Here is a 121,896-nt window from a genome sequence, read left to right as displayed (position 1 = left end):
GGCGGGCTGCCGCGTTGCCTTTTGGATCGCGCGCCGTCCACAGCAAACAGGATTCCGTCGCTTCGCCAAGCAAGCTGCGCTTCTACTACCTCGGAGCCCAGTTCCCCCCCTCCCCCCCCATCCACGCTCCATTCTTTCCGCCCCTCTTGATCACGTGCAACGGAAGGCCGTTCCCCCTCTAGCCCAGCTGCCGCGGCCTTAGACGTCACTTCCGCTTCCGGGTCTTCTGCGGACGGTTGTTTCTGTTGGCGTGGGTTTTTTTGTTTTTTTTTTTTTACCCCTTCCTCCTCGTCCGTTTGGCGAGGTAGGAAAGGGGCAGCGGTGCGTCGCGGACGACGGAGCTCCTTGCCCGGAGTTCGCCTACATCCCTGCCATTCCTAGGGCAAAGGGCGAAAAAAATAGAGGTCGGTGAGTGGGGCTGCCGTTGGGCCTTTTAAGAGGCGGGCGGGCTCAGGAAAGAAAGCGGGGCAGAGCTGGGGCTCTAGATGGCTCCGGGTAGAGAGGCGTCTGTTACGCACTTGAACATGTTATATGCCCGGGTTGCCTTGGGAGGCCGTTGATAGATAGCCTTGATCGGCTGCTCTGCTCGAGATGGAGCCCTAGGGCAGGCGTAGGCAACCTCGGCTCTTTTATGACTCATGGACTTCAACTCCCAGAATTCCTGGCTCAGGAATTCTGGGAGTTGAAGTCCATGAGTCATAAAAGAGCCGAGGTTGCCTACGCCTGCCCTAGGGCTTTTCGTCCAGGATATTTTATTTATTTATTTAATCCCATTTATATCCCGCCCTTCTCCGAAGACTCAGGGCGGCTTACAAGCTTAGCAGTAGCCTTCATTCTATGTATATGCCTGCTTATTACGGCTTTCACACACACACCCCAAGCGGCATTATTACAAAGTCAGCTTAATTGCCCCCAACAATCTGGGTCCTCATTTTACCTACCTCGGAAGGATGGAAGGCTGAGTCAACCTTGAGCCTGGTGGGATGCGAACCTGCGCTAATTGCAGGCAGCTGGTGTTACTTAAGGAGGCATTAGCCCACTGCTCCACCAAGGCCCTTGATGGCGCTGCTGAAACTGTTGTTCCCAAAACTGGGCCTTAGCTTGGTGTCGAAGCCAATTGAACACCAAACGCGAGATGTGAAACAAAAGGACTTTTCTTTTGGTACCAAGATATAAGTGTCCCCGGCTTTGAAAGCTACCAAGGCCCTAATTACTGTTTTACGGCAGTTTTTATAATCGAAGGTGATTCGCACTACACCCCTTTGCCCTCCCCCCCAATAATGCATGGATAATATATAATGTTGGTTGGTTACCTGGATTGCAGCCCCCTAAAGCTTTCTCGCTTGCTACGCAAAATAGCTAAATTTCACCGTCACCTACTGCCCACCTCAGGTCATGGCTACCTTGCAAAGCTTCTAGTTTTCTGTGCCAGCTATGTGATTTTGGGTTTTCTTGTAAGTGAGCTTATTCAAAGTGGTTTCTGAGAGAGGAACCTGTGAATCTGTCTCCCTTCATTGCTCCGGTAGCCCCCCTCCCTCACCCCACATCCCCGCAGCCCCCCTCGCAATGCTATCAACTGTTAGCAAGCTTGTACTGCAAGTCCCCTAGTGAGCAGAAAGAAAAAGTTGTTTAATTGTCCCAGAGTAAATGTTTCTCTCACAATTCATCTTCCCCACTCTCATGTCCATCACACCCACACCTGGGTCCTATCTCCACATATGACCCTTCTTCTGATCCCCAGGGCCTCATCTGCACATATATTCTTTCATCTGACCCTTCAAAACCAAGAGGTGCGCCACATCCGAGGTGTTGAGAAATGTGGCCACCTTAAGGCTGGTGCGGGTTGGAAAACGGTGCCGTGCCGATTTTTATACAGGTGGTCCTCGACTTCCAACAGTTTGCTTACTGACCGTTTGAAGTTACAATGGCACTGAAAAAAAGTGACTTATGACCATTTTTTCCACACTTATGACTGTTGCAGCATCCCCCATGGTCACGTGATATGCATTTGGATACTTGACAACTGGCTCACACTTACCACGATTGCAGTGTCCCGGGGTCCACGTGATCCCCTTTTGCGATCTTCCGACAAGCAAAGTCAGTGGGGAAACCAGATTCACTTAACAACCATGTTACTAATTTAACAACTGCAGTATCCACTTAACAAACGTGGGAAGAAAAGTTGTAAAATGGGGAAAACTCACTTAACAAATTTCTCTCTTAGCAACCTAAACTTTGGGCTCAATTGTGATTGTAAGTTGAGGACTGCCTGTATGTTCTCCTGCTGTTCTGCTGTTTAATTTGCGAGCTGTAGGACGCTGAGCTTGTCAATCAGATGGTCGGCAGTTTGGCGGGTCGAATCCCGAGTGCCGCGTAACAGAGTGAGCGCCTGTTACTCGTCCCAGCTTCTGCCAACCTAGCAGTTCGAAAGCACGTAAAAATGCAAGTAGAAAAATAGGGACCACTCCGGTGGGAAGGTAACAGCGTTCCGTGCGCCTTTGGCGTCTAGTCATGCCGGCCACATGACCACGGAGACGTCCTCAGACAAGCGCTGGCTCTTCGGCTTTGAAACGGAGATGAGCACCGGCCCCTAGAGTCGGAAACGACTAGCACGCATGTGCGGGGGAACCTTTACCTTTACCTTTTAATCCGTCCAATGTGAGTTAACTACCTTCAGAAGTGGCACTGTGTTGTCTTAAAAATGTGTGTGTGTGTATCAACTTCACCTTGGGTAAAAACTCTTCATGGGTCCTCATGATTTTTAGGTGAAACCAATATGAAATGAAGGTCATAGTGCTACATTCTCAGAGCTATAATTTTGCACTTTGGCAGCATCACAACTATCCAAAAGTAATGCCTAGGTTTGTTTTTTTTAAGTGGAATACTATACTCCTGAAATTACCGTGAAATTCATAGATGCAGTCAGTTTGCATGGAATGAACTATACAATCAGAAATTGTTAATGTCATAGTGAAAAACCTTGTATCTGAAACACTGATTCTAATGCATTTTTAATTGTGGCCCACCATCAGATCTCAGATTTAATGTTTATGTCCTATCTTTGTGTCTTAAACCATTATTTGTACACTGAATAATAGCAGAAGGCTCCTGATAGAGCACAGTACCTTAATATGGCTCCATACTGCTCCTTTGTCTCTGTTTACTAGAACTGATAGTGAAATACTTGGTTTTGTTTGTGTTTTAACTGTAGCTTCCTATTGAATCCTAATCATTTAATTATTTTACTGCTTCCCAGTTAGACAGCAACAGCCAGAATGTAAGAATGGGAATACCTCCTTTTAATTTGACAATGTTTCTCGATTATTATAAAATATAGAAAGATTGCATCAAGAGTGTTTTTGTAACTTACATTTGATTTTTATGAGTATCCATGATATTGTATCAAGGTTGAAGTCAGAACAGCATAAATTGTTGTATAGCAATTCTGTAGCAGAGAGAATGGATAATATTAAGGTTTTCCTTTTTATTTAGTATTAATATTGTTAAAATGCATTTCTTCCCTGGATACGAATACTTGGGATTTTTATGGGGCTTAGTGGTATGTATATGTGGATTACGTGATTTTTAATTGATAATTGTGAAACAACTGGTGTCTGCATCGCTGGACCATATTTATATTGCTTCATATTTATACTGCAAGTCCTTATTAAACAACAGTAATTGGGACTGGAATTTCTATTACTAAGTGACATGGTCATAAAATGCAACATCATGGGACCGCATAGCAGTAGTAATTCTGGCTCTTTTGATTCTTATTGTTAAGTGAATTCCATGCTGTTATTAAGCATGACATCACATGATCATCATTTGCAATCTGCTGCTGTGTTTTCCATTGATTTTGCTTGTCAGAAACCTCCAGTGAAGGTCGCTGGTGGTGATCATGTAACTTGCAAGATGTTTGAGGACCGGTCATATGTACCATTCATTCAGTGTTGTCATAAGTTTGGTCATTGAACTACTGAGTGGTTGCTAAGCAAGGACCAACTGCTATATGAATCTGACTTTCATTTCCTAAAAGAAAAAAAAAGAATACCTTTACAGTAACGCTCAGGATCTAATTGTAGGGGAATGATATAATACTTAGTGGCAAAGGAATCGCTAGCCTGATTTTGAAATGATACTGGTGTTGTTATTGGCCATACCACAGTTTTAAGGCAACTTCCATCCATGAGTCAAACTAATTAAGGAGCTTCTTTGGTAGTAGTCCATGCTACTGCTAATTGTTAAAACAGTTAAATCTAGTATTATATTTTCTGTAGAGAAAGTTCCTTCAACTTTATGCCTATGTGCACGCTCCTGTTTATAGTGGAAATTAGAGCAGTGAGGAAACCAGATATAAGGTAATGCTTGGAAATTTCTTAATATTTAAATAACATTTAAAGTTTGTGTCAGGAATTATTTGCTTGACATTATTTGAATTGTGATGTTTGTATTCTAGGAAAAGTATTAAAGCTTTAGGAAGGTAAACCTATTTTCAGCATAGAATACATTTTCCTAAATTGTCTTGTTCAGCCAGCAGAGAAGTGGCAAAATCCTAGTCTTTTAGTTGCATGCTCTGTTTTAGTGATTGGCTTCGCTTTAAAGATTTTCCTCAGAACTTCAATTGTTGTTCCAAAGTTGGGCATCCAAGTTAATGTGGAGTTGGAAAGAACCTAGTCTTTGAATTTGAGAAGCACCCAATACCTTTGCAAAATGGCCTTTTTGTTCCCCAATAATATGAACTACAAGGACTTCAAGCAAGGCAAAAACAAAAAGTATTAAGGGAGTGGAGGTCTAGTCCAACGATAGGCAACCTTGGCTCTTTTATGACTCGAGTTTTGACTTCGCAACTAACAACAACAACAACAACAAAATTACAAATCTATAATCATTATTTTTGTTCAAACTATAGTCCATCCCCCCAACAGTCTGAGGGACTGGCCTCTTTTTAAAAAGTTTGAGGACCCCTGCCATAGGCATTTCAGCTATGAGCTCTACCTACTTTACTTAATATTTAAAAATGTTTTAAAAGTTCCAATTTTAAACAGCTTTAAATAAATAAGAGGCTGATATTGCTGCTAAACAAAGCACCAACCTCCCAATGTTTATTTTTATTTTCAAGAATGTTCCGGAATCTAGCATAATACTTTGGAGGTGTTCTTAAAAAAAACCCTGCAGTCCACTCTTTGCCTGTGAATGTGCTTATTGCCTACCTATAGTTTACCTTGGCTGATCTCTGAAGCTAAATGAGATCATATCTAGTTACTACTTAGATAATGGGATAGGCTGTTGCAGTTCTGTTGGCTATACTGGAAACCCAGAAGAACATTCTGAAAGGGAATGGTGACTTCTGCAGTCATCAGAAATCAGCTCTAGTTTGAAAGTGTCGTAACGGGTACATATCTAAAAGTATGAAAATTTGTTTCCTAATAAAAGTAAGCGTCTCACTTGTCTCTGTGTTTTATGAGCATCTTAGATTTTTTAAATATTATTCAAAGACAGCTTAGTTGTAACTTCGTGATCTCATGGTATGTAGATTTTTCCCCCACTTCTCTGCTCCATACATTTTACAAGCTCTCTTTGGGGAAAAAAGTGAATGCAGAAATAAAAAAATAATAATTTCCAGTGCTTTTTATAAATCTGAGAACTTCCTGTGCCAAGTCATGTACTAATTCAGAAAATATTAAAGATTTAAGTGTTTTATTCACATGCTTGTAATCTGTTTTCAGTGGATAGTTTGCATTTTCTTTTTTGTATAAATGTCTATCAAATGATTATTTTATAGACTTTTACACCGCTTATTGTGATTTCTTCTAATAACAACAACAATAATAATAGAGTTGGAAGGGATCTTGGAGGTCATCTGGTCCAACCCCTTGCTCAGGCTGGAAACCTTATACCATTTTAGACAAATGGCTGGCCAGTCTCTTCTTAAAAACTTCCAGTTTTGGAGCATTCACAATTTCTGGAGGCAGGTTGATCCACTGATTAATTGTTCTAACTATCAGGAAGTTTCTCCTTAGTTCTAGGTTGCTTCTCTCTTTGGTTAGTTTCCTTCAGGCGCTTTGGAGAATAGCTTGACTCCCTCTTCTTTGTGGCAACCCCTGAGATATTGGAACACTACTATCATGTCCCCCCTCATCCTTCTCTTCATTATACTAGACATACCCAATTCCAGCAACCGTATGTTTTAGCCCCCAGTCCCCTAATCATCTTTATTGCTCTTGTCTGTACTCTTTCTAGAGCAGGGGTGTCAAACTCAATTTCATTGAGGGCCGCATCAGCATTGCGGTTGCCCTCAGGGGGCCGGGTGGGTATGGCCAGGGTGGGCGTGGCCTACTGGGTGGGCATGGGTAGAGTGCATATGGCCTACTGGGTGGGCGTAGCCAGCTCTACATCATTGGCATCAAGGGTGCCTATGGGGGCCTGGGCAGGAGTGGGACAGATCTGAGGGTCTCTGGCAGAAGGAGGGTCTCTGGGCGAGGGCCAAGGCAGCAGGGGCCATTCCCTCACTGTTTCCAGGATGGCTTCGCGGGCCACATGAAAGCCCTTCATGGGCTGGATCTGGCCCCCGGGCCTTGTGTTTGACATGTCTGTTCTAGAGTCTCAATATCTTTTTTGCATTGTGGTGACCAAAACTGGATGCATTATTCCAAGTGTGGCCTTACCAAGGCATTGTAAAGTAGTATTAACCCTCCACATGATCTTGATTCTATCCCTCTTTTAATGCAGCCTTGCACTGTGTTGGGCTCTGAAATTCCTCTCACAGTTACTACTATTAAGCAAGTTTCCGCCTATACTTTACCTGTGTATTTGGTTTTTCTATATATAGTTTGGTTTGACAAAATGTTTGTATTACTGGTAAAGCAAAGGCAAATTATGGGAAACTTGAGAGAGAATCTTTTGAAATCAGTGAGCAGGAATGAAAGAATCGAATTATCCTGCTGTCCCGTTAATAGGAGCATATTAAAGGTAATAACCTAATTTACTTGTATATATTATATTGTAGTAACCAAGTGAGGATAGTCTCAACATATGGGCCCTATCTAACAAAATGAAATTCAGTGGTGAGAAAAACAAGGTTCTACATTGAGGCAAGAAAAACCAAATGTATAGAGTAGGTGGATCTTGTGAATAATCACTTAACTCTGAGCCAGCAGTGTGCTGGAGCTGCCAAAAAAAAAGCCAATGCAGCAGTCCTAGGCTGCATTAAGAGAAGGGTAGAATCACACACACACACTGCTAGAGAGAGGTTTCCTGAAGAGGGGCTCCAGCACAAATCTGAAAGCTTGGAAGACTAAACCTGTAGTCCCAGTGACTGACCCTGATTGCATAGAATCAAGATCACATGAAGTGTTAGTAACACTTTATAATGCCTTGGTAAGAACACAGTTGGAATATTGGTTTGGTCGCCATGATATAAAAAAGATGTTGAGATTCTAGTACAGGGGTGTCAAACTGCTAGCCTGTGGGCCAGTTGCATCCTGCTGAAACCGCGCCCACCCTATTGCTGGCAATGGAAAAAAAGTCGTAATACATGTTGCGACAGGTAACGTGACATTGTGAGTTTGACACCCTGGTTCTAGGAGGAGTGCAGAGAAAAGCAATAAAGATGATTGGGGACTGGAGGCTAAAACATAGAAAGAATGGTTGCAGGAATTGGGTATGTCTAGTTTAATGAAAAGAAGGACTGGGGTGACATGATAGCAGTGTTCCAACATCTCAGGGGTTACCACAAAGAAGAGGGAGTCAAGCAGTCTTCTCCCCAAACAAGAACTGTTAAATGGATTTCATCAGAGCAACAATTAACACAAGGCAGGAGTGGCAATCAAGGATAAGGAAAGTAAAGATAAGGAAAGCAAAGGAGAGTTGAAATAAGGTCATAAGCACAGTTGTGGCTTCACTTAATGGCTGAATGGCTGGTCTCAATTGGGGTTCTTAAGCAAGGATTCCTTGTAATAAGCTGTGACTAGATGAAAAGAAATACGATCACAATTGAGCCAAAATTTTCTATTGCTAAACAACAGAAGAACATTGCAGCATTCCTCTCCCCCTGAAAGACTCCCAAGGCTGAGCTGCAGTTTGTTTGGTGTGCTTTGAAGTACAAAATCCTTTGAAGTCATAAATATAAGTTGGTTGCCAACATCACGTGACCATGGGGATGTGGCAACAGTCGTGTGAAAACCAGTCATAAGTCACTTTTTTCAGTGCTGTCGTAACTTCAAATGGTCACTAAATGAATTGTTGTAAATGGAGGACTGTCTGTAATTGTTCAACCGATATATTTTACTGTTGGTCAGATTTCATGTTGAATATTGCATATAATTCTGGGCACTGTGTTTTAGAATGAATGCAATAACCATTATGTATATTAGACAATACTATTAAATATTATCAAGGCTATGCCCAAATTTTATTTGGTCTGTATACATGATACGGTTGGTGGTCTGTTGGAGCATTGCTACCATATACAGGGAGTGCAGAATTATTAGGCAAGTTGTATTTTTGAGGATTAATTTTATTATTGAACAACAACCATGTTCTCAATGAACCCAAAAAACTCATTAATATCAAAGCTGAATATTTTTGGAAGTAGTTTTTAGTTTGTTTTTAGTTATAACTATTTTAGGGGGATATCTGTGTGTGCAGGTGACTATTACTGTGCATAATTATTAGGCAACTTAACAAAAAACAAATATATACCCATTTCAATTATTTATTTTTACCAGTGAAACCAATATAACATCTCAACATTCACAAATATACATTTCTGACATTCAAAAACATAACAAAAACAAATCAGTGACCAATATAGCCACCTTTCTTTGCAAGGACACTCAAAAGCCTGCCATCCATGGATTCTGTCAGTGTTTTGATCTGTTCACCATCAACATTGCGTGCAGCAGCAACCACAGCCTCCCAGACACTGTTCAGAGAGGTGTACTGTTTTCCCTCCTTGTAAATCTCACATTTGATGATGGACCACAGGTTCTCAATGGGGTTCAGATCAGGTGAACAAGGAGGCCATGTCATTAGATTTCCTTCTTTTATACCCTTTCTTGCCAGCCACGCTGTGGAGTACTTGGACGCGTGTGATGGAGCATTGTCCTGCATGAAAATCATGTTTTTCTTGAAGGATGCAGACTTCTTCCTGTACCACTGCTTGAAGAAGGTGTCTTCCAGAAACTGGCAGTAGGACTGGGAGTTGAGCTTGACTCCATCCTCAACCCGAAAAGGCCCCACAAGCTCATCTTTGATGATACCAGCCCAAACCAGTACTCCACCTCCACCTTGCTGGCGTCTGAGTCGGACTGGAGCTCTCTGCCCTTTACCAATCCAGCCACGGGCCCATCCATCTGGCCCATCAAGACTCACTCTCATTTCATCAGTCCATAAAACCTTAGAAAAATCAGTCTTGAGATATTTCTTGGCCCAGTCTTGACGTTTCAGCTTGTGTGTCTTGTTCAGTGGTGGTCGTCTTTCAGCCTTTCTTACCTTGGCCATGTCTCTGAGTATTGCACACCTTGTGCTTTTGGGCACTCCAGTGATGTTGCAGCTCTGAAATATGGCCAAACTGGTGGCAAGTGGCATCTTGGCAGCTGCACGCTTGACTTTTCTCAGTTCATGGGCAGTTATTTTGCGCCTTGGTTTCTCCACACGCTTCTTGCGACCCTGTTGACTATTTTGAATGAAACGCTTGATTGTTCGATGATCACGCTTCAGAAGCTTTCCAATTTTAAGAGTGCTGCATCCCTCTGCAAGATATCTCACTATTTTTGACTTTTCTGAGCCTGTCAAGTCCTTCTTTTGACCCATTTTGCCAAAGGAAAGGAAGTTGCCTAATAATTATGCACACCTGATACAGGGTGTTGATGTCATTAGACCACACCCCTTCTCATTACAGAGATGCACATCACCTAATATGCTTAATTGGTAATAGGCTTTCGAGCCTATACAGCTTGGAGTAAGACAACATGCATAAAGAGGATGATGTGGTCAAAATACTCATTTGCCTAATAATTCTGCACTCCCTGTAGGAATATTCTGTGCATTTTTTTTCTCTTTCTGGTTTTTGTGCATTTTAGTTGTCAGGTTCCCACATTCAGAGATAGAACTAGAAATTACTTCTTTATTATATTCCAGGAAATGGTAATCAATCAAAGAAAATAGTTGAGTTTTTGAGGAAGCAGGTGTAATATAAATACGAAGAATGGACAATGTACCAAGTCGGATCTGATGACGTTTCATGTTCTTTTGCATCCCAAAACAGGAGACTTGAAATGCCTTTTATCTCTTTATTCTTGCTCTCCTGTTCAAATAAGTCTGTCAAATTAGGCTAGAATTTTCTAGCCACTATAGCCTGACAGGAATGTTTTATGGCCATTGAATGATAATCCTGTTGATTTCTACTAGGCGTGTATGCTGGTGTCAGAGCTGCACTCAGATTAATATAGTTAATCTCTTTTGTCAACTTCAATCACCAGTCAAGAATTTTCATGGAGAAATGATCACAAATCTGCTTTTTATCATTATGGAAGCAAGCCAAAAATCTTTGGAACAGTGTTTGGTGGAACTCAAGTGAGCACAGTGTAAAACAAGGGATGTCGATGATCAGGAAGAGCTCTCAGTAATACATTGCACATTGAAATTTAGCTCCTTTTAAGTGAGGCTGCTGATTATCTAATATACATTGATTGTGGTAGGACTGAGAAGGGATGAGAAATCTGCTGCTGCTTCATTTCTTTGGAAAATGCTCTGCTGCTTGAACCTATTCACTGGGCGGCTTCTCTGCAAAGTAAAGGATATTTAGGATTCAAACGGGACTCCTGCTTCCACCTAGGTTTTCCCAGGCTTTCTTCTTTCACTTCTGTCAGCTGTCCATAAATATTTAAAATGAAATGCTGGGTAAGCCGACTTGACCAGGGTGTGTTTAGGAGCAACAACACTCTTGACTCCGCCTGGGATGGAGAAGAAACTGTGATAAGTACGTAGATTCTGACAACTTGTTCAATGCACAGCTTTCTCTTTTTTAATGAACACTATGATTGTCTGTTTCTTTACATTGCATTGCATCTTTCTGATACAATAGTTACACATATTCCTTATGCTTAACATATTGAGACATCTAAGCTTTCATTAAAGATTTACCTCACTCTTGCCTTTAAATTTGGAGGCCTCTTCTAGTTTGGCGGCCTCTTTCCTCTGGTCTTAATAGATAGCCAGTCACACACCTAGAGATGAGTAAAGGAGTAAGTTCCAAGAATGACATCTTTCAAGAAAGAGGTCAGGAGCCCTAGCGTGGAAAAGGAAGTTTCCAAGAAGAGTTATGTTAAATGTCAGATGTGGTGGGAGCTGGAGATAACCAAGACCTAGGAGCAACAGTTATGGAAAATCTGATATGGTAAACAATTCCAACAAGCTTCCCAATATCAGGAATACCATGGAGGAGAAATGGAAAAGATAGCAGATACGGCTTACATGTTGGCTCTGAACTTGTGAGATATAGCCAAAACCAGACTTCAGGTTACAGCATAGAAAAGGGTCATGTTTGGTAAAAGCATTCATTGGATTTTTAGGGGTTGGCATAGATTTGCAGCTTCCAGACTCATCTTTAACTAGACTTTCAAGAACATCCATTGATCTTTCAGGTTTGGTCAACCTGAAATTCCACGGGTGGGTATGCCTAGATTAAATTCCTATTGTGGAATTAGAGTGAATATGTTTTAAATCAATTAATTAAAATAAAGTTGATTAAAACACTATTTGGGAAAAGCCATATTAATTGTTTAAACTGTAATTTTTCCCCCACTACCTTGGAAGATGATGATGTTTCAAATGAAACTGTATAAGCTGCTTGAGATAAAAGTCTGATGCAGGTTTCATTACATTGGATAAACATTAATTAATTTTCAATTTAAAATGTTCAGTGATGTTTCATACCAAGCAGATACAATTATGAAATTATAAGAAGGAACTAAGCTAGATTTAGTTTCCAACACAGGTAGTAGAATAACCAAACTCTTCCTGTTTATTTTGGATATTTCTTCAGCAAGCAAATATGTATAGATTGTTTTAAGAAAAATCAATCACATGTATTTTTACCAACTATTTAATTAAATATTTTTTTTAAAAAATGGGCAATTCAAGTCAGAACAATTGGATGATGATGGTGCATCATTGAAAAAGATAAACATATTTTCATGTTTTTTGTTACCAAATTGTTTTTCAGTTTTGAATAAATAACTTGAAAGAAAAATATTTTTCCACAGCAGCAGAAGAATCTATTGCTATTAAATACTAAATTTCTCCTTCATTTATTTCTGAATTTAGATGTTTACATGACTTTTTAAAGCATTTAAGGTGTGTCAAAAGTCAAGCCACGTAGACAAAGTCAGCCTGATAGACAATTTGTTACATAAACTTATCTTAAATGTTTGAATTGGTTGCCATTTCTAAATACTTCCTTACTTAGACGTCTTTTGAATATTTCTAAGTACAGTAACACTTTCCCTGAAAAAATTAGTAAAACTTACTGTGATTGGCCTTTGGGGCCTGACTTTCATCCTATATATCTTGAATGGACCAATAGTTCCCTTTACATTTATTATATAGTTGGTATTATATGGATTTAATTTAATTTAATTTAATTTAATAATTTGATTTCTATACCGCCCTTCTCCCAAAGGACTCAGGGCGGTGTACAGGGCAATACACAATAAAAATCGAATACAAAAATTAAAAAGCCATTAAACATAATGCCCATAAAATCAATACATATTAAAGTTAAAACTAGTTTTAAAAACCCAACCCCATCCCGTCAGACCAGGCCAGCTTGTTCGAAAAAGAATGTTTTGAGATCGCGCCGGAAGAAGCGAAGGTCGGGGGCCATCCGGAGCTCAACCGGTAAGCGGTTCCAAAGGTCTGGCGCGCCCACAGAGAACGCTCTCCCCCTGGGGGTCACCAATCGGCATTCTTTGATCGGCGGCACCCTGAGGAGGCCCTCTCTGTGGGAGCGCACTGGACGGAGGGAAGTTGACGCCGGCCGCAGGTGTTGCCGTAGGTAATCCGGACCCATGCCATGAAGGGCTTTGTAAGTCATAACTAACACCTTGAACCCCACCCGGAGAGCAACCGGTAGCCAATGCAGCTCGCGGAGCAAAGGTGTAACATGGGAGTATCGGGAAACTCCCAAGACAACTCGCGCGGCTGCATTCTGCACCAGTTGGAGTCTCCGGGTGGACCTCAAGGGCAGCCCCATGTAGAGAGCATTACAGTAGTCTAGACGAGAGGTCACGAGCGCATGAGTGACTGTGCGCAAGGCATCCCGGTATAGATAGGGCCGCAACTGGCGCACCAGGCGAACCTGGGCAAAGGCCCCCCTAGTCACAGCTCCAATATGCTCTTCCAAAGAGAGCTGTGAGTCTAGAAGGACCCCCAAGTTGCGGGCCCTATCTACGGGGGGTAATAGCTCACCCTCCATGGCCAATGATGGAATGATCGGAATTTCCCGGGATGCCGGCACGAACAGCCACTCAGTCTTGTCAGGGTTGAGTCGAAGCCTGTTCCTCCCCATCCAGACCCGGACCGCCTCCAGGCAACGGGACATCACGTCGAGGGCATCACTGGGGTGGTTTGGGGTCGAAATAAAAAGCTGGGTATCATCAGCATATTGGTGATACCCAACTCCAAAACCACGAATGATCTCACCCAGCGGCTTCATATAGATGTTGAACAGGAGAGGCGAGAGAACCGATCCCTGAGGAACTCCACAAATGAGAGGTCTCAAGGTTGATCTCTGCCCTCCTGCCAACACCGACTGCGAACGTCCCAGAAGGTAGGAGAACCACTGGAGAGCTGTGCCTCCCACTCCTAACCCCCTGAGACGTCGCAGCAGGATACCATGGTCGATGGTATCAAAAGCCACTGTGAGGTCTAAAAGGACTAGGACAGAGGAACAACCCCTGTCCCGAGCCCGCCAGAGATCATTCACCAGCGCGACCAATGCCGTCTCCGTGCTGTACCCGGGCCTGAAACCCGATTGGTACGGGTCTAGGTAGTCAGCTTCATCCAAGAACAAAGGGAGCTGCTGCGCCACCACGCTCTCAACAACCTTCGCCAAAAAGCGAAGGTTGGAGACCGGACGATAGTTGTTTAAAATTGCTGGGTCCAAGGCAGGCTTCTTGAGGAGGGGTCTCACCACCGCCTCCTTCAAGGCGGCGGGAAAACTACCCTGACTCAAAGAAGCAGTAATCACTGCCTGGAGCCAGCCTCGAGTCCCATCCCGGGCTGCATTAGTCAGCCAGGAGGGGCACGGGTCCAACAAACATGTGGTGGAGCTTAGCTTCCCCATGATCTTGTCCACTTCTTCAGGAGTCACAGGGTCGAACTCTTACCAGATTAAATCGACAAGGCCGCCCGTATCCTCATCATCAGACTCTGCCCAGTCGGAGTCCAGACCGGTCCAGATCTGAGCGATTTTGTCCGACAGAAATCGACTAAACTCCTCGGCTCGACCCTGCAAGGGGTCCTCCCTCACCTCCCGATTAAGGAGAGAGCGAGTTACCCTAAACAGGGCGGCCGGGCGATTATCTGCGGACGCGATGAGAGTGGCGAAGTGGTTAGACCTCGCCACCCTCATCGCCGCGAGATAAGTTCTCGTAAACGACCTTAGTCGTAACCGGTCGGATTCGGATCGGCTGGATCTCCAACAGCTCTCTAGGCCCCGTCTCCGACGCTTCATCTCCCGGAGCTCCATGGAGAACCATGGAGCCCATTGGGATCTGCGCCGGGTCAAGGGCCGCATGGGTACAACTTGGTCGAGTGCCTCTGTGGCTGCCCTTTCCCAGGCTTCCACTAGGGCAGGGGTTGGCAACCTCAGCTCTTTTATGACTCGTGGACTTCAACTCCCAGAATTCCTGAGCCAGCTATGCTGGCTCAGGAATTCTGGGAGTTGAAGTCCACGAGTCATAAAAGAGCCGAGGTTGCCGACCCCTGCACTAGGGCATCGACCGAGCTGTGAGCAAAGGAGGCAGGTGGGGGCCCCAGCACCGTCTGGAACTGCTCAGGGTCCATCAGGCACCTGATGAACGATTGATTGCTAGATGCCCATGTCATAGCCTCTTTTTCTGCAGTTAAACACTGATCCTAATATTGAATATTGAGAATACTGGCAAGAAGGTTAGCTGAAGGCAGTATTTGTCATCAGTTCTCTTTTTCAAATTTATACTCAGTTCCAAATTTTAGCAGCATGAAAATTGTTTCTCTGAACTTCGTTCAAGGCCACAGGAGTAGGCTGTTCATTAGACTACTAGCTAAAGTTCATTTTCTCTTTAGCCCCAACTTGAGAACTTGAATCCTAAAAGTTCCATCTGTTTCTTTTTGATTGCTGCCATCAGAATAGAATAGAATAGTTTTTGATAACACCACAAATATTCTGCTAACTTTTTCCATCAGGAATGTAGTGGGAGAGTCAAATTCGATTTTTCACTTGGTTCTCTGTTGCAGTTGTTGCAGCACTGTGAGATATGGGAAGCAGGCATGGGAGCAGTTTGATTGATGTGAGAAGAGGCAGGAGAGCCCAAATGTGGGAGCTGTAGGAAAGGAATATTTCAAAAAGATTTTGTCTTAATTGGCTTGCAATATGCCTGTCTGGGAATTTACTTTTACAGTTTTTGAAATGATATTGTATGAGATGACTAAGCTGACCCTGAGGGGAAGAGATCAAAAGCATTTGAGCCCACAAGAATTCTAAGTCCAGCCCATCTTGAATTCCATTGACTTATGTACCGCCTATTTTCCTTAACTGTTAATAGTTCAGATTCTTGTAGAGAGCTTAAACTTGCAATAAATCTTTATACCCATTTGAACTGGGGACTAATATTAAACATGCCTTTCTGAAATCTGTGTAGTTCTCACTAATTGGCCAGTTTGCCAGTTGTGTGAGATTTGACGAAAATGCTTGTGAAAGGACTTTACCAGGTCTGTGACAGTCATCTTTGTGACTGAATCACTCTTTGTTGTTGTTGTTAAGAGACATACTGAGTGAAAACTGCATCTGTATGCTATTTCTTCTGGTTTTTCCTCATCATCCCTCTCAAGCAGAGAGTAGAGAGGCAACACAGCAAGGTAAGGAGCCAAGGATGCTTGGGTGGTGGTGATGGAATCCTGGAAGGCTTGGCGTATGCGAATGACTTTCCGTTCAGAGACTGAAAATCCTTATGGGATTTCAGCAGGGAGAACTTTCAGCCCTTGAGCACAGCCTCCCACAAACATGCTGAGGCACCCTGGACTCGTAATCTCAGATTCCATCTGCTTAAAGATATAGCTGGGAGAGCCGGAAATGTGATTGTTGAGCAAAGTAGTCATGTGTCTGCTCAGCAACCAAGATTTGCTCCCAATTTTGGCAGTGAGTCGAGGACTACCTATATCAGTGGTCCCCAACTTTTGTGGCTTGGTGGATAGGCCAGCTGAGGGCGGAGGGGAAAAGGGAACCGAACTGCGTGAGCAGCTGTCCAGGGCATGCGCAGCTAAACTCGCATGAGCAGTGGGCTAGCACACATGCGAGCGCAGCTTGACTTGTGCAAGTTGAGCTGCGTGCACATGCGCCAGCCCACTGCTCACATGGCCCGGTTGCAGATAGGCCATGGCCCAGTAGGGGGCTGTGGCCCAGAGGTTGGGAACCCCTGACCTCTATGACAATCAGCATATTTAGTTTTAGTTTAGTTTAGTTTTATTTAATTTATATACCGCCCTTCTCCCAAGGGACTCAGGGCGGTTCACAGGGCATATAAATTACGATACAAAAGTTAAAATATGATTAAACCAATGCCCAAATAAAAAACAATAATACAATAATAAAAACAACACTTTTAAAAGCCCATATTCCCCCATCAGGCCAGACCAGCTAGTTCGAATAAATGGGTCTTCAAGCCGCGACAGAAGGTTCGGAGGTCTGATGTCATCCGGAGCTCCACCGGCAGTTGATTCCATAGTGCCGGAGCGCCCACAGAGAAGGCCCTCCCCCTGGGGGCCACCAGTCGGCATATTAAGTCATGTTCCATTCAACTTCTTTAAAGCTAAAGCAGCAGTTCCACTAATAGTATATATTGAGCAACCACAGCTTGCATTTTATTTGTATTTTGCATTTTTCACACCTTTTTTTACCGACAAGTACAGACAGTTATTCATTTAAATATAGTCTATCTTTTATGAGCAACTGCTATGATTAGGTTTGCTTTGTATTCATCTGGACCAGGAATTTATTTCTTAAAATTTCTATATGGCAGAAATCTATATTCCCACTTTCACTTTCCAGTTTATTTTACACTCCTGTCTTTTGCATGAACATTTTATACATTGACCTTGTCTTTTTATTTATATGTTTATTTACCACAGTTTATATGTAACAGCGTTCCGTGTGCCTTTGGTGTCTAGTCATGCCGGCCACATGACCACGGAGACATCCTCGGACAAACGCTGGCTCTTCGGCTTTGAAACGGAGATGAGCACCGGCCCCTAGAGTCGGAAACGACTAGCACGCATGTGCGGGGGAACCTTTACCTTTACCTTTATATGTAACTGTATGTTGTGACTCAGGGCCAGCCTGTGGGTCCGACAGCCGGGTCCGATGTATCGGAGGACTCAGATGTGGGGGAGGAGGGAAACGAACCGGCTGATGATGATTTGGAGACTTTGCAGAGTCCTCAGCCGGGAACCTCTTCTCAGCTGTGTGAGCCCGAGAGTGCGGAGGATGATGACCCACAGCTGGCCCTGTTCAAGGACGCCCGACGCAGGAGGCAGACGAGCAGGGACAAACAAAGAAAGGCTATGGGACTCCTCGGGAGGAGGCACAGGGAGACCACGCCCTGAGCTCTCTATAAAAGAAGTGTTTGGGGAGGGGCTGGTTGCTGAAAGCAACTTTTCCGTTTGAGAAGTCAAGCTCTTGTATTCTTGTAACAGTGTAATTAAAACTTGGCAGAAGCCTTTTGGTCTTGGACGCTTTCCAGACTCTTCTTTTGATTAGGGGTGCGAGAAGAGGGCTGGTTCAGAACAGTTTGCTTTCAGCCACCCACCCCTTAATACTACGATGGAGCAGCTTCTTGCCGAGAATGCCCAGCTCAACCAGCAACTCACCTTGCTGGCCACTCAGGTGGCACAACTGCAGGCTCAGGTACATGCTGCCCCCCCACCCAGGAGGAAATGTCAGATAGCTATGCCGGATAAATTTGCTGGTAAACCAGAACTGTTTCCTGCCTTCCTGGGACAATGCCAGCTTTATATCAGCGTGAGAGCAGCTGATTTCCCCACTGACCGAGATAAGGTGGGATTCGTATTGAGCCTTCTGTCGGGAGATGCAGCTCGTTGGGGCACGCCTCTGTTGGCACAGCCTAGCCCTTTGTTGGATAACTTTGGGGGGTTTTGTGACCATATGCGCCTCATGTACGAGGACCCGATTAAGGCGCAGACGGCCACCCGACGCCTGAAAGCTTTGAGGCAGGGTCAGCGCCCTCTACAGGCCTATATCAGCGATTTCCGGCTGCTTAGCCAGGATTCCGCCTGGAATGAGGCTGCGCTCGTGGATGCCTTTCAGGATGGCTTGTCAGAGGAGATGTTGGATGAGCTGGCCCGCGTGGACATTCCCTCAGACCTGAATGGGCTGATCCATCTTTGTCTGCGGATCGATGCCCGGCTGCAGCAGCGTAAGAGTCGCCGTGCCACCCCACAGACCCCTGCCGCCCCTGTTGTGCGTGAGCCCCCAGTCCAGAGGGAGGAGCCAATGGAGCTGGGTGCCGCCAGGTCCCGTCTATCGGTGACGGAAATGGACAGACGACGATCGGAGGGGTTGTGTTTTTACTGTGGGGACCCTGGACATTTGGCTGCTTCTTGCCCGAAGAAGCGTCAGCGGGCGTCAGTGACCAAGCCTGCCCCGAGAAAGTCCCCTGCTTTGCTATCGGGAAACGGCCCGAGCCCGATCTAGACGGTGTGAAAGATCGGGCGACCAACAACATCCACACCGAGCGACGTTGTTCCGACGGTGCCTGTGAACCTCCACGGCATTTGATTTTGGAGGCACGTCTGATCCTTCCTGGCAAGCCAGAGGGGATTCCGGTCCATGCCTTAATTGACTCTGGGGCTACCACTAACTTTATGGATTCGGCCTTTGTGGCCAAATGGGCTGTTCCCCAGTGTCCAGTGGATCCGCCCATGCTTGTGGAGACCATCGATGGTCGAGTGCTCCTGTCCGGGCCTATCACGGCCACCACGCAACCCGTGTGTATGGCCATCAGTACCCATGTGGAGGCCATTCAGTTCTACGTCACTTCGGATCTGCACTTCCCCGTGGTCTTGGGACTGGCGTGGCTCCGGGCGCATGATCCACAGATCTATTGGTCTCAGAACTTGGTCACCTTCCCAAGTTTGCAGTGCGTGGACCACACCCGCCATATCTGTGCCGGCCAGGTGGAGGGTTCCCCAGGGGTTTCCTTGCCTCCCGAACTGTCCGACTTTGCTGACGTGTTCAGTGAGTCAGAGGCGGACCAATTACCCCCGCACAGGCCCTACGACTGCTCCATTGACCTAGTCCCTGATGCGCCTCTCCCAGTGGGGCGTTTGTACTCCATGTCGGAGCCCGAGTTGGCTGCATTGCGGGACTTCCTGACAAAGAACTTGGCTCGTGGTTTCATCCGGCCCTCGTCCTCGCCAGTGTCTGCGCCCGTGCTCTTCGTCAAAAAGAAGTCGGGCGAGTTACGGCTTTGCTGTGACTACCGGAAACTCAACGCTATCACGGTGCGTAACCGCTACCCGCTGCCCCTCATCCCCGAGCTCTTGGACCGACTCCGGGAGGCTAAGATCTTCACGAAACTGGACCTGCGTGGAGCTTACAACCTCGTCAGGGTTCGGCCGGGTGATGAGTGGAAGACGGCGTTTGGTACTCGCTATGGACATTTCGAGTACACGGTGATGCCGTTTGGCCTGACCAACGCCCCCGCTGTGTTTCAGCATTTTATGAATGACATCTTTCGGGATCTGTTGGACCAGTTTGTTGTGATTTACCTGGACGACATCCTGATTTACTCCCCGTCGCGTGAAGCGCATCATCAGCATCTCCGTCAGGTCCTGCAGCGCCTCCGGAAACATCGGCTGTTTGCCAAGTTGGAGAAGTGCCAGTTCTACCAGGTGACCATTGATTTCTTGGGTCACCGCATTTCTCCTGAGGGCATCGCCATGGAACCGAGTAAAGTTGAGTCGTTGCAGAGTTGGCAACCCCCGCGTCGCGTGAAGGATATTCAGCGACTTCTTGGATTTGCCAACTACTATCGGACATTCATCCCTGGCTTTGCTGCCTTGACAGCCCCCCTCACCCGGCTCCTGCAGAAGAAGACTCAGTTCCAGTGGAACGCCCCCGAACAACAGGCGTTCCAAGCTTTGAAGGACGCCTTCATGAAGGAGCCCATCTTGAAGCATCCTGACCCGCAACGGCCGTTTGTCGTGGAGGCGGACGCCTCCGACATTGCCATTGGGGCCGTGTTACTCCAGGCAGCGACGCCCAACGGTACCCTTTTCCCTTGCGCGTATCACTCACGGAAATTGAATCCCTCGGAGCGCAACTATACCATCTGGGAGAAGGAGCTGCTGGCCATCAAGGCGGCGTTCGAGGCTTGGAGGCATCATCTGGAGGGGGCGCGGCATCAAATCGAGGTCCGGACGGACCACAAGAATCTGGAAAGCCTGCAGACCGCTCGGAATTTGAACCAACGCCAGATCCGGTGGTCCCTCTTCTTTGCGAGGTTTGACTTCCGGGTGCGGTACATACCAAGCGGGCACAACCAGAGAGCGGATGCTCTGTCCAGGAAGCCCGAGTACACCCGAGTGGAAGACAAGCTTCCGCCCAGGACCGTGATCCCCGTCGAGTCTTTTGCTGCGGTGCGGGAGCCGGTGGATATACGGGCTCGGATCCGGGAGGCGCAGCAGCAGGAGGCGTGGGTGGCTCAGCGGAAGGAAGAGGTGGGGCCAGATTCGCCTTGGTCGGTCACGGATGGACTCCTGTATTATCGTGACCGGCTCTATGTTCCAGGAGGGCCACTCAGGGGACTCGTCCTCAGCCAATGTCATGATAACCCGGCTGCGGGGCATTTTGGCCTGTTCAAGACTCTGAACCTGGTCTCCCGTACATTCTGGTGGCCCCGAGTCCGACACAATGTCCAGTCTTATGTCACCTCCTGCGTCCCATGCAGGCAGGCCAAGTCAGCGACAGGGGCCCCGCCTGGTTTACTGCAGCCTTTGCCAACGCCCAAGAGACCCTGGGGGGCTGTGTCCATGGACTTTCTGACGGATCTACCCCCATCCTCCGGCTTCACGACAGTGTTTGTGGTGGTGGACATGTTGACCAAGATGGCGCACTTCATCCCCTGTCGCGGCTTACCGTCAGCTCGCGCCACTAGTCGCATGTTCATCCAACAGGTGTTCCGGCTGCACGGCCTTCCCGATAGAGTCGTCTCCGATAGGGGGGCCCAGTTTACAGCCCGCTTCTGGCAGGAGTTGATGCGGGCGTTGGTCATTAAGGTTTGCCTCTCGTCCGCGCATCATCCTCAGACCGACGGGGGTACCGAGAAGGTCATCGGCATTTTGGAGCAGTATCTGCGCTGCTACGTTAACCTGCAGCAGGACAATTGGGTGGACTATTTGGCCATAGCCGAGTTTGCCTTTAACAACTCGCAGCACACCTCCACGCAGATGACACCGTTCTTGGCCAATGTGGGTTATCACCCTCGGTTTTTCCCCCTTTCTCCCGTGGACTCACCGGAGCCGGCAGCGAACGAATTCATGGCGGAGTTGGTGCGACGGCAGCTGGAGAAGGCCAAGGCCGACTACAAGAGGTTCGCCGATCGGTCGAGAAGGGATACGCCTCCATTATCGGTGGGGGATCGGGTCTGGCTGTCCACCAGGAACCTACCATCCACTCGGCCGGCGAGGAAGCTGGACCACCGTTACCTTGGACCGTTCCCAGTCGAGGCCGTCATCAACCCGGTCGCCTATCGTTTAACTCTGCCACGTTCCCTGCGCGTGCACCCCGTCTTCCATCGGTCCTTGTTGGTCCCCGAACAACCGGCTTGTCCACTTCGCCAAGCGGAACCTCCCCCATCAGGACCTCGTGAAGGCGACAGCACCCCCGAGTACGAGGTCGCCAGCATCAGGGATTCCCGCTGGCTGAAAGGTCGCTTCCAGTACCTGATCGAGTGGAAAGGGTACGGGCCGGAGGACTTCACATGGGAAGACGCGACCGCCGTTCATGCCCCTGCGTTGGTGACTGCGTTTCACGAACAGTTCCCATCCCGACCGCATCCGGATCGGCAGACCCGGGGGAAGGGCCCTGCGGTGCGGGATAGTGTTGTGACTCAGGGCCAGCCTGTGGGTCCGACAGCCGGGTCCGATGTATCGGAGGACTCAGATGTGGGGGAGGAGGGAAACGAACCGGCTGATGATGATTTGGAGACTTTGCAGAGTCCTCAGCCGGGAACCTCTTCTCAGCTGTGTGAGCCCGAGAGTGCGGAGGATGATGACCCACAGCTGGCCCTGTTCAAGGACGCCCGACGCAGGAGGCAGACGAGCAGGGACAAACAAAGAAAGGCTATGGGACTCCTCGGGAGGAGGCACAGGGAGACCACGCCCTGAGCTCTCTATAAAAGAAGTGTTTGGGGAGGGGCTGGTTGCTGAAAGCAACTTTTCCGTTTGAGAAGTCAAGCTCTTGTATTCTTGTAACAGTGTAATTAAAACTTGGCAGAAGCCTTTTGGTCTTGGACGCTTTCCAGACTCTTCTTTTGATTAGGGGTGCGAGAAGAGGGCTGGTTCAGAACACTGTAGTCCAGATAGTACTCGGAACAGCTTACAATATATTGCAAACATTAAAATAAAATTGGCGATAAAGCAGACTATAAGTGCCTCGGGGGACAACTGGCAGTATCCAAAAGTATAATAGGAGAGTCCCCGACATCACATATATACTCCCAAGACACTGTGGGACAGCCAGAGTTTGATGAATTTCTGAAAATTGGGATAAATTCTTGCTGATCTTGCTTTCATATTAATTTCATATTAATTTTTCATATTAATTTCTTGGATACCTGATGCATCTATATAAAGTGATTTAAACAAATATAACCTGATATCTGGGGGTGCAGATCACTAACAATCTCAATTGGTCTCTCCACACGTCATCCTTAGTGAAGCATGCAAATCAGCGTCTGCATTTCCTGCGTCGGATGAGGAGAGCGTGTCTTTCTCCTTCTGTCCTGGCCACTTTTTACAGAGGCACAACTGAAAGCACTTTTAACCCACTGCATCACTGTCTGGTTTGGTGGCAGCAGGGCCTCAGATAGAAGGTCCATACAGAGGGTGGCAAGGACAGCCGGGAAGATCATAGGAAGCTCGCTCCCTGGTATTCTGGATGCTGCTTATAAGCGCGATCTACTTAGAGCTCAAAGCATTGTTAGAGACCCCACACACCCACTCTATGATCTGTTTCTGTTGCTCCCCTCTGGGAGGAGGTTTCGAAGTAGCTCTAGCAGGACTACCCGATTCTGTAATAGCTTTCTTCCCTATGCCATCCGTCTGGTAAACTCGCAAGATTCGTTTTTCTCGCCATGCACATGTATAGATATCCCGAACTAGACCGCGTTGTCTTTCTGTTTCATATAAGTGGGTATATGCTTAATTCTGTATTTATTTTTTGTCATATTTATGTAGTTTATATCAGAGGTGATAACCCTTTGAGAGCTGTATGCAATGAAATTTCATTTTAATGTATGCTGATTAGTGTACATTCAAAATGACAATAAAGTTCTTATTCTTATATAATGCAGGATCTCATCTGTGTAGGTGTTATTTGAGTCATTACTGGTAACTTGGTGTGCACATTAGTTTCCTTTGCATAGTTTAATTTAAAAGGTAGCCAGTAAAAGTCACTAGATACAAGATAGATAGATAGATAGATAGATAGATAGATAGATAGATAGATAGATAGATAGATAGATAAGTATATAGAAAGATAGATAGATAGATAGATAGATAGATAGATAGATAGATAGATAGATAGATAGATAGGTAGGTAGGTAGGTAGATAGTCCGTCCTATTTGTGCTCAGGAGGTGAACAGCACTCATCTTGCATCAGATGAAACTTCTCACCTTCCCAACAGAGACAAATCCGCTCTATCTATCTGGACAAATCTTGATCTTGATTGAGCACTATAGCATGTGTGTGTGTGTGTGTGTGTGTGTGTGTGTGTGTGTGTACTGTTTCTGACTAATCTTATTAAAAGGAATACGTTTTGTGAGCTTCAGCTCACTTCATCAGATGCATAGAGCTCACATTGGGGTGATAAGAGGGAGAAAAGGGAAAGGAAGATTAGTTGGTTGTGCAGATGCAGGTTACATACAAGACAGGTTACAATTACCTTATCGATTAACAATTATGTATTTAAAAATGGTCTTTCTTGACACATTCTGAGATTGCCTGAAACCTTGCGCTGTATATCAGAGGTCCCCAACTTTTGGGGCATCAGGGACCGGTTCCGTGGAGAGAGGTTTTTCCGCGGACCGGAGAGTGCATGGTTTTGTGTGCTGCCTGCATCCCAGGGATGGGGCTTTGCTTGTTTGTGCGGACCGGTGGCTGGCATGCTGCGGACCGGTACCGGTCCACAGACCAGGCAGGGGTCTCAGGGACCCCTGCTGTATATGAGTTCAGTGATGTATTGCTTGATGGTGCAGTTGCAGCCCTGCTTTTTTAAAACAGTCACTAGAGATCCTGTATGATGTGTCCTGGGAGGTTGTTTTGGGGTCTTCCAATTTTCACAATTTTCCTAAATCTCTTCCAGTTCTGCATCACTGAATACTTTATTGCTGGTAATGAATCTTCTGATTTTGCTGCTGCTGCTTCTTCTGCTGCTGCTGCTGTTGCTTCTCCTCCTCCTCCTCCCTCTTCTTCCTCCTCCCACCCTATAATTTGCAAATCCATCTATCTTCCCCCCCCTTCTCCTCCATCTTCTTTCTGCTGCTTCTCCTCTCCCTATAATTTGCATATCTGTATATCCTTCCTCCTCCTGTAATTTGCAGATTTGTAAATTTTTGTTGTAAGTTCTCCTTCAACGCCATTGTTGTGATCCTTCAATATCTCTTATCATTTTAGGGCCTTTTCAATGGTTTTTTCCATCCCAGCAGAAAACATGACAGACGGCTGGGTAGATTGTCCCTCCTTGGGCCCTGGCTGGAAACGTCGTGAAGTCTTGCGGAAAAGCGGAACAAGAAGTGGACATTCAGACACCTATTATATAAGGTAATTCTGTTTTGGGATCATATTGGGAAAAGGATAGTGATACAAGTTTCTTATCCCTAGGCAAAAGCGTTTCAATCTTTTCCAAAGCATTTATTTGGTAAACTTTGAGGGTAAGAAGCATTCTGCAGTTTCACGGTTGCTCAATTTATTCAGGGCAACAACAATTGCCATCTGGCCTGTTTCCAAACATTTGTTTACTCCATTCAGAGACACACCGTTGTCATTTGTCACTATGAATTGTTGCTCTTTTCTACTTCATCTCAGGTTGTCATATATGTGAGAGTTCCATAAATTCTACAAACAGTTAATTGGAACAAAGACAGTTGCATCAGCAAACTTAAACTCCTGTATCTTTTTTTTACTTAGGATGTAGTGGATTGTACCTTGATAATTATTATTCTATCTTCTTTCCCTACTCTGTATGACAGATATGCTTACCTAGAGAATTGTTGTAATGATTATTGAGAGATTGCATGTAAATGTTCCGTAGAAGTTCCATTATAATTATTATATGCCGTATCTGCAAAGAACGCCAGGCGTGTTAAAAGACAAAAGCATACCACAATTTTTAAAAAGAATTTTATTAAAAGAATTTAATTGAAACAATAAAGGTTAATGCAAACCAAAAGAAGAGTGGGGAAAAAGAGTAAAAAGTATAAAGAAAAAAAAGTAAATAGAAAGAAAAAAGAAAAGAATGTAGTAAAGAAGAAAATAACTCTACAGAAGTCACTTCCAACCTTTATTTCAAATATAAAAATCTATAAACAAATAAAGCATTGCCATGTCAGTTGTGCTCTTAGCAGCAGTTCATTAAATATTGCCAGAAATAACACATTTTTATTAATTTTGATCAAATAAAGCAACTTTATATTTCTTCCTTTTGTTTCTAACAATTGTAATTTTTAGTTCATTCAAACACTGTCACAGAACTTGGTTTACTTTGATTTTTTTTTACCCCAAGATTTACCCAAGCTTTAACAAACCCTTTTTTGTAAATCCAATGTAAAAGCATTGTCTAGGTTACTCACTTAGTTTATTATTTATAATTGCCTTTTGATTTTTTTTAACCGATTTCTTTTGTATGTCCAAACAAACATTTTTTCCATGTCATTCGTGTAGCCTGTCACTTGTAGATCTCCTTTCACTGCTAACCTAATCACTGTCTTCTCAGATAAAACTTTTTTCCAAAACATCTTTTCGACATATAATAGTTTATCCATAGAACCCAACATTGTTTTTGACATTGTTGATATTAAGTATCCTTCAGTATCCTCCAATATTATAATATATCTTTCTGTAGCTGTTAATCAGGTTTATGTATTCTAGTTTTCAAGTTTTGAAATTATTTATTTTATTTATTTATTTATTTAATTTTATTTATATACCGCCTTTCTCCCGAAGGACTCAAGGCGGTGAACAGGGCAAGAATAAAAAATACAAAGTTACAAAAGTTAAAAAAGAATTAAATATATGCCCACTAAAAACAGTAAATACAAATATTAAAATAACAATAAAAAACCCCACCAATTCCCCATCAGGCCAGGCCGGCTTGTTCAAATAAGAATGTCTTTAGATCGCGGCGGAAGGAGCGAAGATCGGGCGCCATCCGGAGCTCAACCGGTAACCGATTCCATAGCTCCGGGGCGCCCACAGAGAAGGATGTCCCCCTGGGATCTCCCCCTTCTCCCCTTTGCATCTTAGAAAAATTTCAAAAGAAGTACCTTTCCCAGGAAAGGATCTGTCTGTCTCTGTCTGTCTGTCTGTCTGTCTGTCTGTCTATCTATCTATCTATCTATCTATCTATCTATCTATCTATCTATCTATCTATCTAAAAATAATAACAGAAAAAAGAAACAAAACACAAAGAAAATCATCACATCACCAAAAGAAAAAAATGCATAAGTGCTTTTAAAAGGTGAAAAAATACAATAAAAAGGAATCAAAATATAATATATTATAATGATAAACAGTTTTGATTTTACGTAATGCAAGTATGCATACATTTCTAATACACACATAATTATCATGGTTTATTTTAACCTACTTTATTGTGTATAAATAAACATAAAGTCTACATCTACAGGCAATGTGTTCATATGTGGCGAGTATAATTAGGTCTTTGATAACTTGCAGTCTCCTTGGGAGGAGCAACGGTCTGGAGTACTTGGGGGTGATTTCTCTACTCACCAGCTCTTTTTTGCTCACCACAGTCCATTTTTCATGGTGGAGTCATCTTAGGTCTGCCATTTCTTCCTCTGGAAGTCCACATACAGCATAAGGAGCCTTGGTGGAGCAGTGGGCTAATGCCTCCTTAAGTAACACCAGCTGCCTACAATTAGTGCAGGTTCGCATCCCACCAGGCTCAAGGTTGACTCAGCCTTCCATCCTTCCGAGGTAGGTAAAATGAGGACCCAGATTGTTGGGGGCAATTAAGCTGACTTTGTAATAATGCCGCTTGGGGGTGTATGAAAGTCCTAACAAGCAGGCATATACATAGAATGAAGGCTACTGCTAAGCTTGTAAGCCGCCCTGAGTCTTCGGAGAAGGGCGGGATATAAATGGAATTAAAATAAAAAAATAAAAAAAATAATTAAGAATATATTAATTTATCCTGGTTCTTGGCATTCAGTGATACAACCTAGGTCAGCTTCTACTAGAGTGTCAAAATGTTAGTAAAAAATACCAATTTGGAAATCAACTCTCTTCTATCTTTATGTCCATCATCACCACTGAGAAAAATAACTATATAAAGATAGATCCAAGGGGGAAATATATACACATTACATTAAGGCTAAGCATTACCTTAAGTTTATCTTGACTCCTGAACACTTTATGAACATGTCAAGCTTTTTAGAAACAGTATGGGTATACCTTCTAACCTCCCAGTCTAATCTCCATCCATTGTATTTGTTGATCTCCCATCCACGTGGCAATCAACCAATCAACTAGATATAATTATAACTGGATATGAAGACCAAGTAAGATTTCTAGCCAGGGATGGGTGGGAAGCAGAAGAGTGGGCATAGAGAAAGGGTCTGTAATTTTGTGGGTTTTTTTTTCCACTATTATCTTCTGTGCTCTTAAGCAACTGAAGATTCTTAAAGGCTGTGAGGATAGGAAATGGTTCTTGAAGATCAAATGAATTCTGAAAATAGGTAAAGTTAGCAGATGGTTCCTAGTATTATTTAATAATAATAATAATAATAATAATAATAATAATAATAATAATAATAATAATAATAATAATAATAATAATAATAAAGTTGGAAGGGACCTTGGAGGTCATCTAGTCCAACCCCCTACTCAGGCAGGAAACCCTATACCATTTCAGGCAAATGGCTGTCCAGTCTCTTCTTAAAAACCTCCAGTGTTGGAGCATTCACCACCTCTGGAGGCAGGTTGTTCCACTGGTTAATTGTTCTAACTGTCAGGAAGTTTCTCCTTAGTTCTAGGTTGCTTCTCTCCTTGACTAGTTTCCATCCGTTGCTTCTTGTCCTGCTTTCAGGTGCTTTGGAGAATAGCTTGGCTCCCTCTTCTTTGTGGCAGCCCCTGAGATATTGGAACACTGCTATCATGTCACCCCTCACCCTTCTCTTCATTAAACTACACATACCTAATTCCAGCAACCGTTCCCTATATGTTTTAGCCTCCAGCTATTGTTTCTTTGGAAACAATAAGACAGAACTCCTGGTTACTGTTGCTAAGATATTAGGTGACCTGCTTCCCATAAAGCCTGAAATTACATATACTAACAAAGACCTTGCTTCGTTTTTACCATCCACGTTGGTCTTGTAATAGAACTTATTCTATTACAGCAGAAAATGGAAATTTGATATAAGGTGGCTTTTGAACTCCTGTTGCCTCCTATTTGTTCAGATTGGGTGTTCTTATTTTCATTGTATTGTTTTTTTTCTGAAAGTTTCTAATCACAGCTTCACTTCTTCTCCAGCCCCAGAGGAGAGAAGATCCGCAGCAGAGTGGAGTTATTGAGATTGCTGGGATGCTCACGGGATCTGACTGACTTTGATTACAGGAGAGGAATTTTTGTTGAGCCAAACACAGAGGTATTATTATAGGTAACACTGGCTGTGATAGCCTAATTAGTTGCTGTGAATTCTGGTCAGAGTCATAGGGCTTCCAGCTTCCAATTAATCCCAGATTTTTAAGTATTTTTGTTTATTTTTCCAGAGTAGATTTTTTATTTATTATGTGTATTTTGTTTGCAGCTGGCCCTTCCTTTATTTGATCCTCATAATTACTTTGTGAGATAATTTAATCTGAGATATACATATAATCCTCAATTTTTTTTTAATTTTTAATCCCATTTATATCCTGCCCTTCTCCGAAGACTCAGGGCGGCTTACAATCTAAAGCACAAATCAATGTGATTAGCAATAGCCTTCATTCTATGTATATGCCTGCTTATTAGGGCTTTGCCCCCCCCCCAAGCGGCATTATTATTACAAAGTCAGCTTATTGCCCCCAACAATCTGGGTCCTCATTTTACCTACCTCGGAAGGATGGAAGGCTGAGTCAACCTTGAGCCTGGTGGGACTCGAACCTGCACTAACTGCAGGCAGCTGGTGTTACTTAAGGAGGCATTAGCCCACTGCTCCACCAAGGCTCAATTTATGATTACATCTGGAACAGAACTTCCACTGTAAGTGGTTTTTAAATGGATGGTTGTAAGTCGGGACTACCTGTAGTAGTTGATCTATGATTACTGGTGAGCTTTCTCCACTTGTACAAGATGATCCTTTTCTGTCAGCATCCTTTGTCTTCTTATGGGGGAAAGACCATGCTTAATTAGTTTTGCTAGCAAGTCTATAGTTGAGGTGATCCATCGGCTGAAGGATGCATGAATTTCTATTTTATATATTAGTTGACTTCCTAAACTAGGAATAAATAACTAGACTATAATGCCTAGTAGCAGTGATAGTATACATTAAGGTTAACTGTCTCCTCTGCCTCTTATCTCCTCTTGCAGGCCCTGCCCTCAGCACCCCTCTCATCTACAGAAGGAAGTCCTCAGAGGGTGAGTGTACATAGTCTTCTCAATCCAGAACATTATGGTATCTAGATTGGTAGTTTGGTTGCCAACTGGAAAAATATGACATAGCAGAAAAGGTGGAAAGTCATCAGCATGATAGGTTTACTTGTTTGGCTGAATAGAAATTTAACTAGTGAGCAATTTGGAAAGCTATTTGATGAAGCCTCCAAAAAGTACCTTCAAAACATGTCCTGCTCAAGTGGTAAATTAGTTGTGTTCTCTGGAACATTTAACAGTCTTAGTTGCCTCCTATTCTCCATGGATATTAGCCTTGTGAGGTTATCCAGACAACAACCATAACCAGGAATACTAGCTCTCTCTTTGTAGTAGGGTTACATTCTTGCAAGGCTGAAAACACCCCTCCCATTCCTCACTTTTACTCTCCCCCAAAAACTAAGGAAGATCCTCTTTGAAATGCTTTCACCCCTCTTCCTCCTTCCGACTCAAATTTTGTTTTATCAGCCCATTGTCTAGGGCTAGGCTGTGGCTCTTCCTCCTAATCTCCCAAAGTCATTCCCACATACCGTTACAAATGAAAATCCATGTGATTAAAAATACTACTGTAAGGATAATTGTTTACCACTCTTTCCGTGCAAAGGGAAGATTCCATCCCGTGGTTTTTCAAGTTGGGCCCTACAGTGTTTTATTGCAGTGTTTGAATGAGAAAGTGCTTAACAGGTGCCCTTTGCCTGGGTGAAGCAATGTAAAAGCAAATGGTCTGGAGAAGTCACGGCTTGGCTTGTGCAATTGATTGATTCCCCTGGTTTTTAGTCCTTGGTGAAACATTTTCAGGGATGGAGGAGTTTGGTTACTAATTGATGTATAGGAATCCTGCCTTTGGATTCAGAAATGGCACTTGGGTGAAGGTGAAGCATGGATCTCCGATAGCCATTAATCTTGAAGGAAGCTTTTATTTGCAGACAAGAGTCTCATAGGGCAGAGAGCACATTCTTTTTCTTCCTCCAACAGGTCAAAAAGAGTGGCAAAAAGCATCTGTTGCATCTGGCAACAACCACCTTACCATCCAAGAAACCACCTTATTTGCAGATGTTTCTAGAGCCTCAGCCTTCTCCAGGACAGGGGCTTCTATACCAGAAACCTTCAGACCTGGAATTAGAGTTGTTGGGAGAGACCCAAGTCAATATGCAGAGTCAGCAATCGGAGCTTCCTGTTACTTTGGATCAACCAGTATCAAAGCCCCGCAAGCGACGTAATCGGCAGCATCTTCCACCCATTCCTTCTCCAGGAAATGTAGAAGATGTGACATTGCAGGAGAGCAATCCAAAGGAAGCTATAGCGTGAGTAGTTTCCTTGTGCCATTACCAACAGATCGTTGTAGCTTCCTCATGGAAGCCCTCAAATCACGGACAGCTAATAGTTAATCTGAAAGAATTAGGAGGTGGCCAGTTGATTATCTTTGTTTTTCTTAAATTAAACTCATAAATTCAGATATAAATTTTGGTAAGAGTGATTCCATTCTAGCTAAGCCATTAACTAGCCAAATGCTAACCTCAAATTTCTGAAATGCATTATCAAACATCCCTCTGGAGTAAGTATCTGTTGGTATTTTAAATGTACGGTCTCCTCCTCTCTTTTACCCAAAGACAACTCTGTTACGGGTTAAAACAGACTAACATTGAATTTAGATAATTAACAAAATTGTATTAGGAAAGCCAGTCATTTGATCAGAACTGACATTTCTGTATCAGAGCTTTAAAAAAAAATTCTTACCAGGTTTATATGAAGTAAAGGCATATAAATAATGGCAGCTGAGACTTCAGGACTGCTGTTACTAAGTGATGTGGCCATGTGACCCTGCGCTTTATGACTTCACTGCTTAGTGATGGAAATTCCAATCCAAACTCTGGTAGTCTTTGGGTTACCACAGTTGGGATTGGAATTTCATTAAGCAGTGAAGTCATAAAGCGCAGTGTCACATAGCCACATCACTTGGTAACAGCAGTCCTGAAGTCTCAGCTGCCATTGTAACCTCAGGACTATACAGCTCATTGACTGAGGCTCTCATGTGACCATGATATGGGAAAAGGGGGCGGGGGGGGGAAGTTCCAGGCAAACAGGCCAGTGAGCAAGCGTTGCAGGTGACAGCTACAGGCAGTCGAATGGATGCTTCAGGCAGGCACAGTGGAGTATAGCAGGCAGGTGCCAGCAGCAGATGCTGTGTACGAATGGCTGGGCAGTTGCTTTTGGCAAGCATTGTGGAGTGTAAATGTGTAAATGGGTGCATTTACACAGGCGGGCGCTATGGAGTGTAGCAGTTGTGGGTCAGTGCTATGGTGTGCTAGCAATGGGGTAGGTGCCATGAGTAGGCAGATGGGTGAAAAAGTAGTAGGAATTATTTACAGTGTCCTTCTGGCTTCCCCATTGACTTTGCTTGTGGGAAGCTGGCAGGGAAGGAAGCAAGTGGCATTCATGTGACTATGGGAGGCTGCAACCATGGTAATTGTGAGCTTCTTGCTAAGTGCTTGAATTGTAGCCATTTGACTATGAGCATGCTGGGATGGCTGCAACTTTGCAGAGAGGTTACAAGTCCCCCTTGTTCAGTGCCACTGTAACTTTGAACAGTCACTAAACAAGAGATAAAAGCCCGAGGACTACCTACAGCAGACCTGTCAAACACAAGGCCCGGGGCCCAGATCCGGCCCGCGAAGTGGTTTCATGCGGCCCGCGAAGCCATCCTGGAAACAGTGAGGGAACGGCCCCCTCTGCCTTGGCCCTGGCCCAGAGACCCTCCTTCTGCCAGAGACCCTCAGATCTGTCCCACTCCTGCCCAGGCCCCCATAGGCACCCTTGATGCGAACGATGTAGAGCTGGCCATGCCCACCCAGTAGGCCATACGCACTCTAGCCACACCCACCCAGTAGGCCACGCCCACCCAGGCCATACCCACCCGGCCCCCTGAGGGCAACCGCAATGCTGATGCGGCCCTCAATGAAATTGAGTTTGACACCCCGACCTACAGGCAAGAAGGCATACACTGTCTAGTTAGTTCAAACAGCTCAAATCGTTTCTGCATACGTTTCATATTTTTTCTGATCAGATTATTCACAATTAATTCCCTGCGCATGACAGATAAAATGATATAATGTTGTCTTCTTTCCCAAATAATGCAAGTTTTTTGTAACCTTTTTTTTAAGAAAAATCAATGTATACATTCTTGAATTAGATTAATGTTGGTAAAAGCATACTCCCTGAACTTTGAAACTTCTGTACATTGTTTCCCATCATTTTTAAATGATTTCTGGTTTTTTTTGGGGGGTAGGGCTGCTATTTAGGGAACAAATTACAAATGAATAACTTTGAATATATTAATGGTCTTTCCTAACAGTGGCAGTAACACCATACATTAAGTAATGCAATATAGGATGGTTTATTAAGATTATGTAGAGTCACTACCTTCGCGGAAGCTCTTTCTGTACATATTTAATCTGTGTGACAAAATACTACCTTGTTTGTCTATTTTCCTCACCTTTATTATTTTTATAAATAACTCAAGCAACAAACATACATAATACTCCTCCTGCCTCCTCTTTTCCCCATAACCACAACCCTGTGAGGTAGGTTGGGTTGCGAGAGATTAACTGGCCCAAGGTCACACAACTGGATTTCATGCCTAAAGTGGGACTAGAACTCAGTCTCCTAGTTTCTTAACCCGGTACTTTAACTACTAACCCAGACTGGCTGTTTAAAGTTTTCTATCCTGCCTTTATTACTTTATAAGTAACTCAAGGCAGTGAACATACATAATACTTCCCCCTCCTCACAACAACCCTGTGAGGTGAGTTGGTCTAAGAGAGAATGACTGGCCTGAAGTCACCCAGCTGGCTTTCATGCCTAAGACAGGACTAGAACTCCTGGTCACCTGGTTTCTAGGCCAGAACTTTAACCACTGTGTATATACAATTATATCCTTATGACTTACTGAGACCTCTTTCAAATCAAATGCTGCTTTCTTTGTTACAGTTCATTATAATTATTAAATTAATTAATCTAAACGCTGAAAGCAAAGCCTGAAAAGGAAAGAAAAAAGATGGAAGAGAAAATAGGTAATTGTAATGCAAAGAGCTTAGTGAAATTAAATTAAAACCTTTTTCTTCCCTCCCTGTAAATAAACGTGCCCATTTCAAGCGTCTGTAGAGGTAATATTAACATTTATATATGCAGATCAGGAGTGAATCCTTTCAAAATTATACAACAATTCTTTTAGCTGCATAACTGTGGGTATGATAACAAATTCCATATACTACCGGTATACCCATATGCAGGTAGTCCTCGCCATATGACTGGTCTCTTAGTGACTTGTTTGAAGTTCCTACGGAGCTATCTGGGGAATGCTTATAACACGGATTTGAAGTTGTGAGGATTGCCCATCCCCCCACCCCTTCACTTTACCTGCACTTCAAACACTCAGCAATCAGGCCATATTTACTTTCAGTTTTTGACAAAACCGTGCCACAGGGAACCGTAAAAAAGGTAAAGGTAAAGGTTCCCCCGCACGTGTGTGCTAGTCGTTTCCGACTCTAGGGGCCGGTGCTCATCTCCGTTTCAAAGCCGAAGAGCCAGTGCTTGTCCGAGGATGTCTCCGTGGTCATGTGGCCGGCATGACTAGACGCCAAAGGCGCACGGAGCGCTGTTACCTTCCCACCGGAGTGGTCTCTATTTTTCTACTTGCATTTTTGACGTGCTTTCGAACTGCTAGGTTGGCAGAAGCTGGGACCATAGGTTTGCTTAATGATCATGGATTTGCTGAACGCCTGCAGTGATTCATTTAAAAAGGCTGTAAAATCAGGTCGATCAGAGGGATGACCCGTTGTACAACCATCACGAGTTATGGCCATGACGGGCAGGCTCTATTGCGTTGTAACTCAAGGATTACCTGCATAACCAAGGAAAACGTGCACAATGTTAAAAAGGAACATCTATAGCATCTTACTGACAGCGCCATGAATTTCTGAACGCAATGGAAGCATATGGTAAAGTCAGACTTTGTGACTGTATTTTCAAGCTTCCAAATTACATACCTAAAAGCTGGAAGCCCGTAGTTCCCCCAGTGAGATGTCTATGAAATACAAAGCGGGCATACAAATACAAATAAATAAAACATAAATAAAGATTACAAAGCATTTGGTAATCTCAGTTTAAAATCAAAGTAAGTATCATTGTTTTCAAAGCAATGTGCTGTTCATTTTAAGGGAATAAGCCATTCCTATGTATAATCTTGAATATCGTTCAGGCAATGATTTTATCTTCATCTTTCATTCTGATAAAAATTGTTACTTTATACTTATCTGAGCAGACAGTGTGTTTGCCATCTTAAATAGCCTCTCAACAATTGTCCACTTATCTGGTGCTGAAGATGAGCACAGAATTATGTAATGTTGGACCCTAATACTTGGGTGTACAGTATACCTAAGTGAATCTCCGAATGTAACTATTTTCTCTCCCTTTGTGAAGAGCTTACAAGCACCCGTGTCAGTGCCGTGACTCTTACTAACAATCCGCACTTTGTAGGCTGCTTGTCTTTTTTCCTTATCAATCTCTTTTTAATGAGCCTCTTTGTAGGAAGGATACAGGACGTTGCATCTTTGATAATGCTTTTTTTTAAAAAAAGCCCAAACATACTTTTGTATGTTGCTTCAGAAATGTACGTTATTTTTCTTTCCTCTTTTTAGCAATATCATTCTCAAGTATCAGTTTTAAGAGAGGGCAGAAGACCGTGCAATCGCTTGTGTTTGATCTTAGATGTTTGTTTTGGTAGATCTTGAAGAAACATCGCACCCTGAGAAGAATAAAGAATATCAGAAGTGCATGCTAGACAAAATTCTATCATGCGTTAGAATAGGATGAAAGCAGAAAGGACACAGTCTAGGCAGGGAATGTTGTGACTAGGAGAAGATCAGTGTTCAAATCGGATAATCTCCAATAACCAGTTCTTGAAATATGTATGTTTTAAAAACAAACAACTTGATTTTCATTAGGATTGGACACTCATAGACCTTTGAGGTTTGGAAGCTTTTTTCAGCTAAAAACTGGGTAACCCTACTTTGAATGAATGAATGAATGAACCTTTATTGTCAAAGTACAACCATGTATACATTGAGATTAGCTGAGCCTCCCTTCGTGCTCCCACCCCCCAACTCACAGTGACAACAAACCCTCCATCTTATTACACCATGTGAACTAATTGCACCACACATCGGCCTCACAAGTCGAATTCTGCATAAAGTTTATAAAAAATATTTCCCGTTCAAAAGCCTAACAGCCCACGGATAAAAGCTGTTTTTCAGCCTGTTGGTGCAGCTGGCTATACTCCTATATCTCCTACCCGATGGTAGGAGACTAAAGAGATACCGTCCAGGGTGTGAGTCATCCCTGAGAATTTTCCTCACTCTTCCAAGGCAACGAGCCCTGGCGATGTTATCCAGTGGTGTCAGGGGACAGCCCACAATGTCTTGTGCGGTGCTCACTACCCTCTGTAATGCTTTCCTATCCGCGGCTGTCAGACCAGCATACCAAACCACAATACCATGCGAGAGGACACTCTATAGTAGACCGATAAAAAAGGGTCATAAGCCGTTGTTCTACCATGTTCTTCCGCAAGACCCTGAGAAAGTGAAGCCTCTGTTGGGCTTTTCTGGCCACCTGGGTTGTATTAACTTTCCAGGTCAGATCTTCGCAGAGGTAGACTCCCAGAAATTTAAAGGAGGAAACACTCTCTACACAGTCCTCCCCGATGTAAAGTGGGGCAGGTTCCTCCTTTTTTCTCCTATTTCAGCAGCCTGTCTCACACTTTTGTTATTAGAATTAGAATTCTTTATTGGCCAAGTGTGCTTGGACACACAAGGAATTTGTCTCCGGTGCGTAAGCTCTCAGTGTACATACAACAACAGCAATAAATCATGATCATAATCAACATAAAAATACATTCACCATAAATCATCAACTACAACACATTCATCATAAAGCATAAGATGTAATACTTAGTGATAGTCATAGGATACTAGCTAAGCAAACAACATAAATCATACCAGGATTACTAATAAAACTATAAATTGTAAGGTGCAAGCAACAAAGTTATAGTCATAAGAATATAAGGATAGGTAATAGGAAAGATGAGAATAATAGTAATACAGCTTTGACAGTGTTGTAGGAATCAGTTGTTTAGCAGAGTGACATTATGTGTGTGAATATGCATCTTTTGAACAAACTAACATAAATCTCCGTGTTCAAGGCTTAGCTTCTGGTATTTTTTGGTAGCATGACATGTTCATACCATGGTGTCATACTTGCTGCAGATACCCAGGAGGATACCCTCCATCCTAAGCTAAGCCATGTTCCCCTGCTTGACCTGGAGATCTTCAGTGAATTGTGCTGTTTAGGCAGAGAGTGATGACAAAGCAAATCAAACATTGGATAAAAATGTTGCCCAGTTAATCACTGGCACCTTACGATCGCTATGTTATTACTGTTCCTGATAATACAGCTGAACATGGTTATGTAGTGGAAACCTTTGGAAAGCAGTTTTGAAAATCTCTTGGAATGATAAAAGCAGGTTGCAGTAAGTAACTGAACATCAAAGAATTATGACGTGGGTGAAAAGGAATGATTCAGTCCATCTCTTCTTCCAGGTGCTGTTCCAGCTGTCAGGGCCAATTCCCAGAAGTGATGCTACCATCTCAGAGACGTTGTCGGTGGCTCTGCCCAGACTGCAGAGGTTGGTACTTCAAGTGATGAGAAGCAAGGATTTGTTTTATTGATGCTGTGCTGGAATGGTAGATTACTTACTTACGTTCCAGTAAAGCAATTAAAGGATTAATTGGCCATTTCCTCATTAGGAAGTGTCTAAGGGGGGAAAAGCTAGAAGACGTTGGAGAGTTGAGAAGGTGGGCAGGAACATTACAATGGTAACAGACAGAGGAAGGTATGATGAGAATCTGGAGGCGGGCCATACTTGGGGATACCAGATCCAATATTTGAAAGTGTTGTCACTTTCTGGCCTTTGGCTTCCACTCTTGATGCCTGGTCGTCGGATCCTCAATAACTCTCGGCTCTGGCTACTGCTGTTGAACCCCCAGATCAGTATGCGAGAAGGCTGCCCTCATTCATGATCTTACCAAGGGTAAGGGTGTCAACCTGGCATGCCTGAGATGTGTGGGTGGGCTCAGAGAAATGTTTGCCTTTCTTGGAATTATGCTCACCTGGGTTTTGTATTAACCAGGAGAGGATGGATTCAGGGCTGTTGTCATCTGTGAGTTTTTGAAAGCTGTCAGAGGCTATTTTCTGCAGATATGCGGTGCTCTGGTTGATGTTGGGATCTAGGGAATAGGGAATAGCTCTTGTACTGCCCTCTCTGCTGCTGAGCTGCTTTTATTTTGGAGCTATGGGATTCTATCACTGAGCTGAGGTTATTGGTACTTGGGGATTTCAATTTGCCATCTGGCAATGTTGTGCCCGGAGCATCTCAGGAGCTGATGGCAACCATAAACCACCAGTCCCAGGTCTCCACTGATCTGACACACACCGGTGACTAAACGATCTGGTTTTGATCTTAGGGCAGGGGTAGGCAACCTCGGCTCTTTTATGACTCATGGACTTCGACTCCCAGAATTCCTGAGTCATAAAAGAGCCGAGGTTGCCTACCCCTGTCTTAGGGCAATTGTGACGTGATCTGGTAGTGAAAGATTGTGACGTCAGTCTGTTTTGTCATGGAGAGCTCAGGTTTGCTTTCAGGTTTGCCTTTGTCACCTTTCCTGGCGAGGGGACATGAACTGTTTGATCAACCTGCATCCGCCCACTGATGGACCCAGTGGATTTCCAGAAAGAAACTAGGGAGTTTTCTGTGAGGATCTGATGGGTGGTTGACCAAAGCCCTAGTCACTAGCTTGGAGAAGGCAGGTGGCTGAGTGTTTGGACTCCTTTGCTCCCTATGTGATGTCTCCCTGTGCCTCTCCTGCTTTGCAAGCTTCCCTACAGAGCACCTCTTCTCCTCTACCCCCCTCCCCCCCAGCATGTGACTGAGTGTCGTCCTGCTAATTAATATCTCACAGGAAAGGGGTGATACAGATAGTTCTGAGGGAAATTGGTGCGGTTGTAAATCAGGTCCGACCTAATTTTATGATAGTTTTTATGGCAGTCGTTAAGCGAGTCACACAGTTATTAAGCTTCTCAAAGAGCATTTTTTGCTTTCTCTCTCTCTCTCTCTTTTCCCCCCTCCTGAAAACAAGCATTAAAAGGTTGCAGATTCTGATCATGTGGCCACAGGATGCTGCAAATGGTCATAAATGTGTGCCAGGTGCCCAAATAATTGCAATCGTCTGGAAGGTGGGGGAGGTGTGACAGTTGTAAGTGCAAGTACAGATCGTAGGTCCCTTTCCCCCCCAAGGCTGTAGTAGCTTACCACCATTGTTAAGCCAATGGTCGTAAGTCAAGGGCTATGCTGTGACATAGGTGAAAATGCCACCCTTGACAATGAATGATACAACTGTTGCAGACAAAGATTGCAAAACCATATCTTGAAAGCTTTTGTTAAGGATGGACTCTTGGCTTTTATGTTATCAACAGTGGTGTGCTTTCAGGTGTGCTGTGCCACAGATGACTGGATATGAGATCCAGTTTCTGAATTTGGGCATTAGGGATCAGTTGGGGTTGCTAGGACTAAATTAGCTTTCTTGCTGCATAGGAGCCCTGCTGTTAGTTGTTCAGCTCTGAGTTAGTGATGGAATTTCCTTCAACCTGATTTTTTTTCCCCCTGGAAGTGGAGATGGCTCCCAGGCACTATGACAACCATGGACCTTATTCAAATCATTGATGGCCTGATGCTGGATCTGATTTTGGTCTCGGGAGAATAGTGACATGATTTGGATATGGGAATAATTGACATCAGTTTTTTTTTTGTCGTGATCAGATGACCCTTTGATTGCTTTAGAATTTTCCAAAGGTGCTTCCTGTCACATGGACCCCTGTTGGGTTCCAGCGGGAAATTGGGGTACACCTGGAGACTCAACTCAGGCTTTGGTCATTGCTTGGAATGACCTTAGAATCGATTGTGCCTTGGAGGCCTCTCCCAACTTGCGGTTCCTGGAGAGTCCTCTTTCTCGTTCGCTAGAGAAAAAGAGAGTGAATGTAACCAAAGATGCTCTGAGGCAGACTTCAAGTACACAAGTCCAGGGGAATTCTCCCCCCACCAGGGTTTGAGCCTCTTGGTCTTAAGGAAGAGAACGGGGTTTTCAAGGCTATCAATTTGGCCTGCTTGTCAAGCCATCTAAGTGATTAAAATGTCAGTAGGAAAGATAAATTCTCTTCCTTCCTTTCTTCAGTAAAGTATTACTGACTTTATATTTGAAGGCAAGGTATGAATCTGCGAGGCCTTTTTTTTTTACCATAAGTGTGCCAGAGCATCCATCTCCCTTGCTTTCTCTATTTGAACATCTCTAGGTCTGTTTCAGAGACAACAATTTGGTAAATTGAGCCTTGGTGGAGCAGTGGGCTAATGCCTCCTTAAGTAACACCAGCTGCCTGCAATTAGTGCAGGTTTGAGTCCCACCAGGCTCAAGGTTGACTCAGCCTTCCATCCTTCCGAGGTAGGTGAAATGAGGACCCAGATTGTTGGGGGCAATAAGCTGACTTTGTAATAATGCCGCTTGCCCCCCCCCCCCCCCCGAAAGCCCTAATAATAAACAGGCATATACATAGAATGAAGGCTATTGCTAAGCACATTGGTTTGTGCTTAAATTGTAAGCTGCCCTGAGTCTTCGGAGAAGGGCGGGATATAAATGGGATTAAAATAAAATAAAATAAAATAATAAAATAAAATAATAAAATAAAATAATAAATAAAATAAAATAAAATAATAAAATAAAATAAAATAAAATAAAATAAATCGGAAAGACTGCTGGAGACCTTGCTTTTGTTTTCTTCTAGTCCAAATATTTACTCAGCTCCTGTTCACCCTGAGAAGGAGGGCAGTCTGTCAGGTGTCTGGTTCACTTTATTATTGTGCCTAGTAACCTTTTGATTGATTGTCTTCTTTTCTACACTGCTGAATTTGTTAGTAAGACACTTAAGACAATGTTTTTGTGTGCCAGCTTTACTTACTTACTTGTTTTGCCTCTTTTCAGCTCAGAGGAGAGCTTTTAACAGGGAGCAAAGATATTATAAGGTAAGATCTAAGACAGGAGTCGCCAAGCCCCCCTGGGCTGCGGCCCATTACCTGGCCTCGAGCCCTTTTGGAACCGGTCCGTGGAAGTGGTGGGCGAGCGTGTGCGCACGCATTCCCCACTTGCGTGAGCCGCAGGGAAGCGTGCTCCATTTGTGCAAGCAGCGCGCAGGCGTGCCCACCGCTCCCACCAATGGAGCTGCTACACACCCGCTTGTGCTCGCCCCACCACTCACGCGGAACCATCCCCTCTCCCCACTCCAGCTGAGCTGGAAAGCACGGGGGAACTCTGATCTAAGACACCGACCCACTTTTTTGTTTTATTTAGAAAGTACATTGAAAGCATACGAGTAGAAAAGGTACTGTGCTCAGAGATAAGTCTGTACTTAAAATAAATAAATAAAAAAAAATGCTACCGTGACGTCGTCAGGTACAAGTATGCATGTAATTATTAGGCTGCATTTTTTATGATCGCACCTCTGTTTGCTGTCAGCTTTGCAACTGATGAAAGGATCTGGTTTTACTCCAGATAAGGCAGAAGGTTAGAGCTGCACAATGGAAGAGCTGAAAAGCTACCATTCCATCTCGAGTTTGAAAACTGATTGCTTGTAATTGAAGCACCACTTGGCTGTATGCTGGAATATATTAGAAGAGACTTCTCCAGTGAGAGGCTCTTGGAGGCTTTTGCTCTTCATTTCCTATCGTCTGTAGCCAGGCCCAACGAGAAGGTGCTCTTTTTTGGATTCGGAGTACAGGCAGTCCTCGGCTTACAACCACAGTTGAGCCCAAAATTTATGTTGCTAAATGAAACATTTGTTAAGTTGAGTTTTGCCCCGTTTTATGACCTTTCTTGCCGTAACTGTTAAGTGAAACATTGCAGTTTATTTGGTAACGGGGTTGGTTAAGGGAATCTGGCTTCCCCGTTGACTTTGCTTGTCGAAAGGTCGCAAAAGTGGATCCCACGACCCCAGAAGACTGCAAGTGTCATAAATTTGAATCTGTTGCCAAACGTCTGAATTTTGATCACGTGGTGGTGGGGATGCTGCAAAGGTCATAACTGTGAGAAACGGTCATAAGTCACATTTTTCAGTGCCATGGTAACTTTGAACAGTCACTAAGCAAACTGTTGTAAGTCGAGGACTGCCTGTATGAGAGTATTGCAGAGGTTCAGAAGCATGCACTTTATCGATAGCGGTAGGGCTGAAGATTGGATTTTAAGATGATTAAGATTTTTGTTTGCCTCTTTGAAGAAGAAAGCTCCTAGGACCAGGACAGAATATAATATAGAGCTATAATACAAAATAGTCTGGCAGATTGTGCATTATAGTTGCCCCCATCTCCAGCCAAAATGTCCTAAGCAGTGTGTTTTGCAGAGAATCTTGGCCCAAGATGATAGAGGACCATGGTTAATGACCACAACTGTGGTCGAAAAGAAGAAAGTATGGATAATTGACGTGGCAATACCAGAGTGCAGTACAATAGAAGACACACAAAAAAATGGGAGAAGATCACAAAGTATCAAGATCTGAAAATCGAAACGGAAAGATCATGGCATAAACCAGTTGCGGTAGTCCCAGTGGTTCTCACCATACTGGGTGCCATACCAAAAGACTTTGGACAGCACTTAGAAAATCTATGTATTGATAAAATTTTCATCTGTCCGTTATAAAAGGCTATACAGCTTGGATCTGCTCATATACGTTACGTTGATACATTACAACATCCCAGGTTCTTGGGAATAACTTAATGCCGATAAAGGCCAATATCAGTTAAAGAACTGACAACCACCTTAGCAGTGTTGTGTATATCACAATAATAATATATTAAATTCACATGCCACCTATCTCGTAGTGACCCCGTGTAGTTTACAATAGTAAGACACGCCTGATGTCCTTAGAGAGGTGATGGAGGTTTTTTCGTTTGTTTGGCAGCTTGATAAATTGCAGTTAAAGGTTTGATGTGAAGACCCAGCGTGATGCTTTTGATGTGGTCAGTCAGATAGGTGACGTGTGCTGCTTTTGAGGTGATGGGGCCACTGAGGTGATTGCTTTCCCTGGAACCTTGTTTATCCCTACCCCTCTGCCCTTGCAGCAAATTGGCTGTGGTGTGTGCCAGGCCTGCCAGATGTCTCAGGACTGCGGCATCTGCAGTGTGTGTGTTCTGCGAGCCCAAAGCCCCAAGTTCCACACTGGCATCAAATGCTTGCTACGCCGATGCTTGAAGATTGTCAAAAAGGTACCATAGGCTGCTTCCCGCTTTTCCTTCCCTTCCCTTCCCTTCCCTTCCCTTTTCCAGGGTTTGTGCTTTTCCTTTTTCTCCGCTTCTTTCTTCCCAGCTGCACGTAGGCTTACAGGTGGTCTTAAGCTGTAACAGTTACCTCTCCTCCATTCTCATTCTGGTTTGCAGGGCCTTGAGTGTGGCCTGTGTCAGGCCTGCAAGATAACGGAGGATTGTGGGACCTGTGCGATCTGTTTGCGGAAGCAGAGACCTGGCATGAAACGTCAGTGGAAATGTCTCAAGCGCCGTTGTCTCAAACGCAAGGTGTGTGCTTGATCCAACTGGTTTTGAACGTCTCTAAAAGGAACGGTTGAAGTAGCAATAGCACTTAGACTACCACACAGTGCTCTACAGCATATTGCCCTCGACAATCTGGCTCCTCATTTTTACCGAGCTCAGAAGGATGGAAGGCTGAGTCAAGCTTGAGCCGGTCAGGATCGAACTCCTGGCAGTGAGCTGAATTAACAGTGCAGTACTGCCTTCTAACCACTGCGCTACCCTGGCTTCTAGAATGGATGTAAAAGAAAGAGAAAGCAGCACCAGCCTATTTCATTTAGGGAGCGGTCCTTTGCAAACTGAAGTTTAAAAAAAAAAAATCAAGATTATTCTAGAGGAAATTTTCAAAGTTTGTACTTCTGATGGACCATAGAGGCTTGGCTTAAAGCAAGAAAGCCAAATGGGAAGGACACATTTAATGTTTAGTTCTTGTTAAGCAGAATTCCTAGGTCTGGCCTGGCACAAACAAAAGAGGTAGAGTCCACTTCTCTCCAAGCCACATGATTATTCAGATCTGGACCAAGCGTGCCTTTATAGTTTACTTGGTTACACAAGCAGGAAATGCAGCTGTTTGCACGAAAGTAGACAAAAGTAGGTAAAAAGCAGAAGTTATTACAATGTCGCTGCTCGCCAAGTACATTTAGAAAGAATCGTGCTTAGCAAGTCTCCTGCACCCTACCTCATTTCCTGTCGTACCTCCCCTGAGGCTAAGGACAAGTACATGTTATTACAACTCATTTAATTCATCCATTTCAATGGAAGAAATCTTTATCATCGTAATCCCCTATTCGATACTTTGAGCAATGCAGAGAAGTATCACCTCAGGAAATTGGAAGTGCACTCACCTTGTAGGCAGCCAGTTGTGAGCCCCCCTCTCCCCCCCAAAAAATACCCCCAAGAACGTCCTGAGAGGTCAGCATCCATGAATCTATTTGCAATCTTTTCCATGAAGTGAATAGTATGATTAATATCAACTTGATAATTTGAAATATAGTGACAAAGTGCACAACTCCCTCTCCTTTTGCTGCTAACACAACGTCTACAGCATGCTGGTTCTGGAGAACAACCTCCCTAATCTCACCACCTTTATTCAGTTGGGACATACTCTTTATAGTCAAATTAAACATACTGTACTTCCTGCTCAGTTGTATAATAGATCCATAATTAAATCCCGAACCGAATCCTGCACCAAGGCACACTTATTGCCGATCCACTAGTTTTATTCTTTCTGGTTTATTACTCAAAAGGAAAGGGGGTAACTGTGCGCACTGTGCAAAGTCTAGACCAGAAAGGTGGCAAATATTTTATAAGCAAACTTACCACATAAGAACCACCAATTGGGGTATGGGCTGCTCAGCAAGTTGTGGTCCTCAGCATGTATGTTTTCATATGCAACTACTTCCATAATGCTAATGAGATTGCATAAAACAGAATAAGGTTTTAGGGTGGGGATTCGTGTTCTACCCAAAGGCCTTATGCCATTTTATTCATTCAGCAGGCAGCTGGTGTTACTCCTTAAGTAACACCAGCTGCCTGCAATTAGTGCAGGTTTGCATCCCACCAGGCTCAAGGTTGACTCAGCCTTCCATCCTTCCCAGGTAGGTAAAATGAGGACCCAGATTGTTGGGGGCAATTAAGCTGACTTTGTAATAATGCCGCTTGGGGTGTGTGTGAAAGCCCTAATAAGCAGGCATATACATAGAATGAAGGCTACTGCTAAGCTTGTAAGCCACCCTGAGTCTTCGGAGAAGGGCGGGATATAAATGGAATTAAAATAAATAAAATAAAAAATAAAAAACTGGTAATATTGACCACCCAGATCCTGGACAATCACACTGCTCATAAGCTTCCAACTTTGCCTTTGAGCTAGGATTGGAATGTTTCAAGCAGACAGCGGTATGATCTTGGATTCATGCTCCAAGTTTAATAATAGTCTGTTTCTTTGGACCAAATACAGGTAGCTTTCAACTTACAACCATTCATTTAGTGACCATTTTGAAATGACCACAGCACTGAAAAAAAATGACTTGTGAACATTTTTCACAGTTATGACCGTTGCAGCATCCCTATGGTCACGTGATTTACATTCAGCTGCCTGACAACTGACTCACATTTTATGATGGTTGGAGTGTCCCGGGGTCATGTGATTGCTTTTTGCAACCTTGTGACAAGCGAAGTCAAGGAGGAGGCCACATTTACTTAACAATCGGGTTACTAATTTAACAACTGCAGTGATTCACTTACCAAATGTTAAGTTGTAAAAATGGGGCAAAACTCACTTAACACATTTCTCACTTAGCCACATAAATTTTGGGCTGAATTGTGGTCGTACGTTGAGGGCTACCTGTACAAGGGGAATGTGGATGCAAATCCAGCACCCAGTAACACTTAAGATTTTTACCCAGCTTCTGGATATGCATATTGGCACTCCACAATCCCAATAATGGTATCGGGTATTGTTTGCCCCTTTGAGGATGATCATGTTCCTCTAGGTAAGGGGTAGGCAACCTTGGCTCTTTTATGACTTGTGGACTTCAACTCCCAGAATTCCTGAGTCAGCATGGAAGTAAATGGCAGTAAAGAGCAAACAAACCTGTAGCAAGAGAAGAAAAAGGACCGGAAGCACAAAAAGTCTCAGGGCTGATACGGAAACAACATAGAGCAGACATGTCAAACACAAGGCCCGGGGGCCGGATCCGGCCCGCGAAGTGGTTTCATGCGGCCTGCGAAGCCATCCTGGAAACGGTGAGGGAACGGCCCCCACTGCCTTGGCCCAGAGACCCTCCTTCTGCCAGAGACCCTCAGATCTGTCCCACTCCTGCCCAGGCCCCCATAGGCACCCTTGATGCGAACCATGTAGAGCTGGCCACGCCCACCCAGTAGGCCATAAGCACTCTAGCCACGCCCACCCAGTAGGCCACGCCCACCCTGGCCATACCCACCCGGCCCCCTGAGGGCAACCACAATGCTGATGCGGCCCTCAATGAAATTGAGTTTGACACCCCTGACATAGAGGATTCAGCTCATATCAGAAAATGTCCTGAAGTGAACCAACAACCATGGTGGTGTTTGGACACATAACAGAGGGGCGTATATGTTTAAATAGGAGCTTCAGCCCAAGGCCAACCTAACTACCAAGGTCACAGTCCAAAGCTCATCATCAGCAGGGAGAGAAGATGCCTTTAGATAGGTGTGATGAATCCAGGTCTGGACTCCAGTAACCTTGACCACAGTATGGATGGTGAGAAGAACAGTATAAGGTCTCTTCCACTTTTCAGTCAAAGGATCGCCAGAAGGCCAGAATTTGACAAGAACCTAATCTCCAGGGCAGAATGAATGCACTAAGTGACCTGGACCAGGAGGACGAACAGTATTAAACAGCTTCAGAAATGGAAGAAATATTGTTAATCAGAAAGTGAACATATTCTCGAAGGACATGGTCCCTGAAGGTGGGAATGGAGGTAGATATAGAACTGATATGATAAACAGATGGCCTGCCATACATAATTTCAAAAGGGGACAGACCCAATGACTGTTTGGGCCTAGTCCGCATCTGCAAGAGAGCGAGAGAGGGAGCCTTAACACATCTAGAAAAGGCATCAACCAAAACTATCCAATACCAGAAACCTTGTTTTTGTGGGGCAGTTCAGTAAAATCAATTTTCCAAAAACTGTCCGGAGCATAACCATAGCTAAGCAACAGCACATTGCCTGACCACTGAGCTTTATAAAAATCCCAGGATAAATGTAATCTTTTATCAAAAATTCAGCCATGGCCTGGGAACCCCAATATGTTCCTTGCATGTAATTTTCTTAAGAGGACCAATAGCTCATGAACTGGGAGGAGTTTCATGCCATCCTTCTCCCCCCGATTCCCCTGTAAAGCAACACCCATTTTATGAGCTCTGTGCCTATTTTGAGTAGTATATGAAGGGTGTGGCACAGGTAATTGGAAATGAATGAATGCACACACCAAGGGGAAAGGGACTCGAAGCTTCAGACTTTGCGATGCGATCAGCAAGAGCATTACGTCTGCCATGTTTACTGTCCTTACCATGGGCCCTTACATGCATCTTGCTTGGAAGCAGATTGGCATCCAAAAGGCATAGCATATCAGAATCATTTAACTGGGCTCCCTTGCACAATTAACAAAACCATGCTCCTTCCATAAAGTACCACGAGCACGTTGGGAGAAATTTCCTGACGGTTAGAAGGACAAATTTCATGACAGAACAATTAAATCAGTGGCACGACTTGCCTTCAGGAGCCATGGATGCTCCCAACACTGGAGGTTTTTCAGAAGAGAGTGGACAACCATTTGTCTGAAATGGTATCGGGTCTCCGGCTTGAGCCAGGGGTTGGACTAGAAGACCTCCCAGGTTCCTTTATTTTGCTATTCTGTTATGTACTACACCATAAGCCAGGGGTCAGCAACCTGAAACAGTGAAAGAGCCACTCGGAACCGGTTCCCTCACAAAAGGAAAAACTGGGAGCCGCAAAAAATGTGTGCACATGCGCGTACATGCACGCATGCGCAGAACAGGGTTTGACTGAAGAGTGGAGCCAAGGCGAGATATGCACCTACCCTGCATATTTGAATTGATTCTTTGAACCTTTTTTAGTCCCACTTTTTTTTTTGGACTGCACATGGCAGAGGACTGGGAGCCGCAGGAGATAGCTGAAAGAGACGCATGCGGCTCCGGAGCTGCGGGTTGCAGACCTGTGCCATAAGCAAATCTGCTATTAGTATAACTATTGACAACCACACCATTTGATAACTCCAAGGCTCTAGTCAGGGCAGTAAGTGCAGCCTTTTGGGCTGAAGTTCCAATAGAGAGAGCTGCTGCTTCCCCTACCTGTTCCTCTTTAATTGAACGTGAGGATTGTTGAGAAGAGCAGTTTAAGACTTCACCAATCAACTTGCTGTTAGCCAGTGACACCCCCCCCCCTTTAATTTTAACAATTCCCGTACAGAGTGAGGAGTTTCAACCTCTGTGGGGGCTCCAAATGTCAGTTGATCAGCCCCAGACAATGGATGCAGCTACCTGGAGGCACCCTGGTCAGCCTTAGCAAGAGGGTCAAGTTATTATTATTATTATTATTATTTATTGAACTTATATACCGCCCTTCTCCCATAGGACTCAGGGCGGTTCACAAGGCAATTAAAAATAACACTACAATACAAAAAAGTTAATAATTAAAATAATTAAATTATCCTTGAGTAAAATATAAAACCCCTGTAACTCTAATTAAAACCCAATTACAATAAGTTAAAAATTAAACAACAACTTTATTGATTAGCCCTTGGGCCATATCAAAGTACAAAGTTCCAGCAACAAACCGTCACCGAAACTAGATAAAAACAATCCGAAATGGAATTTGATTAAAAATTAAAATTCTCAGTCCTGGCCGGAAAGCTCAAAGAGCCAGGTCTTCAGGTCCCGGCGGAACAAACGAAAATCAGGGGCAGTCCTGAGCTCTATGGGTAACTGGTTCCAAAGAGCAGGTGCACCCACAGAGAAGGCCCTCGCCCTGGGTGTTGCCCGCAGGCAATCTTTTGCCGGCGGCACCCTGAGAAGGCCCTCCCTGTGGGAGCGCACAGGATGAAGGGAACTTGATGCCGGCAGCAGGTGTTCCCTCAGATATCCAAAGATATTGCTTGGAAGAATTATGTTACAGGGTGTTCCCAGCTACCAAAGGTCTGGGACAACAGTCCCGCAGCCATTCCTTTGTTTTCAGACACATACAATGTAAGCAGCTTAGTAACATTGGGAATGCCCGATGCAGGAGCCTGCACAAGAACTTTCTTGACTCACAGGTCAATCTGGCACTCCCGCATCCATTCAAACTGTTCCCAATCAAGAGTCTTTAGTACCTTGGTAGAGTAGCTTAGCCAAGAGGTGAACGTTGAGAATCCAGATAAGATAGAATCCTGCCATGCCCCAAAATCCTTGTAGCTGGCATTTTCGTGAATAGGGAGACAGTTGTGAGAGGGCCAGCTGACATAAGGATATTTCTAAAAACATTTTAGTTCATCTTTATTATGACATGTATGATTCTTTGTTCAATGCTTTTTGCCTTTCAGAATTTATGCTGTTCTTTTCAGACTTACTTCTGGACTACGTAGGCTCTGAGGCATTTTCTTTCAATATTGTTGTACATACCGTTATTCTTAACTGTGACTTTTTTGTTAGTCTGGAATGAACCGTTATTGGGTCCTCTAGCTTAAGAATACTATTAGTATAAACCAGACGGGGTATGCTCAATTATATTACATTGCTATTCTGAAGGGGAATAAAAGTATATGGTGCTAATATAAGATGTTTGCCTCCTGAAACTTTGCTTTTATTTATAAAGATATGAGCTTCTAGCCTAACTTACACTGAAAAGCATGAAGGAATTCAGAGAAAAACCTAATTATTCATGAATATTTTGTATACAAGGCCTATTTGACATAGAACTGATTTTCAAGTAAGTAGTACTATAACAGCAACTTCAGTTACGATTTCTAGAGGCTGAGGATAAGCTGTTGATACCTGGTGTATCTTTTTTTTTAGTAACTAGAGCATTATAAATAAGGTGGTGCTTAAATGTTTGTAACTCCTTTTGAATTTCCAATATTTCTGTGTAAATATACCCTAAAATGTGATCTCTTCTCCACATGTCCTAAAATTAAATAAAGAGAATTCAATTAAACCAAATGAATGAAAAACAGTACACTTATTTATGTACTGAGTAAAATGATCCAAAGCTACATATAAACAGTCATCATGGACTTTATGGACATCCAAGGAGAAACTAAACTTGCTCCTCAAGTATACCAAGATGAAGATGAAGTTTCCGTATGCTGGCCAATTCCCTTCTCTCTGAAACATGCAGCCATAAAAAGAATCTTGGGCTGTATAATCCCTAAGGAAGAGTTATGTAAGGAACATTCCCTCAGGATATATAAAGATCATTTTGAATTTTTGGTGTGTTTGATATGAACTTTAAAATCTGTGGATTCCAGTCTAACAATTAGACCTTTGTGTGCTCAAATGCCTTTCTCCTGGGTCTGTAAAAACCTTTGCTCTGTATGGAAATGATCTGGAAATGTAAGAATTCAATTTAATAATGCGTGGCTGCATTAACTGGAAATAATCACAGCATGCTTTTCTCCTGAATCTGAGATCCCTGGTCAAAGACTTCAATGAATACAGATTCCACAGGAGTGATTCCTAAAAATTAAATGTATCTGAGGTGCATGTTAACCTTGTCATTCTAGCACTAAATGGCTCTTGATCCTTCCAGAAAAAAATCCCACCCAAGAAGGACAGCTGCAACTTGAAGAAACCTATAGCAGTAAGTACCTGCTATGTGACTTTCCTTTGCTCCCTTTCATTCCACTTCATTTTGTTCGGCTCTTTTGCTCCTCTGTTCTGCTTGCGTGGTTTTCTGGCTCCAACGTGAGTTTTGAATGAATCAGCAGCAAGAGAGAGTGGCAAAGCTACAGCCAGCCAAGCGGGATTACAGAGGGAACTCTTTGTCTCCCAAGCCACAACATCCCTTTTCCATTGTGGATTGCTTCTTCGTTCATAGTGCCTGTGCAGATTGGAATGTGGCACGTAGTGAGTCGGAAAGTGGCTTTTGTGCATGGCTTCCCATCTTTGTTTTTGGGAAGAAGCCTTTGCGGTGTGTGCATCTATGCATAGATTTTTCTCTTTGATTCGCTACAACTTGGCCCTTATGTTTCTCGGTTGATCCCAGGAATCTTCAGCAAAGAATGTCTTCACCCCAAAACAGTGTGGGCAGAAAAAGCCAACTTTAACCACAGTGAGTGGCTCTACTTCATGCAAATAAAAATGACAGTTAATGTTCTACAGGGATCTGAATCTCCACTCCCACCCCTGCCCTTAGTTATATATGTTGATACTGGAAGCAGACCAGTTTATGAGGTGGATTTAATTTCAAGGATGATAAACACTGGAAGCTAGTGCAAAACTGTAATGTAATGTTTTGACCAACAGGAGCTTGGTTTCTGTGTCCTCTGTCTTAGGTCAGGCACATTTCTTTAGTCCAGGGGTAGGCAACCTCGGCTCTTTTATGACTCATGGACTTCAACTCCCAGAATTCCTGAGCCAGCCAAGCTGGCTCAGGAATTCTGGGAGTTGAAGTCCATGAGTCATCAAAGAGCCGAGGTTGCCTACCCCTGCTTTAGTCTAACATTGGATAGCACAAGGTTCTTGGGAAACAATTATATTGAATCTGACTAACAATGAACTTGGAGTTAGAAGTTCTTGTTGCTCCTTCAGCTTTGTATGTCTTTATTCATCCCTTGTTTTTCTTCCTCGGTCTGTTAGAATAAGTCCCATCCTGATGCCTGCTGGAAAGGGAAGGGAAGGAAGGAAGGGAAATTTCTATGCTTCCTGCCATATTCCCACAAGGAAACACAATGGGGAAGCTGGTAGGAGCATGGAAGTTGCTCCTATCTCTACTGTTTTTTTTTTTTTGCCTGCCCTTGGTCTTTCTGTTTTTTGTTTGTTTAGATAAGGAAATATCTCTGAAATGATGGCCCAAGCAGCATGGGTTTCTAGTTCTTTATAAACTCTCTAAGGCTGCTAGAATTAGGAAAATGGGCCTCACACTGTCAGTCTTCTAGGTCAGTATGGAATGCAATATATTACCTATTTTTTTGAATGTGCTTTATGGAACATTTCCATCAGCACACTATTAACTTAATGAAAAAATTGAAGAGCTTTCTTATAAAGAAGTTTCAGGCAAGGATCTTTCCAATATCTTTGAGCACACTATCTTTGTTCTCATTTTCTTTGCTGTCTTCATTTCTTTGGCTGTCAGGGTGGGCAATTTCCAAAGGCTCAGTTGGCCCCAGGCCATCCCCAACAGAGGCACTCTGCCACCGCAGTAAGTGGTCTGCATACCTGTTCTTTTAGGGAAATTTGCATAATGGTCTGGGGATTGAAGATGATTAAAGTTCACATTGAACTTCTTTGGGGTAAAGCCCCAGTCTATAGAGACAAAGGCTGGTGCATGCAGAAATGGGTTACTCCCAGATATCAAAGATTATCTCTTGAAAGGCATAAATGCCTTGCTATCTATACACCTAAGGGACGCGGTGGCTCATTGGGTTAGGACGCTGAGCTTGTCGATCAGAAGGTCGGCAGTTTGGCGGGTCAAATCCCGAGTGCCGCGTAGCAGAGTGAGCGCCTGTTACTCGTCCCAGCTTCTGCCAACCTAGCAGTTCGAAAGCACGTAAAAAATGCAAGTAGAAAAATAGGGACCACTACGGTGGGAAGGTAACAGCGTTCCGTGCGCCTTTGGCGTCTAGTCATGCCGGCCACATGACCACGGAGATGTCCTCGGACAAACGCTGGCTCTTCGGCTTTGAAACGGAGATGAGCACCGGCCCCTAGAGTCGGAAACGACTAGCACGCATGTGCGGGGGAACCTTTACCTTTTTATCTATACACCTATAAAGAACTAAGCCATAGGGTTGTTTCCTTGCAAGTGAATAAAAAGGACAAGCATAAGCACGTGCATTTTTGTTATTGCCATTCAAGAAGGAAGAAAAAAAGGGTGTTTGTGTTTGTGTATGTATATATATAATTTAAAAAAATACGACCACAGAATTACAAGATAGCACCATATTTGGATATTAGATTAGTACCATAATATAAATTGCCTTACCTAAAAGCTATAATTTATGCATGTGGGTTGAGCAAAATTGAATCACAACATATGCTGCACTCATTCTAAAAGATAAAATAATTCAGAATCACTTTTCCCCCAATGTTCTTCAAAATGTTCAATTGTTAAATCTGGAAATTGGGCGGAACACATATCAACGGAAGAGCATTTGAAAATACTTTCTTTTTTTTCTGAACTAAGTGCAATAGATGGGGTAATTTTTTATATAATTATAAAGCAGTTTTTTTAATTATTTCTATTCCTCATTTAGAAATTAACTTTTTCCCTTTACTCACACACAAAATTTTGAAAAACTCTTTCAGAACATGCACTCGGTTAAGTTACAGGAGTTGGGGAAGCCACCTTATCCTTACTTCATACCTTTCTTTCTGTCCACTTCTTTTTGCTCATTTTTGGATGTCTCCTATGTTTCCACTTAGATTATAATTTCCGTTTGTTAATTCTATCACTTGTTCTGTCCTTCTTATTCTAGAAATGGAAACCTATCATACAAAGGGATCCAGGAGGCAATCCTCTTGTAAGGCATAGGGTATGTATGCAAAAGGGTAAATATATATATATCAAATAGGCTGGTTTCTCTTGCAAAGTGAACAGTAAATATTCCTGTGGCATAGTGTTTGGGGAAATCCAGATCCACTTAGACACAGGAATCTTGAATGTTTTCTAGTGAAGGAGTTATAAAATGGAACCATCCCTACATTAATCCTACTTGTACTATATATTTCTGCTCCTTTGAACAGTGATGAAATGTTCTGACCTTTTCTAGTTTGGCAAAGACTGAAGTTACTTTATTTCAAAATGTTGAAAGTATATTTCAGTTTGGTCCCTTAGAAATTATGGGAAATATTGGAATTTCTGAACCAATAATACCAGAACACAATAGGTTTCCTCAAAATGGGAAAGAGAAAGAGAGAGAAAGTATTAGTGGTCTTCAGTGGAGAATTCTGAAGCAAAGAGAAGTCAGCATTTCAGTACAGCATAATCTGGGATCTGAGACTGAATTCTTTTTTGACAGGTTTGAAGGGAAAGTAACATGGAGCATGAAATAACATTTGATCTGGTTAGCTCTCTCATTACTTAGGTATATATTTGATTCAGGTTTAAGGAAAGACTAGTCTTGCATGACAAGTATTGCTTCAGCTCCAACTAACTTGCTCATTTGAATTTTTTTGTATTCTTAAAACTGGCTGAAACTGACAAAAGTTCCTATTGCGTTAGGATCCAAGTAGTTTCATAGAGTAATTGATGGAACTTCAGATATCTCTAGAGTGTCTGGATGACGTAGTGGTTAGAGTACCGCCTGGGATGTGAGAGACTGGGGTTTCAATCCTGGTTAATACCTACCTTACTGGTAGTCTCTGGAAAAAGAACCCCTAATGTTTCATCTTCCTACCTCAGATATGAGGTTACGTGAATTAGAAGAGTCATGCTGACTTGGAGGTTGTCTGGATTAATACAATCTGTGTCAGATGCTAAGGAACCAGGACAATCTGATAATTAAGTGGTCTACTGGAACAAACCATACATGGATGAGATCAGAGAACCAGGAACTGATGGAATGCTACTGCTACAACAGCAGTAGCATATGAAGGAACTATAGATAAAAGACCTGTATCCACGCTAACTGAGAAACAGTTACCCAGTGCTTGAACATAGTGAAGAGGAAACTGCTCTCACAACTTGAGGTAGACTAACTACGCATTACATTCCAGACTCAAGAACACTTTGAAGAACTATTGGATGTGCAACCAACACCTGTAGTTGGAATGTCACTGTCATCCCCTTCAGGAGCAAGAGCAAGAGCACTTATATATGGTGCCATAGTGCTTTATAGCACTTTCTGAGCTGTTTATAGTGTCAGCGTATTGCCTCCAACAATCTGGGTTCTCATTTTTCAGACCTCGGAAGGATGTAAGGCTGAATCAATATGGAGACGGTCAGGATCGAACTCCTGGTTGTAGGCAGAGTTAGCCTGCAATATGGCATTCTAACTACTGCTCCACCATGGTTCAGAGCAGCTAATATGAGGCACAAGATCATGGATAAACTAGCTACAGTCAGCTCTCAGGGCTGATTACCAAGGCTCAGTGGAGAAGTGCCATCAAATAGTACATAAGAGGCTGCCAATAGAGCTCTCACTAGCACCCTACTATCGCCATAACTCAAACCAATGAACTGATATACCTTACAGCCACTGTAATCCTGGAGATGCTTGGCTGTATGATCAAGAACAACAGCAGTATATAACCACTATTATAGACACCTCCCATAAAATGAGGTTAATGGCTAAAATCATGGCAACTCAGAGGTTAATCAGTAAAACCCAAAATCAAAGTAACATTTTTTCCCCACCTCAAGCACAAAGTCCAGAAGTGGTTTCCAAGTAGAAACAAAAGTATTTATATTCTTCTTTTATCAGCACAGTCAATTTAGCCATCTCTGCTAACTCCATCGGCTTTTGTAATCAATCATCCATGGTGGGAATCAAGAAATTCTTCCATTTTTGTGTGTAGAGTAGTCTTGCTGCCATCAACATATATTAAATCGGAGTTCCAAATTTTTCCAGTTTAAGAGTGAAACTATGATCTGTATGGATGACATAAAGCTGTATGCTACGAATGAATAAGGCATCTACTCACAGATCCACCTGACATTGATCTACAGGGAGGACATTGGGAGTTCATTCAGAGAAGTGGCTAGATCGTACTAAAGAGAGGGAAGATAGTTAAGATTGTGCAGTGGGACTACCAGTGAGCCACATAGCAGACATACAGACCAGCTACACATACATTGGTATCCCATAGTGACATGGGAATCACAATGAGGAGGCAAGAAAAATGGCAACATCCAAATACCACCAAAGATTAGACAGGTTATGAAGAGACAGCTCAATGTGAAGAACAAGTTCCATATCATCAACAGATACAACCTGATGGTCAACCCTGCCAATATGGTGAATTGGTTAAAGGAGGGTATGGAAGCTGCCCATGTCGAGACCTGGAAGCTCCTATGTATGGAGGTTTCCATCCCAACACCCAGGGACTGTACATCAGAAGGAAAGAGGGTGGGCTGGGTCTAGTGGTGCACTATCTTGGATAAAACTCAGAGCATCCAGGAATACATCTTAATAGTGCGCCAAAGATAAGCTGCTAAGAGAATGCCTGAAGAAGAAGCAGACATGGTAGGAAGATCAACCAGAGGAAGTGCCAGGGCAAAACAAAACCCCGCATGGGATGTACCATTGACAGATAGTGAAATGGCAGACATTGGGAAATTCTTCCAGTGGCTGGAAAGGGCTGGAGTGAAAGATAGCACTGAGGCACTGATATTAGCAGCAGAAGAATGGACGCTACATATCAGTAGAAGCAGGGGTCAACTACACTAAGGACCCAAAGTACAGACTCTCTGTATCTACTTAACAGCCCAACCAAGTAGTTGGGATTGTATACTGGAACAGTTTGGGACTCTTAACAAGTTTGAGGAACAACAGTGCTAGGAACTGCTAAGAGTAGTCTGGGTGGGCTTTGCAGCAGTAGGAGGAAGACGCATTCCAGTGTACTGTACCCGAATCTAAAACAGCTTCTATTTAAAATGTATATAAAAGGTGGAGAGGGAACTTATCATCTCCAGGACATACTCTGTATGCCTTTTTGTGGAGGGGGCAGATGGAGCCCCCCTCTTCTCAGTGGGATTGTGGAATTCAGAGCCATTCTTTAGAAATAAAGGCAATGCTATAATCTAGCAATTTGCTTTGCACTATGCCTGTTTCCCACTGACTTTTTTTTCCCTTTTGAAAGAATCTGAACATTAAACTGAATAAAATAGTATGCGATAAAGCAGGGTTTTAAACTATGCTGCAGTCTATAAGAGATTTTAAAGGCCATAGAGAAAAGGGTTTTTTTTGTTCAGAATCGTTGAATCTGAGTTGTGAGCAGTGGGCTCTCACAAACAAAATTTGATAAGGTGTTAACTTAAATTGTGAGCTTGTTCATTTGTTTCCCATGAAGCATTATTTCAGTTTCAATCCAAGATTCTTCCTTGGAAGCCATATTCAGCTGGCCTTTAATTTAGCTGGCTGCTAGAATTACTTCTCTCTTTTGTTCTCTTGAGAGATTCTTCCTAGAAGAAAACCCTTTTGTTGTTGATTCAAAACAAAAAAAAATAACTATAAGCAAGGCTTTGTTCTTCAAAATCAATTACGTTATACAGGTAGTCCTCAACTTACAGCCATTCGTTTAGCGGCTGAAGTTACAGCAGCACTGAAAAAAGTGATTTGTGACTGTTTTTCACACTTTTGACCATTGCAGCTTCCCCCTGGGGAACCCAGATTTGCTTATCAACTGTTACTAACTTAACAACTGTAATGGTTCACTTAACAACTGTGGCAAGAAAGGACATAAAATGGGGCAAAATTCGCTTAGCAACCGCCTTGCTTAGCAACAGAAATTTTGGGCTCCATTGTGGTCATAAATCGAGCATTAAGTGCACATGTTTAAAATCTAGATGGTATTAATAAAAGGTGTCAGAATCACTGCTGCTCCATAACTCTTCTTGGAATCCTCTCCCCTAATCAGTCCTTTACTCATTTCATTTGGCTATGCTATGATACAAGGCGTGTAATGCTGGGTCTTTTTTGTACTTCAAAGTACACCAAACAAACTGCAGAGAGAGTCTGTCAGTGGGAGAAGAACGCCGCAATGTTCTCCAACTTTTCTGAATTAAAAATGTCTTGGGGAACAAGAATTTCAAGTCCTCCCAGCCACTAACTTATGTTGGGTTCCTCCCGACAGAAGAAGCAATTGGGAGTGGCGAAAGAGAGGAAGAAAGTGGGCCATCCTCCCAAGCATCCTGTGGCTAAACTCAAGAACAGTGTGGTAAAATGTGTTTCTTTTTTTTTTTTTTCTTTTTTTTTTGGTTTTCTGATTTATCTGGAACGTGGCCAATTTTGAATGAACAGATTGGGCAAGCAGGTTAAATAGGTGAACTCGTCAGGACTAGTGGAATCCGCTACAAAGCGAATCCACAGTCCCAGGGGAAGCACAAAACAGATTCTGCATTGGGATCCAATGGGCTATGAGTATCCAAAGTGGGAGGAAGGAAAATGAGTAGCTATAGAACTTGCTTTGAAGAGTTTCGTAAGTCTGTCACTCCCCAGAGAGGCAGAGACAGCAATAAAATAACTGATCTAATTTCAATAATCTTTTGAACAGTAATTCTTGACAAATACAGGACGTAAGAAAGAAAAGGAAGATATGAGTGTACGGAGTAGACTCCTACAAACTTTGGAGATTACTTTTCATCTTAATACTTATGTGATTCTTCTAGGCAGCACCCTCTGATTATAGTAGACCCAACCAGCATGTTGTACAAGTTGAATTTACATAACGCTGAGCAGCTAAAACTTGATATGAAGGATCTGTGTCCTTATCTCAGTGATCACTGGTATAGCTATAATAAGGCAAGGAATGTTGCAGCTGTCTTCTTCTGAAGTATAGGTTTGAATCTCTCTTTCTTATTAGACTGTAAGAGCTACATTGGTCATTCTGGGTCCAGGGAACATTTCATTTCCTTGATTTTCAAAACAACAACAACAAAACAACAACAACAATTGGCTTCATTGTTTAAAAATTCCTGCAATACGCAGCGGTTCTAAGGTTTCTGAAAAAGAATAGAGTTGGTTGAATTGTCTATGGAGATTCTCAGTCATTCAGGTCATGGATGTCCCAAAGGTGCTTTCTTCAAGAGACAACTGGACTTTCTTTATTTTTCCTTGAAGATGTTTTGCTTCTCATCCAAGAAGCTTCTTCAGTTCTGGGCTTCTTGAATGAGAAGCGAAATGTTTTCAAGGAAAAACAAAGAAAGTCCAGTTGTCTCTTGAAAAAGCACCTTTGGGACATCCATGACCCGGATGACTGAGAATCTTCATAGACACTTACCTATGCAAGTTGGTTGAATTGTTTATGCTTCAGTTGCATTTGAGGGAGATTTATTTCCTAATTCTCGCATAGTACAAAGCTTGTGAACTTTGCGCCTTTCAGAAATAACTGGATTATTTAGATACTGTCCTAGGCTTGGCAACACATTCTTCCTGGCATGATACCTCCCTTTTTCTCCTTGTAGCATTCCTCCAAAAATCAGCAAAACCAGACGTGTGGTGAATGTGAAGCCTGCCTGCTGAAAACAGACTGCGGCCGCTGTGATTTCTGTTGTGACAAGCCCAAATTTGGAGGGAAGAACCTCAAGCACCAGAAGTGCCGCTGGAGGCAATGTCTGCAATTTGCAATGGTTGGTGTACCCTCTCATCTGTTGTATTGTGCTCTCTATCTACACTTTGCTACTTGTAGATTGTAGTATTTTGTAAGCCATTTCATGCTTCTCTGTGCTAAGAGTGGGTACCAAGAGCTCATACTAACAAAGCCTTGCATGTTGTAGGTCTCATTGCAGTATGTGCATTTTTTTCAAAATCATGTTGTCGAATTGTCAGATCTCAAGTCTGTATATTGTCAGGATTGGTCAACTTGGGTTTCTTTATTCCAGGGATGGGCGGCCTGAAATTGAATTGTTTATAAATACCTCCTGGAGGTGAATAGCAGATTCTAATTGATTTGCATTTGAAATCTTTTCTTTTAATATTGATCTGGTCGCAGTGACAAAATAACACGACGGGAAAAAGCTATTATAATTCATTTTCCCTTGTTGTTAGAACAATTCCTGCTTTAAAATTGCCAGACAATATTAAAGGTGTTATAGGGAATGCAGTCAGTAACTCCTCTATACGTGTTCCTGTTTTAGCCCAAACAAAGTATCTCTGATCACATGCACAAAGCGGGAATATGTACATTAATTAACGATGGCAGACTCATTAAATTAAAGCAGTACTGCCACTGTATGCACTTCCTTTGGTTTATATAGATTGATCACATGAGTTTGAAGGAAGTAGGGATTTATTTATTTTATTTTTATTCACATTTTTTAGCCGCCCATCTCTCTTGGGGAGAGGCTCTGGGCGGTGTACAATAAACTGTTAAAATATAAAAACACCATATAACAATTACGAATTTAGAAAATGTAGAATTTAAAAGGAGTCAAAGATTATTAAACTCTGTTAGAAATTAATTAAAAAGACAAAGAGGGGACTCTCGGCACCAACCACAATGGGACAAAGACTGTTCCATAGGTAGCCTGAGGGGCCCGTACCATGTAGGGCTTTATAGGTCACACTCGACACCTTGAATAGGATCTAAAACCCAACTGGCATCCAGTGCAATTCTTTGGATCAATATGTTTTACAGAATTTAAGGGTGTGTGCCTCTCTAGATAGGCTGTGTGTAAAAGCTATTGTGGGAGGAGAACAAATTTTACTTGGCAAGATGAGATTGATTTGAAGTGGATTTTTAAAAAATACAGGCTACAGGAATGCCATGGAAAAAGATGTTGCATTGGATATACAAAGAAATTGGTATCTTAATGATTATGTGAGGTATATAAATACTAAACCAAGGAAGTGACCTGGATAATTTTCCTATAATGGATTTATTGAAGAGGTTTGTTAAAGCTTTAAAGAATTTTGTGAGAAAAGGCAAAGAAAAAATAAAAGATCAGGTTCCAGACACTTCAGATCAAGATTGTTAGAAGTAAAAGTAAGGAATATAATGATGGTTTATTTGGTCAGGAAATAGATACATTGTTATCTCTTAATGGACTTGATGATATCAGGATGGAAATGAGGAGACTGAGTATTTGTATATAGATAAGAAATAGGAGATAGGAAGAAGAGATCATTTGTTGTATTTCAAGAGAAAGTGACAAATTATTAAAATTGTTTATACTTAGGAAGAAAGGGAAATGCTTTTTTTCTTTATACTGCATTCTTTTTTCTTTTCTATTTTTCTTTCTATTTTTTTCTTTTCTGAACCTTCTATTTTTTCCCCTTTTATATTGTTTAGTTCGTATTTGTATTGTTATATTTAATATATATATATTTAAAATGATCTGTAATGGAACACTGTTGTTTTGGAAGCTATTGTTTTTTTTACTTCCAGCCTCACTCTTTGCCCTGCACTGGTGGAGACTCTCTGAGTTTGGTCACACTTCTCTGGATTGGATTTGTAGGATCTTTCTTTTAGACATAACAAGCTTTGCTCCTTTTGGATCCAGGACTTCCTGCTATGAAGCAGTCCCTGCTGATTTGGCATTGTATGATTGAATGAATACATAAAATGACTTTCGAAAGAGTCCACTTTTCCTCTTATTGATGCTGTAACTATTGAAAGATTGAAATTAATAGTTTTTGCAGTCAGTAAGCACTGCCTAGTTCAGTTCGTTTCAAAGAGCAGGAATTATGTTTGTCATTCAGATTTGGTGTTCAGATATATATTACGGCGGTGTGTGTGTGTGTGTGTGTGTGTGTGTGTGCCAACTTCATCATTAATCAGGAGCTATGATTTATATTCTTGATGTCTTTTTTTACACTTTATTCCCTAATTGAGTTATAAGAATACAAACTTTAAAAAATTAAGTTGGAAAACTTTAAATAAACTTTTTGATAGGTTGCCTGACTAATAAGGTTTGGTTCAACAAACAAGGAAAAGGACATATTTGTGTTTCATTCATTAAACACAATTGAGGAGATTACCATATTGTGCTAAGTCAAAATTTGTTTTTTTAATGATCTGTTGCTGTGTAAACCCAGCCATGTGTGATTTGTCTAGAAGATTTTGTGCAGATTTATCTGATGTTATATAAAGCCTACTTGCTTTTACATGTTTTGACTCTTATCTCCAGGTGTCTTAAGTCTGACCTTGGACAGACAATAAAATATTTCCCTGTCTCAGTACTGTTTGTTTAATAAACCTTATATTATCTTTTCCCTGTTTTATCATACCTGGATGATTTTTTGCTGTATTTTAATCTTTATTGCAAGATCAGGTTAAATACCTTGCTCTGGAACTGGCAAAATCATAATACAGTCCAATCTTCACCTGATTAACCAAGGAACATTATTTTAAGTGGCATAAATATTATGAAAAAAACCAGCTTGACCAGTTGTTTCAGCTCAGTATTTATTCCTGAATGTAGCCAACATTTAGATTTGGAGAAAGTTGGAATTCAAGCAGGATTTAACTGCTTCCCAAGGCTAACTCCAGTTTCTTTACTTCCTTATGGAGAAATGAATTCAGCACCCATTTATTTGACTGCAATGGTGGGTTTTAACTCTGAGCTGAATAGCTGTAGAGCAGGGGTGCCAAACTGCTGGCCCAAGGTCGTCATGCTGAAACTGTGCCCACCCCATTGCCGGCAATGGGGGGAAAAAAGTCACGATACATCGTGACACATCACATGACGTTGCGAGTTTGACACCCCTGCTGTAGAGTTGTAAAAGTTGTAAGAACTAAGGAGGCGCCAGCAGGAAAGAGTTTGTTCTCTTGATTCTGTGTTGGCCTGACCACATAGGATTTACATGGTTTTTTTTGAGCAAGCTGATCATACAGCGTTAGTGGCTGGGGTTATAACTTGGATTAGCTACTTAGAAGTGTTTCTTTATGCACACTTGCTAAAGCAGTTTTAATCTGCTGAATGTAGAAGGCTGAGATTCTCAAAATGATAAATTCTTTACCTAATGAAATATCTGCACTTGGCATGACTTTGGAACGGGTGTTTGCGTGCACGACTAAGCATTATAAGCTGCATCTATTTGTATAAGTGAAATGAGTAAGCGGCAAACATAGAGGGAATACAAAAAGAGATGCATGGACTCTTAGGTATCTACTAAGGTGAATTGGATACGGTCATCTTTTTCTTCAACCATAAAGATGGAGAGACCCAGAAAAATACTTGAGCAAGGACATACAGTATATTCATAAACACTCTATTGTTCTAATGCCCCAGCTGTATTTGATATTCCATAAACTTTGCCCTGGGTGGCTTTAAGCATTGACCTATCTTTGATCACTATTCCTGACTTTATTATCTCATTCACTTGCTATCCTGTCTGGACATATAAATAAGAGATCTGCTCCAATCTGTAGCAAAAATAAAGAAAGATATTTAAAAAGTGTTTTGGAAGATAGATGAGTTGGAAGAAAGAAAATGTGCATGCTAGCTAAGTATCTTACAGAAAAAGACAAGAATTGTAAAAGAAAAATATCTTGGAAGACTACTTCTGGCCTTTGTATAAAAACAAAACTAGTCTTTTACTATTCTTACCATGTTTTCCCCAAAGTAAGACCCAACCGGAAAATAAGCCCTGGCATGATTTTTCAGGATGTTGGTAATACAAACCCCATCCCAAAAATAAGCCCCAGTTAAGATCGTCAGTGAGACGGATGCATTTAGTACTATAATTTCCCTGAAAATAAGACCTAACTGTAAAATAAGCCCTAATGCATCTTTTGGAGAAAAAAATAATATAATATAATATAAACTGGGCGTGCTGGCCCTATGGAACCAACTTCCCACGGAACTCAGGACTGCCCCCAACCTTCGTTCATTTCGCCGGGACTTGAAAACCTGGTTCCTCGAGCTGTTTGGCCCAGACTGAGGGGTTTTAATTTAATTTAATTTAATTGGGTTTTAGTTTAATTTCAGGGATTGTAATTTAATTATAGTTTTAATCTGATTTTAACTTTGTATGCTATGTATTTTAATTTTGCCTGTAAACCGCCCTGAGTCCTACGGGAATAGGGCGGTATATAAATTTAAATAATAAATAAATAAATAATACCTGGTCTTAATTTTGGGGAAACACGATATATATAATTATGGGGTTCTTATCTGCAGCAACAGAAACTGAGAACTTCTGTTCCACAATTTTGATCCAAGAGTGGCATAAACCTGGCAAATTAAAAAGCTTGCATATAAGTTCCTTCGCAGTCTCTTTGGAAAGATTTGTGAGTTTTTTGTGTTGTGAGTCTCCGGAAAAATTTTCTTCTAGAAATAGATGTATTAACTAAGAAAAATTATGGTAGTTCTGTTGAGAACAGAGGAATATGGATTGTCTGCTACAGTGAACGGCCCATATTTGAGTGAGTCAAAGCAGCCCTATTTTGACTTATAGTAAAAAAATGTGGTGTCAGTGTCCTGAGATCTAGATATTTGTGTATACCAGCTTTAAAATCCTGCCATTTTGGGTTGATATTTCTTACATAATATCCTAGTTGCCTTAACATCCCCAGCTTGATCTTCAAACCTCCACTTTGTCCTAGCTGTGCCCCTATTCTGCCTTGCAGTTTCTTTTGCGGGGCAGGAGGATGGTGGGGGTGAAAAGATATGCTTCCTCGTGCTTTATGTTGTTTTGTGATGTCTTGAATGTGCTTGAGGGAAAAATGTGCCTCTTGGGAACAGACCAAGGAAGTGGAAGGTTTTGTGTTGGGCCTGTGGCTTCAGGAAGACGCGGGCCATTCTAGTGCACTGCTTGCTTTTGTAATAGGGCTCCTTTGTGGGTGGCTGCTACTTGTCATCTCCACAGTTTGCTTTTCTTCATTAATTCATCTTCCCTTCCCTTCCCTAGAAGCAACTACTTTCTAAGGAATGGAGCAGCCCAGATGCAGTGGGGACAGTGGCAGCGGGCAGGAAAGTCAGGAGGAGGAGGAGCAGCTTCGGTGGCCACAACCACAAACCAGCCAGGATCAAGCAGGTGGGGCAGTAGGGAGCTGAGCTGAGGGAGTGTGGCCAGAAGCAAGTGGACAAAAGTCAGCTTTTCTAGCCAGAGGCAATTAGCCACCCACTTCAACTTCTGCTGTTGAATAGCCACTGAATATGGGAACTAGCTGCTAATACATGATTTCTCAGTGATATCTTCCTTGTTATTCCACCAAGTCCCCTTCAAGCACAGCTTTATTCCAACTTGAATTTGGCAGTGAGCATAAGCTAACTTTTGCCACAAGGGTCTTGACAGGATCATGGTCTTGACTCTGAACAATTGGGGATACCCAGGCTGCTTTTTTTTCCAGGCCGTTCCTTCATAACTCTAATTACCTTTATGATGACCTCCTCCTTCTTCTCCAGAATTGTCTCCATAAGGTACCTCCATCCTTCCTGCTGTCTATTACTTTGTAGTCTCGTGTGCTGCCCTGCTAGGAAGCTTGTATCGAAGAAGCAGGACTGGAGAGTATTGCACGGAATTCTTTCTGGGTTATAACTTGGTGCTACAAAATGGCTAGATTTCAATTTTCTGGGCATTCACTGTCTTTATTGTAAGATTAGGGTCTTGATCGCCCATTTAGAAAAGAGACACTAGGGATTGCTTTACCTGCTTCAACTATTTGTGAATTCTAATCCAAATTACCAATCTGAATCCTGCTTTCCAACTTGAAATTTGTAGCTTTCCTTGCAGGCAATTTGGAATGGACAAGTATAATAATGATACAGTTTTCAGCTCAGCATTTTTGACTTTTTTAAAAAATAGGAAAAAATAGTGGTTTCCAGTCAAAAGACATACAAACCAACACACTTTCCTATGGATATATAGGCAAGAATATGAGGCCGAGGACTGTAATATATTTTTAATAGCCATTGAAACAATTTGTAAAGGTAGATTTTAGTGTATCTTAATTGAATATGTAGTTGTGAGATGATATATTATTGCTTGGGACTTGAAATAATTAAAGACATAATCTGTTACATGCTGCTTAGGATAGCATCCTAGCCTGGATTCAGGGGATTGTAATTGAACAAACTGGAACCTATTCATCGTGTAACCCCAATTAAACCTAACGACCAAATAAGGATTTGCGCCGACTATAAGGCCACCTTAAACCGAGCTCGCTTGAACTCGCACGCTTACCCTGTCCCAGCAGTGAAAGACGTCCTCGCGGCCATCAGGTCCGGCGCCATCTTTGCGAAACTTGACTTGGCGCAGGCGTATTTGCAACTACCTGTCATCCAGGAGACCGCAAATGCACAGACCATCGTCACACACCGCGGGGCTTTCAAAGTAAATCGCTTACAAGCCAGTGACTTCAGCTGTGACTAGCTCAGAGCCGGGGAAAGAAAAAAAAAATTTTTCTTTTCCCTCGGCTAGTGACTTCAGCTATGCGAAGCAGTAAATCCCACCTTCCGTCGCCAGTAAGGGCAGACCCCGGGAATTCCCTTAAGGGTCTTTTCCATAATAGGATCCTTTGGTCTTTTTACTCTCGTGAGTTCAAAGAGGTAACCAGGGCCTTATTCTTCCCTGCGCTGGTAGGCAAGGCCGACTTTTTTTTATGTTGGAATTTCCAAAGTTAGGGCTACCTCAAAGGGCCTTTAAGCAGACACAAATGGGTGAGGAAACGAAAACATTTTCCTTGTGCTTTGGAATGGCTGAAAGGTAAATTTAAGAACAAGAGCTGTTGAAAGAGATGCCAGGCCTTTTGCCTGCTTGGCTTCTTGTAGGAATTTCCTCATGGTTCATTTCCACCAGTATCTTGAAAGGAAGACAATGGTGATGATTGTGATGGTGATGATTCACAAAAAATAACAATCCCGCAAGGTCTGAAGAATAAGGTTAAAAAAAGAAACAGCAGTTTTCCTTTCCCCCCTGAAATTAAACCTTTAGCTAAGCTCTGCCTGGAGGGATGTAAGGGCTGGTGGGCTGATAGAATACGTCTTCATTCTCAAGTTTGCATGAACAATAAAGAATGGGCTGATTAAGCTACACTTGTTTTTTCTCTTTCCCGTTGTCTCCTTTTCGTATTTTTATTAGTATTTCTTTTCTCCTCCTCCTTCTCTCCTCCAAGCTGGCTCCGATAAACCACTACACATTTTTCACCCATTGTTACTTTGGCATCATTTTTTTTTGTGTTGTTGTCCCTGGTGGACAAACTAAGCCCCACAGATAATACATTTTCCATTTTGTCGTTTGGGCTACAGTTTCCCCAGAGCTGAACGGGAGGAATTGATGGTCTGGGCCCCTTTCCCTTTCCTCGTATATGGATTGTGTAAGTGTGTCACAATTACAGGAAAGGAGGAAATGTCAAGGACTGCTTTCAGTTGGCCTTGGGCAATCATAGGGTGACCAGGCACGGGAGTTCATAGGACTTCGTAGGAATTTTGTCTGTGTTTTTTCTATCAACTCTTTTCTTTTTAGGAGGGATTATCTTAAATTTACTACAGGTAGTCCTCGGCTTATAACCGCAGTTGAGCCTAAAATTTCTGTTGTCAAGTGAGACATTTGTTAAGTTGAGTTTTGCAGCCATGTTACGATCGTTCTTGCCACAGTGAATCACTGCAGTTGTTAAGTTAGTGGCACGGTTGTTAAGTGAATCTGGCCTCCCCGTTGGCTTTGCTTGTCAGAAGGTCTCAAAAGGGGATCACGTGACCCCGGACACTGCAACCGTCGTAAATATGAGTCCGTTGTCAACCATCTGAATTTTCACCACATGATCATGGAGATGCTGCAACGTTCATTTAGTGTGGAAAAACAATCATATGTCACTTTTTTCAGTGCCATTGTAGTTTGGAACAGTCACAAAACAAACTGTTGTTAAGTGAGGACTACCTGTAATGCTATACCAGCTGTGATTTCCGGTAACAGCCTTGCTTACCAGCCCAGCATCTAATATATCGGTAAATATATTTCATGGCAAGGGACGTGGTGGCTCAGTGAGTTAGGACGCTCAGAAGGTCGGCAGTTTGGCTGGTCGAATCCCGAGTGCTGCGTTAACAGAGTGAGCGCCTGTTACTTGTCCCAGCTTCTGCCAACCTAGCAGTTCAAAAGCACGTAAAAATGCAAGTAGAAAAATAGGGACCACTACGGTGGGAAGGTAACAGCATTCCGTGTGCCTTTGGCGTCTAGTCATGCCGGCCACATGACCACGGAGACGTCCTCGGACAAGCGCTGGCTCTTCGGCTTTGAAACGGAGATGAGCACCGGCCCCTAGAGTCGGAAACGACTAGCACACATGTGCGGGGGAACCTTTACCTTTACCTTTATATACTTCATGGCAGATTGGCGTTATGTATTATTTTAGCAGACCCCAATACCACAAAGTTTAACGTGTTGCTTCTAGAACGGTTTCCTGCTCAGAAAAATTTGTATCAGAATACCGGCCTCTGGAATGCATCCCTGCCTCCGCAGCCGCTTTACAAAGAAGCTCACAACTTTTCTTGCTAGGAATATGTTTTTAGAGAGTTTTCTGGATTTCCGGATTGTTACTGTATCTGAAAATTGGAATGGCCAGGCAAGTGTTTACAGAATTGCAAGAGAGGGTTTTGCAACATCAGGAAAGCTTCTTGAGTCTTGAAGTACACATCCGAGAAACAGGAATGCTCGCAGCCATGCATAAAGAGGGCCCAGCAATTTGTGTATCTACAAGATGTTACTCTTAGATGCTTAGATTTCAGTTTTTTGAAGTAACTGCATGCCTGCCTTCGCTCAGCACAACCTGGTTATTGAATTAATCTGTTTTTTAATGTTATTAAATTTTAAAAACATGAATAAAAAGTAAATAAGCAAGAAAAAAGAAACAAAAAAAAGAATCAGACGAAAAGCAAGATAAGAATGCGAGAAAAAGGAAAGAAAAAAAATAGCTTCCCATTTTTTGTACATGTATAGATAAAAGATACATCCAACTCTTATTCTGAAATTAACAATAGTCCACATTACTCTTGTAATCGCATATAACTCTAATCATCCAATCCCAGAGTCAAAATTACGTGTCTCTTAGTTTCTCACAAAAAGTCAAAAACTGGCTTCATTGTGTTCTGGATTCACAAACTATGCTGAACCATAAAGTAAACATTAAATTAAGCTCTGAACAAAAATCCAAAGGTAGTTTAAAAGTAGCCAAGCTTAACTTGCTCTATCTATGCATCTTCCATGTACTTAACTGGCCAGGCTAAGTAGTCCCTGTATTAGCTCTGTACAATGTGCAGCATATTGTACAAGGGCACGAAGCAGCTCCTCTCATCAAATCATTAAAATAGCTGCGTCTTTTTTCAGGCTTGTGTAGCTGCAAGATGCTCCTGTCTGTCTATATGGGTGTGCATTCATGATGATTTTGTCCCCCCCCCAAACATAAAAGATGTTGCCTGATTAGGAAATTGTTACCGTATTTTCCGGCGTATAAGACGACTTTTGAACCCCTGTAAATCTTCTCAAAAGTTGGGGGGTCGTCTTATACGCCGGGTCGTCTTATACGCCAAAAAAAAAAAACAAATCAGTCGAGCGTACTTTCTTGCAAAGCCGGGCCGCCCTGTGCAACCGAGCTATCTCCGGCGCGGCTCCGGGACATGGCTGGGCGGGAGCGTCGGGCGGCTCTCCCCACGCGAAGCTTTGCAGGTAACTCGCGGGCTAGGGAGCGGCGCCCTCTGCACGCCCGCGGACCCGGAGCCACGGCGGAGAGGCGCTTTTTCCCTTTCCCTTCATGGGGGTGGTGGTGTGCGCCTCTCCAGGGACTGCTGGGTGGGCCGCATGAAGCCGAGCGGCGCTTCCCGCGCGAGTGGCTCGGCAGAGGCGCTGGGAGAGGCCGGGGAGCGAGGCGGGCTGGCGGACAAAGGCGAGAGGGGCGTGCCTGTGCTGAAGGTTCTCCCGGAGCCTGGCCTGGGGCAGGGGCGGCGCCCCCTGGGCCTGCTTTCCCCCTCTGGCCCCGCTCCTCCCCCGTGCCTGCCGCTCTTCTCGGCCTGGCTTGGGGCTGAGGCTGCCGGCCCCTTGTTCCGGGAAGCCCCGCGAGGAACCATGTGGCTTTTTGCAGTTCTGAAGGTATAGGCTTAGCTTCCTGTTTGGCGGGGCCTTCCAGCAGCTGCAACATTCGAGCAAACTCACATGGGGCAAAGAGGGAAGGAAGGAGACTTGGGGAGCCTAACTTTTGGGGACCAGCAACTTGGGAAAACTGTAGCCTCAGGCTTCCTTCCGGACTCACCTGTCACCAGCACCGCTCTTCCCCCCGCGGGGATGCGCTTCCGCCGGGCGGTGCTGGCCGAGACGAGCCAGCAGGCAGCCGCCGTGAGCGCGGTGCTGAGGGGCAGCGGCAGGACGGCCTGGCCCAGCGCCTGCAGGACGGCCAGCAGCCCCACGCGCAGCAGCAGCCGCAGCGAGAGCTGCAAACGCAGGAATAATGTGGAACGTGTGGATGGTGCTCGCCGTCGCCTTATCGGCCTGCGTCTCGGGCGAGGCGGTAAGAGGTTGTTTTAATTTCATTTGGGGAGGGTGAAGCAGGGCAAGAAGCAGTTGCGAGGAGCGCTTGCGTGGATTCGGACGATTTCCATCCCCTTGGTCAGTGGTTGCCTCGCCTTTCCTGCTCTAACTCTTGGGGAACTTTTCCCGTCTTCTCTGTTCTGCATTAACCGGCAATTTAGCTCGATCCTGGGGCCCCTTGCACTGAACTCCCCTTTCTTGGTTCAGAAACTGGCTTCGGCCTCAAATTGGAGAAAGAGGGGCGGCGGGACGGGGATCAATCCGGAGCGGGAGGAAGGATGAGACGCCCCCGCTGTTCCCACATCTGCTGCGCAGAAGTTTTGCTAAGGTCATTTGCAAAGATCAAAACTTTTTAAACAGGAGGGGCACGGGGTTTTCGGCTCTGCTTAATGGTATGTGAAACGGGGGAAGGGAAGAGGAGAGAGCCATTATATTTTTATTTGACGGGTAGAAAATGTTTTTTTCCTCCTGGGATTTTTTTTTTTTTGGTGGGGGGAGCAGACTTCTGAACTCGAGGGGCCTTAGTTTTTTGTAAAGACTATCGATAACTCTTGGGATACGTTTTTATTTAAACAAAAAGCTGTCCGAAAATTGCAGATGGAAAGAGATGGGATAAGAACATCGAAAGACAGGACCATAAAAACAATCCTTTGAAAGGGGGGGGCGCGTGAGTGTTAGAGTGGTGATTTAACACTCCAGTTAAAACTGTCTAGCGTATTTTTCATTCAAACCTCTCCTTCATTACTACAGTCTGTTGAATTCAATGGAGGACTCTAGGAGAACATGATACCATGGTGATTCTGAATGTGACAGTTTTGGATCTGTTTGCAAATCCAGTCTGGCATCACTGAGTTGTGTTTGATTGATCCAAACAGAATTTTGGATTATGACGGACAGGGAGGGCAGGGCATGTAAGTATTTTCCGGCGTATAAGACCAAAAACCTTGAAAAACTTCTTAAAAGTAGGGGGTCGTCTTATACGCCGGGTCGTCTTATACGCCGGAAAATACGGTAATTGTGTTAAAATTGCATGGAATTGAAATACTGCACTGGGTTCTCAGTCATTCTTAAAAAATAAAATAAAATAAAAGAGGCTGTTGAAAACAAGGGAAATGGGCAGAAGTAAAAATAAGCACAGAGAGGTGAAAAGCCTGGATATCTTTGAAGATTAATCTTGATGCTTTGGATGCCTACTTGCTTGCCGAATTTTATTCTTTCTGTAACAATAAATGGAGATGCTTCCTCCTTCCCATTCATCCATCCATCCACCCATTTCACTTTTCATTCCTTTTCTGTTCTGCCCGAAGGGTGGGTGGGAATATGTGTTACAATATCTGCTATATACAGATGGAGATTGGTTAATTTAAAAATTAGGTTGAAAATTTGGCTTGGGGATCTCAAGGGAATGGCGATCTAATGAGATGGCTTTATTGTTTTTGACATCATTTTTCTTGGCTGTTTTGTTACTGTTGTTGTTGTCTTTTAATTGTAGTTGTTTTAATATTGTGGTTTTATTCTTTTTATTGTGCACGATTTAGTGTCACTTTTCCGTGAGATTGGAGGCTGGTTAAATATAAATAAATAAATAACAGCGTAGATGCGTTTCTCATCAGTAAATAAGCCTTAACTGCTTCCCTTAGTTTGAACTGATAATATTTTCTGACTTTTTAAGACATCAAGAAACTCAATTGCATGAAAGCCACTTGGAATTAATTAAAATACTTGTACTAAGGTTTGTAACACAATCCTTTGGTGCAAAAAAATAATAATAATTAAACTGACTTGGACTATGCAGGTACCATGCAAGTTGGAGGTTGGGAAAGAAAAAAGACGGTTCTAGTTTGAACTGACAACAAAAGTGTTCAGGTGGCTACAGTTTCTATACTTTCCGCTTAATATTTGCAACAGGAATCTGAGTAATAAAACATTGTTTGCATCAATTTATCATGTTCCTCATTTGGCATTTTTTCTTTTAACGGTTGGAATGTTGAAAGATTTCACCACACTTTTATGAATTAATCAAAAGCTTGTTAGATTTCAGACGATTTTTAGAAATAAGATGAGAGGGATGCCTGGGACATCACATGAAAACAGCACTCCAAAAGCTTGCTGATATGTGCTCTATAGAGGTAAAATAATAATAAAAAGAGATGTTTGTCCATCCTTTCCCCCTCTTCCCATTCAGTGACAAGCTTTTGGCGTCTTGAGATTTTCTAGGCTTAAAATTTCGATGGCTGAAGCAGCTTGCTGCTAATGCTGCCACCCAGCACTAAATTTTGGTTTTGTACATGGAGGAAAAGGCAATCACAGGGATGCCATCATTATGGGATCAGGATTCAGGTGTTTGGCAACCAGCTCTCAGTTATGACATTGCGGTGCCCTGCTGCCATGTGATCCCATCTGCAGCCTTCATTGCCTACTTCTAACAAGCAAAGTCGATGGGGAAGCCAGCAGGAGGTTGTAAATGGCCACCATGGGAATGTTGTGACTGTGGAATTTATCTATTCTCAGCAACTGGGACTGCCAGAACTACTGTCATAAACTGGCATGGTCATGTGACACCCTGTCCCTTAGTGACCACATTGCTTAGCAAAGGAGTACACAATTCCAATTACCATTGGTAAGTGAGGATCACCTGTTTAAAAAAAAAGTCCAGGGAGGGGCAGTATACATTTGCTTGCGGAACAGTTCCAGGTTCAGCCTTTTGTATTTACAACCCTTAACTGGGATGATTTCTTCCTAACCTGGAATCACTCTTCACTTCATAGAATCACAGGGCTGAACCAGGGATCTTTGGAGGTCTTCTAGTCCAGGGGTCCCCAACTTCTGGTCCATGGTCCGGTACCGGGTTGCAGCATGCCAGCAACCGGTCCACACAAACAAGCAAAGCCCCATCTGTAGGATACAGGCAGCACACAAAACTATGTACTCTCCAGTCCACGGAAAAACCGTTCTCCACGGAACCGGTCCCTAGTGCCCAAAAGGTTGGGGGGGGGCCTCCGTTCTAGTCAACCCCCCTGCCTAAGGTAGGAATCCTCATACCATCTTGGACAAATTGTTGTCCAGTTTTTTTTCTCTTAAAAACCTCCAGGAACAGAGCACCCACAACTCCAGAAGGCAAGAACCCTTTAATGAGGGTGATAGGCGGTTAAGAAGTTTGAAAAAAATAAAATAAAATAAAATAAAGCTGTTCCACTGCTTAGTCGTTTTCACTGTCAAGAAATTCCTTCTTATTTTCAGGTCGGGTCTCTCTCTCTTGACAAACTTCCACCATTGCTTCTTGTCTTATCCTTGGGAATTTGTTGCAGAATTTGTTTCCCAGCGGATGTCAGGGTAGTAAAAGTTCCCCATTACTACTGTGGTAGAGTTATTCCAGTAATTGTCCCGTGTAATTCTGAATTAGATAGACAAATAGGCTGAGCCAGTATAAGGTTGCTTATATCTCTTTCCTTTCCTCTCCTGTGGCACTGAAGGAATCTTCCTTGACCAGTGAGTGGACTGAAGTGCCCAAATCCCTGAGCTTACAGATGCCTAAGCAGGAGCAGCCACATCTGCATCCACAGCCACCACCGATGAAGCCGAAGAAGGAAACCATACCCTCCGCCTCCCACGAACCCTCAAAGGAGTGTTCCATTCTGCCGCCATACATCCAGCAAGAGCAAGATATACGCCACCACCCCATTAAATCCACCTGGGTCATAGGAACGGTGGGTGAAAGCTGGTACCGTTTAAGTCATGTGTGACTGTTCCTCCCCTAAACTGCTTCTCCCGTTTTGGCAGCTGAAATGTCAAAGATAAAAGAAAAGTAATAGAGATTAAACAAACTGAAATAGATTTAAATAAAAAATCACTGGTTTGTTAAAGTAAGTGTGTGTGTGTGTGTGTGCGCGCGCACACACGTGAGAGAGAAAGAGAGAGAGAGAGCAGTTGGGTGGCAACATCCTGAAAGTTTAATGCTTTGTAGATTTTAGAAGCGTCCTGAAATTTTGTTGTTTGACTTAAACAACATAGGCATTTCTGGATGGACTAACTTTTCATCTTTTAACAGTGTATATTTTGGGTAAGACGGGGATTTGGACCTGGCCTTTTTGTTCATATCGTTTACATAAGCTGCTTTTGCTTAGCTTGTTTGGTGTTGATTTTTTTCTTGAAAATACTGCATTGCAAATAAATGCTTTCTACCTTAATATTTACTGATTTTCTTCCTTTAAAATTGAGGATGGACTTGTTAGAAGCCATACATTTGGTCCCATCCTAAATTGGTTGGCTGTGCCAATACTGTTTTCAAATTGCAAACAAACTTGCATTTTTCAAGTATCTTTTTTTTGGTAATATACAGAAAGAAAAAGTGTACATTGGCCACACATGTATTTCTTTCTTTGAAACTGCAAGGTCTTTGTTGACATTCACTCCCACTCAGCCTATTTGAAGTATGTTTTATCTTTTTTTTTAATTATTGTGTGCATCACCTAGTTTTCAAAAGTCAAGCAGAGAGTGATCTCACACAGGGGGGTTTGTTTCTTGAGCAAGGTTCCCCCCCCCCGAGTAACAAATTATTGAACGAACATGCTAACATGGCACGATTAGACTTGAGAAAGAGCAGCAGTGACATACTGCTTGTGGTGGAGAGTGCACTTACGTCTTTTTTAAAAAAAAACTGCACCTTGTATGTAGCTTGAAACTTTAGGTTTAAAACCTCCATTTATTAGGCTCTAATATTTTGGTATAATGTATCTCATAGGATCCAGACACCAAACTGCCTGCAGTCAATCTCCTTATTGCCACCTCTCCCCAAAACAAGCAAGAATACACAGAACCAGGTGGGAATTGTCAGGCATCCAGTGACTCTCTGGTAAGCTCTAGTTTAAGGTGTCTTTCCTTGCCAAATCACCTTAGTGTCCTGGTTGGTTGCTTGCTGAAATTTTTATTCATTTATTTAGCGTGTGGCATACGATATCGGGGAAATCTACACATGCTAGTAGACACGGTGCAGTCCGGACAGCCTAGATTGCTAATTCATTCTGTTTGGTGCTTGCTGGCTGTCCTTGGTGCACTATAGACGGGGGGCGGAGAACGGGCTTTACCAATCCTTTGCTTTTGTATTATTCCACCCAGGTTTGGCTGGTTTCAAAAAACACTTGGACCAATTCTTAGAGATCAGTGACTCTTAGACTTGATGGCAGTGTGACTGGCTTTGAAGGATGATCTCCTGGGAGACAAGTGGGATGTGTGTGTGTGTGTGCATGCGCGTGTGTGCGCAGTTGGTTGGTCACTGTGAGAACAGAGTACTGGACTAGATGGATAAAGGATCCAATCCACCAGGGGATTATTTATTTATTTATTTATTTAATTTATTTTAATTCCATTTATATCCCGCCCTTCTCCGAAGACTCAGGGCGGCTTACAAGCTTAGCAGTTTATGTTTATGTTATTGTTGTGACTCAGGGCCAGCCTGTGGGTCCGACAGCCGGCTCCGACGTATCGGAGGACTCAGATGAGGGGGAGGAGGGAGACGAACCGGCTGATGATGGTTTGGAGGCTTTGCAGAGTCCTCAGCCGGGGACCTCTTCTCAGCTGCGTGAGCCCGAGAGTGCGGAGGATGATGACCCACAGCTGGCCCTGTTCAAGGACGCCCGACGCAGGAGGCAGTCGAGCAGGAACAAACAAAGAAAGGCTATGGGACTCCTCGGGAGGAGGCACAGGGAGACCACGCCCTGAGCTCTCTATAAAAGGAGTGTTTGGGGAGGGGCTGGTTGCTGAAAGCAACTTTTCCGCTTGAGAAGACAAGCTCTAGTGTTTTTGTTAACTGCGTAATTAAATCTTGGCAGAAGCCTTTTAGCCTTGGACGCTCTCCAGTCTCTTCTTTCTGATAAGGGGTTTGTTAGAAGAGGGCTGGTTCAGAACAGTTCTGGATTGCCAGCAAATTTATCCGGCATAGCTATCTGACATTTCCTCCTGGGTGGGGGTGCAGCATGTACCTGGGCTTGTAGTTGCCCCACTTGAGCTGCCAGCAAAGTGAGTTGCTGGGTGAGCTGAGCATTCTCGGCAAGAAGCTGCTCCATCGTAGTTGTAAGGGGTGGGAGGCTGAAAGCAAACTGTTCTGAACCAGCCCTCTTCTAACAAACCCCTTATCAGAAAGAAGAGACTGGAGAGCGTCCAAGGCTAAAAGGCTTCTGCCAAGATTTAATTACGCAGTTAACAAAAACACTAGAGCTTGTCTTCTCAAGCGGAAAAGTTGCTTTCAGCAACCAGCCCCTCCCCAAACACTCCTTTTATAGAGAGCTCAGGGCGTGGTCTCCCTGTGCCTCCTCCCGAGGAGTCCCATAGCCTTTCTTTGTTTGTTCCTGCTCGACTGCCTCCTGCGTCGGGCGTCCTTGAACAGGGCCAGCTGTGGGTCATCATCCTCCGCACTCTCGGGCTCACGCAGCTGAGAAGAGGTCCCCGGCTGAGGACTCTGCAAAGCCTCCAAACCATCATCAGCCGGTTCGTCTCCCTCCTCCCCCTCATCTGAGTCCTCCGATACGTCGGAGCCGGCTGTCGGACCCACAGGCTGGCCCTGAGTCACAACAGTTATTTATGTTATTATGGCTTTAGTTTCATGGATTCCCAATCATATACAAGAAATATTTCTGGGCCTATGCATTTAAGAGATGTTTCAAGGAGGTCTCTTGTAGGTTGCCCTGTAATCCCATCTATTTGTCTGTATAATCTGTGCTTCAGCTTCCTTTGAAATATCATTTGTATGTGTCTCTGTATGTACAGTTCCCTTCTGATGTCAGATTTGTTGTCTGAAGTAGGGTTTGGGCACTGAGAAGTCTGAGAAAGGCCTATTTGTTGACTTTTACAAATCAAACCTTGAGCCTATTTTTATTGCTGCAGGTATCAGCAGGATTCCCCCAATTTAAGAAACTGTCGGGAACACCAAGCACAGAAGTGGTAGTTCTTGATGATTCAGAAGACAATGAAGTGGGACCAATGCAGCAAATCCAGCCTCCAGTGGTAAGTAATGGGATAATTTTAGGTACTGTGATAATAACTCTTTTAGAGGGTCATGGGGTTTTTTTGGGGTGGGGGGGTTTGGTTGTTGATCCTGGGCAAGTTTGTTCCTGATCCTGGGGATGAGAATCACAATACGTATGGCCAGCAGAAGGTGATGGATATGCAACAACAGATACTGAGATCGGTGAAGTGAAGGAGAAGTTTTGGACTGTAGGTTTTTTTCAACAATAAGAGAGTTGGGGAGAGGCGGACTGTGGGATAATAGCATGGAAACTTTGTTTTGGAAAATTTATTATGGTCCTTGACCAACCATAAAAAATAAATACCTGATAAGAGAAAAGATACAAATTATTGTTCCAGCTTGCCAACCATCTTTCTTAAGCAATGATGCTGTCCATTCAATCATATCCAGTTGTTCTGTACCAGCCTGCTACCGGCCCTGCAGAAAAGGCAGGGACAACCCCTTTACAAACGGCAAGAGGCTGGAATTAAGCCTGCCAAATTTATTAACATAAAACAGAGCAAAACAAGACACGAACCATGAAACAGGAGCTATGAAACAGGAACTATTCAAGCGGTTGCCTTCAGCAAACCAGCCCTCCCACGCATTCCCCTTTTATACAGTTCAGGGCGTGGCTTCTCTCTGCCTCCTTCCGAGGTGCCCCATTGCCTTCCTCTGTTTACTCCTGATTGACTGCCTCCTGCGTCGGGCGTCCTTGAACAGGGCCAGCTGTGGGTCATCTTCATCCACGCTGTCAGGCTCACACAGCTGGGTCTCCGTCGTGACCAGGTGGGAGGGGCCTGGCTGAGGGCTCTCATCAGCAAGCTCTCCAACCCCCTCAGCAAGCTCTTCAACACCCCCCTCCTCTGAGTCGTCCGACCCAACTGCCGAACCCACAGGCTGACCCTGAATCACAACACCAGTTCTCAGCTATTCTCTGAACCAGCTGTCTCCAGTTTTCCAGTTTTGTACAGCTTCTTTCAGTTGCTTTATGCTCTGGCTGGTGTCGGCTTTGATTGTACCTAGCAACTGTTCTTATTTCCTTTTATCACTGACCATTCCGAGCAAATCAGTTTGATTGCATGACATGGCTGAAATAAGTAAGGTGGAATTTGATGATTTTGCCTTCCAGCAATATGCCTGGTTTTATATTCTCCACAGTACTTGATCGTTTGTCACTTTAGCTGTCCAAGGAATGTGAGGAGCCTTCTCCAGCACTACAGTTCAAACAAGTAGTTTTTTTTTTATCGAACTTTCACAGTTGTAAGTATCTGTGGGAAACCTGGCATTTAGTTGCCAGACGATTCATGCTCATCATTATTGTGTGACCCAGTGCAATTTAACTCTTTATTTCTGGACTGCGCTCTCTGCTTTGATCAATCTGTGATCCTAGAGAAGTGTACTTGCGTATTTTCAATCTTTTCATTGTCAGATGTTATTTTGACATGTTCATTCCTCACAGTGGTCATTAGCTTAGTCTTTTTGATGTTCAGGAAGAGGCCAAATTTCTTGCTCTCTTCTTTAATCCTTTGGATCTTCTTTCAAGCCCTCTTTGGTTTCTGAAAGGAGAGTTGTGTTGTCAGCATATCCAAAGATTGTTGATATTCCTTCCTCCAATCTTTACCCCAATTTTTAATTCTTCGAATTCCAGCTTCCTTATAATCACTTCAGCATACAGGGTGAATAAGAAAAGTGAAGGAATGCAACCTTGCCACACTCCTTTCTCTGTCTTGAACCAATCAGTGTTTCTCTGTGATGTTTACACAATAGTTTCCTGATCTGTGTTGAAGGGACTGCATCAATTTGACCAGATCTGTTGGTACCCTCGGGTCTTCTAGGACAGTGGGCCCCAACCCAACCAAGAACCGGTTCCATGGAGACAGGGTTTTCTGTGGACCGGAGGGAGCGTGGTTTTGCGACTCAGCCTGCATCCCGCAGATGGGGCTTTGCTTGTTTGCATAGCCCAGTTTCTGGCATGCCACAAACCGGTGCCAGTCCATAGACTGGTGGTTGGGGGATCCCTACTCTAGGGCTCTCCAAAGCACATCATTATTGACATAATGGAAGGCTTTCTTGTAGTAAATAAAGCAAATATAGACATTCTTGAGATTTTTCCACGATCCAGAATAATTTGTAATAGAGTCACTAGTGCCATGATCCCTTCTGAAGCCAGCTTAAATATCTAATAATTCATTTTTTGATGGATGGCACCAGACACCACTGTATAATCTTGTTGAGAGAATTTCCCCGTGTCTCTTTTCTTCCGAGCTGGGAAAAGAGTACCGGCGATCAAGATGCAAGACGAACTGCTGGCAAAGCAGTCTCTCTTCTTATTCCAAAAACAATAACAGAGTTTGTTTTTGGGGTAGCTGGCTACTGACTGGTACTTTAGTGAGATTTTTGTGGGATTTGAGGCCCTTTGTGTTAGGTTTGTGAAGGAAATGTGAGTGTGATGTATGATTTTATGACCGTAGACACACACACACACACACACACACACACACACACACACACACACAGAGAGAGAGAGAGAGAGAGAGAGAGAGAGAGAGAGAGACTGACTGACTACTGACGGACTGACTGACTGACTGACTGACGAAAGCGAACCAGATCAAAAGGCACGAGAATTTCACACCTATCCCCAAACCTCTTAAAATCCAAGGAGGACAGCGACAAGAACCATCTTGCTAATTCTTCCTTATCAGTAGAGATTTTCCTCTGGAGCATACGGTTCTTGTCGCTGTCCTTCTTGGATGTAAGAAGTTTGGGGATAGGTGTGAAATTCTCATGCCTTTTGATCTGGTTCGCTTTCTGTGATCAGCCTCTGTCTGTCTACGGTCTCAGTGCTTTGAGTGATCCCAGAGTTTTGAGTTTATTGCCTTTCCGTGGTTTCTTGAGGTCACATTGTACCTCTGCCTTAGCTGAGCAATGAAACCACGTACCTTATTAACGGAGATAAGGTCCGTCCAGCAATAAGCGTTACCGGTGGTCGGCAGTGAGCAGTGTAAATGAAAACGGAGAGACAGAGATATTTTCCACGGGATTTCTTCTCACTTAGGGAATTTTCTGGTGCGGTTTATTTTTTTTTGTTTTGTGGGGGGGGAGTTTCAAAACAAACTATACAATTTTAAGGAGAAACCTGCTAGCACAAGGGATGAGGAACAGTTGTACAATTAATTGGAGCGATCCCTGGAGTTGCTCTTTTTTGTTAGTGGAATAAACACTGCTCATTTCCAATCCTGGGGTTATTTGTAATTCTTTCCCCCCCCCCCAAATTTTCCAGTACAAGGCTATGGTGGTTGTGGGTGATAACAGGCCTAAGAAATTCTGCAGCAATGGTTTCAACCCCTCGACCCTTGTTTTTTGGAGGGCAGTTGGCTCATTGCCTACACAACGTCTTCCCCGAAGGACGGCTGGTGCTGTTTCTGCTTTCCTTTCCTCCTCATCCTCAGGAAGTCGGGCGTCTTTGTTGCTGGTATACAGCTCTTCTGTTTATTCTCACCTTCTGTTCTTCACACCTTATCGGTCAGACAGTTCTTTCTCTTGCTTGTTTTTGATGACGCTTTTATGAGCAGCAAATGTTGTTCAAATCCTTTGAAGTTGCTTGTAAGTGTAAACTTTGTTGTCTTTCCTTGCTCTGCTCTTGGGAAATCTGCTTTCAGTCTCCTAGCTTCCTCCCATTTGGCTGCTGCTTTGGCGTGTTTTTCTGTGCTTGGCTGTCCTGATGGTTTCATTTTTCTCCAGCTTCTTGTATGTATGTGCTCAGCTAACATCTATGAAATGCATTTGATATTTAAAAGCCAGTTTAGTGCTATATAGAACAAGGGTCCCCAACCTCTGGTCCATGGGCCAGTACTGGGCTGCGGCATGCCAGTAACTGGTCCGCACAAACAAGGAAAATCCCATCAGCAGGATGCAGGCAGCACACAAAGCCAAGCCCCCTTCGGTCCGCGGAAAAACCTCTCTCCACATAACCGGTCCCTGGTACCCAAAAGGTTGGGGACCTCTGATCTAGAACATAGACAGTATTTCCTTTTCCTGAACCCCATATTAGAAGAATTTGAACGGCAAATGACACTGTTTTCAACTTTTAACAGTAGTAGTGGTGTTGCTGCATAACTACCAAGCATGATTAAATGTTAACAAAATTCTCTTCTTTCTTGTTGAGTTTGGCAAACACACCACTAGAATCAGATCGCTGTGCTCAAAATGTTCATGGAAAAGTTGATTCAGTGAATATGCAGTTATATTTCTAAAATACTGTCCTCTATGAACTCTTTTGAGTGTAACTAGAATTATAACTAGGGGACGCGGTGGCTCAGTGGGTTAGGACGCTGAGCTTGTCGATCAGAAGGTCGGCAGTTTGGCGGGTCGAATCCCGAGTGCCGCGTAACAGAGTGAGCGCCTGTTACTCGTCCCAGCTTCTGCCAACCTAGCAGTTCGAAAGCACGTAAAAATGCAAGTAGAAAAATAGGGACCACTACAGTGGGAAGGTAACAGCGTTCCGTGCGCCTTTGGCGTCTAGTCATGCCGGCCACATGACCACAGAGACGTCCTCGGACAAGCGCTGGCTCTTCGGCTTTGAAACAGAGATGAGCACCGGCCCCTAGAGTTGGAAACGACTAGCACGCATGTGCGGGGGAACCTTTACCTTTACCTTTACCTTTAGAATTATAATCTGGCTACATTTGAATGAGATAATAATGGTTTTCTTGTCTAGGTTTTTTGTTTGATTCCTGCTTACGCACAGCCTTAATCTGTCATCTAGCTCATCTCAAGGCTGGCTAGTGTAAGCCCAAAGTTTCTACTTCTATAGAGGAAGTCTTGGGTATTTCTGTCAAACAATGCAGTGGATATCGTTTAATTCACCCATATATTTTTCTAACTGCCATGGATTGATCAAACATAGCAATTAGTTTCTCAATGTGAAGAAACACTTATAGCGATAAAATATGCTAAAACCTTTTTGGGGAGCATTTTTTCCTCAGACAAATCACAGATAGAGGTTCTCTCAAGATACATCATCTGTTCTCTCATTTTTGGGGGCTAATTCTTCTTTAAATACAAAAGTCATTTGTGATTGAAAATAATTCCCTGTTTTCTACACCTGTGTCCAAGCTAGAGAAGGATTTAAATTACAGGTGGGAAAAGTGACTTGTGAATTGTCCTTGAAGTCATAACCATCATACCACCCGCCCACCCACCCGATAATCCTGTGATTGCAATCCAGACACTTTGCAACTGGCTTTTATTTGCAGTGGTTGCCGCATCTCATGGGTCCCGGGACCACAATTTGTGACCTCCCCAGAGGGCTTTTGGCAGCAGTCAATTGGGGAAGCCAGATTCACTTTATGACCACACCAACTTACCGATGGAAATTTTGGCCCCACTTGTGGTTGTAAGTCGAAGATTACTTGTACGTGCTGTTTCCTTTAGTTTAAAAAAAAGCCCATCAATTTTTATTTGATGATGAATTTTTCACAGGTAAGTTCTCAAAATATTAGCTTCTTCTGTGAGCTCTTGTACTCCTCAGTCAAATCAACTGAATCTTATCCGCATTAGTTTTGCCATTTGAAGTTCACCATTTGAGTGAACATGGCCATTATGCAGCCTTCACTACTGGCTTCCAACAAGCAGAGTAAATAGGGAAACAAGATGGAGGTCTCAGAACTTTGATTGTGTGACCAAGGGATGCTGCGATCACCCAGAATTTTATCTAATGATGATACCTGGAATTGCCACACCTGTCATTCTAAGTTGAGCCAATCACGGAATATCACGCTTTATAACTGTGCCACTTAGTAATGGAGTTGCTGGTCCCAGTTACTGTTGTTAACCAAGGGACTGCCTGTACTTTTTTTAAAAAAAATCCCATTTATATCCCACCCTTCTCCGAAGACTCAGGGCAGCTTACAATTTAAAGCACAAATCAATGTGCTTAGCAATAGCCTTCATTCTATGTATATGCCTGCTTATTAGGGCTTTCGCCCCTCCCCCCAAGCGGCATTATTACAAAGTCAGCTTATTGCCCCCAACAATCTGGGTCCTCATTTTACCTACCTCGGAAGGATGGAAGGCTGAGTCAACCTTGAGCCTGGTGGGACTCGAACCTGCACTAATTGCAGGCAGCTGGTGTTACTTAAGGAGGCATTAGCCCACTGCTCCACCAAGGCTCTGTCTTGATTACAGATGGCAGTTTTGGGGCAGCTCTCAAACAAGGGGTCTTCTATGGCGAATTGAACGTGGAGGTTACCCATGCTTTGACTCGCTTCATCAAGATAGAATTGTCGTTGGCCTTCATTTTTTGCCGAGAGACATTTCCTGCCAGAAGCCCAACGGAGACTGGATGAATCCTCAGAATGCAAAATTGGTTCTTTACTGCAAACGTTATTGTATTCAAAATATGTACAATGTGATTTTTCCTGGACAGATTCTTAAATCAGTTCACTCCAGACCCAAGATTACTTGTGGCTTACCCATCTCTGAGACTGAACTGCTACGTGAGTTGAGACCTTGAGTCATTGCCTTAATCGTGACAAGGCGTGGCTTTGAAATAGGGGCCCCTGTGCCCTATTTAAGCCAAACTGGGGGAAATGGCAGCTTATCTAAAGTTATTTGATTACTACTGGCCTTGACTTACAACAGTTCACTAGTGACTGTCCAAAGTTACAACAGCACTGAAAAAGGTGACTTATGACCGTTTTTCACACTTACAACCATCACAGCATCCCCATGGTCACATGATCAAAATTCGCATGCTTGGCAACTGACTCGTATTTACGTTGGTTGCAGTGTCCCGGGTTCATGTAGTCGCCTTTTGTGACCTCTTGACAAGGAAAGTCAGCGGGGAAGCCAGGTTCACTTAACAACCGCGTTACTAACTTAGCAACCACAGCGATGCCCTTAACAACCGCGGCAGAAAGGTTGCAGAATGGGGCAAAACTCACTTAACAAATGCCTCGCTTAGCAGCCGAAATTTTGGGGCTGGGTTGTGGTCTTAAGTCGAGGACTACCTGTACCAAAAGGATACTTACAACTGGGCTTTTTTTTTGCTCTTTCTTTCTCTAGATTATGGAGGTCTACAGCCTGGGCGGTGTGCGGCCCCTCTCTCAGTTGGACAGCGTCTTGCGAGAGTTTTTAGCTGAGCTGAATGAGATCCCTCTCCCTGCTCATTGGGAGGTGTTGCCTCCCCTTGGCAGCCCAGACCTGCGTCTTGTCCAGCACTCGAAACATTCCACCATGTCTGCCGCAGTCATTCACATCCGCCCAGGCCTTTTCTTCCACGTGGTAGTGAAAGATCTGCTGGTGCCTCAGGAACACGAACTTTACGCCAGTCACCCTGCCCGCCTGACCACGGTTGATGAGGTGGTGGAACTGATCTGCGATCTGGAGGCCTACCAACTTTGTTCAGGTTGGCCTGCAGGGTGGCCTGCTGGAGAACGCTCTGAGGCCTGTGATGTTCTTGTTCAATCAGGCCGCTGCCCACAGTGCCGGCTCAACCCCTGGCCATCAGGAAGCGGCACTCGCTGAGAACCAAGCTGGGCAAGGAATTTGGAGGCAGATTCAGCCCCCTCTGCCCCCCCACCCCCCGATCTGAGAATGGGCAGTTAATCTAAGTTTAATTTTGACACTGGACATGGCTTGGATTTCTAAAAGGATAATTCCTTGCCATAAATAGCATTATTATTATTTCCCTCATGTTCAATAGCTTGGCAAAAAAAAATATTCCCCCTTCTTGTCTTGTTTCTGATTCCCCCCCCCCCCCCCGATAACTTGCTCGTGTACTTCTGGTGTTCAGAGAGGTTTCTTTTGGCGACTAAATTCCAGTCTTGCTTTAGCCATTTACTGCTAGAGAGGTACCGGGTGGACAGTGTGTGTATCACAGCAGCTTGGGCTGACCACCAGTTTTGTGCACTTTTAAAGCTTTTTTATGTGCTTGGCAATGTAGTATTACAGGTTGATACGATGGGCAGGTGGAGATGGGTTATGCATCCACTTGGGATCCTGTTTCCATGGTTTTTTGCTTGCCGTATCTAGCACACTCCTACAGTATGATCTCCACCAAACCCAGGAAAAATGGGATTTTACAGTAGAATCTCCTTCTTCAAACAAATCGCTATGGGCTAGACATTTTCCCCCGATTTGTTTACAACTTGAATTGTTGCCCCAAACATGTTTTCCTTTGCTTCATGTTGTGGGGTTTGAATAGGGAATTCTGCTTGAGTATCTGCAAGACTTTTGCTCTGGGGAGCAGAAAAGGTCCCACAAATGGTGCCTGAGTGGAAGTTGGTGAGCTGCCATTCTATATGCTGAGAGATTCCAGCATGTTCTGTTCAGGGAAGTTCTACAGAAGCCATAGTTGTTTGTCACTTGCTAACTTGTGGTTTTGTTTCATGTCTTCCTTCAATGTAGTTGGTGGCAGTGGTAACAACAACCTTTATCTTCTGCCCCTCCCCTACGCCTTTTTGCAGTCTGTTTGACTCTCTTGATGTGTGATATTTTTCTTTCAGAAGAAAAGAATGAAACTATCCTCAAAGAAATAACAAATCAGAACTGGCTTCTATTTTTTTTAACATATTAAAAATTTGAAAGAGCAAATGGTCTTTGGTTGTTCTTATTTCTGTTCAAAGTGAGAATCCTCAAACTGGTTTGTGAGAGCATGGGAGAAGAGTAGCTAAGACTGCTGTGTAAATTTCTCCTAAGTCTTGATACCTTAATTTTTTTGTGACTGTTCAATATGTATGCAAGGGTGACCCACTGACTGTCAACTCATAAATTCCCTACTGAATGCACATGGGCTAAGAATTGTAGCGAGAGTGATTTTAGCTTACATAAAGTGGTGGCATCTTTGTTAAATCAAGCTGTGGGGTCTCATAAGATCATGTTTTCATGACATTACAGTTCTTGGTCTTTTCTTACACAGAATCTCTTCATTTGCCTTGTGAGTTTATTTGTCAAATTTATGTAGCTGGTCATTTCACAAAACAAGTGACTTGGGCATATAACAATCACTAGAGTGGTTAATAAATACTTAAAAATAATTATTTTGATTAAAAAATTGAAAATATAAAAGCAAAGATAAAATATATAGTGGGCAAAAGGATGTTAATAATAAAGGGGCCACTTCACTGGTTCACTAGGACCTTGGGGTACTCAAGTCTGATGGCACAATGAGGTCTTGAGGGACTTTTGGAAGGTCAGCAGTGATGGAGCCAGCCTCATGGGGGGGGGGTGGATTTCACAAAGCGATGCCACAGCAGAAAGGCCCAGTGCCTAGTGCCCAACACATGTAATTCCTTAGATGACAACCTGTTACATACTGTATATGCTGGATCTGGTGGAATGGGCAGATGTAATTGTGGAGATGCAATCCTCCTCCAGGGAACCTGGGCTCAGGCCATATAGGGCTTTAAAAATCAACATCAGGAACTTGAATTGGACTCCAAAACAAACAGGTAACCCATGCAACTTAGAGCAGAAATGTAACATGTTCTATCAGAAACACAACTCTGCACTGCTGTGCTGCATTTTGCAACAGTGAAGTTTTCGGATACTCTTCCAAGGGCAGCCCCCTGCAGAGCACATTACAGTGGTCCAACTAGGAGGTGACCCGTGTGTGGGTGACTGAGTATGGCTCTCAGTCTAGGAATGCACAACTGGCACCCAATCTGAAGTTGTGCAAAGACCTTCCTAGCCACTACTGCCATCTGCTCATCAGGCAAAGATTGTAAGACCAGGAGGGTGGGATTCACAGGGGTTGAGGGTGGGATTCTTGGAGAAAGGGGGTGAACCAGTATAACACTGTACTGCCCACCCCCAATTTCCATTCTGAGTTGATCTGGAAGGATATAATGGTTGATGATGTTGAAAGCAACAGTCAAAAAAAGGGAAGGATGAATACACTATTCATGCCAGGTATCATCCAACAGTGCAACCAATGCTCTTTTTGTGCCATCCCAGGTTTGGTTCTCTCCCCACCCCCCAAAATCAAATGCAAGAATATATATTACATAGATTCCTTTTTTCTTCTAGAAAACTGGATTTTCTCAGGACTGTTCTCTCAACTGTACCTGACCGGCTTTTGCAGGCACCTTCTAAGATCTCAGATGACATCCAGTCTGTGTCTTTCCCAGAAACAGAACATTCTGTACACAAAGCCTTTTGTCCTCCGATGTTTTGTTCTGATAACATCCATCTTCCATGGCAACCTCCAGGTTCTAGAAGTTTCCTAGTGTCCCCTCCCTTAACATTCTTAACCTCATCATTACAATATGTTGCATTTCCAAGTTTCAGAGGTTAAAAATATGCATCGTTTTCAGGTTTCACAAACCCAGATGTGTGCTAGGTTGATGCACATCACTACTGTTTAGAAGGCAGTGTTTAAACCATATTAGATTCTTTCTAATATGAATGGATATACAGTATGTATGGGCACCTTTTGTCGACTTGTGGGAGCTGATTCTGAGTCAGCCATGGTACAAATGGTTGTGTATGAGTGTATAGTTGAAGAGGCTGAAATGATGGGTTAACTCAGAACCTGACATACTATTCCTAGGAAGTATCCGCAAACCCTCATAACAAAAAGTGTTATTAAATGGATAGTGTTTGAGATATAGATATTCTTACACGTTTGTGATATAGATATTCTTACACGTTTGTGGAGCGCAGAGGCTTTTCAGGTTTGGAAGTCCTGTGAGATGGTTGTCATTTTTAATTTTCATTCTCGGTACTTAGAAAGTTTGCCAACTCTTGTCTCCTTCCCCTATAAGTGCAGTAAAATATTAACAAATAATGGCAACCAGTCAGATTTTCCCTATTTTTCTCTTAAAAGGGAAATTAAATCCAAATTTGCAGAAGTAATTTGAATAGTGAAAGATCAGCATATGGCCAGAAGTATCTAACAGTCTTAGATTAATTCACATTTTTATTTGATAATGGTGATACTAAACAGTATTGGCCTTTTACTCTAACAAAAAAATACAAAGTATCCAACATGTTCTAGAAATCTGTCTGAACAGAAGTGGAACTGTTGTAATTACTGGGGACACCCAGTGTAAGATTGAAGATAATAATAATAATAATTTTATTTGTATACCGCCCTTCTCCCAAAGGACTCAGGGCGGTGAACAGGGCAAACATATAAAAATACAAGAATACAAACATTAAAAGAGATTAAACAGGTGCCCAGAAGCTAAGAACAATGAATTAAAATACATTAAAACAATATTAAAATCTAAACCCATCACCCATCAGGCTAGGCCGGCTTGTTCTAACAAGTAGGTCTTCAGATCGTGTCGGAAGGAGTGAAGGTCGGGTGCCATCCGGAGCTCAACTGGCAAACGGTTCCACAATTCCGGCACGCCCACAGAGAAGGACCTCCCCCTGGGGGCCACCAGGCGACATTCTCTGAGGCCCTCTCTGTGGGAGCGCACAGGGCGGAGGGAAGTTGATGCCGGCAGCAGGTGATCCCTAAGGTACTCCGGACCCATGTTTGAGATGTTCAAATGCTGCCATCTAGGGGATCCAGAACATTGTAGACAAGTTCCTCTGATAACAATACCAGGGAAAATTGAGGAAGAGATCTTAAAAATGAATTGAAATAATTAAAAATATTGAGACTTATTTTATGCAAAACATTTACACAGGTATGGGATGAAGGTTTGTGATTGTGGAAATTGGATGGGAGGATAATTGTAAGCATTGATTCCTGTCTGAATATATAGGATAGTTAGCAAAGGAGGTAAAAGTTTTAGGCTGCGTTAACAGATCCATTGTTTCCAAGCTGCTGGAAGGAATCACTTTTTATTCTGCATGATTTAAAGTTCATCTAGAATACTTTGGCTGGTTCTGCATGCTGATTAGAAGTGAGGTGGAACAGATCTAAAGAAGGAAACTACAGAAACATTTGTGAAATGATGAAAGAAACCCGGTTGTTTTAATAAAGATCAAAGACCAGCCCTCCATTGCCTTCACAGAGCAGCTCTAGGTAGTGATGTAGTCACTTAGGAAACTGGTAGCTGGTAATCTAAATATTCACTTTCTCCACTAGATTGCTGTATGATGCTCCCTAAAATTACTATATGCATCTCAAGGGATGGCTTTCTCTACTAAATCACCATTCTAAACTGGAGTTAGAGAGTGGACTTGCTTGCTTTTAGTTTTTACATTAATTCTGTCACTATCTTCTCCTGTGCTGATGGTGTTATCTTTCTCTCCCGGATTACAAATCGCCTTTAGCAAAATCTCTAAGCTCTGGCAATATTTTGTTTGAAAAGCTAGAAATGAGTTTCTCTGAAACAGGATTTGGTAATATTCTACCAAATGCAGGTAAGATCAATTTGCAAAAGAAATTTTGCAAGCTATTTGATGCCTGTTGGTGTTGCTGCTTCATGAATAATTAACATTGATTACTATTATGTACAATCTAAGGTAGTTCTACTAAATATCAGGTTTGGGGATTTTGATTTTCAACCAGGCAATTTTTTCCCCCTCAGAATTTTAGTGTGGGAAAAGTGACCATATTAGATCTGGAGGTAGAAAGAAGTTGCATTATATAAACTTTACCATAAGACTGCAGAAAGATCTAATCTATATTTTTAAAAGATAAGGATAGAGGCATATTATATAACTCTTTAATTTTACCACAAAGCCATCCATTTGCAAACCAAAAGTTCTGGTTTGAATTGCATCTTACAAAATGAAGTACTTTTTTCTGCTCTGATAGTTGGCAAGGTCTATGATCTGGTAAATGACATAATAAAAGGAGATGACACTTCACTGAGGCTGAGAAATTATACTTCAGTTAGGGATGAGTAAACTAGGTATTTATCTCGGAGAAGGTCTATAATTTTATTTATTTTATTTTATTCATCAAATTTCTACACCATCCATCTCATCTGACTCTGAGCAGTTTACCAACAGTAAAATAATATAAAAACATGACTAAAAGCCCAATTAAAAACAAAATTAAAAATAAAGTGTGGTCTTAATGCTACATGATCAAAGGGTTGTTGTTGTTAGTTGCGAAGTCGTGTCCGACCCATCGCGACCCGATGGACAACGTTCCTCCAGGCCTTCCTGTCCTCTACCATCTTCTGGAGTCCATTTAAGCTCACACCTACTGCTTCAGTGACTCCATCCAGCCACCTCATTCTCTGTCGTCCCCTTCTTCTATTGCCCTCAATCTTTCTCAGCATTAGGCTCTTCTCCAGTGAGTCCTTCCTTCTCATTGGTGGAGCAGTGGGCTAATGCCTCCTTAAGTAACACCAGCTGCCTGCAATTAGTGCAGGTTCGCATCCCACCAGGCTCAAGGTTGACTCAGCCTTCCATCCTTCCGAGGTAGGTAAAATGAGGACCCAGATTGTTGGGGACAATAAGCTGACTTTGTAATAATGCCGCTTGGGGTGTGTGTGAAAGCCCTAATAAGCAGGCATATACATAGAATGAAGGCTACTGCTAAGCTTGTAAGCCGCCCTGAGTCTTCGGAGAAGGGCGGGATATAAATGGAATTAAAATAAAAAAATAAATAAAATTAGGTGGCCAAAGTATTTGAGTTTTAGCTTCAGGATCTGGCCTTCTAAAGAGCAGTCAGGGTTGATCTCCTCTAGGACTGACTGGTTTGATCGCCTTGCAGTCCAAGGGACTCACAGGAGTCTTCTCCAGCACCATAGTTCAAAGGCTTCAAAGGGTAGTTCTACTAAATATCAATTTTTGGCATGGATTTTCAAACAAGCCATTTTTTTTCTTCAGAAAAGTTACCAGGCATTGTGATGTTACTATCTCAACCCACCTTCTTTCTGTCTATGGAGATTCACAGTCATCCAGGTCACAATTACCCCAAATATGCTTTTTTTCACGAGGCAAGGAACCAGTCGCCTTGTGAAAAAAAAAAGAAGCATCTTTGGGACCACTTTCTTTCTGTTCCCCCCTGTCATAACTCTCTGTGCTGAGTGAGTCCCTTTGCACAGAAGCTGCATAAACTCTCACAGTGATTTCTTCTCCTTCAAAAGGCAAGCACTTGTGTTGAAAAAAAAAGAGAAGATAGCTGAGGCTTCTTCTGGATCTCTGGAATTTTTCCGTAGCTTTGCAATCAGAACACTGGTATGACTGTTCAGAAAAGAATGTGAAGAAAGTACTTTCTGAAAACTTTCCATGTATTAGCACACTTTGAGGAATACTGCCTTTAAAGAATGTGCACCGAGCCAATTAGGTCTTATGATAAGCAAACCAAAGGCAAACCAGTAACAAATCATGTAGTTCAGCCTCTAAGATAAGAAGACTCTGTCAAGTCCTCTAAAGTTGGCCTAACTGCCCTGTAGCTGTTTGCAGGATGAATTTGATTTATTTTACAGTAGCAACACTTCCTATTTTGTAGGGTGGGTAGATACCATTAACAGAGGACATCCCTTCTGTGTTTGGATGAATTTTAGTGATGACATACTTATACCAATTAAATATGAAAGAATTTTAGTTGGTATAGTTATTTATACGCACATCACCAAGACCTGTCAATGTTGGGATAACTGAAAATTTAATAGTCATATTAAGTCACTGATGATTCAGCAGTTTTCAGAGTTTTGCATTTTTTTATTTAAAGAAATGTCATATGTCTTCATACTATACACAAACCTTGCTTTTTCTAACCATATCAGTTTATCTAATTCTATTGAGAACATTATTTTCATGTATAGAATATCACTTATAAATGAAGAGTGTAATAAATGACACCACTATCCACAAAGAAGAGTATTATGACTCCGTGCTAAGAAAAGATACTGCAATTTCATTGCACATTCATGACAACTCTGATATAATATGATTTTCTTTTAAAAAAAGCTAGTTTTACCATTTGTTCTTCTTTGCGTTGTTAAAAAATGCTGGGTTCTGCATGATTAGGCGATGGGACCGAATACTTTTGGGGATCAACTGCTTGGAGGGTGGAGTTTGAAGTCTCATTGATGGAGGCTGTAGGTTCTGGAGGAATCTTGGCTGGGATGAAATCTGGGGCTTCCCCTAATGTAACAGAGGGCTTTAAGGGATTATGTGTCGAGAGGGTGAATCCTGGAAGCTCTTTGACTGAAATGTTAGATTTTGTAAGATTCTCAGATACGAAGGTGGCATTTGGGAACTTTCTTATAGAAACTGTAGGCTTTAAAGAACCCATGGCTGGAAGCTCAGAATTAGGCCACTTTTTAAATGGGAGAGTAGGTTCTTCAGGGTAAACGTCTCGGAAAGGAGTAGTCAGAAGATCTACTCCTGGATGGGTAGTCTTTGGCCTCTGGTCACTAGTAAAGACTTTTTCTGAGACTGGCGGTGAAGAGGTGACTTCTTCCAGGTCACAGCCTGCAATATATTTCCTCAGATCTTGTCCTTTACAGTGTATGCTCCAGGAAGCCCTGTAATGAACAATTCTTGGTCAGAATATTGCTGCCATTCAAGTTGACTAGACATGTACTTGGGAAGACCAAGGTATGAATGTTGCCACATGGAAGCCTGAGCCCCCAAATAACTGCCAGATTGTACTAATAATCAAGGCATCATGTTTCATCCCTCCCTAATTCGTATCATTTCCTTAACAAAATCTTTCTGTTCCGTCATCACTGAAAATGATATGCAGAAAGGGTAGCCAGCCTATAGCCCCAGGGCCTTGAACAATTTCTCAATCCCCTTTTTGGGGGTCTTTACAGTCCCCATGGTCATGACTGCTGAAAACTGATAGCACAACTTCCTGTTCTGAGGTGAGAAGCACCTGATAATTGCAGTGTAAGTCCTAAAATAAGCATATCAATAGATTTAAAAAAATAATTTTCTCTTTGAAATGCTGACTTTGGTAGCCAAAAGTGTCCTTTCTTGCTCCACCGGGAAAATGCACAATTCTGGACAAAGTAATGGTGTCCTCTGTTGTCCTGCACAGATTGCTTTGTTCATTACAGGAGAAAAAGCAATGTATCATATTTTCCGGCATATAAGACGACTTTTTAAACCCATGAAAATAATCTCAAAAGTTGGGGGGTCGTCTTATACGCCCAGTCATCTTATACACCGGAAAATAGTACATAAATCAATCGAGCGCCCCCGTTCTTGCAAAGCAACTTCAAGCCTCCTTAGTCCAGTCCCCCCTCCAACATGACTCTCCCTTCCCACCCCCAAGAGCCTCTCAGCCCCTTCCCCTCCCCCTTGCAAACGCCAGACCCTGGGAGCTCTTGCGTCTATTCCAAAGGGTGGGTGGAAGGAAAAGCCCCTTTAGGCTCCAGCTTGGCTGCAAGTCAGCGAGCCCGGGAAGGCACACCCTCCCCTCTCACTGTGGAGGAAGCAGGGCAGGCTGGTGTCTGGCGGGAGCCGGCAGGGCAGTCCTGCGCACGCGCGCGCTCCCCGTCTCCTAAGGAGTCCTCGGGGAGCCATGACAGGCGCCTCACGCTCTTCCCTCTTGAGGCAGCATCAGCGGAGCCATCCGGTGTCGGGCGGGAGCCGGCAGGGCAGTCCTGCACACGCGCGCACTCCCCGGCTGCTTAGGAGCGCTCCTTAGCAGCCGGGGAGTGCACGTGTGTGCAGGACTGCCCTGCCGGCTCCCACCCGACGCCGGATGGCTCCGCCGATGCTGCCTCAAGAGGGAAGAGCGTGAGGCACCTGCCATGGCTCCCCGAAGACTCCTTAGGAGACGGGGAGTGCGCGTGTGAGCAGGACTGCCCTGCCGGCTCCCGCCAGATGCCAGCCTGCCCTGCTTCCTCCACAGTGAGAGGGGATGGCGTGCCTTCCTGGGCTCGCTGATTTTCCGGCGTATAAGACAAAAAATCTTGAAAATCATCTCAAAAGTTGGGGGGTCGTCTTATACACCCAGTCGTCTTATACGCCGGAAAATACGGTAGTGATTTCCTGAGTTCTGCACAGAGAACTGGATTCCACCAAGAAAAGGGCCTTCACACAGAGGACAGGACTTCTCCCCCTTAAGTTTTTTTCACTGATGACATTTTGCCTGCTGGGGCAGGTGAACAAATGACTCTAGTCTCAGATCCAGGTATGTTGGACAACCTTCAGAGTTCTGTGAGTTGCATCTCAAACATTTCTATAGAAAGCCAGACTAGAAAAACTACATTAATGTTCTGCCCAAGATCAGTCTGGTGATAGTACTTTCCTTCTCTTTTGGTGAGCTTTCTTGAACTGAATTTGGCCTTCTTGCTTTATTTCACTTTAGGCATAGGCAAAACGTCAGAAATGCAACATTTAGAGGAGAGACAAGCACAATTCCTAGCTTTAGAAGTGACTTTTATTTTTGCTTTCCTGCCTTCTTTGGAGAACAGGAGCAATGGCAACTACAAATAATCACCCCAAACTTTAGCCTTTTGTGGAGCTATCCAGGCAACATATAGACCTCTCCAGTGAATTCACGTCAGTTTTCTTCCAGAGCTACCTTATTTTCCTTTTGGTATATGTGATTGATAACAGAGTAAATAAGAATATAATAATCCATTTACCATGCTGCAAAGCCCTTGCTTTTTTGGACAACTCTCTTGGCACATTGAATATCATCAGTAATGTTATCATCCTGCAGTGCTGAAGAAGAAAAGAATTGAAAAGTCTACTTGAGCATAGTTATCGTTAAAGTCAGAGGAAGTACTAAATTGAGAAAGGTAAAGTAAGTTGATTCTTGGATAAGTTTATACTGTGTCTATGCCAATATGTGGTTAGTTTTAGTGGCTTAATGTAGGTTGTGTGACTCCAGACCCAGCCACTGTGGTTTCTCAATCAAATTTTCTAGTCCATTATAGTATGAACCTAGCCAATGACTTATTGAGCAAACCATCATGGTAATAACAAGCCAGACTTAGATCAATGTATAAACTCATCAATGTGTAAACATTAATGTGTAAACCCAACTCAAAGTTGGTGACAGTTGGACTGTTGCAAAAGTAATTCTCATACTAGAGTATTCCAATGCCTCCAGACTTGCAGTGAGGTATATTCTCCTTTTGAAAGCCTATTGTTGTCTGCTAGAGCACCATGAAACTCAATGCACTTGACTCTGTAAGTTCTGGATATTGTTAGTTTTGAGAAGAAGATAAGGAGTTAAAAACAAGAGAAGTGTTTCTGAGTGAATATTTTGAAGGAGGTAGCCCTCGAAAGAATATAGGAAAACTAAAGAAAACAAAGGAAAAGAGATGCCAATATTATAATACTCTTATATTACAGTGGAACTAAAGAAGAGGGTAATTAAGGTGATCAAAGGACTGGCCCAAATTCCTTATCAGAAAAGGTTGTGACATTTGGGCCTTTTTCATCTAGAAAGGAGGTGAATAAGGGACGGCATGACTGAGGTGTATAAAATTACACAAGATGTGGATAAAGTAGGTAAGGAGGTCATGGAAAGTCATGATTTCTTACCTTCACAACTTAGGTTGCAATAGTTGCGTGCATGTGGTGTCTTGAAATCGTCACACCACCACTTTGCGCTTAGCAAGAAGATCCCATGATTGGTGGCCCTTGGTCCCACATTGAGGGCTGAGGTATCAAAGCCACTGCTATGAAACACCAAACAAATCCCTGGAGGCAGAGGAAAGCAGGCTCAAAAAAAAATATATGATGGTCTGAATCACCATTTCCCATCAAAGAGTGACAGCAGGAACCAGTTATGGAAGGAGAGGGCTACTTGTAGCCCAAAGAATGAATGAGTTTTCTAGAGCTTCCAGAATTCCATGGCTGAAATTTGGTTATCTACTATCAAGACAGTTGGGCTGAATGCAGCTACTTAGCTGCATTAAAGACATTTCATAAAAAGCATCATTTCAAGATCACCGAATGTTAACAGATTGCATTTTGAAAATAGACAAGTAGCGTTACAAATACACCAAAGGCATAAAATGAAAAGCTGCTGTGGGGAATCAGGATATTTCAGCATAACTGAGGAGGCTACAAGCAGAACAAAATGAGGAGCACTCACACTCTGCTATTGTGGTGCCTGCAAATCCCTCCAATCCATTGTCCTTCAGGATGGCCGAGAGGTTGCATCTGTCAAGGATGATAGCATTGCTCCTCACTGCCCCTGCAACAATGAGAAAAAGAAGCACTAAGTAGGGAGTCTTCATTTCAACACTGCAATGATGATTGGGGGAACATAACATGGTTCTTTATATACTGCAGGGAGGAGATGGAGCTGCCCAGCTGCCCCACATAGTAGGACTATGTGCCAGTATCCCTCTACCCCCAGGAAAGGATTTCTTCCCTCACTGAATGCTCAAACATCCTACACATTCTTCAAAACAATGTCATCTATTGCTTCCCTGGGTCTCTGTTCACAATGTCAACCAACCTTCTCAACTGGAAGAATAATGGAGAAATGGAATTGTGGCAGGTGCTGATTGTGGCATCACTCACAGTGCCACTGGGGCTTGAAAACCTGACACCTGACCAGTTGTTAAGGGTACAAGAGATCTAAAAGTGTGTGTCCCTGCACTGCTAAAACAAATGGCTAATGCTCTGGAGTTGCTGAAGGAGTCCATACTGTAAGGTGGATCCAGGGCTACACTCGAGCAACTTTGTCAATTGCCCATGTGTGTTACAAAAAAAATAAAAAGACTTTGGTAAATCCTTTAAAACCAAGCAAGCAAATGAACAGACATCCCCAAATACCTGATCAGATAAAGGAGAATATTTGTAGCTTGGGTTTGAAATAAGGGGTCCTTGGTGCTCTCTGAGCTTGGTTGTTTTCTTGCAGATGTTTCATTACCCAAACTAGGTAAGATCATCAGTGCTGATCATTGCACTGATGCTGCTGCCTAGTTTGGATAATGAAACATCTGCAAGAAAACAACCAAGCTCAGAGAGCACCAAGGACCCTTCACACCTGATTGGGAATGTATTTAAGATGGAAAGGGCCTTTGATAAAGACAGCAAGATGGGCCCTGTGCTGGTCAGAGTAAACATCTATTTTAGGAATTAAGGACTGTCCCCTTAAGGGATAGCCTTTTGGGTAATGTAGTTTTAAGTTGCTCGGTCACATCTGTGTTTTGGATTGGCCATTGGGAGGGACTTCTGATTGGATAGCTGGGATTACTGGCTACGTGCAGACCAGCAGGGCTTTTATGAATTCCAGCCATGGGAGCTGTTTGCTCCTTCAATATGGGAAAATACTACCTCTTTTCGTCTACGTGCTGGGGTCAGATTATGAATGTGCTTCAGAAGAATCTCTCCAGTAACTGTGAGTTAATGTTTAAAGGATGCCTGATGAATTAAAGTAATCTGCATGAAACCCTTTCCGTGGAGTTTATCTGCCTGTATCAAGCAGGCAGAAACAGAACAGGCCCCTCATATCATGTAGACTGAGGTTAAAAGCATGCACAGAGCACAGTGACACTATCAGACAGTGCTCTTATCCAACCAAACCCCAACCCAACCCCAACCCAACCCAAATCAAACCAAACTAAACGCCTTTAAAATGCTGACTGAATCTAAGAGACTGCACATAGCACAATAATAATAAATGACACATCAGATCAAAGAAAACCAAGTTTCTACAAACTAAAAATGGCAATAGCTTCCTTTTGGGGAGGCACTTCTTCCCCTCCCCCTTTCCTTTTCTTCTGTCTAAGCTGTTGAGCCTGCTAACCAGAGCAGCGTCCATTCCAACACCTGAAATGTTGTGCAACCTAAGAATCATATACAGGTAGTCCTTGACTAACGACCGCAATTGAGCCCAACTTTCCTGTTGATAAGTCAGACATTTGTTAAGTGAGTTTTGCCCCATGTTATGACTTTTCTTGCCACAGTTGTTCAGTGAATTGCCACAGTTGTTAAGTTAGTAACCTGGTTGTTAAGTGAATCTGGCATCCCCGTTGATTTTGCTGGTCAAAAGCTTGCAAAAGGGGATCACATGACCTTGGGAGGCAGCAACGGTTATAAGAATGAGGCAGTTGCTAAGCAGCTGAATTTTGATCACATGATCGTGGGGATGTTGCAAAGGCCGTAAGTGTGAAAATCGGTCATAGGCCACATTTTCCAGTGCCGTTGTAACTGTTGGAAGTCGAGGACTACCTGTATCCGTTTTGACTGCTGGATGAGGTTTGGGGCCTGACAGGAGTTATCTTGGTTGTATGTAGGTGGGAAGGAGTTGTAAAGGGTGATTCATTTTTCCCCTCTTTTCCCCCTTTTGATCTGCAGATAGAGCGATTAACTTTAGAGTAGACAGTTTTGTGGCAGCTCATTCTCCATCGGCAGCACCAACATTTAGGTTCTGCTTTGGGATGTGTGACTTTTCAAGGTTTCAATTTAAAGGATGACCTCTTTGCAGCTGCTATTATCACAGGCATGGTTTAAAAAAAAGCACTCATTAAGGGGCAGATTTCAATAAAATGTAACAACTGGGCATGGTTTCCTATGATAGGATATTCTGCAACTTCTTTTATGGTTGTTGTTTTTTTAAACCCAGGGCTTTTCAACCTTCTTCACCCATTGTACCACTTTTAGGATATGGCAGCATCCAAGTACCACCAGTCACCTAGCAAGGTGGCAAAAACGTGATGACAAAAAAAAAAAATAAAGGAAAAAAGTGATGAAGTACAAGTAGTCCTCAACTTACAACAGTTCGCTTAGTGACTGTCTGAAGATACAATGGCACTGAAAAAAGTGCCCCCCAAGCCTCAGCCGAGCAAGACACCAGCCCGCCTGCCCGGCGGCACTCTTCCTCCTGTCCGAGGTTTTCACTGTTGTGAGCATTTCAGTTGAGGATTGGCAGCGGGGGTGGGGGGTGGGGAGGTGTTTGGTTTTTATTCCCCCTGTCTGCTGGGTGGTTGCATCAGGTTTTGGTCACTTTACATGACCCTGGGACACTGTGACCATCATAAATATGAATCAGTTGCCAAGCATCTGAATGTAAATCAGAAGACCCTGGAGATGCTGCAACATTCCAGCTGATTGGTGCTTCTTCTCGGCTCAGCAGAAGTGCCCGGATCAGCGCTGAGCTCCAGCTGGAGCCTGGCGCTGATTCTGGTGCTTCCACTGAGCCCTGACAGCCCTGCAGCTCCAGCCATCAGGCTTGTGTGGTGCTGCCATTCCCCTCCCCTGCTACCATTTTTCTAGGATGGGCGCGTACCACCTGCCAGGTGCCTGCCAGGTGCCAGTGTACCACAGGTGGTACCCGTACCACTGGTTGAATAGCCCTGTTTTAACCAATTTCCATAATGATCTGAAGAAGAACAACACCATGGAAATAAAACCTGAGAAGTCAGACTTGTGTTCACCAAATTTCTCCAACTGCCTACAATCTTTCATCAGAGTAGCAGATGTAGAGATTACTTTATTCCAGCTTCTAAAACTGTATTTTATTTGCGGTGCCTGGTATGGCACATAATAGAATCATGCTGAACGCCTTTACAAATATTGCTCCTTGATTTTCACAAAGGTCAACAGCAATTTTTAGTTCACCCATGTTACATGGCAGTCCCAAGACAAACAGTCGCAAAGAATTGGCAACGACCAAGAGGCTTTGCAAAAAAACCCATTGTGATATTTATACCACTTGAATAACACTCGGAGGCTCCAGCTGGTGCAGAATGCAGCCGGGCGAGTTGTGATGAGGGTTTCCCGATACTCCCATGTAACACCTCTGCTCCGCGAGCTGCATTGGCTTCCAGTTGTCTTCCAAGTGAGATTCAAGGTGCTGGTGATGACCTATAAAGCCCTAAATGGCATGGGTCCGGGTTATTTACGGGAGCACCTTTTGCCGGCGTTAACCTCCCATCGTCCTGAGAGGGCCTCCTCAGGGTGCCATCGGTCAAGGAATGTCGACTGGTGGCCCCCAGGGGGAGAGCATTCTCTATGGGCGCGCCTGCCCTCTGGAATCAGCTTCCGGTTGAGCTCCGGATGGCTGCCGACCTTCGCTCGTTTCACCGCGACCTGAAGACTTGGTTGTTTGAACAGGCCAGCCTGGACTGAGGGATTAGATTTTAGTGTTTAAATTTTAAATAATTTTAAATTTTAGATTGTATTTATTACTTAGGGCTATTGATTTAATCTTATTTTAATTTTTATACCTTGTGTGTTGTTAGCGTTTTAATTGCCCTGTACACCGCCCCGAGTCCTTGGAGAGGGGTGGTATATAAATCTAATAAAATAAATAAATAAATAAATAAATAAATAAATAAAATATAGCAAGGTTATTCAACAGAATTTTATGTGATTTATTAGGGCCAGAATTGCCGGAATGGTGGGCAGGGCAGATATTGGCTGCTTGGGAGGTTATAATTATAAACTGGGGAATTATCAGTAAGACAGAGGAGATTATTGGAACATTCAAGTGTAAATATATATTGTAGAACAGGGGTTTTCAAACTTGGCCCATTTAAGACTTGTGGACTTCAACTCCCAGAATTCCTCAGCCAACGTGCCTGGCTGAGGAATTCTGGGAGTTGAAGTCCACAAGTCTTAAATGAGCCAAGTCTGAAGACCCCTGTTGTAGAAAATGCAACAGGGGTGGGTGGGGTGAGTGGTCCTTCGAAGATGGCATGCTAAGTGACATGGCCATTTTTCTGTCTTGCTGGCAAAAAGCTGATTTTGCCACCAAAGCTGGCTCTCTGGAGGCATGTTCCTTAAATTTGGAGCTCCTAGAAATGACTCAATATAACCCTCAGGTGACTGTAGACGTACCTGAAAAGAGGGAAACTATTATTTTCAAAATATATTTATCAGTATTCTAACCAGGGGGCGGGGGAAATTATGTTTATGTTTGGTGTTGTTTTTACTTTTAATGCACATTCATTTTCTTTCTTCGTTCTGTGTAGTTTCACTTTGTTTTGTATTCTCCCCCTTTTTTACAGTTTGTATTTTAACGTTTTGAATAAAAAATAAATATTTATTGGGGGAAAAAAGCAACCTGGCAAGATACAGAGGAGGGCATGAATTGGGAGAAGCTGACAAAAGAAATATATGGCCTATTGGTTCATTGCTAGGAAATAAATAGAATATCCATAAAAGGACATGCCGTATAGCAGGGGTGTCAAAGTCAATTTCATTGAGGGCCGCATCAGCATTGCGGTTGCCCTCAGGCGGCAGGGTGGGTATGGCCAGGGTGGGTGTGGCCTACTGGGTGGGTGTGGCTAGAGTGCGTATGGCCTACTGGGTGGGCATGGCCAGCTCTACATCGTTTGCATCAAGGGTGCCTATGGGGGCCTGGGCAGGAGTGGGACAGATCTGAGGGTCTCTGGCAGGAGGAGGGTCTCTAGGCCAGGGCCAAGGCAGTGGGGGCTGTTCCCTCACTGTTTCCAGGATGGCTTCGTGGGCCACATGAAACCACTTCGCGGGCTGGATCTGGCCCCCGGGCCTTGTGTTTGACATGTCTGCCGTATAGCATGTAACTTGCAGGCATTTGAGTATTACAGGAACTTTGGGCATTCTAGGGTTAAATGGTAGGAACCTAGAAGTAGGCCATCAAACCTCATATTTCAGCCAACTCTGCTGGGAAGAGAACCAATTCAATAGCACAAACAATAGCTCTGGAGACCCAAGACACTTTCATTTTTCTACCTTTCCTAAGAACAACAAACAGTGCAGGGCTAGGCTGGGAAATATGCATTTGCAGATATGGAGTGCTCTCCTCCCCAGCAACCTGAAGTAAATTGTCTTGTTACTAAGAAAACAAGTCCTGAGCTCTGCAGGGGATTTTTACATTTTGATTACTCAGCCAACTAGCCACTGAATACATTCAGTGGAAGTCTTCCACACTGTGGAAGTTTTGGGGTATACACAATAGCTCTGTTTTTCCTTTGGGTCTTCCATTTTTCTACCTTCTTGTTAGGTTACACTTTGGTTGGATTTACTCTGTGCTACACCATAACACATTTGTTTATTTTTGTCAAGCATTTTTGCGGTTGATAATGGTATGTGACTTAGAATATGTGGATCCAGCCAATATTAAATCATGCTTAAGCAAACTGTAGCCTGGACAGTGGGTGAACGCAGCCTGATTTTATTTTTGTTGGCTTATTGTTTGCTTCCAGCAGCTATCCTGATTTCCAGTAATCATATTGCTGTTGAAAGAAAAATCTTCATCAGGGTCCAGTCCACGCCGGGAATAAACAAAATGGAGACTGCTTTAGAAAGAAAGTTGCATTTTATTGAAGAGGAGAGCCAGACAGAAAGATGGCTCTGGGAAATCTGACCACATGTAGTAGGGAGTGGTGGGTTTTTATACCTTCTTGAGCTTTTGTTTGGAGTTGTTCCTGTGGCATGAACTTTGACCTGAGTCTGTGTGTGCCTTTCTGGTATTGGGATGGTGGTGGGTTAATCCTATTATGTCCCAAAGACCATATCCTGCTTCCCTGGGGTGTGGCTGATAGCTATATCCCGTGTAGGATTTTTTTGGTGTGGGGGATTGTTGATTCTAGGGATCTTTGTCTTTCTAATCCAAGCTTCCTGGCTCCAATCTTTCTGACAAGATTATCACATCTGCATTTCTGGAGATCTGGTTTCTGTTTGGGGCAGAGAGAATTGTGCGGGGGGGTAGAGTTGGTTTCTGCCTTTAAGATCCTTTGGGGAAATATAATATTCTGCCTTTTAAATATTCCCAAAATATGTCTTTCTCTGGGGTGTGTGTGCTGTCCTCCCACACTGCCGTGTTTATATTTTCTCCCCATCTAGTAACCCTCCCTATTCCAGGCTTTTCCCACCAATTCCAGTTTTCCATCGGTTTCTTTTTTTCTTTTCTTTTATTTGGGTTCCTTTAAGTCTCTTTCAGCCATCTTATAACCGACTTATTTGCTCCTTATCTACTGTGAAATAAAGGAATCCCCTCCTGCAATTTCTTCTCCTTTAGGGTCACCATCCTGCCAGCACCATTTCTGGGAATCTATGTGATGTTGTAATCCTAGCTCAGTGAATGCTGCTTTCTCCAGAACACCAAAAACACTCTGTTTTTATCCTCATCTAGTTAGAAGAGCCTTCTCCACCTTTCTTCTGATGGTCCTGAAGACCTTTAGCTAGCCGAACTGAGTGGAGGGAATCATATCATATAGAGTCTTGGGGTGAGGCACCAATGCAAAATTTGTCCATTACCTAGGTTGTAAAGTCTGGGAATAGAGAAAGTTGCTGCGCAGGTTCTGAGGCTTTGCTTGATAAAAAAAATACAGAAAACCAGAAGTTGCCTTTAAGCTTTATGTTTTTATTCAGTTGAACAACGACGGACTCCTCTAAAAGAGGGAAGCTCCGAATGACAAGAAATCCTTGTGTTTATTCTTTCTGATTACATAAGCAATCCACCCAGCAAAGGTGACACACATAAGATCCAGATTTCACCCAGTAAGTCTGGCACATTGTAGATAAGAAGGGAGAAAGCAGAAATAGCTAAAAATGTTCCCTTTTGGGTGTTTCCCTAAAATGTGGGTTAGGACATTGGGTGCTTTCCTTGCTCCTTTCATGACCCTGCATCCATGACTCTGCAAGTGCCCAAAGACAGCAGGGCCATCTGCACATATTCACAATTGATACTTCCTATGCGGTCTCCTAATTCTGGGTCAACAAAGTTGTGAAGAGAATACAAGTCTTGTGTTGCCCCTCAGTTTTTTCCACAATGGCCCCACATGAAATATTGCAGGCCATTGCTTGCTATGATTGGCAGCGCAGATGAGACATAGATATGCTTTCTATAGTGAATTGAGCACCAACAGGTAAAGTGTTATATTTGGGATATTTCTCACAGCTTAGTTCACAGCTTAGGCAGCAGAAGAGAAAATTCTCCCTTTATAAAAACATCATTTGACTTGCAGTTGTGAACAAAGCAATGTGTGTTATAGGCTTGTGCAGAAGGCCAAAGTCAATGGTCAAAATGTGATTGGGAGCACTGAGAGCAAGCAGTTATCTAGGTGTTTTGGGGGAACACCCTAAATTAAATGTGACTTTTTCTAGAATGGCCCATATGGGTGCCAAGAAAAGGTGCACCTGCTTTAAAGTATTCTTGATGGGTTGGTGTGTCTGTGTGTGAATCACATTTTGACCTTTGAATCTGGATCTCTGCAGGCCAAGGAAATACGTACAAAAACATACTTGCTAAGAGGGATACCCCATTCATAGTATGATTTTAGGCAAGATAAATAGGGTGCCGAATTTTTAAAAAACATACACCAGATTTGCTCTGTATATTGGGAAGATTGCAATTAAAATGCAATGTTTTTCTGAACAAATCTGCTAACTAAGTAAAAATAGGACAAAGAAAGGCTAACATAGAAAAAAATGATAAGTGAGCAAGCCTGACACATTTAACTTTCTTTGCTGCAATCCAGTCAGCCTGAACACAGACCTACATTTTCAGAAAAATGTCCTGCAATAGTGTTTTGCAATCATGGTGATTTTAAGATAAATGCGGCTGCGTGAGTTGTGATGGGAGTCTCCTGATACTCCCATGTAACACCTCTTCTCCGCGAGCTGCATTGGCTTCCAGTTGCCCTCCGGGTGAGATTCAAGGTGCTGGTGATGACCTATAAAGCCCTAAATGGCTTGGGTCCGGACTATCTAAGGGAACACCTGCTGCCGGCATCAACTTCCCATCGTCCTGTGTGCTCCCATAGGGAGGGCCTCCTTAGGGTGCCGCTGGTCAGGGAATGCCGGCGGGTGATCCCCAGAGGAAGGGTATTCTCTGTGGGCGCGCCTGCCATTTGGAATGATTTACCTGTGGAACTCCGGACTGCCCCCGACCTGTGCTCGTTTCACCGGGACCTGAAAACCTGGCTTTTCGATCTATCTGGCCTGGACTGAGGGGGTTTTTAGTTTTAAGTTTTAACATTGTTTTATTGTTGTGCTATTATTAATTTAATTCTTTTAATTCTATTTTTATCTTAATTTATATTGTCTTATAAATAAATAAATAAATAAATAAATAAATAAATAAATAAATAAATAAATAAATAAATAAATAAATAAATAAATAAATGGACTTCAACTTCCAGAATTCCCCAGCCAGCATGGCTGGGTGGGGAATTCTGGGAGTTGAGTCCATCTATCTTAAAGTCACCAAAGTTGAGAAAGATTGCTCTGAGAAATGGAGCATTTACTGAGGACAAGGCTGTCCAATAAATTCTTTTTCTTAAATTAGGAAAGTGGGATTATTAAAAACATGTCTCCTCATGTTCTTCTTTTTGAATGTTCACTTTCTTATCAATGCAATCTAACAGCTTTAGAAGTCTGGGTGGGAGAAGGGAATTAGTTATGAGGGAAAAAGAACTCTTTATTTTTAGGTGAGTGTTAACAAGGGCTTAATTGTCAGGGTTACAGCTTAATTGTCAGGGTTACACATCTAATGGATTCATAACATAATCAAAATGTAATGAAATACATTATTGAACTTCCCTTCTTATATAAATAGCATGCATTGTTTCACAGGAAAGCAGCTGGGGAGAAAAGGGAAAGTGAAACTGGAGGAAATTAGGGCTTGGCTTAATGTATCAAGCATTCCTACATTAGAAAAAGCAAATAAACACAAAACAGATGGTTACAGGAAAATACCCTTTCTTTCCTTTGCTATTGTTTCTTATGCCTGTTTGTTTCTTGTTGCAATCCTCTGCTCTTTTGTGGTTTGCAAACCTGAGGTTTTTTCCCCCACCTCTTGAGGTAGGAGACTTGAGTCCCAGATTAGGAAGCATCCTTGGCAGTTTTCAAACTTAGGGGTGTTTTTGTTTGTTTGTTTGTTTTTTGACATCAAAATGCTGAATTTGTAAGGAGGCAAAAGGAGGGCCCATTGGAGGAAACTACCCTGATTTTTGGACACACTGACAGTGTAAAGAAGGCAGTGGTGGGATTCAATTATGTCAGGGGTGTCAAACTCAATTTCATTGAGGGCCGCATCAGCATTGCAGTTGCCCTCAGGGGGCCGGGTGGGTGTGGCCTGGGTGGGTGTGGTCTACTGGGTGGGCGTGGCTAAAGTGGGTGTGGCCTACTGGGTGGGCATGGCCAGCTCTACATCGTTCGCATCAAGGGTGCCTATGGGGGCCTGGGCAGGAGTGGGACAGATCTGAGGGTCTCTGGCAGAAGGAGGGTCTCTGGGCCAGGGCCAAAGCAGTGGGGGCCGTTCCCTCAGTTTCCAGGATGGCTTTGGGGGCCACATGAAACCACTTCACGGGCCGGATCTGGCCCCCGGGCCTTGTGTTTGACACGTCTGAATTATGTGAACAACCGGTTCTCTGTGTGGATGCCACTTCCAGAAGTCCATTCTGGGCCTGGGCAACAAAAAATTAGCTACCGGTTCTGCCGAAGTGGTGCGAACTGGCTGAATCCCACCACTGGAAGAAGGCTAATGCTACCCCAGGAACTGACACAAACCTTACTTTTCCTCCACTTACTGTATATACCAGCCAGGCTTTGAATTTCTCCAAAGTCAGAACATTGGAAAGAGAAATTACATCTGATTTGTGAGATTTGTATCCAAATTTGGATGTTTTTTTTGTCAAAGGAATATGAAGAGGCCTTTAGAGCAAGTCAGGCAAGTTTTAAAACTGTGCTTATGATATAAATGTTTACCTTCTTCCCCTCCTTTTTCAGTTTTTAATTTTGATATTACAAAGCACAACGTTGTTCAACAAACCTCATAAAGTAGCGGCTATCACACATTCTAACACACATTCACTGCTACAACAAACCCATTGAATTCAAAGTACCCTAGCTTCTTACAATAACTTTATTAAAAGCAGCTTAGAATGATGCATGAAGATCCAGAAATCCCAGAACCAGCGTAGTACCGGAGATTTGGCCCAGGGAATGTAAAATATCCTTCGGCTTCATTTCCATAATTGCTCGATTAATCTCTCTCTCTCCCCCCACCCCCTTTTCCTTTCTTCAGTTAACTTGGAGAAACACGTTCCAGTTGTGGTTATCCATAAGGAGGTACAAATAGTCCAGATGGCAACCATGGCTGCATGATTGAAGCCACTATATTGATGTTTTTGGTGCTTCTGGTTCTAATGAAATCCTGGTCTATGGGGGTTGAGATAGCTAGTCAGAGACTGCTCTTGTCTCCCTACAGAACCAATGGCCTTTCTGTACCACTGGCTGTGGTTGATAACTATAGAGCTGTGCCACGCAACGTCCTCAGTTCAGTGGACAAACTTTGCAGCAAAGCTAAGCCACATTTCCCCCAAGTTATCCTCTTCTCTTGTGTCTCTGAACGGCATTAAGCACCCATCTGCATAGTATTCTTCCCACACACTTAAGTGTTCAGCTTGAAGAGAGCCCAGCCTGGTGGTCACTGCTCACCCAGAGCTGCCATTTGCTAAGCCCAGAGAAGCATGAAACTCAATGGCTGCTGTCTCTGCAGCAGCTTGCCCATCGCACTGTTCGCTCTCTTCTTGCCACCAGAGGCTATTTTCCCACAAGTTTAGTTATTATGCTCCATGAATCAAAAACAAAAAAGGGTTAAGAAGCTTATCACTCAGCTCACCATCGCTTTATAAAACTGTTTAGTTAATAGTTATTTATACAGTCTTAAGAGTAGCAACTAGCAATTGTCAGGGACAAATCATAGCATAGGAAAAGCAAGAACAAAACTCATTTATGACTGGAGACATCTTCTGCTATCATCAAACCATGCCCACATGGTTAGGTCCATATTGAAGTCAGGTTTTTATAACATTGCAACTATGGCATGTTTGCATGACACCATAAATCAGCAAGGTGGAAATAACCTGTGAGTTATTTCTTTCGGGGTAGTCAAACAACACTTTCCCCTTTCTAACAACACAAGCAAAATCATTGTTTGCCCTCCCTAAGGCTTTTCTCCTGAGCCTATCAGATGACATTCCTTGGTAGATAGGGCCTACTGCCCCATATTGGGCCCTAGATGATCTGGGATGGCCCCACGGCTGTCAAGGTGGCCAGGAACTCCCAAGCAGACTCAGACCTCACTCCCAGAGAAGGCAAATTTATTTATTTATTTATTTATTATTTATTAATTTAATTTGTATACCGCCCTTCTCCCGAAGGACTCAGGGCGGTGAACAGGGCAATACATAATAAAAACAAGATACAAAAATTATAGGCTGACAAATCTGATATGCATTCTGCTGTTTGCATCATTTCCCTCCCCCAAAGAAAGTGATACTAATACTGCAATTTTGAGACACCTGCACCTCATCAATTACATTTTAGAACGTAAATGTGGCCACAGTAAAACTTTAGCGACTTATTTTTAGAATATAAAAATATAAAACCCATTATTACTTGTTGAAAATAATCTACATCATAGAAATATAGTTCTAATGTATAATATACAATGTAAATAAGGAGTCTAATATCTAATAGATATACTATTAGATCATAGAAATATTATAAGCAATTGCTTTAGAGCCTCAAACAATCAGAACTATGTATTCAATAGATGAAAGGTAAAGCTCCACTGAGACTAATGAAATTTAAGTGAGGTGTAACTTATTCCATTGATTTTAAACATGGTAGCATGCCAATTTATAATGGATGAATTGCTTTAATAAAGTAAGTCATACAGACTCAATTTTGAGATGGAATTTGAACCAAAGTTACAAATTGCTTATATTACTCACATTATGTACTTTATTGCATATTGGAAAGATTTTCTAAATCTATATGCACATTTCATTTTGGATTATCCAAATGAAATAGAAAAAATAACATATAGAATTAAACTAAAAATGTGAAAATGATACTTTAAATGATACTTTAATGATACATTCCTACAAGGCATGTAAATGTTAGTACTTTCATCAAATAACCATGCTGATTTTTGGACCACAGAAAATTCTCCATTGTGGAGTCTGTGGTGTTTGTTCTCTGGGCTTGTTTGTTTGCTTGTAGACATTTCATTACCCAACTATGTAAGACCAGTGCTATTGAGTGTGGAGCTTTGTTCTCTCTCTCTCTCTCTCTCTCTGTGTGTGTGCGCGCACACACCCTGCCTGTATATAAATGTAGCAAATCACTCACTAGCAGTGATGTTGTTCCCTTGTTGGTTGATGAAATGTTTGCAAGTAAACAGGCACTAAGAATTCCACAATTCAATCCTGAGCTACATATATTCTCTTCTATTGGAATGCCTCAATTAAAAGCATTCAAGCAAGCCTACATTATTGGGTTTATTGCAGTTTGTAGCCTGATTTCTGCTATATATAACCTCAAAGGATTTCCTTTGACTGTTCCATTATGATTTATTCTGCATAGAACACATTGGTAATTTGGAGTAAAACTGTTATCCTTATTTCTAAAATGTGCATGTTTGCAAAGGTATATACCGTGGCTAGAAAGTTGTTTTTTTTCTTTCATAGCAAAATAAACTTTTAAAAATAGTGTTGATGGGATAGCTGGTGAAGTGGAGTTGACGTCTGGGGTAAGCTTTCAGATGGAATTGTGTTTTAGTGGCATCAGTCAGTGGTGTTAGAACAAAGCTGAAAAAAGTCACAAGCCATGCTGTCATCTTTAATGGGTTCTGCAGTTGTGTTTGTGGAGGCATGATACGGACGAACGTGGCGACCTGGGATCCACAGCACTTTGTCTGGCAGCTGGACTGCAGCGTAGCCTCTTCCCCAAGTGAGAAGGTCTGCAGGGCCTTTCCAAGTCTTCTAGGACCATTAGTCTGGAAAACTCCACTGCCAATCCAGGATTGAAGTCAAGTAGCTTAGGCTGAGAGGTGGCAATGCAGCACGGAGACTGGTACAGTGGGAAAAATCCTAACTGATTCCTAGATCCCAACTTAAAGAAAAGCAATTCACATGCAGAGCAATGCCCTTGAAAATCATTACAGCCTCCCAGATATGTACTACACTTCCACCCCTGCTCTGGAGTCTCGACTGATGCCAGGTGGGTACATTTTCAAGAGGGGAATACTCTCTTTGGGATCCAACCAAGTTTCAGGAATACTTGCAAGCATTTCATTACCTTAACCAGGTAACATCATCAGGGGAATGAAATGCTTGCAAGAAAACAAGCAAGCTCAGAGAGTACCAAGGACTCCTCCTTTCAACCCTGAGCTACAAATATTCTCCTTCATTGGTTATCATGGTTAATTAGAAGTGTAATTAAAAGGATTCTCCTGTTCTTTTTCTGTAGCTTGCCTGGCAGGAAATTCCTTCCCTTCCTCTCCTCCTGAAAGCATAAAGCTTCAACGTGACATCAGGCAACAGGATATCCTGCTGGCTCTGAAATGGGAGGGGAGCCCAGCGAAGCAGCTGTGTGGGTGACATCGAAGGCTAGCCACACACATTATGCACGAATTATATTTTCCTCATTATGCAGGACTAATTTTTCTCACCCGAACCCTGCACAAACCTTCTCCAAGCCACAATTAAAGTTTCAATAGCTTAACCCACTCACCAGTCTGGGGCCTTTGTTAAAGCATTACATACTTTTCTCCCCAGAAATTTAGAGAATTGACAGTAAGGAATGTGGTTTGATCCCTGCTTTGCCAAACTGAACTTAGAATCAAGTTCCCATAGTTGCTCTACCTTTGTAATTTCCTTTACTACCTTCATACAAGTCATATGGAAGGTTAGTTTCCTTTGTCCCTGATTGATAAAAGGAGTGAATTAGACTTGTTCCCTTGGTGAATTGATCTGAGAAGCAAGTCTTGGCTGTTACTTTGACTTACAATCAAGCTGCTCATAAAGGATGCAGCCAATGTGAGCTAGTGAATGAGGTGTTGGCTCCACAGGACACACTCAACTTTCGGCCTCTCTTCAGGCAGGGAAGCTGCCTTGGTGACTTTGAGCAACTCATTCTCTCTCAGTCCAACCTATCTGATAGGGTTGTCACTGCAGGAGCTCCTGAAGGAAAAAACAGGAGGTAAGAGATGTGTCTTTTTGCTGGAGAAGGACTGCAAGCACCCAGTGGCGTAGCGTGGGTTGTCAGCACCCGGGGCAAGGCAACTGGAAGCGGAAATAGAGGGGCGGGCGGGCGGTGACATCACGGCACCGCCGAAAAGACGCGCCCCGCAGCGGCGTAGACTTTCCAAGAAGAGTCGCGCGCATGCGGGATGCTTCCGGGTCCCTCTCGAGGGCGGCTGGGCGGGGCTCCGACCTGCAAGAGCCGCTGCATTCAAGCTCGCACGTGAGCCCTGCTAAATAAAGCCACGCATGCGCACGGAGCTAGGCCGGCCGGCCGGCGGGTCCGTCTTCGCTCGGCCAAGCCTGCCGGGGCGCCTGCGGGGCGCTTGCGGTTGGCCTGAGCCTGGGCGGAGAGTTGGCCGCTTCTATTTATTTTATTCAGTTTATGTGGCCGCCCATCTCACCTGCCGGACTCATTTCGCTTTGCAAGAAAGAGCAGCTCGAGAGCGGAGCCAAGCCAACTCTGTGCAGCCCTTGGGGCTCCCTGAGCAGCTCAGTGCGAGCGCGCCCCCCCTAGATGTTGCGCCTGGTGTGGCCGGCCCCCCCTGCACCCCCCACGCTACGCCACTGCAAGCACCTCAGAAAGTGGTGTGTGCTGCTGTGTTTGACTTCCTGTGGGAGTTCTGCAGAAGATTTCTCTCCCATGACATGATGTAGCACAGCTATGCTTTCATTTTCCGTTGTGCTTCATATCTTTGTGAGAGCTTCTCAGAAACCTTCAGGCAGCTGGAGCAAAACTTTCAAAATGAAGCTTAAAGACATTGTTGGGAATTTTTTCCACAACAGAACAGCACTAAATTTCATTGCCACAATTATTTTGGCAGTGATTGAAGAAATTACGGAACGCGAATATACCTGTGCCCCACCGCCATGGAATCTAACTTATTTTATAATATTGTTAGTGCTCCCATTTCTCATTTTCTTCATCCTGAATTTTATTATTCAGAGGTATATGTTAAATTCATTTGATATTAAAAAAAACTGGTGCTCCTGTTTCTGCATCCTATGGCAGTGTTCCTTCCCTCCCTGCATGTGGATTGTGATTGTTTTTTTGGATGGAAGGTATTTCCAGTGTGCAATGAGTACAGATCACGATGCATCAATAAAGCTAACTAATTTTGAAATGTCGGCAGAATCTAAGGTAAGCTGTTGTCGTTTTTTTCCCTTATATTTCATCTGACGCTTGCCATAAAATCCTGATAAAATTCTCGTAAATTTGAAATTTGATTTGAAAAGATAACATTTGTTTGTGTGTTCACTCAGGAGGAAAGAAAGGCTAAGCTGCATAACCTGGAGCTCATACTGAACTAACAGATGCTTGATATTGAGAAAAGAAACTGTTTTTCAGGATATTTTAGATTTGAGAGAAAGAGAAATTTGATCCTTTCTCTCCTAGATGCTTTCCCATTCTGCTGTAACTGGAAAGTGGGAAACGTTAATTTATTAGACATTCAAACGGGCAAATATGGGGGTGCAGAGGAAAAGCACATAGATGGGTATCCATCTCAGGTCAAGAAAGGAATTGGAAACTTATTCAACTTTTTTGCTTTTGGCTTTTTCACACAACTAACAGATTGGGCTTTAGCAACAAACCTCTTCAGATTATAGCTACCAGTATATCTAGTCCATGATGTATTTATCACAAAGTGGTTTCTATTCCACTGAATCTTATATCACAATTTAGCTCTTATGGAACTTCAATAATTCTAATACAAGCAGCTCAATTTCTGCACACAACTGTTACGTAACAGCCTGGTTTTCATTAGTTTCTTTGTGGTGATTTGTTTTTTCTTTTTGTCCTGATTTGAAAGTCTGGTATGAAACGTTGCTTCCCAAATGTACACTAAAAACAGCCTGTTGAAATAAATATTAGCTTCGTAAATTTATTGTTGCACATATTTTTAGGAAAACCTTAGTTTTCTTGATGACCTCAACCCATAAATTAAATTAAATTAAATTAGGAACTATGTGAATATTGGGGACTTGGGATATCAAAGACAGGGTTGCTTTTGCTTTCAAATTTTGGAATATATTACCAGAGTTATATTGTTAATGTAGCCTTTCTTCTTACCTCTTTCAGACTATTGGATTAAGTGTGCTCTTACTCATTACTTCTGCGATGCTCGGACACTATTGGGTCAAGAAGAAGAATGAGCCCCAGCAGTCTAATACTGGGTAGAATGCATCCGAGAATACAAGTAATCCTTGAATTTCTAGGCAAAGCAGTATTTAGGTGAGTTTTGCCCATTGTATGACCTTTCTTGCCACAATTAAGTGAATCACTGCAATTGGGTTTTTTTTAAACTATTTTTATTGTATGCAAAAAAAAAAAAGTTAAAATGCAAAACACCAAAACGTTTTAGAAAAAAACAAAGAGGAAAAAAGCAACAAACATTGAAAAGAAAAAGGTGCATTAAAAAAAATAGACCAACACATATACACATATTGTCGTCCCTAGTTGAATGCTGATTAATATATTACAACAATATTAGTTTCCCACCCCTTGCGAAACAGGCCCAAACAATTTGAAGTCACTAAACTACTAATTCTATTTTACAAAGTGTTAACCTGTCATCTATATAGTATATCAGTAACAAAATAGTTAACAGGAAGAACAGTAATAATTCAAAAAGACAAGATTAAAATTCCAAAACCCTCTATTAACAAACTCTTATTGTAAACAACTCATAGCAAATTTATCACGGCTTCTTGACTATCCCAAATCATTCCCCAAATTAACCCTGATTGGTCCCCGATAAAATATCCACATTTGTTTCTTAATGCCATCTGTTATCAATTATTGTTTGATTGAATTCAGTAAATCCAATCTCCAAAGCCAGACTATCTTCCCAAAAAAATCCAGATGAAATTGTTCCCCAGTTAAAGGCGATAAAAACCGTTCCCCAATCCTCTTCAATCCACTTAACAAAGACCAATTGACAGTTTTCTGCTATTATACTGTATAGAAAGACTGACTTGAGCTTCAGGAAGGTGTATGAGTTCAACTCAGTTATTTCTGAGTCCATATTTCTTCCTAACAAATCTGCTGCTTTGAGATCACATTCCTTTTGTGGATTTAATTGATTTACTGTCAGTTTCCTCTGAATATTTTCCAGCATCTTGATGAGTTCATCAAACTTTTTAAGAAAGCTTTCAGCTAAAGATTGCACGTTGCCAAGCAGGGAGGCTCCGTCCACACGCTACCCTGAAGACAGCCACCCTCAGTCCCCCCAAACAACAGCCCTTATAGTACCAAGAAAGTCCACAGAGTAGGAGCACACCCACAGGGCAAAGTCCCGGGTTCCAAGTCCAATCCACCAAGCAGGGCCCAGGCAGAAAACCAGGGCAGTCCTCAGGACAAGAAACAGGTCCCAAAAAAGAAGCAGTTCCAAAGCTCCAGTGAAGCAAAGGCCACAAGAGAAGAGCGAGGTCCAAAAGAAAATGCAAACAGCAATCTTCCAAGTGAGGCAAGGCAAACAGCAGCAAGCATATGTAAAAGCCAGGGTAATGTAAGCCAAAGCAAACAATTCTTCCTGGCAAAGACTAACTCCCCTGTGTCTGGGCAGGGAGGCAGCAATCCATCTGGTTGACCACCTCTCCCAATGCCTGAGGGGTCCAGGAGAGCATTGTCCTCAGCCCCTGGTGTGTACCTTCCCTGTCCGATGGTCTCAGCTCCAACTCCTCCTCCCCCTCCTCCCCCTCTTCCTCCAAACCAGCCTCTGACACACAGGTATCTCAGGCTGGCCACAACCTAAATCTCTAAATAGAAATGATCCTTGGCTCCATTTGTTGAGAAAGGTGTAGATTTATTAGAGACCAAGCGTATTGCAGCATTGTAAAGCCAGAACTGAGAATTGTGTGCCCAAATCCCTAAGTTCTACTTTTTCACCCAACTGTCCCTTGCTGCCCATCCCATTGTAACCAACCAAATCCATGCAATATGTTTTGACAACAGTCAGCCCAAACACAGCTTTGTATACAGCTCTCTCCTTCTTCTAGCTGGATGATCTTGGGGCAGCGTCTCGAGGGGGTGCAGTCTCTACGATCGATTCCCCAAGGATCCCCCTCCTCATCCCCTCTTCCCACAGCTCATGGCAGTCTTTCACTGCATAACAGGAAAGCACAGCAAACATAAGGTGACAGCTGACAATGAGATCCTTCCTTAAGAAAGAAACAGTGATGAAGAGATTTTAAAGGAAAGAAGGAAATTATAAGAAACTACTAGATTACCCCACTGTCCCTGACTATTAATAAGCAAATGTAGAGAATGACATACTTCAGAATCTCACCAAGCCATGGTTAATTCTAGATACGGGCTGCCTGTTGAAGGTGTGCTAATGCCAGCTCAACAGATGAGCAGAGCAATCTTGGCTTGATTGGTTAATTTCCAGGAGTTCATTTTTTGCTCTTCTTGCGTTAATCTTCTGTGGTTTGAATAGACATTTGTGTGAGGAGCAAAGCACAGGACCAGATCAAAATCAAAGAAAACCTTTTGAATGAATGTTTACTAATAGGTTTTGACTAAAATAGTTTCTACAGGATAAAAGTAAAATAAAGAGTGTGTTCTGAGCCAGGAAGCAACTCAGAAAATGTACTGGGATCCAGGTTATTCTTGACGGAGATTTGATGTGAGCTTGCTGCTAGTAGGAATGTAAGACTACTTTTCTTTCAGCCATGCTACATTTGCATGTTTTTACCTCTACTTAACCTTGTGGAAATGCCATATAGCAAGTGATTTATGTTCAAAGGAAAACTGAGTGCAGATGGGCCCCCACCAGAAAAGTTGTTATCATTCAGGGAAGAGGAGTACAGCATAAAAATGGTACATATTTGCTGTGAGATGGGGACACCTTCTGAATGTCTGTCCTAACAGATATGGATTAAGGTTTGGGTCAGGTCTGAATACTTTTCAAAAGAAGAGGACAGCCAAAGCTTGCTTCACTCTTACAGCAGAAGCGGAGATCACAGAATGGAGTACTCTAGGATTTTGGCCCCTTCCACCACTGTTTTCATTCCCCCAAAACTCAAAAGTTTGGAGATGCTGTATAATCATTTTGATTTTTTTCAAACCTAGAACTGCTGAGAAAAAGGAGCAAACATCACCTAGATTGTTGGGAGCAACAAGCTGATTCTGTAAAGTGCTTAGAGAGGGCCGTAAAGCACTGTGGAGCGGTATATAAGTCTAAGTGCTATAGCTATTGCTATCACCACTACAGTCTTGAGCAACAAAAATTCCCCTTTCATACACACACACACACACACACACACACACACACAAACACACACACCCCACCGACACAGAGACACACAGAGACACACAGAGACACACAGACACACAGACACACAGACACACACAGAGGTTAATACCACCCCTATAGTCTTGAGTAACAAAAGTCCCCTTGGGCCCACCCTGTAAGTAAAATATTTGTCTTTCATTGAGTCTTTCTTTCACATTTTGTTTGTTAGATTTTTATCTTGGCTCTAGAAGCTCAAGACAGTGTACATTTATAATGCAAGAGGTAGGTAGCAATGAGAGGAGGGGAGCAGCCCAGGGTCATGCAGAGAGTTCCCAGACTTGATGCTGGATTTGAACCCAACCACACAGGCAGTTTTTTTGCCCACAAATAATTGTTCCAGTAATTCCAGAGATGGAGGAAGGTGAAAAGTCATCAAATTTAATTTCCTCTTTAAAAACCTGCTAGCATGGCTGCAGTGCAGGAACTGGAGCATGAGATGAATCAAAAGGGAAATCCACAAGCTCTGCAGTACTGCAACCTTCTCAAGTCTTCCAAAGATGGCGTGCTGAGCAGAAGGGTGATTTTTCTCTCCTGCTGACAAATAGCTGATTTCACCACCAAAGGTGGCTCTTTGATGGCATACTCCCAGGTTTGGTTTTATACATTATTATTGGTTTATCAAAATATAAAATAGAAAACATACAAAGAAAAATAAAGATAATGGAAAAATAAGAAGGGAAAAGGGAAAGAGAAAAAAGTGCAGGAGAGAGAGAGAGAGAGAGAGAGAGAGAGGGAGAGGGAGAGAGAGAGAGAGAGAGAGATTGCTTCCTGGCAACTTTTGATGCAGTAGAATATGGTAGTATATAAAACTTCAACTTTTTACTTTTATATAATAATATATACTAGTCATTTTTATAACATGTATATAAAATGTTATATAAATTCAATAAATTAAATTAAATTAAATTAAACATCAAACCTATCTAATCAGCAAAATTCAAAGTCAACATTTTATGTTGACAAGCACAAAGTCCAAAACCACAAGCACAAAGTCCAAAAGCGGTTTCCAAATAGAAACATAATTAGTTGTGTTCTTTGCTAATCAAAGCAGTCAATTTGGCCATCTCCACTGCATCAACCTTTGCACCCATTCATCTGTTGTGGGAATCAAAGCATCCTTCCATTTTTGTGCATAAAGTATTCTTGCTGCTGTCAGCATATCCATCAAAGTTCCATTTCCCCCCCCCCCCAAGTTCTTTATCTATTAAACCTAAGAGAAAAGTCTCTGGTTTCATCTTTATATTCACTTTAAGAATATTCTGTATTAGGATATGAATTCTGCTTCAATATTTCTTTGCTTTATCACACATCCACCACAAATGAAAAAAGTTTCTTCTTTACATTTACTTTTCCAACATTTATTTGAAATCCGTTTATACATTTTTTGATTAGATATTAGATGCCAACGATACATTATCACATGAAAATTTTCTTTTAAATTATATTTTAATGTGAACTTTAGACCTTTCATCTACATATTTTCCCATTGTTCAAGCATTCACCGCTCTGACAGAGATAAAGGCTCCAGTAAGAGCAAAGGAGGAGGACTCTGTGTTTATATACACTGTAAATGGTGTGTGAACAGCAGATTGGTGTACACATATTGCTCCCCAGATGTGAAACTGATGACTGTTATATGTAGGCCTTTCTATCTGCCTAGAGAAATTACTGTGGTAATTATTACAGCTGTTTATGTTCCACCTGATGCCAATGTCAGCATGGCACTTTCCAAGCTGTATGACGTTGTCACCAGGCAGCAGCAAACTCACCCAGAGGGCGCTCTTGTTGTGGCTGGGGAATTCAATCAAGCTTGTCTGAAGACAGTTCTCCCCAAGTTTGTACAATATGTGCAAGTTTCCACCAGAGGGAAGAACACTTTAGACCACGTGTATTCCAATCTGAAACAGGCATACAGAGCTTTTCCTCTCCCCCACCTGGGTACATCTGACCATCTTTCACTCCTGTTGTGCCCAATGTATGTCCCTCTCAGGAAAAGAACTCAGGCAGTCACAAAAAGGGTCAGAACCTGGCCAGTGGGTGCTCTCAGCCAGTTGCAGGACTGCTTTGAAACCACTGACTGGAGTGTATTTGAAGATCAAGATCTGAATGCATATACAGATGCCGTACTCTCTTATATTAGAACATGCACTGATAGTGTAACAACAGATAAGTGCATTAGAGTTTACGGGAACTGTAAACCCTGAATGACTGCAGAGATACAAACACTCCTGAGAGCCCGGGAGTCTGCCTTTAAGGCAGGGGACAGGGACACATACAGAGAGGCCAGGGCAAATCTCAAAAGAGGCATTAGGATGGCAAAACAACAATATAAACACAAGGTGGAGAACCACTTAGCAGACAACGATCCGAGGCAAGTATGGCAGGGACTGCAGCACTTAACCAACTACAAGGGCAGTATGAGGACCATGGTTAACACCGATGCCTCGTTGGCTGAGGAGCTGAATATCTTCTTCGCTTGCTACGAGGTAAAAAGACCAGACCCCGTAGCCTTTGCTGGCCGGCCTTCTGATTCTCAGCCACTCACCCTGTGTGAACACCAAGTGAGAGCTGTATTGAAGGCTGTGAATCCCAGCAAAGCCGCAGGCCCAGATGGGGTGCTGGGGATAGTGGTTAGGAATTGTGCCGACCAATTAGCAGGGGTCCTGACAAGGATTTTTAACATCTCCTTGCAAACGGCATGTGTACCATCGTGCTTGAAAGCAGCTACCATTGTCCCGGTCCCCAAGAAAACCGCAGTTGAGTGCCTGAACGACTACAGACCTATTGCATTAACGTCTGTAGTCATGAAATGCTTCGAAAGATTGGTTCTCCGACATCTCAGGACATGCCTCCCACTGGATTTTGATAAACATCAATTTGCCTATAGGGGAAATAGGTCGACAGACGATGCCATAGCTACTGCTTTACACTCTGTAGCAAGTCATCTTGAGAAACCTGGAAGTTATGTCAGGATGCTTTTTGTTGACTATAGCTCGGCTTTCAACACCATTTTGCCGAGCATTCTCATCGAGAAGCTGACTAACTTGAAATTCTCCCCCGCCATCTGCGATTGGATTCAATACTTTCTCAGGGACCAGTTACAAACAGTGAGGGTCGGGTCTGCTTTGTCCACCCCCCTGAAGCTTTGCACCAGCTCGCCACAGGGCTGTGTGCTTAGCCCCTACCTGTACTCTTTATACACATATGACTGTGTATCATCTGACCCATCCACTGCAATAATTAAGTTCGCAGATGATATAACTGTGGTGGGTCTCATTACAGGTGGGGATGAGACAGCATACAGGACGGAGGTACAAAAACTATCCATATGGTGTAGTAACAACAACTTGCACCTGAACATCGGTAAGATGAAAGAGATGGTGCTAGGCTTCCGGAGAAAAAAGGAGGAACCTGCCCCACTTTACATCGGGGAGGACTGTGTGGAGACAGTTTCCTCCTTTAAATTTCTGGGAGTCTACCTCTGTGAAGATCTGACCTGGAAAGTTAATACAGCCCAGGTGGCTAGAAAGGCCCAACAGAGTCTTCACTTTCTCAGGGTCTTACGGAAGAACAGGGTAGAACAACGGCTAATGACCCTCTTTTTTTTTAATTGAAAAGTTTTAAAATACATTTTATCTTTAACAATCCCTCCCTCCCCCTCCCCTACCTATCCCTCCCTACCCCTCCCCCCTCTCCCCCCCCGACTTCCCAGAGCTAAGTACAAGATATAAAAACAGAAAACAATCATAAACATCCATATGCTAACAACAATAAACTCTTAAATCTATCGCCCTCTAACTCATATAAAATAACTACAAACAATATTAATATTACATATAAAAAGAAAGAAAAAGAAAAAAAAGAAAGGAAGATTCATTCAAATGCTAAGTGAAACTTTTTAGTCCCATATTTCTTCTGGATATATTCAATCCATTTTTTCCACTCCATAATATAGCGTTCTTGCGAGTGATCTTTCAAATAAGCCGAGATCTTTGCCATTTCTGCCAGGTCAGAAACCTTTAAAGTCCATTCCTCTATAGTCGGCAATTCCTCCTTCTTCCAATACTGACCTATTAGAAGTCTTGCTGCTGTAATTAAATTCAACATCAACTTAGTGTCCACAACAGTAGCTTCTGTAATTATACCCAACAAAAGAATTGCGGACAAAACTTTATCTTTTGCTTAAAGATCTTCTGCATGTTCCACCAAATTTTTATCCAAAAAGCCTTAACCTTTTTACAAGTCCACCATATATGAAAATACGTTGCATCTTCATCACCGCACCTCCAACATTTAGGCTGATAATTCGGGTACATACTTGCCAGTTTTTAGGATCTAAATGCCATCTATAAAACATTTTATAAAAGTTCTCTCTTAAGTTTTGAGCTTGTGTAAATTTTACATTCCTCACCCAAATCTTTTCCCACGTGTCTATTGTAATAACTTCTTGAATATTTTGGGCCCATTTTATCATACAATCTTTAACAAGCTCTGTTTCTGAGTCAATTTCTATCAATGCAAGATATATCCGTTTGATATGTGCCGGACCCTGATTTCTAATTTGCTTTATCAGATTTTCATCAGTCATTGTGAAGCCAGTTTTCTGATCTTCTTTCCACCTGGCCCGTAGCTGAATATATTGAAACCAAGTTTGAATAATCTTCTCATCTCGCAAGAGGCTGTTGCTAATGACCCTCTTTTACCGGTCTACTATAGAGAGAGAGCGTCCTCTCGTATGGTATTGTGGTGTTTTTTTTAATCCCATTTATATCCCGCCCTTCTCCGAAGACTCAGGGCGGCTTACAATCTAAAGCACAAATCAATGTGCTTAGCAATAGCCTTCATTCTATGTATATGCCTGCT

General features: G+C 43.0%; 1 protein-coding gene and 1 long non-coding RNA gene across 7 annotated transcripts in view; both read left to right on the top strand.

Moving 5' to 3' along the window:
• Positions 1 to 227: 227 nt before the first annotated feature.
• LOC310634273 (methyl-CpG-binding domain protein 1-like) lies at positions 228 to 86,519 on the top strand. 6 transcript variants are annotated; one of them, XM_083352488.1, is made up of 17 exons: positions 228 to 404; positions 25,182 to 25,328; positions 29,278 to 29,392; positions 30,316 to 30,363; positions 31,348 to 31,676; positions 38,025 to 38,110; positions 41,514 to 41,554; positions 43,958 to 44,092; positions 51,394 to 51,444; positions 51,850 to 51,915; positions 54,281 to 54,337; positions 59,929 to 60,093; positions 74,395 to 74,628; positions 75,663 to 75,773; positions 77,801 to 77,920; positions 83,180 to 83,319; positions 84,990 to 85,271. In XM_083352488.1, the coding sequence occupies exons 2-17, from the start codon at positions 25,192 to 25,194 to the stop codon at positions 85,060 to 85,062; spliced, it is 1,908 nt and encodes a 635-aa protein (XP_083208614.1). In that variant the 5' UTR covers positions 228 to 404; positions 25,182 to 25,191; the 3' UTR covers positions 85,063 to 85,271. The 6 variants fall into 6 exon arrangements, with proteins under 6 accessions (XP_083208614.1, XP_083208609.1, XP_083208613.1 ...); XM_083352483.1 differs by lacking the exon at positions 83,180 to 83,319 and having other exon boundaries at positions 84,990 to 86,519; XM_083352486.1 differs by lacking the exon at positions 83,180 to 83,319 and having other exon boundaries at positions 243 to 404; positions 25,214 to 25,328; positions 84,990 to 86,519.
• Positions 86,520 to 112,658: 26,139 nt separating this feature from the next.
• LOC310633777 overlaps positions 112,659 to 121,896 on the top strand; it is an 11,677-nt gene continuing 2,439 nt past the window's right edge. Inside the window, exons 1-2 of the long non-coding RNA XR_014491086.1 lie at positions 112,659 to 112,877; positions 113,817 to 113,969. This is a non-coding gene — a long non-coding RNA (uncharacterized lncRNA). The remainder of the gene's footprint in view (positions 112,878 to 113,816; positions 113,970 to 121,896) is intronic.

Source organism: Vipera ursinii (genome assembly GCF_947247035.1).
Source record: "Vipera ursinii genome assembly, chromosome: 2".
NCBI classification, from domain to species: domain Eukaryota; kingdom Metazoa; phylum Chordata; class Lepidosauria; order Squamata; family Viperidae; genus Vipera; species Vipera ursinii.
This window is presented reverse-complemented; position numbering and strand designations above follow the sequence as displayed.

Excerpts from the sequence above, each read along its gene's own strand:
- LOC310634273 (XM_083352483.1), top strand. The coding sequence starts at position 25,192 with ATGGTTTTTTCCATCCCAGCAGAAAACATGACAGACGGCTGGGTAGAT. Across the intron at positions 38,111-41,513 it reads GCTCTGCCCAGACTGCAGAG|CTCAGAGGAGAGCTTTTAAC; the intron begins GTTGGTACTTCA and ends GCCTCTTTTCAG. Across the intron at positions 60,094-74,394 it reads AATGTCTGCAATTTGCAATG|GAATCTTCCTTGACCAGTGA; the intron begins GTTGGTGTACCC and ends GTGGCACTGAAG.